At 38.4% G+C, this 144,179-nt stretch overlaps 1 long non-coding RNA gene across 1 annotated transcript; it reads right to left on the bottom strand.

Annotated features, from left to right (window-relative positions):
- Nucleotides 1-44,914: 44,914 nt before the first annotated feature.
- Nucleotides 44,915-110,244, bottom strand: LOC120498664. The gene is made up of 3 exons (XR_005626703.1): nucleotides 110,146-110,244; nucleotides 49,641-49,699; nucleotides 44,915-45,687 (listed from the first exon to the last, which is right to left on the bottom strand). It is a non-coding gene; the product is annotated as an uncharacterized LOC120498664 (long non-coding RNA).
- Between the last annotated feature and the right edge of the window lie 33,935 nt (nucleotides 110,245-144,179).

Consider the following 144,179-nt stretch of genomic DNA (forward strand, 5'->3'; position numbering starts at 1 on the left):
ATTTTCTAGAGAAAGGGGGAGAGTAAAATAAAGCAGTCCCAGCTGCCTCACCCTCTGCAATGGGGTCACGCAGCAAAACAAATTAAAAGACTAATGTTTCTGTTTTGCACTGCCATCCTCCTGCACAGCAAAGAAAACAAGAATTGTGTGTTATTAAACCTTACAGCAACTTCACCAGTGAAAAAGCTGGTAGGCATCCTAGGTATGAAGCTTAATGCAGACAATGTACAACTGCAGACCAAAACCCCCTTTATCAGGCCACTCATCTGCTTCCACAACAATGCAAAGAATCCAGGTCAGAAAAGAGATTGAACAGAATCCTTTTAGGAATATTTCAAGAAAATTGGGCTACCTAGCTGGGGTATGTAAATTTGAATTCCTCCTGATGACTTCAGGGTGTTACTTTAAGCCCAGTGAGAGAAACAAGTACAAAGTGACAAGTGAATCAACTCTATAGCATGCATTTATTTATTTATGCAGCCCATATATTTAGCTCTCCTAAGACAGTTAAATCAAGAATGCTAATGAACACAGGGAATATCCTGAGTCAGACTTCTGAATATATTTTCAAAGCTCTATTTACTTCTAATAAAAATTCTTGCTTATAACATAAATGCTAATAATTATGACAAAAACAAGGAAAAAATATTTTTTCACCTTTAAATGTGTAAACTATCCTAATAACATAACAAGTGGTCATAAGTAATGTCTATCTTCTGGTACAATCATGCTTATGACATGTACTAAAAATGATATAAACATAAATTTACTATTTAGACAATTTATTTTTTAATAGTGCAAGGCTGGAGTATTTTGACTTTTTTTGAAAAATGGACTCCAAATACTTTTCCTTTTTCATAACTACTAGCTGAAAAAGCTGGTGTTTCCAACGTGAACAATGAGGAGATGGGTCTGGCAAATAGGGATGGAAACAAAAATTTAAAGGCAAGTATTCAGGAACTGATATGGGAGGTTTAATCAAAAGGCTGCTATGTCAAACATAGTTAGAAAATAATAGAGTTGGCACATGGACAACTTCTGGAACTTCATTTGCAGCTTCCCTATGCCTGTAAACAGCACAGCACTGAGGTGAAACTCCGGGGGTGCTTCTTTCATGAGCTCATTTTCTATTCTTATAACAATGCACCTTAATTCCATTTTGATGAGTACTCCTGCCAGCAACACATTCTCATTTTCCTAAACCCCTGTCTGGGGACTTTGCAGAGCTGGCAGTGCTGTTTTAGGGCCAATTTCTTGCTACCTATTCCCATCCACAAAACCTTGCCAAGATACACAGTTCCTACTATGGTGCTGTCCTGACTGAGTCTAAATTAATTCTTTCTATTTGAGTTTTTCTGCTACAGCTTCAAATTTTAGTAACTATGTCCCCAAGGAACTTTATTATATCATCCATTCTATTAAAGGGACAAAATTAGCTTTACTTACTGGTAAATGCTGATTAAAGCTTCTAAGCCTGAAAAGTTAGAAAGGTTATGGATTTTTAGATCATGAACTTCTATACTTATGTGCTATATTAACTCCAAAAGTTACAGTGCTTTTAAGACTAAAAAAAGAAAAATTAAAATTTTATAAGTGTAGATGGAACACTGCTCAGAGGATGCTTTGTGGCAGCATTTTTAATATACTCTGAGTTCTTTGTCCTTCTGTAGCACATAATTTTGCTCTTCACACCTCTCTTCTCCACATTCTAACTTCCTGCTACTCTTCTCATGCTACACGTAATATTCTGATACTTTGTCCTCAGAGTTGTCTTCCCAATCACGGTTTAGTCTCTGGTTTTATTTCTATGCCTCTCTGTCAAGAATTACATTCCTGTTCTTCCTTGCAATGCCTCCTGCCTGCTTCCAATTTAACTAATATTCATTTCTGCAACAACACTATGCCAGCAATTGAGAGACTGTGATTATATATCCACTGACTATTATAACATTTCCCCAGCTTTTGCCTTCAGGGATAATCAAGGCTTGGTCAGACCCATATTTGCAACTTTCAAGTCTATGAAAGATCTAAGAAAAAAAGCAACATAATAAATCCTTAATAAAAAATCATAACAAAAGGTCCGTCCTCCAACTGCTCCCATTTTCAAGAACATACAGATATTGCTATTCTGAATTTCCCTAAACACAGCCAGAGACAGTGAGACATGTCAGCTGAAGAGATTCCTCTCATCACTTTTCTGAGGGGTCAAAAGCAAGAAGTCAGTCAGAATTTACTCCTAAGGTCAGTGTCCATGTGGCAAACAGAATGGTGCCAGCAGTGTAGGTGTAACCAGCACAAATCAGTGTATGTACTGAGGGCAATAAAAAATAAATGGTGTAAGGACATCCAGTGAGCCAGCACAGAGCTCAGGAGCTGCTCTATTGCTGTGTGTGCCTTCCATGGCAGACCCATCTGTACTGGGCGGGATACACACGGGAATGTGGTCACAGGGAAAAGCAGATCAGGTGCAATGCATTCAGCCAGAGACAACAGCAATGAAAAACCCTCTAGAAAGAAGCAGGAGCAAACAGAGATGTGATGCATTCTCATGCTTTCCCACATTTGATGTGACAGGGGCAGTTTCTCTCACAGGGGAGTTCCTCAGCACAGTGACTGTAGGAACACGGGGTAACACAGGCAACACCCCTGAAAGGAAACCCCAGCCATTGCATCAGCACCCAGCTGACTCTGTCCAGCCAAGTGCAGTACACAAGCAATTCAGACAAGACTCAGGGCACTAGGTTTACTTCCAACATTAATAAAAATGTATTTCCTAACACGCTGTTTTATCAACTACATCTCCATATCAGTGGCTGCTGAAGTTGCCCTGTAAGGTCTGAAGAGCTGTTGATGTGAGGGCAGTGAGTGCTCGTGATGGAGCATTCCCAACCATCTTCCCCTTCCCCTGTATTCTACTCTTCGTGTTTGCTACAGATCTCCAAGGGTTTTGCCTGTGCAGTATGACTTTCCAGAGTTCCCACTGAGAATATTACATGAGGCCTTTTTAAAAAAATTAAAAATTGGGCATATGAATATATAACAGCAAAAGAACGATATTTTATTTTCCTTGATAGGATCAGAACACTGATATTAAAGAATAAGTTTCATTTTCCAAAGTTTAGCTGCATAAAATACCATAAAACCATCTAGAATTTCCCCCTGCTAATCCTTTGACCTAAATTTTACTGGGGTTTTAAATCTTTATTAAACTCTGATATTCAATAAATTTCATATTCTGATGCTAATTTTTTTTCTAATTATTTTACAGGCAACATCTGTGTTCAGTAAATTGGAATTCTCTAAACACTGTTACTTTGTATTAATAAGCAAACATTTCTTGGTACTGATGTTTAATTCATTGTTTTTTATTAGTATATTTCCAGGAAAAGATTTAATTTGTACGTATTAAGCACACCAGCCACACAGCCTCACACTCAGGATGTGTTTCATTAAGCATAATCCCCAGTAATGAATCTTTTCAAATCTCTCATACAAAACACTCCTCCCCATTTTCATTCCACCCCAGATACTTCTAGAGAAAGTTAATCAAATTTATTAAGAAGGAAGCCAAAAAAATCCCATTGTGGTAAGTTATCAAGCCTTGCTGTAGATAGATTTCTACTTGTCTCATGTGTTGCCATTATTCCTCCAAAAAGATTTTGGGAATAAAGGGGACTAGAGGAATGTTCTCTTCCTCAGCTTCAATAGCTGTCAATTGCTGCAGCATTTGCTAACAGACCTGAGACTGTGGTGTGATGTTCCCTTTCTCAAGGGACCAACTCTATCTCCAGACTATTAATTATCTCTTTATATCTGCAGCTGCAAAGGATGTACAATCATAAGATAATAAGAAAATGATCTTTTAGGGGAACTCTAATTTCTTACTAAGGCACACATATTAGAATAAAGGAAATTAATCATCTATTTATTTACAGCACATGTTTAGCATTTCCATGAGTTTGTGTATCAAGTCTTGATTGCAGGATTATCAGAGTCTGTTTATAGTTAATCTGTTTTTAATGAACGTGTGCTTGCCAGCCTGGTGTCCCCATTTCCAACTATTTTACTTCATTTGCAATATTTTAACCTTACTCTGTGCCAAATTAAAAAAAAAAAAGGCTCATAAAGCCAAAGAAAAGTAGTAAAAGTATTTTGCAAGTCCTAATATAAAGCTTTAATTAAGGAAAGCATTTAAGCATGTGCCTGATTTTATGCCAAGGCTTAAGTACATGTGAAATTAGTCTTAAACATTATGTTGAATTGGACTCCATGTATCATTAACAGTTTGAATTGAATTGCAACAAAACAGTCATCTATGTTCCACAGCTTTTGTCTTCAGGAAGCCATCAGTTCCAAAGCCAGGGACACATTGCAGCTACAGCCAGTCTGAGGAGTCAAGACAAACCAGCAGGGTGATAAAAACACTGCTCATGCCCACTCATGATACCTGTTGCAGAGTTCTCTGCAAGGAAAGGCCGTTAGAGTAAGAATTTTTTAGGGAATTCCTGAATGCCACAGTAAGCTAAATTCTGAATAGACTCTGAAGGGCTTTTGGCACTACTTCGACAGCACAGTGAAGCTAAAAGAGATGATATTGAATAGTCTTCTGCTCATCTGTCATTCTAAAACCAAACCTGTGCCAGCCAAACTCCCCAAAAGTCACTGTCTCCCTGTAACTATTGAAACCAGGGTAATCAAATCAGTCATTGTCAAAAGTTTAGCAATATTTCAAGATACAAATTCATGTGATTGGATTAAAACATTGAACAGAATTTTGCTTTCATAGAAATTAGCAACTACACTTATTAATTCACAGAGGAAGCACTTACATTTAACTGGCATATGACTGTGCCAAAATATGGCAGATCTGATGACCTGACCTATGATTAAAATTATGAGATACATTAGTTTATACCCATTTTTTTAAATGATAAATCTTTTTATCACTTTGTTACAAGGACAAGAGGTTAGCTCATGCAATCAGAGGCAGAACAGTATTATCTCATCCAGAGAATGAAGCAAAGACACAAGGTAAAGAAACCTAAAAAAATGTAAGCATCAATTCAGACAAGTAAACTACTTCTAGTGAACTGTGTCTGGCAATTCATTCGTGTGCATATCTCCTACTGTAGAGCAATTAATCTTCACCAGCTTCCTTGTTTCCCCCCAGCAGAAAGTAAAGTAAAACTCTTATTAAAATGACTATACAATTCTGTCTATTAAACATGGCAGAACATGATCATATTTTCCCAGATGCAATTCTTCAGCATATTGCTTCAAGTAAGAGCTTGAGGATGAGTATCTTTGTGTAAATTATCTGTTTCACACACTGCTTTAGCTGCACTGCAAGAGCTGCTGTAAAACAATGTGCAAGCCAAGAAGGAGCTGACAAAGCCTGGTTTAAATGAGAATGTTGCTGCTGTACACAGCCCTTGTGCAGCACAGCCCAGAGGAGAGGACCCTTTCAAAATAGCATTTAATGGTATGAGTCACTCACCTCACTTCAGTGTTAATGACAGCTGCCTTTGGGGAAAAATAGAATCAGCTTTGGATGGTTTGGGTTTTTTTCCCATGAAACTAAAGTGAATGTAATGTATGAGAAACCTGCTGATTGGCTTGGTCTCTCTCAGACCACAGCCTTTGCAAACTCACCTCACATATCTCAGTAGGACAGAAAGGGCAGGGGGGACAACAGCCCCCAGGAGCTGAGTGGAAGGGATGCACAGGGAATGGAGTCAGGGACACTTGAGGACAGAGAAGCCTCCCTGAGCACAGCTCCCTGCTTTGTAAGGCAGAACATCAGTAACTGCAAATCACCCAAGCAGCAGAAGCCAAAGCCTCAGGTTTGGAAGCATGAGGGAAGTGCCAAGAAGACAAAATCAGGTGAGGGACAACCAGCCTATGAGAGGGCTAGAATAAAGCAGTGTAGGGAAGGAGGATAACCTATCAATAAATTAATTTTCATGTGGAAAAATTCCTCAGAATTTTTACTTTTGAGTGAAGTAAGACCAAATGAGAAAAATGCATTCAGAAGTAATTTCAACAATCTTTTCTTCTCAAGACAATTCTAGATACTTGAAATCAATTTATATTTAAAACATTTTAAAAAATAAATTAATTTTATAAAATAAGCATTCCCTTTGTTAATAAGAGACTGAAATGCAAAGGAATAGGAACCTGTAACGCGATGTGTGGGGTTTGTTCTGGCAGCCTGCACAGGAGTGAGGCATCAGTGAGGGAGCCAAAGCCCTGCAGAGCTAGCAGGGTGCTGGGGAGCTGTGCTCAGGTAACACGATCTGGGCCCTTGGGGAGGGAGATGCAGCACACTGCAGTGCCAGGAGCAGGACTGGCACTGCAAGCACCTGTGCCCTCCTTTGCCAGCACTTCTCAATTCTGGCCTGGAGTGGAGCACCCAGAATGGGAGATATTCCACTGCCTTATTCTTTTTCCCCTGCAGGAAAAGCCACCAATACATCGTATCTGTCCATTAATTTTAAATTTTGGTGGCCAATATTTGATTACTTCCACTGTCTTGACATCAGGCACATTTTTCAGACTGGTTCTCAGGACAACCAAAGAAAATGGGAATTTTTGATGGATAGCAAATGCAGCAATAAAAATGACCCCAGATAAAATCCAACTAAGGTAAGCAAATTAACCAGTCTTTAACTTTGAGTGGACACTATTCTCCTTAGTGATAAGAAAGGTTCTCACTTAATGAGCAACATACATCTCTTTCAGTAGGGAAAGAAGAATATTGCATGCACTTACATTAGTGAGTAACTAGAATGCTTTTTGCAATCCAATTGCCTTTTAATTGACCTTACAAATAGTATATTCTCAGATTAGAATGCCAAATTCTTTCATTTATTTACCCTTTAAGTCAAATGTATTAATATTTATCACAAACCTGAAACTTCACAAGAGAAATAAATTTTGTTAAGACCTTCATTTAACAAAACACTAATTATTGCACTTAATCACTCAGTTGTGAAGAAAAGCATCTAAGCTAAAGTTGATGATTTCAGTTTTGTAGTCAATGTTGGTGCTTAAGAAATTACCAAGTGATGGGTTTATCCCACTTTTTTAAAGTTACTTCCTAGAAAAGACCCAGCTGTGCCCTACAGATGGAAGAAGTAATTATTGCACTTAATCACTCACAGTTGTGAAGAAAAGCATCCAAGCTAAAGTTGATGATTTCAGTTTTGTAGTCACTGTTGGTGCTTAAGAAATTAGCAAGTGATGGGTTTATCCCATTTTTTTAAAGATACTTCCTAGAAAAGACCCAGCTGTGCCCTACAGATGGAAGAACCTTCAGGTGAATGTCATCCTTTTAGGACCATCAGTACAGAAATTTCTAGCACTTTCATTGCTAAAATACTTCAGGATACCACAATGAATATGGCTTCAAGACCAATATAATGACTTAAAAAGTATTTACAGATTACAGTTTTATTTCATATTAATTTCCATATAAATTCCATTTGTTTTAATGTTCCTAAATTTTTCATACATTTTGCAATCTACTACATCATTTTTACCAGTAAATTTGCATTCTGTTTGCCATGGCACACACTGGACCTGGATAATCATTAGTGATGTTTGAACCTGTAAATTATAATCAGGGGCCCTCAGCTTGGTAGGTGGAAAGAGGCTGCATGTCTAACAGCTGCCATCAGCTCACCTGGAGCTTGGGAGATCAAGAGGGCTGCATTAGTGGGAGAGCAGAAAGCAGAATGACCAACTGCTGGAGGCAGGAAGAAATTACAGTCAAAGCCAAGCTGGTGATGCTTTGTGCCAGCCCCTGTGCTCCCTGCAGACACACAGCACAGCTGGATGCCTGGCGTGCCCCAGTTCTGTTCCCAGCCCCTGCAGGCACACCAGCAGTGCCAGGGCAGTGCCACAGCAGTGCCAGGGCAGTCCTGCAGCCACAGCCTGGGCAGCAGCCTGGCTCTGCTGCTGCTGTGTCTGACAGCTGAGGCTTTACTGGTGTCAGTACTGAGAGTTACCACAAGCTCATGTGAGATGGGTTTTAACACTCAAGGAAGAATTAGTAGATAGATTTTCAGTCAAGTTAGTTTTGAAGGCAAGTATAACTGCCATAAAATCCAGTTCATTTATGGGATCATGACAAGATTCTCATTCCAATCTAACCAACCATCCAGTATATAAACCCTTCCAAGCCTAGCATTGGCATAGACAGACAGTTCATTAACAAGAGCTACTGGAGCAGATCTTCACCAATCACATTGGTAAGCCACCCCTCATTAGTTTCATAATTACACTGTATATGTCCCACACATCACATATCATGTTTTTGAGCTATTAAAATATAGCTTTCATTTTCTGAAAGGCTAACCACATTAAATCACAGAGCCAGGAGTAGCATTCTCTTAAACAAATCATAACTCAGGGCAGACATTTAAACTGACTTTTATTCTGAATGACACAATCTAGGAAAGTGCAGTACTGCTGATCTTCAGAAGCTGCTTGTTTTTCAGAGATCAGACTTTAATTATGAAGAAAATGCCAGTTATGATGAATAGGCTGGTAAATGAAATAACTCTTTTGGTTTGCATGTGGTATTCTTGGCTCCATTCTTCTCACTATCCCTTGAGAAAAGCTGGAATTGCATTTTAAATCAATGTCACAGACTTTGTAGGACCAATGGACACAATAAGAGTGATTCATAGACAAAAGGTATTTATGATGCAAGTCTGTCAGGACCCTGTATGTCCTTAATTCCTTTAATGAGAAGCCACAGAATTTTGCATTGAAGAACTGCTCATCTAGATATGTGCAGACTAACTTTTTCCAGCGAAAAACAAAGCAGACAAAACTTGGGCACCTTTTCTAATGGAATGTCCTCCACAAATCCAACAGACAGCTAGAATGAGACAGGCTCAGCTACAGCATTCAGAACTCAGTGTCTGGCATCCTCCACAAAATCCCACAGAAACTTATTTCTCCCAGCACCCATTCTGTCTGACAGGTTTTTCCCAGTAACTCAGAAAGATTTAAGTTTTGAAAGTACTTCATGCTTTCCATCATATTACCCACAGACACTGTAGGTATAATTTTTTATGCACTTATGCTTTGTAGTCATTACTAAAACCATACAAACACCCCCAGCAGCCATGCAAGAAGGCTGCCACCTTCTTCTTCAAGTGTTGGTAATCAGATATAGTGTCTGCAACCAGACACACACAGCAGGGAATGGCACTGAGACTGTCACTGCTTCCCCCCTGCACAATCCAGCACAGGAACCAAGCAATGGTTTGATGTAGTTGCTTCTGAGTGTATCTGAGGCTACTAAATGCATAGTGAATAATTACTGTAGATGGTGGGTGTTTACATGGCTTTTCTGACAGGTTTTTCTATCTGAAGAAAGAATCATCCCAAATATTTAGCTAAGCCATGAAACATATGCACTCAGTTTCTACTGTAGACTGCAATTAAAATTGAACAAATAGGAATGCCTGTATTTAGAAGGTTTGGGATTAAAAAAAACCACATTTGTTTTTTAATCATCAGATGCTTCCACATTTAAATTTGAACTCTTCTCAGCAGCACACAAATCTCATTGCCTGTGTGCCCTTCTCTGCTCCTACACATGCTGCTGCAGCCATTGCCAGCAGGACCCAGTGGATCTGGGGCTGTGGGGCCATTGTCCCTGCTCCCTCAGTCCTGCTCCCAAAGCAGAGCCATGCAGCACCCTGGAGCAGTGCTTATGGGAATGACACAGCAGAGTTATATGACAGTGACTCCAGAGCAGATGGTTCTGCATCCCAGGTTTACAGTTCCACGGGCCTGAATGACACGAAACCATTTTACACGAACACAGCCACTATTCTGGCTTTTAACAGCACTTCAACATTCTCTAGCAAAGCAGAGATGAGAATCTTAATTGCAAATGCCAGACACATTTCCTATTTCAAATTAAAAGCATCACCTTTATCACTTTTTCCATTTACCTTTCCCAAACTACAGGTATATGCAGTATTATTTGAAACTAAAAACTATTTGTATTAAAAATAGTTTATAAGTAAATATTTCAGGTAGTCTTTGTTTCCTCGACTTCCCGTCTTGGTTAATCCAAACTTACACTCCCTAGACTCCCTCATAATATTTTTTTTTAAATCAAGTCCTTCTCATTTACTTTAAAAATGCTACATTTATCGTGTTCCTCCTACCTGTTTTTCTTCCTCTAAAATTATACTCTGATAATACTTTGGGACTACCCTGCAATATGAAAGACTTCCTTTTCAGAAGAATAATGAAAAGGAATTATTGAATCCCTTACTACTCCACAACTGTAAAATGTCATCAGAAATTCCTATAAGATCACCAGCTGTTGAAAATTACTTGACTTTCTACACTGACCTTTAACATTTGCAGTTTGCAAGAGGAACTCTGTACTTTTACATCTGCTTGAAACATATCACAATGAAAATGAGAATAAGGCTAAAAATTACCTTGAAGAAACCTACACCCACAGGTGTGTGTGCACCTGTCGAGGTGCCAATAAGCTCCTGTCTGCTCATAATATTCATTCAAGCCTGCCAGTGAACACCTCACTATCTCTCCTTAAATTTTAATTGAATGCTAAACCCGGGAGAAGCTCTATTGCACTTAAACTGTATGTGAATGTGACATTTAGAGTAACCTTGTTTTCTGATAAAGAATGCCACTAGAACAGTGGAAGGGTTGGTGGTACCTGCTCATAAAGTTGGTATGAAGGACAAGAGGGTGAACAAAGGATGCAAATGGAGAGTGGCAGAGGAGAAACTGGCTGTTTGCAGCCAGCATTCTCCAGTTTCACAGAGCACCTTGTAAAGCACTCTGCTCCCTCTCTGTCACAAAGCAGTTGGGTTTCATGACTGCCATGGCTGTGCCTGGACCCAAAGGTCTGCTTCAGCTCAAAGCTGCAGACAATTAGTAACTTATCTTCACCCATTTGTTTGTTTGCTTGCTGAAAATAGGTGAAACTTGGACAACCTTTTAATGAATTTCCCATAAGAACAAAACAGATCTTGATGCCCAGAGAGGTCTCATAAAAGAAAACAGTAAAAAGAAAAAAAAAAGCACCCTTCTACAGGAGGTTTGAAAAAAAATTTTGTTCAAATCCTCTGTCTCTATGTAAAAAAAAATAAAAATAAAAATTACAACATAGTGCATATAAGCTACTATTTATCACAACGTGCATAAGCATAAGGAAAGAATATAATGCAAATATAATTTGAGCTCATTTTTGTTGCAGCCTCTTACTTTTAAATAGTCAAAGTATTTGCTGTATGTATTGCCTAGTCCTGAAACATGCTGAGCATAAAATGTCTTCTTGCTTTCAATGGCACAAGGAACTCCTCACAGAGTGAGTGATATCTTCCACCTCAGAAGAAAGGTGTCACAGAACAGAGGAGAACTTGCCAATCACTATCAATGTCTTGTGATGTCAGTTTGAGAATAGCAAACGTGGATCCACAGAGTGAGGATTATTTTGTAGTGGGATACTTTTTAACAAAAATATATTAGATCTGAGGAAGGCAATGCTGCAGCCCAGAGCTGCTAGAAGAAAATGCTGGTCTCAAAACAATACAACAAAAGGAATAAATAAATTCTTGTTAATCAGGCAGTATCAAACCTCACCCTTTGTAACAGAAAAGATCCTCCTTTTCTCCAGGTTTGTCTAGACAGCTTTAAGAATAAATGCAGATGAAACTTTGCAGCAGGAAACCTTTCTACACACAACCCATCCCTGAGCTGTGGCTGCCAGGTAAGGAGATTATACAACAGGCTTTTAAACAGTGAAATAAAGATGTCAGATTAAACTTTTTTGGTGTTCGTGATACTCACTTTTGACATCCAAAATAAGAAATTAAAAAAAAATACAACTACTACAAATAGCATTAACCCAACAATTAAACATCATTTAACAGCAATTAGATAAATCCTAACCTTCCTTTCTGAAAAAAGCATAAAAGTAGAATTTAGTTGACTATTGAAATTACAAATATATTCTGTTTCTTTACTTTATCACTTTAATTAAATAGATTATAAATATTTTATATGTCTATAATGTAGAGAACACATAATAGGTTTCTCACAATTAGAAGTAAAGCAATTTTTCCAGGTTTTTTCACATTTTTCTGCCTTTCTTATTCTTCATCCTTATTTTGAATTATGGCAAATTTTGCTCTACACAAATTTAGATCTATCCATTCTTGAATTAACCTGTGTTGTCAGCCTGTTGGGAGTTATTTTGTTTGAACATCTGGACCAACAACATGTTTCCTACTGAAAATAAATCATCATTTGTGAGTTATGAGTATTAACATACTCAACATCAGAGGACTGATGAAGATTGGACTGTGTATGTTTAATGCATTATGATAAAATATTATATAAAACTTGTGTTTGGAAAGTTTATGGGATGCACTGAATATGAGCAGCTTATCTGGGTCTGTTGAAAGGTAGTTTGTAGGTCCATAGCTCATCTGGGTCTGCACCTATTAAAAATTTAACTACTATAACAGTGCCATCTGTATTCAATCAATATACTTAATTATTATTTAATACCCCAATTTATCAAAATAAATAAATGGTAAAGAAAATGTATGCCCTTCTGACTAGAGGACTTTTTAAATTATTTTATTCTAGAAATTAAGAAGAGTGGAGGTTTTCTTTCAGTGGGTAACTGATCTCAAGTGAGCCTTCAGGCACTGTTGTGTTTTGTGCTCACATCCCTCCCTGAAGAATTTTCCTATACAAGACTGGAATGAGTGCTGTGGAAATCCACTGTTCTGATTCTGTGTCACCTGAACATTCAGGCTTATAGTCACTAACAGATAGGAGTCCCTCCTTTCTGTTAGGTCTTAGGTTCCTGTAGGAACCCTATCATTTTTACTCATAATATACGTATTTGGTAACAGAAAATAATTAATTGGGAGTTTGTCAGGTACACATTGATCAAATTTAATTATTTTTTTAGTTGACGAGTTTAACTAAAAGATATGGTCTAGATATGGTCAGACAAACTCTTCTCTGGGCACCTTCCTGAAGTCAAGGAGCATCATCTCTCTTTCACTCTCCTTAATGCCACCATGAACAGCCTGTAGCCAAAACTCCAGTTTAACCTAGCTCTAACTCAGCCTGCTTCTGGATTGCAGAGCAGGTATATACTGAAGGAGGACCTGGTTGTGTTGAAATTGTGAATCTGCATCAACCACAGCATTTTTAATTCTGACTCAAGCACTTTGTACTTACATGTAGCACTACCACTTTGACTGCTTAAACCCAGCTCTCTAATCTAAGCTTAAAAGCCAGGCCCCCTGTAGCTGCTTCCAGCCACTGCAGAGTCTAATCCCAAGTCCCTTCATACCATGTGTCTTAGACATTCAGAGTTTTAGAGATGCATGTCTCTCTCCACTGACTGAAGAGGAGAAACTACAGGGCCAGCTTGCAGAAAGGAACATAAATACCATACTTACATTATGTAAGGAAAGTAAATACCATTCTTCATGCCTAAACTGAATCATTGCATTCCAAAACATCAAAATACTGGAAACAAGAAATTCCAAGAAAACTCTAAATCAAATATACTGCATTAGAGAAAAATTTAGATGTAACCTATGAGTTTAGACTTTCCTGAATTTGATGCTTCAGGCAAGTCATATGCATTGTTTTTCCAGAAAATCCTTTGTCTTCACAAAAACAATTATCAGCATCGGTGACTGCAGCAGAGTTTGCCTTTTCCTAGATATTTGTATTAATGATGCTTTGAAGGTGCTCAATTAATCCATTCTGTGCAATATATATCAGTTAATTAAAAGGTATTTTTCTTCAAGAAGGAATATAATTCATGATGAAATAGGAGATTAATGCTTCCTAAGTCAGAAATCCTTTGGGTGAAAATAAAAAAGGTTTTGGAATAAACATGCTTTCCAATTGACCTTAGTGTTTAAATATTCCTGAAAGGCATCAGATCTGAACTGAAGGAGTGAAAAGCACAGTATGGAGCTTTTATTATTGTCCTTTGTCTAACTTTGAAGCAATAGAACAGGCAAACACATGGTACTGCACACCCAAAGAAAGAGCTGCAGCTCTCCAAACACCACACAATACCAGGCACAGGGCCTGCAATGCCACAAACAGGGCCACAGAGACAGATGACAGTCGTTTGTGTGTCATAGAAGCAGTAGATCAGGAAACAGACATTTACTATCTCAATGAAGAGTCTGGATCAGAAATATCAAGGGCTCCTTAACTCTTTGCCTATACATAAACTGCTCATTTGGGTATGCAAGTAAACAAATGTATATTTCTGTGTAAATGAAAGAGAAAAACCTCCAGACTTGGGCTGCATAGAAAAAAAAAAAAGTATTTTCAAGCTGTCCAGTGTAAAACTTATAGTGTCAGGAATTAATAGTTGTCAGTTCACTAACAAAGCACCTCATCACTTTGAAAAATGCCAGTGACAAAGAGTAGCATAACTCATGGAGGTGGGATGAAGGTGGTGAACATGAGCAATGTGCATTTCCTCAGAGGCTACAGCATTAGGCATTATTCCTACCACGAGTGGAGAAGACAAGAGAGAACAAAAAACCCCTCATTCTCTATTAGGCAAAAGGGCTTCTTGGCTGGTGCAGGGCTGACAAAAGAGTTCTGAGTAGCTCATTTCCCCACGCAAGGCACTAAAACTACTTGGATGCATACACTGCTCTGCACTGTGTTGAGAGACCACAGAGGAGGGTAACAAAAAAGGAAATTTGATCAGATTTGGTACAAACCACAGTTCTCTGTATGGTTCCATAAGATTTTGGGCCAAAAAATAACCTGGCATAAGCTGTCACTGTTCTAGTGCTTTCTAGCTAAGGAGAGAAAAGGGCTTTTAAGTAGATAAGAATTTTCCTCACTGTGCAAATGCATCTCTGCCAAGACATTATTAGGATTTGTGCTGGCCTAGCTCTGTCCATCAGGACACTCAGCAGACAAGCTCTGGGAATAACCATGAATCAGAAGTTTCTCCTGCAGGCACAGTTCCACAGCAAACTGGCATTTCCAACAGACTGGTCTGATTCACTTCTTGGGCAGCATTTTACTGTAATGACATGAGGCACAGCTCCCTGTACCACTACATTCATTCTGGGATCACCTACTGAGGGCTTATGAAAGTCAGTCCTGAGATCGTGGGAGCTGTTAAGGTACATTCAAGCTTCCTCAGCCCCTCTCTATCAATGTCCTAAGGAAAGAAAGTTGTCCAAAACATGACTCAAAGTGTTATGATGTGTAAATGCACTTCTGGTTGCCATGCCAGGATCCTCAATTACTCCCTGTTATCCTCAGCCTCAAGTCTCCTTCCTGACCACAGCTCCTCCAGCCCTGTGGTGCAATCCAGACCCCACAGCACCCCTGTGGCAAACCTGCAGACAGCATTAGCATCCCAATGTGGGTACTGGTGACTCTCCAAAAGCCAGATCCTCACCAGGTGTTTCTCCTTCAATGCTCCTGTACCCACAATAATGTGTTTCACTCTAGGGCTCTAATTGAGGATTTTTTGGCTGTACCCCAAAGTTATCTCCTGCCCAGACTTCTAGACTTGTGAGAAACAACTATCAGGCACACTAAAACTTTTTATGCTTTGACTATTCTCTTTTTTCCCCCCTATTTTGGGACAAGTAAAAATTCTGAGACTGTAGAATTTAGGCAATAACTTAATAGGAGACTGTAGCAGATATTTCATTTATTTTGAGTTAATCAGGTTTAACATTTCTCCCAGAAATGCAGAGCCGCATATTCCTCCCTACAAAACAACACCACATTTGCCATGTGAAAGGTCAAGTAAAAAAGTACTAAAGGAACTCTTTGGCTTCCCACAGGTCTGGAAACTCACACTATTTAATGCAAAAGCTTATTTTCTACATGGAGTAGCCACATCTTCTCAGTACCAAAATAATACAAATGAAAAAATGTCACAAAAATTCAGGCAAACAATGAGATCTGTTCATTTTTAGTTCCTCCAAAACTTTCAATAAGTCACTACTGGATAAAAGCCATGACCACATGCAGTGGACTGAGTCCCACTTTGATTAGAAGTAATACAATAAAATTTAATTTAAAACTACAGTAAAAGTCATCAGAAGTCCTTATTCTGTTGGCACTGAAAATCCTGTATACATGAAATAACTAGAAAGAATAGCTCTATGGTAAAAGACTGGTAACAGGTGAAATGGGAAATAAGGTTACAGGTCAGGAGCAAGTATTTGAAAACTATTTGAGAAAAGGCTTATTTATGTACTTACTGAAAAAAAGTTATGTTAAAATTTAATGTTGTGTCATTACAGAAGGTTTTATTACCCATCCTCCTCCAGTTTTCCTAGCTCTCTCATCCCATATGAGTGATTCATTTGGACTACTCTTTATATTAAGCACTGAGTTCCAAAAATGATCTATTACAAAGGATAAAACACAGTCAGAGCCAAAAAAATTATCATCCAATAAACTTCATAAAAATGAAACCTTTGCCAATATATTTTTCTGTTAGTCTCTGCCTCCAAGTATCAGTTAATGTCAAGACTGCAGAGAGAAGACTGGTTTTAACTCTCTGCCCAAAAATGTGCTTTGTTATTATCTGACCTGCCAGGCACTAGCAGGTCAAATAATCAGCAGTGTTGTAATTTACACAATACTAAATTATAACCAGGTCTTGCCTTGATTCAAAATGTTAGGCACAGACTATATTTGTAATATTATCATCCTGTTACAATGCTTTTACTGAACTGCATATGGACAAAACAACTCACTTGACCATAACAAAAAAAAAAAAATCACTTATGCCATGTGCAAAAGCTCATAACTCTATTTCTGCCAGTTGGATAAGCATGACTAAACTCCTAAAACTGTTCAGCCAGATCATTTAGGGCTGCCTGGGAATATATGTTATTAGACTAATTGGTGCACTAATCCTATGCATCAGAACACAACAGTAAAGAAATTAATTTTTAATGCTACAAATTGATTATTAAACATCATACAGAAACAGCAAGAGATATATCACAAAACACATTCTATAAACATATTACTTCACTCAAAAGTTAACTTTTAAGGTTTACAATTCACTATGATTTTTAATGCTTAAGGAAAATTGTAAATACATCTTTAAAGTATACTGCAGATGTTCTTGGGATTAAACTTCCCTAAAGATAGCATGACATAAGGACAAACACAGTAGTTCTAAGTGCTCAACGACAGCCAGGCACTGTAGTCAGAAGTAGCATTTGTTAACATATGTTAACAATGTAGAAGGTGACACTTACGTAGAAATCTCTTACCTGCCTTGGTTGAGTCTCTCCTGATAAGGTTTGTTCTGTGAAAGATGCAAGTCTTTATGTATAAATCAGAAGCAAAGGTGTGCTTGGCACATCCAGTTTTCAGCAGAGCTCAAGTGTGATATGTGTAAGTAATAAATTGGCTTCTCAAAGTAGCTCAGACCATATTAATTGGAAACAGAGTCACTGCTTGCAAGGTTGCTGATGCTGCTCCTTCTGCTTTGTGCCTTTGCAGAGAGCTAATGTATGAATAAGGCAGAGAACAAATCCCTTTCTCTCTTTACCTTTCCCTCCTTCTCTTAAATGGTGAGTTAGAGTTCAGTTTATTCTGCAGACGATGGCAGAGTACAGGCTGACAGTGTTGTTTCCTCCCCTGCCGAGACACACTGAATGTGTTGTGAATAAAGACAAAGCCCTCTACCAGTGCACCACACCACTGTAGGTGAGAGCTGCAAGGATGTGCTGTGCTGCTCCTCAGCAGGCAGACGAGCCTTGAACGCAGCCGGACAAGCTCACCCTGCTCTCCCCACTGAGGAGCTGCCCCAGTAACTCCAGCTGGGGACCACTCCTCCTCTGCAAGGGGACCTCCAGCTCTGCAGCTGGCACGAGTCCTGATTTGCCTCCTGGCAATGGCCATCTACGTGGTTTTATTTTTCTGCACCATAAAGGGTGGTTTAGTTCCAATTTCTCCTAATGGCTAACTGGATAAAGTGTCAACTTTTCTTATAGTCAATTAACCCCTGTAAAATCCCCGCTAACACTTCAGGTTTAGGGTTTGTCCTGAAATTAGGCCTAAAGGATACCTGCCAAATAGGTTTGCACATGAATAGTGGTGTTTTCCTCTGTACTCCCCCATCCCCCTTTTCTTTTCCACTGTAAGTAAAATATTCCTAGATCAGATAGTTAACAAGTGGAAACTAGCAATGTTGCCATTGAAAAAATAGGATGAAAGTGACAATAAACAGGAAGGAAAACTACCTAGGTCCCAAACAGTAAACTGACCAATTTCAAAAGCCCTACTGAATAAGTGGGAAAAGAGTGCTGGTTTGAGTTCACAAACAATGGACTTGAAGCTATTTTAAGAAGATGGTATTTATTTTCCACACCACTGACACTACTGTCTGTGAATGCTGAATACTAGCAGGTGGAGAAGTCCTAAAGCAAAGGGGTTTTCTTTTAAATTGCAATTTTTAATATTGCATTTTTCAGATATGCATATATATGGCTACATACAATCCTATGCTTTAGGATCCTATACCATATCAGCTTCCTTCCTTGATGGCAAAAGCAGAAAACCAGAAAAAAAAAAACAAACAAAAAAACCCAAACACAAACCTTTTTCTTCTAATACAGTTAAAGTAATAGTTATTGGAAAGAGCCTTGCCCCTACCCATCTACCCTGAACATGACAAGAATTTCTTCATCAAATATTCCCCCATTATTGGCTGTGACATCTGGAAATCTCCAAGTCCTTTGAGCACTCAGATTCTTTGACTGAGGGGAGAAAGGGCACATTAGGGAAGAGAAAACATGATAAGCAATTCCTGACAGCATCTCTACTGCCCTGCAGAAGCTATGTTGGGTGGTGAACAGTTATGGAGCCACAAAACATCATGTGGAAACCTTGAAACGGGACAAAACTTTTGACTTTGCAGCAAAATGACTCTGAGGTGTCAGAGTTTTGTAGTGGCATTGGCTGAACAATGAAGTCACTCCTCTCTTGTCCACCACTCCACAGTCTGGTACCAGAGCAGTAATGACCACCCATGGTGTTGAATAAAGACCTCTTTGCTCCTGGGTGCTTTCCATTACTAATGAAAGTGAATCCATTTGGAATGAAGTCACTCCTCTCTTGTCCACACAATAACCTCCACAGTCTGGTACCAGAGCAGTAATGACCACCCATGGTGTTGAATAAAGACCTCTTTGCTCCTGGGTGCTTTCCATTACTAATGAAAGTGAATCCATTTCTCATCAATTCCATTCCTGGTCACTTTGAGAGCTAGGTTTGACTAACACAGAAATTACTGTGACATTTCAGCACTCTTGTCAAATTTTGCTTTGTTTGAGAACATAATTAGCAGAAACATGATAGCAAATGCTATACACTGAAACATGCCATTTTTCCCAGACTGATATTTACACTGAATGTGATCCAGCTGTCGATCCCACTGCCACTGTTTTAGGTGAACTTTAGTAACAAGGAAACAAAAATGGCACGTGGCAGTCTATGCCAGTTTTGTGTTCCTGTCTACAACAAAGAATATCAGGGACAAGAAAGTTCTACAATAGTGATCTACTCATTTTCGCAAGGATGCTGCTAGCAAGTTTGTTGCCTCTGCTAATGGGAAACCTAATTCATGAGAAAATTGCTATTCCTGTGGGAAATATTAAGCACTTGGCACTCAGCTGTAAGTTTAAGAAGTTAAAATGTTCAAGGGCGCTTGAGCACTGGCACTTGTACTTAAGCCTTTCTGCTTCTTCCTTCCTATGAGCAAAATATCCTGAAGCCTGGATCAGTGATCTTTTGCTTTTCTACTGCTGTGTAGCACAGAGGTGTTATGGTGTAGCATGATCTATTTCTCTAGGAGGAGGAGATGCACATACAAAAGGTAAAGTTTCTTTTAACACCTCATTTCAAGGAGGAAGAGAGGCCCTCAGTTCCCATTGGCTTTCAATGAAGTACTTGGCACCTTAGAGCCTTGCTGAGCAACTGCAGAATCCCAGCCTGAGCAGAAACAGACTCAAGTCATAAAACACCATTAATCCTGTATTTACATAGTCAATATCCCAAGGGTTGCAGATAAAACTGCAGGAAAAATAAACAAAATATTATTAAAACCACTACTTTATAATTTATTCTATGCTTTCATTACTTTATATAAATGTTTCCTGCTTTTTATGAAAATAAAATGCATCAATTCCAGTGGCACAGAACATTCAAGCTCCTCCTGGAATTTCTTTTATTCTGTATGACAAGCTAAAAGGAATAAATCCATTATCTAATACAGAGCAAAATATCCAGTCCTGAGCAGCACAAATACCCTATTTGTGAATATTCAGAGACATAAAATTACCTGTACCAACCTTTTCAAGCAAAGAAGCCATGAGTAACACTAGAAGCATTTCACAATAAAAATATTTTTGGCAGCCACTGGAAGAAGCTCTTCTAATCATCCATCTCCTAATTCTTCACAAAATAAATAGCGACCAATTACTAAACAGAGAGGATTCTTTTTAAGAGACCTAGAGAAAGAACGGAAAAATTCTATGCTAGGACAGTTGCTGCAAACAATGTAATACTCACAAAATATGATACTAAAAAGCCCCTAATAAATCCAAAACCTAGAGATTGCTCATATGATTTCTATAGAAAGGTTACTCATATCATGAATTCTGTGAGTGTGGGAGAACCATTGTTTTCTCCTGTGAAAAGTCCAGCAGTTTTGCCAAAATATTGTGCAGTGCTGTCTGATCTGCCTAACTGCTTCCTGAGGTTGGAACTTGTATATCTCAAGCTTTTAACAAAAGAGCCATGAGATACAGCTTCAATCTGAAATACTGCAGTAGAGCTCAAATCACTATTAAGTTATTGTAGCATGAAGAAAAGATGATCTCAAGATATTTCTTGATGAGCTACATTGCAAAGGAGATACTGAAATTAGAACCTCTGGGGAATTAGTGAACAAGAATGACTGTAAATTAAACTTTTGGGGTTAATTTGTTTTAAATGGTAACCAAGAAGTTGGGTTTTGTTGGGTTTGGGGTTTTTTTGGTTTTAATTTAGTATTAACAGAGTGGGCCATGTCACATTAGTATTTAACTGTATTCAGCTGATGGGGAGGATGTGCAATGGGTCAAAAGTAATTGAGACAAGGTATCTTAAACTTGCTAACACAGTAACCGTAATGAATACACCTGCTAAAGCATCACCTCTATCACTGACCTACTTTTCACAGCACAAACACAATCATACCTTTCACCTTTTGAAGTTTGCCCATGATCAGCAGCAGTATGACAATAAACAGGACTGCTTCCAAATCCCCATGCTGGATAAATCATTTCTTTCTAATCAGATGCTCTCACATGAAAGAATGATGCTGCATATATTAATTGCATATTCCATTAGATCTTCACCTTCATCTACTGCAGCACGATGGCCCCTACCAGTTCTTTAATATTCCTGCATTTATAAATGTAAAATATTTCTTTACAGTTATTCTTTGACTTGTACATCGCCATCATATAGAAGGACTAGGAAGACAGAGTGTGTAAGAGCAGAGTAGAAGGTAAGGAACAGAGTCCTGTTTATTGCTAGTTAAGGTACCCCCAGCTGTTTTGCTCGACTCTGATCTGCTCTGCCTCCACATCAGCTCAGAAGTTAATTAACCAACTCCATGTGATTTCTGACAGGTATGAGCACTTCACTGATTCGTGTGTCAATGAAAAAAGGCCTGACAGTACTCCAACTTTCAGAGCTACTCAGAGTTAAAAATAAAATCAAGCTCAGGGCAGGCAGACAGGAGGTTTCCTTTTTCTCTTCAGCTTTTTTACTGTGATTACTGCCCCAGGAAATGTCTCTGGTTATCTGCTGCAGGCCAGCAATGCTGCCATCACAGATCCAGATTGGCAGATACCAAATACTCGGGGTTCCTGAGTCATCAAACTGGTTACCTGGAAGTGCTGGCAGATTGAAGGACCAGATTAAACCATATCCATTGTTTCCCAGAAGTGGTTAGTGCTGGACAGGCTCCCATTGAGGACTTGGGGTGCTCTACACCAGTCAGAGCTACATTTAGTCAGTGTCTGGATCAAATCAGAGAATCTTCAGGAGCAGTTTAATTTCCTCTTTCCACAATCCCTTTTCTGCCTGGTCATTCATAGATATTTTAGTTCTTTTTATAAGCATAGAGGTCATTCTTTGACCAGTGCACAATCTTTTGTCAGATTTTAGGTTTGTAAGGGATATTTGAGACGTAGTTGGATGGCAGACTTAAATTTTTAGTTTAGGAATGATTGCTTATCTACACAGAGATAAATTCTGGCCAAGCCCAGCATACTTTTTGTACGTGAAATATTCAGTGGCTTAAAAGGGTATTTGGATGGATGAGGAACAAAGAATAAGTCCTTTCTTTTGTATGTTTAGTGATCCATGCAACCTGCTGTATCTGGCCTTTCAAATCTCCTCTAAAATGAAATATTTTTCACTTATAGCACAGAAAGTTTTTTACAAGCCAAGGGGTATTAAAAGACCTACTTCATGTATTGCAATAGTCAAAAGCATAACAACTGTCTAAATTACACTTGGTATCCTTCAAATATTTAAGTACCTAATTTGAATGATAGCTTGAAAATCACTAAGGATGGAAAAAATCTGAAGTCTAGTGTAGAGAAAGTTGACAACAATTCTATTATACAGGATACTAGTTTTTCAGCAGAAGGGAAGACAAATACATTAGGTATAATAAAGCGTTTCTTAATGAAAAAAGACAGAAATTTGTCATTTGCTTTTGTGATGTTCTCTTTTAATAACGAACAATGCATTTGACAGAAAAAAAAGATAATCTGTCAGGAGAGAAACACTATGAAGGAAATTTTTACAATTACGCCGGTCATCAGATAACATTGTAATAGCTTGGTTACTCCTAGAGAGTAAAAGAAGAAAATCAAGATCAATTCTGCCTTTGAGCTACTGGGATCCTTCACAGGCATGAAATGCTAAACGCGCTCATTATACATCATTATTTCATTACTATCTAAATCATCTGTGTATTAGCTCAGATAACTCTGCACCCAAGGGAGTGCTGTAGCTTTTGGGGACTTCTGACATTTCCTACTGGAAATAAAAAAGTGAAGAAAAGCAGAAGACTTGTATTCGCATATCTGCAAAGAGAACGAGAAAACAATGCATGCAAAAGTGCTGCCTTTAGTCTGAAAATGCAAATAAACCAATTTTCCTTGTTTGTGAAGAAAGATGAAGACGGAGATTAATTTGCAGCTGCAAACTTCAGGTGACTTTGTCATATTTAAAATTAGGGATGATTCAGAATCAAAAGCCTGTACAAACAAATAGGAATAAAATTAGTCACAAAATCACAACTATTAGAAGAGTGTGTGTGAAATCCTACAGCAAAAGAAAACAAAAGCACAATATTCACTATCTGCATGAAACTAGATATTCTGTTGAAGAAGCTTGTATAATTCAAAAGAAAAATGAATGCTTAAAACTGTGTGCTTAAAACCTTAACCAAGGCATTTTAACACACCTCCTTTAGAGCATTTGGAAAGTGAAATTCAAAGGTGCCGAGGCATAACCTCAGAAGAGAATGGGTCTGACAGGCATCCTTCCTGGGGAATCCTGCAGTGGCCCAAGATAGCTTAGAGAGGTTTAATTTAAACCTCTGTGCATCAGCATTAGTTAATCTGGCCATTAAACTTTAGAGTTATCCACTTCTGAGTAGCTCTGCTCTTTAGGTGATGTAATAAATCAAACCATGCCACACTAATGGAAAGCTAATGATAGCAGGTTAACCCATTTTTTCCACCTGGATTTCTCTTCTGCTGGTGTCCAATCAGGCTGTCAGCTCTACCCTTACCCAGGAGATGAATCCAGTCATTTGGACAGTCCAGCCCTGCTCTCAGCCTTTCATTAGTTTTCAGCACCTTCTACAGAGCTTCCCAATTTTTATCACCAGTAGAAAATACTGAAATCCATCCCTCAATTTAGCAAGGAGTAGTATCAAAGCAACTAATCTTGGGTGTCTGGCAAACAATTTGTAATGTTCAGGCTAGCTGACAAACAATTTCTCAAAATTCCCTCTGTGTCTTAGGCTAAATTTAAGTTTTGAAACAGAAACAGCCAACTGTTTCTATGCACAGGGTGGTATAGGCAGAGAAAATTTTTAACATATGTGTTTGCCTTACTCCCTTACTGGTTTGTTTCCCTGGAAAGAATTTTGGCTCAAAGATGCTTGAGCAGCAAGTGTAGTGAGCAAGACACTGGGTGGATGTTTCATTGCTACCCAGGGCCAACCCACCACAGGGTTACAAAAAACTGAGTCCTCACCTTTCTCACCAGCTTTTTATCTTATCCAGTAGACACTATTGTCTGACACCTTTGTGCTGAATTTTGAACAGAACCAACAAGTATGATAAGAAAATTGATTTTTTTAAACAGTGTTTTAGACAGTCACCTTTAATCCACCCAGAAACATCGAAACAGCAATAATTAATGAGCTAACCAATCATTGCTTAAGAAACTATTGACACAGGTTATATCCAGTCACAAATTTACCTCCCAATTAGAGTGGGAACTTCAAACATTTTGAGTCTTTGACTGTCAGTTTCCAACCTGATATTCTCCTAAAATCAACAGGGACACTTTAAACCCTTTTCTTTTTTATTCCTTGCTATTCTCAGCTGGTAGGATCCACCTTAATTTCATCTCCTAACTGATGGGGTTCAACAGTAGGATAAATGTCTGGGTAGGTCACAGACTAGTCCTGATTGCTCTGTATCATATATATTTGTTTATTCAATGACAAGAAAACCAGGACATTTTTAACCAAAAGTATTTTAAAAAGAGAATAGTTATTTTAATTACTTTTTTCTCCCACACCTGTCCTGCCCTCCCACAAAAACCCCATGTGGATTCACTTTTCCTGGCTATAAATGATTTCATAAATGTATTTAATTTACACAAATTTGTGCCCAAGAAATGCATGTGAAGAAAAAAGGAACATTATTTTTCTCACCCTGAACATCCAGCAGAATCTGACTGAAGGAGCACCACCCTTTGAGCCTGCTTTCCATGCTCATGCATGCATGCTCCTCTTCCCTCATTGAGCAGAAGGCAACAGATAAAGTTCATTCAGTCTAAGACTGAAAAACAACTTGACTCCAGACAGCAATAACAGTATGAGAATGTGGTTTGGGTTTTTGTTTTTTTTTTATTCCATTGTAAATGACATGTTCTGGAGCAGATTATGGAGGGTAACACATTCACCCACTGCAAGAACACGGCAGCAGGAGAGCTGGGTGTCTCTGCTCCTGTCACCTTTCCTGAAATGCACTGTGCACAGCAAAAACCAATTCCATGATGGAAGAGGAAGCTCCCTAAGAGCTTGGGGTGTCACACAACCAATAACTGTACAAGCCTAAAGTGCACAAAGAATGGTGTGGGTGGGGAAAAGCCTGACAACACTTCCCTGTGCAGATGGTTCTGAAAAAACCTTGCATGGATTGAAAAAGCACAGCCAGCACAGCATGGGCAGCACAACATCTCTGTGGATGGTGTTTCACCTTTCTCCTTTCCTTGGTTTTCTCAATGTAAGATGGTTTGATGGCATCAGAGAGCATTCCTTACCCCTCTCCCTAGTTTTAGCTCTGCATAGCACAAGGAACATGATGCAGGAAAGAAAACTGAAGAAGAAGACTGGGAAGAAAACTGGAGACTCTATTGTCTCCCTCTTTTAGTTCTTTAGATTTCTTTGAGCCATGCTCTGAAGAGATATAGTTCTAGCTTTTATTTGGAGAAGGCAGAACCACAGATGGAGAAGATGACTTCTGAATATTTCCTCACCCAGGTGAGAGAAAGTGTCAAGAGGTAAGGCTCACTCAACCCCCCACACAGCTGCAAAAAACACACCAGAAATATTTCCAGTCTTCTGCATGCTCCATGAGCTGGGGAACAGCTGTATGTTACCAGCATTCTGGCCACAACATCTGTCACACATAAATACATAACAGCACCTACATTCATAATCATAAAAGTAAAAACTGTCATGCTTTTAATTGCCTTGTTTTCAGTTGTTTATATTTCCTAACTTGAGCTGTTTGCAATAACATTCATTTACGGGAGTCTGCCCCTCAGAGAATTTATCAGAAAAATTACCTTCCTTAGTAGGATTTTCAGACACTCACATTGGAATCTGAAAAAAAAAAAAAAAAAAAAGGGACAGTAGGGAATAAATACAAATCAAATGTGGACCTCTAATGGTTGGCTTTGGAAAGTGGGAAGAACAATGATGCAGAGAGTAGTGGAGAGCTATTACAGTAAGATATGAAATAGAACAGAAACTGAATGTTTTAACTTAAATGTCAGAACCAAGAAAAAGATGTATAAGGGAATAAAATTGAAGAGATATTAACTGATAGATGGACTCAGCTTTGGGAAAAGAAGTAGAAAAAGGATATCATAGAGACTCTGAGGACCAGAGTACAATGCAAAAGTCCTGGCTAAAGACCTGTTGTTCACTGTTAGAAACTACCTCTGAAACCCACTGCTGTAATTTTTCAGTATTTTCTTGAAAAGATGACAAAATTTGGCTTCTTGTGTTAATGCATAGCTACACATTACAGTCTTCATTTTTTTTTTTGCCTTATTGAATGCACAGGAAAACATGCTTTGTATTTCTGTCAGGAGGGTTTTAGAAAATAAGAACAGATTAGGCCAGAAGCATAATTTGTTATCTTGTCTCAGCATGGAAAACATTCTGTAAGTGCAGGAGAAGCATAGAACAAACAAATATAGATAATACTTCTGCAAGTATAATGTCCCAACCTCATGAGATAGAGTTTGCATCTGCATCATGGTGTTTAATAGCCCTTGATGAGTCCATGATTTTCTCTAATTGCTAAATGCTCCTTTTATACTTTTGATATATATAAATCCCAAGTTACACACTTGAATTATGCATGCCATGTAAAACAGAGCATTTTGGTTCAAATTTGCTTTATAGGAGTTTCAGTGGTTGCCCATTGGCTCTTCTGTTACAAGAGGTGATGAATAATCAGTCCTTATTTGCATTCATTTGGAGACCTTTATTGTGTGCTTGGTTCAGTTGTTTCCAAGTTCTAGTCCATTTAACTTTTCCACACAGGGAATTCATTCCAATCTTCTTATCATTTCATTATTCTTCTCCATCTCTTTTCCAGGTCTGAATATCCTTGCCAAATTAAAGAGGGAGACCACCTTCTAAAAATGTATCTTTCTCTTTTCAGTCCTTTTTTAATTAGGTGGGCACTTTTGCAGAATATTCCATAATTGCCCAAAATCTCTGAATAATGTAATGAAAACTACAGCATTTCTGAAGTCACATACAGGTATCATTTCAGAATTAGTAACTGAAATTTATGTGCCATTTTTTGCATAGCAACTCATAGCAACAAGGTCTAGTTTCACTGTTACTGAGTGTTATTTTGTATATTTGAACTTTGCCCCTTTGCTACTTGTTCTCTGAAAACATAGAATAAAGATGCCTTTAATGATTTAAACAAGAGTCCACCTAAAATCTTCCTCAAATGTCCATTGCATTTCCTTTCCTTTAATTGGACATTGTAGAAGCAATTATTCTTCTAACATTAGAAGAATAAAGCACATACCAAAAAAAATCATAAGCTTTGGAAATCTGCATATGGTACACCAGCCAAGTCTTTCTTAACCACATGTCCTTTGACTGTTTTGAAAATTCCTAATGTTTTTGCAATCATGTATTTATATTATTTCCTTCTACAATCCCATGTGAACTCTTTTCCATTGCTACTATTTTCCACTTACTACAGATTTGCTAGTAGAAAAGATCCTCAATGACTACAGGTGTGGTCCTTGTTAAATTCTATTTGTAGAAGCTGAAGAATGCAGAATAAAAGAGATTAAGATTTCGGGGAAGAGATTAGTACCATGAGGAACTGAGATATTTTATTTTTTCTGACAGTTTGTCCACAATGTTGGTGGGAGTGATTAGCTCAGTTCCATTTGTTCAAACTGTTCCAAAACTGCACGGTTCATCTGAAGGCTTTCTGCCCACCTGGAAATGGTTCAATACTCAAAATTCTATGAACATTTTCTGGTACTCACAGAAGTACACACCAAAGATGACGAGATGAGTTTTAAGTGTACAAATTGCTACAGAACACTAAATATTTCGGGTAGACAGGAGAAAGATGTTAAATATCTGTAACAGAACACCCATTGTGAGTTCTGACATTAATCTCTATGTACTTTCATTCCCAATTCAAAAGATAATGCTAATAACATTCATCTCAAAGAGGTTTTATGAAAGTTCATTGATGTTTTTGAAGCGCTTACATACCTTAGTGATAAATATGATAAACACCATTTAAAAGCCCATGAGAAAATTAGCAACTGGCTTGGAAACTGCATTTGAACAGTGGGCAATAAATATAACATGAGACAGAAAGTGAACTTCAAGGACAAAAAAAATAGAGTAAAAACTTTTCTCTTCTGTCTTGCTCACTAAATGAAACAGGCCTGTAAAAGCAGTAACAGAGTACTAAGGATTTAGAATTTCCAGAGAATGATGTACAACTCTAGTTCAGACACACAGGAATTTTTGAAGGCTGGACTAAAAGACAGCAGTGATGTCCCCAGAAAATCATTTTGTACAAACATAATGCACAAAGTGCACACTCCTCCTTCTAATTGTAATGTTTCCAACTGCAGATAGATGAATGTAGTCTCACACTAATTATTTCAGGACAAATACTGGAGTCTGACTCATTAATCAGATAAAACTTTCACTGAATCCAAGTTGTCTCTTTGCTTCTACAGCCTGCAGTACACAGCCCATCCTGTGTTAGTTTTCTTTTGTCTGACTTCCCAAGGACATGGAGATATGGTTTATACAGTAGAGAATTGAACATAATTTTTATCAATTCAAGCATTTTAAATAGATAATTCTTTGCTCTGCTCCCTAGGCATTATTCAGCTTTTAATTGGTACATTTGCAACTCTTTCAGCTGGACACAGTCACCTTTGGTTTAACTGCTACAGAACAAACAAGGCAGACTGACTGCCCACCTGATTTTTGCCCACTTGCTAAATCAAGGGCTGGTGTGTGCATTTTAGGAAGCTTTTCACAGGGGGCAGGAAGCATTCCATGAATCTGTCCATGCACAATGCCTCTGCTCCTGTTGTCTTTCAGCAGGTGCTTCACATATTTCCTTTCATACCTCACTAGATTTGCTAAAGACTATGTCTTTAACCTATCATTTTTGTGAAACCCTGTGGCTCTTGTAATAAAGGGAAAAATATGTGTTGAACAGAAATATCTAGCCAAGCAGAAGAAAACAGGTGGTTTCAAGCACTTGCAAGAAAAACAGGAAGGATAAAATTCATTAAAAACTACCCCAAAACCTTAAAAAGAGATGATGCAATCATCTCCCTATCATTCCACAGCTCAGTGGAGACCTGTATTTTATTTTTTGTTCTACAAGAGCAGTTTGAACCTGTATGCAAGACAGAATTAGCTCAGCCTTTTCTAACTTGTCTGTTAAGAGATTTCACTTTGCCATGCCTTGATATAATATGCTGGAACATAAATGAACTTTCCTTTTCTGGCTGTAGAACTCCAGCTACATGGGCAGATATCCAGCAAGAAAAATACAAATAATAACTGCTTAGGCAGTTGCTACATAAAGGCAGCACCACCGACATGTGGAACTGAGAAGAATTTCAGAGCAGCGCCAAGAGCCCCTCTGCAAAGAGGAGCTGAACACAACCTGGTGTGAACATCATCAGGTTCCCAACAATGTCATCAGTTACCCAAAAATTAATCCTTCAATGAGCTCAGCTCTTACCTCAACAGGATAGAGAATAATTGAATAAACTCCTTCTAAGATAAAGCTGAGCATTGCATCACCCAACCAATAACTTAGTGATAAATTCAAAATCTGCCAGAAGAGTTTATAGATGAAGTACTGATCCCACAGGCAACTCACAAACCTCTGAAATGCTCTTTTGGAATATCAAAGAGAAAAATTTCAGGGTCTTTGCTCACCACCAGTGGTGCCCTGAGACCTCAAAAATTCCCTCTGGTGCATTTAGTGATGTAATACATCAAGAGTAATACAGATACTGAACACTGGAGTCCCAGTGGAAGACTGATCTCTATTGTCTGACCCACCAAAAGGACAGAGATGAGATATACTAATGTTATTTCATAGCTGTGGATAGTCCCCCTGGCTGCAAATATTGCTACATATTTCATCCACACACCAAATTTTAATTTCTTTTTTTAAAAAGGGAAAGAAATACATTTTCTTTTATGCAGTCACCTAAGTTTAGGGCACAGATGCCTAAAAGAGAAATCAGCAGACACCATTTGTAGTTTAAATTGTCTCCTGTCCACTTTGTGGCAGTCAAATAAATCCTTATTGCCAGCTGTCACCCCAACACACTCCCTGTTCTTCAGCCTGAGGTTCCAAATCTTGTCATGGCTGCAGGTAAGTGCTATCAGCACAGATACAATCAGAGAATTTTAAGACTGAAGCACCTTTTCATGAAGGCTCCACAAAGAAGCTTTTCCTAAAATTGTCTTTGGAGCAGTCCTACCCTCCTTACTGAAGCACAGCCCTGCCAGTCAGCTGCAGATTAACCCAGGCTGCACCATGCAGGGACACACAGGGACAAGTGGGACACAGAGCCTGCCACCATGTGAGCCTGCCTGCCACTAGGAACATAACAGAGAGGGCAAAAAGCATAACACAAATATTTCACTGCTGTGTTTGACTCTCAACCATTTCCTTCATCTCACCAGGAGAGATTATACACACACATGCAAGAAAACAGGAACAAATTATTTCATTTAGCAGATTCTGTTCACATTCTCAGCTTACAACATATTTTTTCATCTAAGGTTTTTTGAAAAAAAATCCTTCAGCAGGTCAATCAAGATCTCTTTGCATTCTGCTCACTGTTATTGTTTTCAACTGTTTAAAAGGAAAAGAAAATATCCAGTGCCAGTCAATCTAATTTTCTGTTCAATCTGAACTGTAGTATTGAGCAGCACTGCTACTCTTGTCAATCACCTTCTCTAACCTGAAGAAAAGCAAAAGTTACTGACTGACACCAAGTAAAATTTCTTACATTCTATCCTCACAATCTAAAAGGCTTTGGGAGTTTAAAGTATCAAATCAGTGTCACTATGAGGTATTTCTAAGAAGTAGGCAAAGGAAAAAAAGCAACCAACCCAAACAGTCAAGATTACCTACCTTCATTTTAATGTGGCCCACAGCAAATTTCTAATCACAGACACTGTCTGACAGCTCCAAGGACACATTATGTTTAAGTCTATATTCTTTTTTAATTATATTAGTGAATAATCTTGCCTTAATCTTACAGTTTTAACTTCACATTTTCTGAAACAAATATTTTGTTTCTGACAAAAGAAAGAGTTGAGATTTCCTGAACTGTTTTTCTTTCCTCCATGGACACCTACCTACCTATCATTCACCTTTTCAGTAATTCATGTTGTAAATCTACAGAGAAAGTGATGAACCAATTCTTCTGAGTTTAATAAAACAAACAAAGCAAATAAAGGACAAACATGATATTTGTCATTTTATACAAAAATGTGCTATATATAAAGACATAAACTCTAAAATTGAGAAAATCATTTAATCCAGTCACCCTGAAATAGCATTTGTGCCACATATATTCTGCCCATGTTTGCAAGTTTACTATTTTAAAGCGGCAACTTGTTTTGTTCAATGCTGACTGACAGAATCAACTCTGAAATTTTTGCAGCATCTTCTCACTCATTGCTTAGACCCATTTCGTAAAATTTCAGCTCCTGAAAGCATTGTGGTGCACAGACTGCAGTCATCATCCAGCAGTGGATGGGAGGCCTGGCAGCAGTGAGAGCTCTGCACAGCCAGGCTCGGCTGCAGAGCTGCTGTGAGCACTCAGCCCCTGCAGGGCTGCACTGCCTGCTGCAGAAATTCTCTGCCGTCTACTGAGGGTCCTCTGGTACACAAAATTTCTCTAAAAAGGAATGTTTTTCATTCCGTCAGATGAGATAGAAATGTGCAGCACAGATACTCCATTAACAGTTATTCAAACCACTTAGCTCCGTACTTCATGCCTTTCACCTGACCTTGGCCCTCTGACTGCAGTACAGAAGGGCATTGGGTAGCTTTAGTCAACAATTGTCCCTACAATATCTACTTAGTTCAGCCATGGGACTGAAAATTCACATTTCTTTCTCTACATGAAATATAGCCCAGGTAGAGAATGAAGTTAGTGGCATTATCTGGTTTTTATTGCCACATGTGCTTCACACTAAACATTACTTCTTGGTGCCCATTTCAGTGATTGATTCAATTAGGAGGGTGTGCTGTGGAACACTATTTCTGATGAGCATATTCCTGTATGAGCTGAGGAACATCTACCGAGAAATTGCCTCAGTGAGAAGAAACAGAAAACCAATGAACACATACACAAAGCCAGGAATTTTAAAGGTTATTGAATCAGTTATGCTACCTTGAAATATATATTCATAAAAACATCTGCAGGTGCTGTCAAAATGGAAGTTTTGAATGTATTTCTTAAGTGATTATAAGGCAGATAGATTTGAAAATGTAGAGAAATGTAAAAAGATGATAAATACAGTGAAGAGAAAAGAAAATGGCAATTCGCCTTCTGGGTCAGAGTGAGTGAAGCTGCTGAAGTCCATTGCATCTTTCACAACCATTTTCCTGACCGTTACACAAAGGACACAGCTTTGGAATAGTCACTAAATTGTCTACCTAGACACACTGGTGCTTTTATTAAATGGCTGCATGTACAGGAGATACACCAGTCTTGCTTTAACTTTCCTAACTAGTCTAAAACAATTTAAATGAAGCATTTATTTTAGGAAGAACAACTAAATATATATATATAAATATTTTGTTATGCTCTTGAAACTATGGAAAAGAAAATTCCCAAAAGTAAGGACTAAAACAAAGGTGTCCACTCCTCCCTCCCCTTTGAAATCTGTCAGACAGCACAATATTCCCTTATGCAGCCTGAATTTCCACCTACAGGGGACTTCCTTCACAGCATCATAAATTACATCTATCAGTGTGATTCCTGACCTGCAAGGCAGATCAAAATTAAATGCTTTCAAGGCTCACATTAATTAGGCCTGGAGATGCCTCCATAGATTTTGATTTAGCAAATATTCAGCACCTGCAAATAAGGTATGTGTTTGGGGAATATTATGTTTATGCAAGATATTTTAGCTGTCTGACAACACAGGTTGATCTGCATTAACTGCTCTCTTAGAAACTGGGTGCAAGTCATGTGCTGATGTTCTGCTCTGGAAACAAAGAGAACCTGCTCCTTTTCTAAAATAAGGCTGGGCTCTAGAAGGCTGCTTGTGGCCATGAGCAAGTGTGGGCAGCAATAAATAATATGGATGTATTTAGGGAGCTTGTACACCTCTGGCATTTTCCAGAAGTTTTGCAATAATTACAACCTGGAAAAGCAGGGTACCAGGCCCAATTGTCAGGCAGAGGCAGCTGTAACAAAACTATGAACAAGCCATGCAGGTAAGGTGACAAGGATTTGTTTTGGCAAACTAAAATAAGTCACCAATAAAAACAAATTCCCGGACCAGGTGAAAATTACTACAGTAGGAAAAAAAAAAAAAAAAAAAAAAAAAAAAAAAAAAAAAAAAAAAAAAAAAAAAAAAAAAAAAAAAAAAAGAAGAGAGAAAGGTACAACAAAAGCACAAAAGCTCACATTTCACTCTGTTCTCTCCTAAGCACCACCACAAGTGAAAGTCCTGGGCACTTCTTCACTCACTGAAAGCATTTGTTAACACCTGGTATTTCCATTGCTAATGACTGATATTGCATTGACATTGCTTTACATCTTCTAAACTCCTTCCTGGAAGACAATGTGCAGCATGGAGGACTGTGATCCACTCAGTGCTGCTGGCCTGCAGTGCTGTGAGCAGTGTGAGCAGATATCCCTGAAGATCAGGGCACTGCAGAACCAGGGTGAGCTCAAACTGCAGTCAGCAATTCAACCTTCTGAAATATCAGTGTTCTTCCCTCCTAATTCTAATTACCACCATTCAGTGGCTTAAATGAAGTGATCCAGTAGGTTCAGATCTGTTTTCTAGACACCAGCCTTTCAGTGAAAATCTTTAATCTTTATAGCCCAGTTTGTTTTCCCTCTCCCTGCAAAGCTTGTAGTTTACAGAACTAATTTCTCTGTCAGGATCCCAACTCAGGACAGGGTAAAACAGCAAGGCAAGCAGAGATTTAGCTTGCCCTGGATAGTAATGTTGCATATTTGGGTAATTAACACAGACTCAGGAGATCAGAGACATTTGAACTCATATTTGAAATCTAAGCAATGACTCAAACTGTTTTTTCATCCAGGATACCACAGTATATGATACATTACTGAAATAATGCTACATTTGTAATATAAATTAGGAGGGAAAGTATGCTGAAAATCAGGGCTGATTCTAATTTCTGAATATCCCTTAGGCTGAAAAGACAAGCAGCATGAAAATTTAAATCATTAAATTCACTTTCACTGATTTTGCAGTATGCCTCTGTCAACTCAATGTGTCTCCTATCTATACTGTGGAAAGAAAAATAATTTCTAGTTGCCTTTATGATTCTGAGCTTTTCTACCTTTGCACTGAGCCTTTTTTACCTTGGTAATTCTTGCTCAGAACGGACTCTTGGTAACCAAACATCTGCCCTAACTTGATCTATACACACAAGTATTTACCAGTAGAAAATAACCAGGTTAGTAAAGGACTATAGCATGTAGAATATAGTTATTTATTAAACAGGAAAGGCTTTCTTGTGTTACCAGAAATCACATCTTATGAGTGGATATTACATAAAATATGAAATGATATAAAATACTAAATAACAAGTTTTCTTTATTCTACTCAGTGCATTCCCTACATGACTGACAAGTTGTCTGCATGAACATTAATTTGTTTATGAGAGATTCCATGTATTCATGTCTGTGGACCATCCAGGATGAAATCAATTGAACTTTGACAATAATCCTTCACTTCCCCCTGGCAGTTTTTAATTGAAAGGGTTGATGTTTTGGAGCAGGTATTTTGTTACCTTATAAAACCTGAAGCCTTAGGACTTGTAACAAACTAAGTGGGAAAAATTAATCCCTATTCCTAAAATAAAGGGAACTGATGTTTCAGTACAAAAAGAAAACATGAAAATGGCAAAATAATTAATGACAATAATGCTGAATTATAACAGTTGAAAATCACAACCATGACACCAAGAAAAACTTAGATTCAGGGTCTTAATAAAGAGAAATTTACTCTTCTAGCAAGGGACAAACACTCTAAACAAAAAATGAGGAGAAATGTTGTTTACTTGTAGATTTTTGTTGTAGATAAAGTCAGCTGATAGAAGCTGCACTGACTTGCATCCCTCCCAGACTAACAGCCAGAACATATCCAGCATTTCATTGTAACAATAACAGGCACTGAGCTCATCTGAGCTGCTTCCCCTCCTCCTTGCACTGATGGAATTCCAGTAGATTCATTGTAATTATTCTTACTTTATAGGAGAACAGGTATAAGCAGGAAAGATTTTTATTGTTTTCTCCATATGTTGTGTATGCTATAACAGGTACTTATTTATTCCATCAAAACACTTTGCATATTTTGGATAATGACTTGCCAGAAGTCTGAAATCTGCCAGTGCAGCTCATCAAAAAAAGTGGAAGATACAGAAAAAATAGTTATGAAATGTAAAATGTTGAGCTAGGTGCATGGCCAGAACTAGATCCAGCTTTGTGCATAACAAAAGGGAATCATTAGATGATTTTGAAAGCAACTAAATGGTGCATTTCTTGCATTCCTTAAAAAAAAAAAAGTTTAAAAATCAAAATGCATCAAACTAATCTGATTCAATTCCACTAAGATACAGGACACATGGATTTGTGCCTTTGCTGAAGCTTTCTGCTAAATATTCTTTTTCTCATTCTCAATCCTCCACCTCCTGATCAGAAATCACTTCTCTGTGAGGACTTTAGGGAATAAGAAAATCAGTCCACAAGGCCAGTGTCTCACATGTAGAATTGATCTACATCCTCTTTGCATGTTGACTCCATTAATTGATACAGTACTGGATAATAACTATGCACTAATAGCTCTGAATGTGCTTTTAATGGAAATGGAAATGTGGAAAGCATTACACTAATAAAAAGAAATGGAACAAGATTTATGCAGTAACAATAAATATTAAAAGGAAAGCAGAATTGAAGAGCCAGTTATGATTCTGACTGTTCAATACCAATCTCTTCAATTTTTTTTATGAGGTCAGTTTTAAAACACCATTTGAGATACATGCATGTTCCTGGGAAATGCCTACAGGGAGCTTGCAGCTAGAAATGCCTAAAACAAATCCACACACAATACATCTTTTCCATGTTTTTTTCCCTATTATTGGAATCAATTCTGACTGCCAAGTTCTAGAATACCTAGGATTTGGTTTTTTATTTTGTTTTGGTAGGTTTTTTTTTTAAATTTATTTCATTTGAATTTGGTTAGAATGATCATCAACCCTTTAACCTGTTGTTAAGAAACTAATGGCTGCATTTCTTCCTGCTTCTTTTTCAAATGACTAAGCATTTAAAAATTTAGCTAGCCTGTATTGTCCATTCAGCTACCTAGAAATTATGGAACCCAATTCTAACCAGCTGGAGAACAGTAGGGTGTGGGCATAAATTCACTTTCTTGGTGAGACAGAGCCATTCAACTTCACTGAGTTTCTCTGAGAAGAGAAACCAAATATTTCAAGCCAGATACTTGATTTCAGATTCTGATTTTTTTTTTAAAAAAATACAAATGGAGTGAAACTCACACATATCTAAAAAGGTGTCAGGATATATGTTCTACAGAAATTTAAATTAGCACTATTAAAATACAATAATAGTTGCCTAGGACCTAGGGCTACCATACCACCCATCTGACTTTATTTTGAGCAATATTTTGTTTCCTCAGAGGTCTGATTAAATCACTGGGACTACCATGACAGTTAAGCTCTGCCCACTTGATCCTCCATTACAAGACCACCTCATATTCACTTAACTAAATTGTTTTGAATGTAATATTCTTCTTCATTTCATCACTACATTTAACCTTCTAAGATATTTAAATCTGTAAGGGTAAGAAATGAAATAACAGCTTGACTCTAGAGATATCTTTTTAATGCATGCATGTTGTTTTATACATAAAACCTTTTAGTTTATTCATAGTTTATTATAGTTAGTTTATGTGTGCTAATAAATTAGGCTTCAGTTCTTGGAAGTACTAATAACTGCTTCTTATTTCCTTCTTTCCTCCAAATTCTACTGAAGCACCTCAACCATTTTGTTATTTACATAGAAACACATCAGAAAAGCAAAATTCTGGAATAATGGATAAATGAGGCAGAAGTGCTGTGATAAAGATCATAAAACAAGGCACTGGGAAGTCAGAAAACCAAGCCACAATTGCATGTCTAGTTTTTCAGCTGGCATGTAAAAGTGTAGTTCTACAGAAGCATAACCCACCTGAGATGTTGCCTCCCCTGAATTAACTATTTAACCCTACTCTCTGCTGAATAATTGTGTAAGACATGTAAATGAAATTTGTGCCATGCTATCAAGTATTACACAATCTAGTAGGCATAATTTGAAGTGTCTTTTTTTTTTTAACGTAGAGCAGTCTTCTATCAGTACCGAAAATGTGAAAAATGAGCCATTGGAGAAAAGAGGTTAATACTGTCATAAGAAAAAATGAATTAACCTGAAGGCCAACACAAAGCCAGAGCCTAATGTGAAAATTACAGCACTAGTCATTCTAAGAAAAAATACTTCAAGTAACTATTTATACTTTGAAACACTGGTGTGGTCACTGGGTGGAATCTAAACAAGGATCCATGTACTACTGTGTTTGGTCTCTTATTGAAATATTTGCAGTGAAGACATAAGAACAATACATAGAAATTACAGAAAGAAACAATTACAGAAAGCTCCAAGAACGTGGGGAATTTCAATGTAATGATTACTTTTATTAGCTGGCAAGCTTTAATCTACAGATGTAACGCTAAAATGCTACATCACATTTATCCTTCCTCAAATTTTATATACTTTATATACATGATGTCAAAGAACTCCATCAATGGAGTTATACAAAAAAACCCCAATATAAAGTCAAAATTAACTTAAGTACAGCAATTGCAAGCATCACTGTGAAAATATGAGCTACCTCCTAAAAGCAAACAAAATTCAGAATATTGTTTTAGTTTCTAAAAAAATCAATGCCTGAAATATAGGGTGAATGTGCTATACTTGATGCTCTTAGTCAAAGCAGAAGACAGAGTGTGCAGATCTACTCAGATATTGAATAAATTGTAAGATTTTTCCAATATGTTATTGCAGAAAGGATAATTCAAGTACACTATTTACAGGGAAATCAATAAAAATCCATTCATTTGAGAAAAATGTTTTCCATCAAAATGAGAAATGTATGACTTGAAATAAATTTAAGAAGTTTCTTATTTCTCTCATTATCCTCCTTCTCTCTTTTTCAGTCTGAGGAAGGCCAATTCTAGATGACAGAAAATGAAATTTCTGTATTGATAAGGAGAAAACAACCCTGCTATCCTTCTATGTATTTGCCTAATTACATTGTATTTTTCCCAGAAAGTCAGTGTATTACTCAAAGGTAATTGCTTGTGTGTCTGTGTGTTTTATATTTATTAGAATCTATGATAAAAAACATTAGGTGAAGTAATATAGTACAAAAAAGGAAAAAAACAAAAAACCACCATGATCCAAAACCTTCAATTATGAACTCAGAGTTGAAGGAAGTGCCTGCTCCCCTTTTCTGAGCACTCAGAAGGACACACCTGAGAACTTTGTTCCATTTTGTGTCCCCAGACCCAACTGAGAAACTGAGTCCCAGAAGAGGGTAAATGAGATACTTATGCAAGGGAGCCAATTTCATTTAGCTCACAAAAAAGAAGCACCTGCAGCTGTACAACAAAAGTCACAATGAGGAAAGAAAAAATCCAGTTGAATATTGAAGGAAAAAAACCCTTGAGGATGGCTAAGTACTTGGACAGACTTTCCAGATCCTGAGCCACCTTAAAGGGTAGTCCACAGTTAAATAGATTACCAAGTTAAAGAAATAGGAAAATATAAAAGATGTCAAGTTAATGAGAGAGAAATCTTCCATAGGAAAAAAAAAAAAACAAACCCCAAAAAAAACCCCAAACAACCACTGCCAGATTGTGGAAATAAGTTCACAAAACCTGCTATTAAAACTCTGCATGGAGCCCTTTTTTCCAAACTGGATATGCAGAACAGACTGCTCTGATGTCCTGTGCTATACTGATCTGTATGTAAATAATATCTTACAACATTAAAGAGCAAAAACTTTTCTAATATTTGTTGCATATATTCAGTTGATTCTGGGTATTCTGCCCCAAGGACTGGCTGTAAAATCTGGATGAAACAGGCTTCACAATACCTTTGTGAGATACATATGAAATACTGTCCAAAATTAGCAGATGGTCAAACTAAAGAATAGAGATTAAATACTGTTAAGCTGATCATAATATGAAGTAGAGCTGGGCAAGATATTTTACCAGAAGAGATGCAAACACAGATGGCAATTTTTTAAACAGATTTATGTTTGAACACATCAAATTAGGTGGCAGAACTCCCTTTCAATTTAAAAGAAACCCCAAAATATTTAAGATTAAAAAGAAACTGTATAAACATCAATCTGACATGATCTCTGCTTTAAATAGTGTACCTTATTTTTGAAGAAAATGAAGGAATTATAACATTCAGGACTAAGGAGGGAAAAATCATGGTAAGAAGAAAGGAAGATTCTTGGTAAGAAAGAGTCTTTTGGGGGCTAAACTTTAGCTTAATTTGGCAACATATTAGCTCTGCCCAAAGAGTTTTACTTATTCTCAGAATTCTTCTGTGAAAGCAATAAGCACCATCTCTTGGTACATTAAGCCAAAATTCAAAATACTGTGGGGCTTACCTAACAAAAATTCTACAGATTTGAAAAGGTATAGTGAAGACAGAATAAGCTACAAGTTGAACTAGAAAAACAAGATAACATTTTCTGATTCAGAGACAGATCATAGAGAGACTTTCAATGATAAAGGCCATAAGCACAGATTTTCAATGAAAATAATGAAGATGCAACCAAAGTGGTTTTTGTCTTTTGAAGCAAAAGTGTGATCACAGTCTTCCCAGCCTGCTTTCCTGGCTTTCTGATTTACAAGCATCCCTGGATTTGTGCAATTTGATTAATAGTTTACACATAGATGCATTATCTTGCTAGAAACTGCCTCTACCTACACTGTTTAGGTATTATTATTCCTCCTGACTGAAACTGAGCTGAAGATTTATTCACTTCAAGCAAGACCTTGATGAACTCATCAGCTTCTGCACTGGCCACCTTTCACTCCCAGTTCCATCCCACACACCCTGGTTTAACCCTGAAGTAACCAAGAGTTTGTTGTTGTCTTTCAGCAGTTTCATCACCACTGTTAGAGAAGACCTTCCCTAACATGTAGCAGACTTAGGGACAGAAAAACCTGTCTAGGCAGGTTCCAATAAAATGAAACACTGAACTACTGCCTATTTTATGCAGGTGTTTGAAAATTAGAGGCAATACAATTTATATGTCTTGCACACAAAAAGTTCTGCGCATCAGAAAAAAGCATTTCCTAGCTTATATTTCTCTTAAATAATAATAATAAAAAATCTGGCTTTAATTCCCAGTTTTCTGCTTATCTGATGCAGGTGACACTCCCTTGAAAGAAATTCTGTAACCTCCCCTGTCAAACTTGAATTTTGAGATATATCTGCAATCACTTCTGACTATACCGGACATAAACATGATAAAATGTCACTGGATGGAATTATAATACCATCTCAAAAGATCATTACATTATGTTAGGGTTGAAATCAAAAATACATTTTAATTCAAATCAGTTTATGCAGAAATCCATCAACTTCTGTATTCCTTGCTTTGGTCAGACTGTCTGCTTCATGCTTCACACACGAATCTAGGTTCCCATAGAAGTATAACAGGGTTTCAGGGCTACTCTTGCTAAAACCACTACAGACATTACAATCTTACTCTGATACTGATGATGCTCTTATTGATCATCTTCTTCCTTTTGTAATACTGCAAGCAACATGCGATATCCTAAGGGTTTAATTAAGCAATGATGGCTCAGGCAGGAGGTTTCCTGGGAATTAATGACCTCTTGGGAGGAGCTGATGTCATTAATTCCATTTGTTTATTAATCTTTAACTCCATTTGTTTATTAATCTCTATTAGGAAATGCTTCATGAAATTGCTACCTTTACTACAAGATGGAAGAATTAAGTTTACTAAATATTTTAAGTTTTTTCATGTTTCAGCTAGAAAATTTCAGACATGTCTAGAGAATTTAATAATCCACACAATTTTTTAAATTATGCTTCAAGATTTTCTTTTACATGTTTGGATTTTAAAACAGGAAGTATATAAACATGCATTGTTGAAACTTCAAGGTGAGAAAATGAAGCTATTCAAAATCTGAATAAAGATGTTGTGGTTGAACACGAAAGAACCACAGGAGCATTACAGAAGTGTATTTGGGCAAAGAGGATTACTGACAGAGACACAACTTGCTTCTGGTACTACACAAAGAGTACAAAACCAGATAAGGAAACCTGACAGAGTGTTTCCATGACCCTCAAAGCTCACCTTCCTGTACCAGGGCTAAGCAGGCTTAATTTCTTATTTATAACAATCCCACAAAGTGACACTTTGATCACTGAATTAATCTATTACACTGAATTTTGAGTTTTAGTCTGATTTGAATGCTATGAACATTTACAGAATGTATCTCCTGGTAGGAATGAAACTGCTGAGGACATGGAGAGGTTTTAACCCCATAAGAACATGGGGGTTTATCACCCCAGATTGTAAAAGAAGTCATTCTTTCAATTTTTCAAAATATCAGAATTCCCATTCAAAAGAAAGTTGTAAATACCAAAAGATTTCACTGCTTGGACATGAAGAATTCTTGCGAAAGAGAAATGCCAAAGTGTAATTTTAAGCAACTCAGATGGTGTCCCAGGTAAACTTTATCTTAAATAAGCATTGGTAAGTCTTGCAATTTAGAAAGCCAAGTCTTTTTTCAGAGCTCTTAGCTACCCAATTCTGAGTTACAAAGCCCAATTTCTCAGCCTAAACCCAAGAAACAATCACCAGATTTCAGTGTGAAGACTGAAATCCTGAAACTGTATATTGTTGACACTGATAGGAACGAGGGGTTACTCAGGGATTGGGGATTCTGGACTGTAAATTGCTTTTCAGTATGGAGTTCAGGGAGGAAGAAGAGTTGGTTAAATCTCGTATGCAAGTAGATTTATGCTAGAGGAACATTTCTGAATAACTTGTTCATATTACCAGTACTAAAACTGAAAAAAATTTGAGCAGCAGTATAAATAACAGCATTAATATCAGTCCTTCATAAAAAAAAAGGCTTGTTTTGACACTTAAGTAAACCAACATCAATGATATAAAGGTATTCCCCCAGGCATCATTGAGCAGCAGTATAAATAACAGCGTTAATATCAGTCCTTCATAAAAAAAAGCTTGTTTTGACACTTAAGTAAACCAACATCAATGATATAAAGGTATTCCCCCAGGCATCTACACTTTCATCTGAAAAATAAAGACTTCATCCAAAGCCAGTGAAATTAAATAGATTATTTCTCTGAAATGTTTTTTTTGATTATGGCATTAAATGGGAATATCAATGAAGAAGCATGTGTTTTACCTCAGAAAACTAAATTAATACAGCTAAAAAGAGGAATTTTTTTCTTATTGGTGGTTTCCAGTATATAACTGCTAAACTGCTTTTACTCAACTCATAGGAAAAAGAATAGCATTATTTTAGACAGGAGAGAACATAAAGGGAAGATAAGCTCTAAGTAATCAATATGGTCACAACACTCCTAGCAGCTTCTTTTCTTTCCATTGTTCTTGTGTCAGACACCTTCTGACATGCTAACAATGGTTCTTGGTTACAATGTAGGGGAAAAATCCCTTATTCAGAGCTGCATATATTACTGTGTAATGTAATATCTTGGTAGAGGAGGAGAAATTAGGACTTGGATTTTCACTGAAGATTTAGGTAGCTAGGTGACAAAATTCCATTATGAAAAGGAAGGGGATTATCCCTCTACATGTCTGTGCACATGCCACCAACACAGCCTCCCACTGGTGTCTTGCATGAAGTGTGTGCTCCTGGTTTTTAGCTTCAGCACTTCCAACTGGAGCCATGAGCAGAGACTTCTGAAGGTCACTGCCAGCCCTGGATGACAGAGGAAGTGCTGTTCTGTGATGCTCAGAAGGGTTCCAACTATTATGTGCTGTGTAGTTTGCTGCAGACCTGGAAATATTTCAGTTTTTCCAGCACAGCAGTTGACTTTTTCAAAGATGTCTGGCTGCTTACTTGAATTAAAGTGAACTTTACAGAATATCACTGAAAGCACCATAAACCAGCAGATTTATTTGGATCTTAGCCTATTGAATGCTAGCTGATCTCTCTAAATCTCAGCACTTTTACAGTTGCCTAATAGCATAGCATAGGCATAGCACCAACAAAGAAGATTGTACACTTGAACTATTCTATTTAACTAATAAAACAAAGGAAATTAGCAAAGCCTAATTAGCTCTGATCTTACTTGAGGTAAGAGAAGGCAATGAGAAGCTCTTATTTCGAATGTGGAATATTGACCGGGTGGTTTTACAGCACAGCTGATGACATCATTACTCTCTCCAGATAAACCTCTCAGTATTGCCACATTAATGAGCCACAGGATGAAGATGCTCCTTTGAGCTCCATGGAAAGATCAATATAGAGAAGAGATGCTATGCAGGCTCTTTGGTTCATTTGTGGAGAACCAGTCAATTGACTTAAGAATGAGACTCCAACTTTGACAAAGGAGCCTCATACAACCTTCAGAAGCATCATAAACACTGCAAGAATTGCACATTTATCACGCAAACTATTCTGGATATGTAACGTCAGAAATTATGAAAAGAGAGACAACTGCTTGCAAATCTTTCTTTTTAAGCTGTGTCGCCTAGAACAACCTAATGTGAAGTCTTCACTGCTAAAAATTTGCTGTGTTTCACTATAATGATAAAAGTGAATATATTAATGCTTCAGAGCTGTTAAAGAGTCTCTTAGCATTTCACAATTATAGTGGTAAAATCTTGGGAAGAAATGGCCTAGAGGAATTACTGTGGATGTAGTTTTCTCTGTTGCAAGGAGTCTTCCAAGAAAAGTATTTTAGATATTTTATTCTCACTCTCCTCATACAACCATGTGTGCATCTTAAATCAATGTTTATTTTCTGTAGTAAAGAAAGCTGTGATTCTATCCTAATAAATGACACAACAGATGTAAGAAGAAGCAAATAAATAAAATGACTCAACAGACAACTCTGTTGACCTGAAATGGATGCAGGACTAGTGATGGTAAGAGATGAGGGATTCTACTGGCAAGAACTGGCCTCATTTTGTAGTCACCCCACCACTGTGGAACACTCAAAAAAAACTAGGATACACTGCATGCTGGTTCTTATCATCAATAATGGGCAACAAATGAAAATGTTCTATTTTATTTATTTTGTAGCCTTTCAAAACTACAAAAACAGACATTAAAAAAAAACCAAAAACAAAAACACAAAAACAACAAAAACCCCAAAAAGCCTCAGAAGGGATTTACAGGATTTATACACATAGTTCCTCAATAATCCCTGCCCTGAAATGATTAAAATGTAACACAACAAAATCAATGGGATTATTCAGCCAGCTCGCCCTCCCCCAAATCAAACAGTTCCAGTTTACAGCCATGAAGAAACTGCCCCAGGTGAGTCTGCCAAATGACTCTGAGCCCCTGCCTCCCTTCAGTGTGCATTCCCAATGCCTTCCTCTCTCCCATGGCCCCATGAGCTCCCCGGGCAAAGCTGAATTCAGCCTGCTGCCCACCATCTTCAGTGTGCTGGACAGAAGAGCTGTGTTTGCTGGGACACAGCACCAGCAGTAACACCATTCAGATCCATCATTTCTACAATTCTCTGATAATAAAAGATAATAAAAAACTAAAGAGCAGTTTAAAACCAGGCTGAAACAAAGTCAGTTTAACCAACTGTAACCACATTCAGAAAATGAGGATATTTCACTGGAATCTTTTGGAGTAAACAGAGTTGATCCTGCTTATCACAGATTTTGTTTTGTATCCTTTCTGAGGCTATAGAAAAGGTTTATTGTTAAATTGTTATGGTTTTTATTCTCATTAATCTACCCTCATTTGCTTTTTCCAAGTGCAGTAATGCTTTTGATTTGAAGAGTCACATTGAAATGCCACGATCCCAAGGACTGAATGGAGAAAATTTAAGCACAGGCCAACGTCTCGCTGGGATTTGCAGAACCTTCTGTAAAGTAAATAAGGCCCTTGTGGCTTATCAGTCATTGGTGTGCTCAGCTCCCTAAAGTAAGAGAATTGAGGGGATTAGTTAGAGGAGAAATGAAATGTACCTAATTAATCCCCCAGATCCCTGCAGATTATATGGCATGTTTGGAACAGCAGGAAATTGTGACTGAAATTAAAAATACATACCTACAGCAGTGATACTGAGAAATGCAGCCTTTTCTCCTACTACCACAATATCAGTGATATATTAATAAAGTCTATTACATTACACAGGTTTTTAATAATTTTCTAACATTTTCCTGTCACACTTTTTTTTAAGCACATGGTAAAAAAAAAATTACGGCAGTTTCAATTTGTCAAAGTCTGAAATTAATTTTATATTTCAGTTCCTCATTCTAACCCACTTTGGAAGAAGTGCTTCAGTTGCCTCTACATAATCTTTCTTCATAGTGGGGAAGAAAAAAATTCTGTTTATAGAGTATATGATAAAACTTCAAAACTTATCTTCAGGAGAAGATTACAGAAATATTTCTCTGAATTCATGCCAATGTCTTCAGAATTCTGCTATTGTTTATCTTTTTAAACTGCATAGATTGAAACTAATAATAATGTTTCTGCAGGTCCAGTCACTTTTATAGGAAGTGATTCTTCCTGTGGCAATTACAGATTCCCTATGTTTTCCTCCCATGGAGTATAAATAAATATCTTTCCGTGTTTGTCCATTCTTTTCTCTGGTCCTCTCACATGCTCTCATCCATGGAATTGAATACCCACTAGCGCTGAAATTAACTTTTCTGTGGGAGCTGTGGAATGGCACTGTCAGTAGGCAGAAATATTTCTAAGTAGAATTTCGAAGGGGTCTTAACAAAAGAGGGGCTGAAGAAGAACATTTGCATTCCCCTCACTGCCAAACTACAGGACAAGGAGAAAGGACTGAGAATGTAAAAACAGCTCTGGGAAACATTCGGAGAAATAGCCATAGATAGACAGGAAATCAAGTACTTTTTCATGGAAAAGTGATCTGAACTGACCACAGGGAAGGACAGACAGGAATTCAACAAAACCACCACTGTGTGAAAACACTCAGCTACATCAGTTCCCATAAGACAAAATGACTCAATTTGCAACCCATCAATCATTTGCCATAATAAGGGGAGTAAATACATCATCATAGATGGCTGTCATGTGTGTTCTACTTCCAAAATAAATATCCAGGGATTCCTCCATTATTCTTTTCCATAAAACAGATAATTGTAAAATAAAAAATTGGTTGTATTACAGCATTTCAGTGTGAGCAGGAACCCATTGTTTTCTGACTTTATTTCAACAGCATTAAGTCTAATTTAAAAAAAACAAAAAACAAAAAACAAAAAAACCTAGTTGAGTAATTGTGGATGTCTCTGCCACATTTCATTAACCCAACTCTACCTATCAATGACTTCATAAGAGCCACTGACTGACAAATAATTTCACAAAGAGACTGCAAATTAGCACTATCAATTATCTTCACCTGCAGATTTCTGGACTCTATATTTTAGAACAATATCACATTATGACCTAAACATTTAAAAATATCTAAAAATGTACAATAAGCTTCTAATATTTTGCATCTCAACTAAAGCTTGCTGTGATGTAGAAAGGTATCTAAGACATTTTTAATAAGATTATGAAGTATTTGATTACAAACATCAAAAAATACAGAAAACACACAGAATTAAAAATCCTTTCCTAGTTTCCTTTCTCTAGCATCATGACAATTCATTAGTTTCAATTCCTTGAAGCTCATGCACACATTATCTCCATTTTTGAGAAATACAGAATTACTTAATTTTTTCCCAGTTTGATTCCTGAATTAACTTTAAAATAATCTGTGTCACATTAATTTAAAACTGTCAGATGCTAGCAGATTTCATGTGCTACTCATAATTTTAACTCCTGGAATATCTAAAATTAATTTGTAATCCAAAATGAAAGCCAAAGCATCTCAAAAATCTCAAGAAATTTAGGTATCATACTTAAGCCTGAAAAACAGAAAGGGAAAGGTTGTGGGATCCTGCCTACAACCACTTGCCAGACAGAAATCTTAAAAGATTTATCCATTGTGAGAAATGGAGTTACCAGTGGAGTGCCTCAGAAATGGGATTCTCAGGTTTGGTTCTTTAGTTTGGGTTGAAGCTTGAACTGTATGCTGTAATTCAGCTCCTTCTGGGTCCTGCCTTTCGTTCACCTTCATTTCAGTCTCTTGAAGCCAGTGCTGTTCACAAAACAGGCCAGCCCACAATTTCATACACCTCTAGATCCCCTCAATCAAGTGTTGGCAGAAACTTGCTTAAGCATCTGCTTAGCTCTCATAAAGCACCTGAAGACACACCAGGCTGAGCCAACCATCTCCTGCAAATCTGCATAATAATTTCACAGTGCAAATGTTTCCAAAGGGAAATATATGTAGTATGACCAAAGTATTATGCAAATGTTGTTTTTACAGTGATTTAGCCCTGCCATAATATCTTATGCTGTTATACAAGCAGTGCATTAAGCCATGTCATTGCTGACAAAAGCAGGCAGGAGCTGGACCAGATATCCTGCAGCCTCAGCCTGAATGTATGGATGCCTTGGGGGCACACTACCTATTAATTTAAAATTCTGAAACTAATTATGTATGTCAGGGTGACCTCTTTCTAATCTACATTCATCACAGAACACAAGCCTTCTGTCTCTGTTGTTCCCATAATAAAATAGCTGCTGATAGACTTATATAATTGACTGTATCTGAAGTGGACTCCTACCATGGTGCTACATTCAAATTGTATGTAATCCCAGCTGAATAAAGATAAGCAAAAAATAATCCATCTATCTCAAGTAATTAACTTCTAAGGTTACATAGTAACATTGGAAAAAAATTATTACCCGTGATCTTAAAAACAACATAACAGAGCACATAGAAGTCACATTCATTGCTGAGCAACCAAGAAATTATTTGCAACATTTAAAATGCATGTAGCATAGTACACAGTCATTTCTATTTATTTATTCCACAAATATCTTGATATGTTCAAGACTCACTGATGAAATACACACCTATAGACCCCTCAGTCTGACACTGGGGTTTTTAGAGATGCCTAAAAGAATTAAGTAGCCAATTATCACTGATTTCTAAAGGAAACAATATCTAAATCTCATTGAATTTTAAAGAAAACAAAGGATCAAACATAGCAGAGCTTTCATCCTCTGCTGGACATCTATCCAGACTACAATAGAAATGAAAAAAGAGGTGCTGTTGCCTTCTCCTCCAGCCTACCTTGGAGAATTCCTCAGTCACATTGCTTTAAGAGAAATCAGACTACAGCCCAGTTTAGAATACTAACAAAATCAAATCCCAACAACCTTAATTTCTCTTTTCTTTGGCACTGTGGCTTCAGTGAGGCTGGTGACTGAGGAAATTCCAAATGACTTGGAAATCTTTTAGACAGTGGTTCTGAGACCATTGAGATCTGTAGACCTGCTCACTTTTGGGAGCAGTCCCACAATCTCAAGCCAAGTTACTCAAACACATAACAGTCTTTATAGGATCATGTTTCTTCTGAAGATCTTTAAATCCAAAATGGTTGCACTGTATTGCATGTGTGAACGGCGAAATGAAATTGAAAGGTCATCATTAAAGGGAAACAGATCTCTGAAATATTCTGGCTCAACAAGCACACAACCTCTCTCTCCTCTAAGCTGCACTAGAGGCAGAGGGACAGAATGTAAAAGCAATCTAAAAAGCTAACATTGTAATAATGTGAGGGGACATAACAGATACATCTTTTTTGAAGCATGTTCAATTTCTAGTGGTGAGGAACAGAGAGCTTAGTGAGGCAAAAATTCATCTGTTTTTCCTCTTAGAAAGCAATTATGAGTACAGCTACACTACAGAAAACTGGAATAACACATTAAAAGATGTGAACGAGATCCAGCTTAAAAGTCAAAAGTACATTTATATTTGGAAATTAATATTAACTTCCTTACCAGGATTGCATCAGATGTCCTAAAATCACAAAAGCAGCAGTCTGTTCTGTATAAATGAGCTGAAATGAGGAAAATAGATAGTAAATGCATTAATTGATCTGCGTGACAGTGTACCATAAATATTTGATTTAATCAGTAACAAACATTAATTTAACACTTAATCATCAGTTTAAAAAATTAGCATTTTTAATAAACAGGTCAGTGTGAGCTCCAATGCACATATCTGAGCTGAGAATGAAAAAGAGTTACACACCTGAACCAATCCAAAGCTTTCACACAGGTGTGTATCTTATTTATCAAATCAGCTCTGCTTGGCAATAACATTACTCAGTTTCTCTTGCAGCCCAATTTCCCCAATATTTATTTATGCTAATAATGAAATATTAAGAGGTTTTTATTCACTGGAATGCATTCATTTGCACTGTGGAGTGCTCCATTAGAATCCATCTCCTCTGGAAATGATGGACACTCTACTTTCAAATGCTCCATGCTTTTCTAAAAGAGGCACTTGAGACCAATAGGTTATTTGGCTCCAGTGAAATGTAGCTGAAGCTGTATGGATCTTTCACAGAGCACACTGCAACATGCACCAGCCAGCTGTGGGGAATCCAGGTCACAGCTGTGAAAGAACTCCCAGAGGCCTAAGGACCTATGTACAGCACTTCAGGTAAAGATTTTGACCTCATCTTCTCCACTAGATGCACACATGTCCTTTCCACATAAAGCTTTCCCCTGGATAAATTTTGTACGTGGGACAATGTACAAGCACATGTCACCTTATGCACTGCTGGCAGGATCCAAACACCACAGTGACAGATGCAGTGAAAGGGTTGGGACAGAACAAAACCCACAGCCAGAACATTTTCCTATAGTCCTTAAAACCTGACAAAACACTGCTTTACAACTGAAGTTACTTTTCATGCAGTTTAGCTGCCTATTTCACCCATTTGAAATGTCACTCACTAACATCCTAAGAAAACATGAACCCATTATATTCACTGAAAAACTCACGTGAACTTTACTGAATGCAAAGCTGAGCTCCTGTAACAATGCTACTACATGGGACTAGTGAATCTGGGCTTACAAAATTCCCTACTAAGCTTCAGAAGAAAACATAAAAGACAAATTACTCTGCCAAAGACTGGTATTATGCCCTCCCTGAAAAGAGGTTCTCTGTAGAAGCCACTTTTGATATTTCATATTTAGTGGTCTCTCCAAAGTCAAAAAACGTACCATTTCAGGAAACATTCACAAAAAATCAAGTACTACAATAACTGAGAAAATACTTCTTCAAAAGACCAGCCAGCTTATCTAATACTTTCTGTTTATATTCTTTGTGTTCTTACTACAGCTTCTGCAAAAGATGGCATTTCTTTGTGAGATTGAAGTACTTTATTTTTTAGACTTCCTACGTGCAAACAGCCTTTTCTCTAGGAACAGTTTTACCTTCTTTGTGTGTCTGTTTGCTAGCAGCAGGATGTATGTATGTGTGTAAACAACATAAAAATTTCCAATTAGAACAACACATTTTCACTTCTTTGGTTATTGACAAAAAACATTTCTAAGGAAAAATGCAAACAAGTGTTGCATTTTTCTGTGAGGGGTTTTTCATGTAATGGCTAAAGAGCAGAACCACTCAAATCTTACAGACCTTTAAGATGTGCATCTCCAGAACTGAAATTGTGTTCTCACATTAGGGAACTTGGCTAGCAATCAAGAAGCTGAAATTCCAGACTGCAACATATTCACAAATCACAAGAGACTACCCTACAGTCTACTGTCTGTCATTTGGACATCAGTGTCCTTACTGAAGCTCTCAGGCATTTTCTGATACACCAGACAGATTCTAGTGTATAAACAACCTTATTACAACAATAATAGGTTGGCTCCCTTCTCGAGAACAACAGTTGTGAAATATAAAATTCATTATTTACCCAACAGGAATGTTGTTAGCACACAATATTTTTACTTTTATTATCAACCTGCTTGCTTCTATGTTAACAATTCTGGTGTAATGTAAGTGATGTCCCTATTAGAGTGGTAAATCATCTTTTCACCAATACAGCAAGAAAGCCATCAATATGAAAATTGCTTATTCAGAGTCACCTTAGGTAATGTACTTATCATTATATCTAGGGCTTAATCTTAACCTGTGTGTTGAGCAACCTGTGAAGCAGCAGCTTCCAGAGGTATCATCATCCTAATGTTCCCTTAGTGGCTTTTATTATACTTTTGTGAAGAGTTTTAAATTATTTTTAATACTGCACAAAGTCCACTTTCTTTTCCAGTTCATGTCTCTATTTTACAGACACGATGTTGCATTTAGGAAACCCCAAAGTGCACCTTTCTCTCATTGCAAGTAAGATTTGGGAATGAAAGTCACCTTGAAACTTGCTAGAATTTGAAGTCCCAAGTAATCTAAATCATTTTTACATCCCTTTTTTTAAAACTGAACACATTTAGCATCTGTGCTCAGCACAGCATTCAATGAAGGACACCTGTTGGCAACCTGAGAGTCTCTCTTAACAGTAATTAACTTCCAATTCTCAACATTACATTTCAGCAATGTTCTCTCTAGGTGTTCCATGACATCTGATAGCTCTGTAATTCCCTTCCAAAACCAATGCCTCATTCCTTCCACAGAAACAGTCTTACAGTTTTGGGGCTCTGAAATGTGAATACATGGAATTAATAGAATGAACTCTTCACTGAATGTCTCTTGATCTCAGAATACTTACATATTTTTCCAGCATATATTAGTACAGAGTAGGCAATGGGTCTAAATCAGCAAACTTCCTTTAGTATAAAGAAGGATTCTTTTGTTGACCTACTTTATAACATGAGATCATATCTATTCTGATAAGAATTTTCTCCCAGTTATCACTACTCTTGGGGAAAGAGATGGTAAGTCACAACTTTATCACCCACTGCATGACAAGAAGGCACTCCTGAATCTTTCAGAAGCTTGCTCTGGTTCAGAAGGCAAGATTTTAATGTGGGCTATGGCAGTGACAGCACCCCTGCACTGCAGACAGGACTAACTAGACTTTACTGTATGTCCACCAGACTACCCAGCGCTTCTTTGTTCTCAAAGCTTTCAGTTTTCTTCTTATTATTCTCTGTTCTCACTAACATAATGCCCAATAACATCTTAAATGAGATTTGCACTGACTTCCAAAGCAGTGAGAAGTAAAAAATAAACATACTGAAATAATAAAGTGCCAAGCACTGTCACCATCAAGTATTTGCATTATATTGGACTTTTTAGAAAAGAGAGTCACCCACAGAAAATGAAGCTTCTGAACAAACCTCTGTATACCACTGACCTGTTGTGATTAGAATTCACTGCTGAGTCTGTGCACTTATTTCTTAGGACTTTGTCCTGAAGTTCAAAGTTCCATTTCTTGGCACAAACCTTAAGAGCATTCAGAAGTGGTTACAAAGCTGTGTCAGTCCCTTTATCCATCCCATTGATGATAAATCAGAAAGCTACAAGTCACTTTCAAACTGTCACAAGAAGTCCAACTGCTGTTAAAGAATTTTCTATAGCACCTCTCTACAGCACTGGCACTTCTTTTGTGCAAACTTCTTAACTAACTGAAGCTAGGAAGTGCATAACTACCTTTTTCTCCATTAGGAAGTGACTGATGATTCCTGAAAAAAATCATTGTTACAGCCCTTGACAGAAAATAACAAAATGGGGATTTTGTCTTTCTGTTAGAATAGACAGTTCTTTACAAGTTCTCAAGTAACTTCATTTAAACACTTTCAAGTGGGAATCTTTTCATCTCCTACAGGCAAAGACCATTCCTACCTTTTTTTTTCAGTGTCAGAGGAAGGGCTTTCCACATGGCTACTTTCTGGCAGTCAGGGATAACTCTGGGTTTGTCAGTGATGACTGCACAGCCTTGCAGAACAGAACAGCTAATCCTGAGTTATGACTGATCCAGCTCCATCCACAACTCACACCTCCTCCCGTAATACAGAACCAATGCCATGCTCAATGCATGCTTATGGTTTTCTCACTGAAGACTGTGGACTGATACTTAAAGTTGTGCTAAATTTGAACTGTTTGGCAGAAACCAGCCTCACCCAAAGTCTGTCCTCACTTCTGCTTAGTCATTAACTTATTCACTATCAGTCAAAACAGCAGCTCATGGAGATCACACTTTTCCAGGAAGAAGTGATGGGAAAAGACATGTCACTACTGATGCTGTAATAAATCTGCTGTTTATGGGCTCAGAACCTTCAGAAGTACCTGTGTGTTTCACAGTGATTACACAGGGAGCTGTAGATCCCCATGGGTGTGTACAGGGAGCTGCTTTGCTATTGGGATTTTGTCATTTCAGCTTGACTGTGCACCCCAGCCTTTCAGTCCAGCTGTACCTTTACACTGTAGGAGATGGCACCAATAACATCTGCTTCTACACATTCACAAATAAAAGAAATACCAATACTCAGAAAAAATTTAAAATCCTAGTATCACTAACAAGTTATACAGAGGATTTCTCACATGTTGTAGGCAACCTGTACACTAATAAATTATACTACATATGATACTTTCTAAAGTTGAATATTCTGCTGTAGGGGCTTTGTGTGAGAGCTAGTTACAATTTTTCCTTTCTTCCAAGACAGAGTGAGCCATTAAAAAAATAATTTCTTGAGCTAATTTAAAATTATTTGAGTAGACTTACAAGTTCACTGGCAGTAATTTTTCTTTCTTTAAATAATTTTATTAGTAAGATTCTGCCAGACAATGTATTTTTTCTTATGATCCATTATTTGTAATTCTGGGTGGACCACATTATAAATGTAGCAATAATCACACATTCAGTATAGCCTGCTCTCACAATATAATGCAGGTAGGAGCACAGGAAAATAGGTCACAAGAGCTTACTGATGTGCAGCTGTCAAACCTTTTATTCATCTCAAGGTTTGGTGGTTTCTGGACAAATGCACTATGATTGAAATCCCACTGCAGAAGTAAAGCTTTCAAGGTGAAATAGTATTTCATTTTCATTATCATGAAAGAGAAGAAGAAATGTCTGCAGTAGCAGAATACCACAGCAATATGTTAAGACTGGCAATTGCAACACTGTTAAGTGTAAATAGAATGGTGTTCACAGCTGTCTTTTCCTTTCCCCTGATCCCTATTTCTTTCCTTTTCTTTCTCTGCACTCTTCCAGTAAACAGAAGTTATAAACAAGAAATGCTGCACCAAAAAGAAGTGCTTTTGAGACATTATTCACAATATCACTGCCTACTCTGGAAAGAAAAAGCGACCACTTTTCTCAGGCACTTTACAAAGAAAGGTAGAAAATGGCAAAATAACCTTATTGCTACATATTAAGCAAAACAATATTTTTACATATTAAAGAACAAAATTGAACATTTTGTCTGGTGATAGAAATCAACTCTCTCCTGGAAGAAGGCTGCCCTCTGTCCTTAAACCTATGAATTTGTCACAACACCTTTCCCAGTACTGTTTTCCAAACACAAAAAGCAGCACTGAGTCTCTAGTGCAGCAGGACTCTCATGCCAACCCTCTGTCCTTTCCCTGTGGGTTAGCAGGAGCCTCTGGAGCTGTCAGGAGCAGCACTGCCAGGCAATACTTATTCCACTGCCACATCTACCCATCAGGGCTCTGTACTGCAGCAGCCAAACAATGAGTGGGGTGAAAATAACCAGCCAGTGCCAGCACTGCCCAGAGCAAAGTGGGGATGGTCATGGAGTGAACCACACAACTGATGTAGGCTCTGAAGGAAGGATTTTAATTACTTGTAAAAAAGATAAGATATGGCCATGTAGGAGGGATCAACAACCATTTTCATCCAATTTTTTGGACTAGGAACAGAAGAGGCAATGCAAAGGGCAGCACGTTTAGGTGAAAATCCTTCTCAGGGATGATGCCCCCCATCCAGCTCTAATGGGAGCAGGTCAAGCACTACACAGGGCAGGCACAGCAAGCCTGTGCCAGCTGATGTCAGGGTCACATAGACGTCCCCACTTCATTAAGCAGGAAAGAGTTTATTTAGTAGTACAGAGTGTGGCCTCGAGGATCTCTGACCAGAAGCCACCCTGGCCATCTGCAGTCAGACACAAGTGGCTTTCTGGCATAGGCTTCCCTGCTATGCCTGCCCAGCAGCAAAAAAAGGGCTGTTGGCACTGCCAAAACAGCTTGAAAGAAGCCTGTAACCAAGGTGGAGCAAAGACCTGATTGCAGCCAGCTTACTTAGGTTTTGTTAATTCACTTTCACTCAGCAGTGTAATTTTTTCCTCTGTCTTTACCACATCCAAATTTATTTTTGCACATTCTACTCATTGGGTGAGTTTGGCATCTCACTAGAGACAGGAAGAGAACAGCAAGGAGGGCAGTGCTGCACCAACCTCAACACAGGGCTCCAGCATGAGAAACTGTTCAAAACAGTGCACAAAAGCCTGGGAGCATGTGAACTTGAAATATTCACTTAGGCAGCACTGAGTACCCCAGACATTACATTTCCTGGCTGTAAACAACACGTTATGGCCTACAGATGTTTATTGCTATAGAGAAAAAAGGGAAAAAACTCTAATTTTTCTCCTTTCCATCAAACACTGAGAGCTTTACAATATCACTGCACAATTTTATTAATGGTAGAGATGAATTGCTGGATGTTGCAGCTAAACATCAGTGTTTCATTGATCTTGAAACATAAAATGCCTAAAAAGCCTAAAAACTGTAACTCCATGACACAACAAACAGCCCAAGGAAAGTTTGTCTCTGACCTCTTAGATACATGGTAAAGGGTAAACCTAAAACATCTGCTGCAAGATAGGCTTCTGAGAAATCTAATTAACACCATGTCCAGGAATGATGAGAGCAAATGTATCCTGGATAAAGTCACTGACAGGAGATCACTTTGTTATGCCAGCATAATTTCAGCTTGGAAAGAAAAAGATTTGGAAAAAGTCTTCACTTAAAAAGGTCATATAATATTAAAATGACAAATTATAGAAAAAAAAGGAGAGAAACACATCTCATGTAAGAAAAATCAAAATTGCACAAGAGAAAAAGAATCTGAGGGGAGAGATCCATCCTCACTTACACTGGACCTTGCAACAGTGAAGGTCAACATATTAAAAAATGGCTGCAGACATTCTAGTGAACAGAACAGAGCCCTGAGCTGTTACTAACATTTTAGAACCTGTTGAAGGTGTTGACTGTAATTAAAGCCAAAATAATGGCCTCAAAATACTGAGAGCTGATATCGCTGTCTTTTCTGCTTCCATTCAGCAGCAAACCAGCAGCTTGGAATCTGAATGACTTCATTGCTAATGTGGTCTAGGATAAACTCCCTGCAATCTATAATCAACTCCTCTATCACCTAAACAAGAAACACAGCTCTTTCTTTTCTGGATATTGCCATCTCACAGCTTTGTAGCTCCCTTAAGTAAAAACAAACTCAGACCTGGTTTTGAGTACAAGTGAATAACTCTCATTGTTATATGGATGGCCTATGTTTTACAGTGATTTTCACTTTATTGATTAGAGTTGTCCAAATCTATTTCATTGCCTCCCCAAAGAACTGAACTCACAGAGGGAGATCAACAAAATATATCAAGTTCATCAAGTTTAGAACTGTTTCTCAGCATTTGTGCTGCCTCTCTTTGCAATGACCTTTCACTGATAGCTTTTCAGAATCATTTTCAGAATGACTGAAGAGGAGGAATATCAGTCAGGTTTGCTCTAAGTTTTGTGATAGGTGTCTGAGAGATGAATGTTTTGATTAACGGAACCTTGATTGAATTTTCTGACAGAAAATTGTTCATAAGCACAAGTGTCCCTTATTTTTGGATCCTAGGGTGGTTTTCTTGCTTACAGAGACACTTTACATAGAGGGAAAGAAGAGAACAGACCCTAAAGCCAGGCAGTGCTCAGGCTGGGTGAATGGTAGGTGGCAGCACAAAACAGACTGTCAGGCTCCGGGTTCCCTTTAGTGCCTATTTGAACAACAGTTTTCCTCTTGGATCAGAGTTCACAGGCTCCCATAAATAACTGGTGACTTCATTGGGCTGTCCACTAAATATTTCACTAGTGACAGGTCACGTTTCAGGAATGAAAACAGATCTGACACAGATCGCGAGTCACACACTCATTCATCTTGACTTACAATTAAAAAATTGTCACCCCAGTGTTATTAAATGGTTCCAAGAAGATTGATTTTTTTTTACCAGTGTTCTTTTTGGATTTTGTTGTTGTGGGGTTTTTTTTGTTGTTGTTGTATTTTTTTTTTAATAGAGGCATGCATTAGAGCAATCTTTCCATCACATATTTATGGAGTAAGTAGTGTCTAGTGGGTAGAGAGGAACCTGGCAATGAGGCTTCCCCAATTTTACTTTTAAGATAAACCATTGACCTCTATGTTGCTTTTGGCAAGTCACTTTTTTTTTAGACTTGATCTAAGCATAATATACTGTAAATAATGCAGGTATGCTGAAGTAAATTTAATCTCTGTAAATCATTTTGCAAGATTAAACAAAGCAGAGACCCAAACACCCCTGTGGTGGGAGTGGTATAAAATCCCAGCTGGAACAGAAAACCCTGTACTGTCTTTATTAAGGTTTCAAGTGTCAGTATCAAAACAAGCAATTTTCAACTTTCATTTACATGCTATGTGCATCTTCTTGATTATTTTTTATTAAAATATTACCTTCAGCCACTGACAAAATGACACATTCTCTTAAGTGCTAATAGTACGGGCAGCTGGACTTTTTTTTTTTTTTTTTTTTTTTTAGTTCCATGCCAAATTTTCCCATCAACGTAATACCTGAATAGTTCCCTTATGTTAAGGTTTTGCTTTCACTTTCAACAGAGAAAAATAAGACTATGCAGTTCAATATAGTGAAGAAGCAAGCTTTTGATAGAGAAATTTGAATAGTTCTACAACTGTTATTTAGCCTTCATTTTAGTATATGAGATGGGACCAAAGCAGACATTCCATCTCCAGCATCCCATAAGTGCTACAAAAATGAAGACAGAAGGCTATTTTCAGAGGGTAATTTCTGTGCTTATATGTAATAGCAGTAGAAAAAGGAAAGATTAAGTTATCCATCAGGCATGGAAGGATTCTCCATGCTTATAAGACAGTAAGAAAGAAGCCTTTGAGACGTTAAATCAAATACAGACATTGCCAAAGAAAAAGGAAGGAAGTCAAGTATTGGTCAAACACACACAGACAAAGGAAGCAAGTATGCTGGAGAACTCTGAAATGAGTGAAAAAACCCTTGGATTTGCTGTTGAAGAAATACAGGCTAAGAAGGTATTAAAGGGATGCAGGGTGAAAAAAAATGCAGAGAAAAAGGAAAACCTGGGGTCAGTGTGTCTTGACTGAAGGAAAAGAACAGGCAGCAGATACAATTTTAAGCAAGAAGCAAATATTCAAAAAGAGGGCTGACAATATTGTGTAAAGGTAGAGAGGGGAAAAAAAGAGAAAGAAGAATACACAAAACATTGTTCTCTCTCAAATTCTGTCTTTCAGTTTACTGATATTTAGTCTTCACACCTCTCATCTGCCATACCCTCCACCTTTCTACATAATTTAGCAAGAGTCTCTCAGCATTCTGCCCTTCTTCTATCCCCTCTGTCCCCCAATGTTTGCTCCACAAACACCACCCAGGCTTTAGCTATCATGTCATCCTTCTCCCTACTCCAGATCTATTCCTCCTTAAACTAAAAGACTGAATCTGTGACCTCTCCTCTTACCTACACCATTAGGAGAGAGACCTTAAACCCTCACCCATCCCTAACATCTTCCCTTCTCTCTCCCACAAAACAAAGTATCTACAATCTTCCCAACATTCCTTCTCTATCCTCTTCTTGGGGCTCAGGCTGCTCCTCAGAGATCCAACCTCTCTCTAGTACCTCACATTCAGAGCACACCAAACCATCACAGAATTTTCCTACAAAATATGTATTTAATTAAGCAAACTTTCATACTAGTCTCTGAAAGCACAATTTTCCAAACATAAGGGTCTGTAGGAAAAACAGTTTCTCTAGACACTTTCTCCTTTCCCTGTTAACTCCATGGTCAAAGTCCTTCTAATCCTCTGTCTACCTCACTTGACTCTCCAAGAATATCAGGTCAACTCCCATCTAAGGTTAGGCCATGACTCCAGCATCTTATATCTGCTTGTTACATTTTTAAAGAGCACTTTCTCCCCAGCTGCTCTAACACTGGGAAGAAATCCCATAATAAGGCACAACATCATACATTTTATAATTTTATTATACATCTTCAAACAGGTCTTTAAACCGTACTATGATGCCCACAAAGTTTTAACAATGCTTAAGTCACTTCTTTTATAAGTGCACAGCCAGCTAATACTGTTTGTTATGTCCCTGTACATCCTACTCTGTTGTACCCTGTCAAGTACTTAAAGAAGTCTTTTTGATTTGTGTTCATACCGTGTCTGGTGTAGATCTGAATTTCCAGATGTTTGCACACAGAGTCACAGCTCCTGTGTGCTGTACGGTTAAATATATGTACAGGTACTTCAGTAAATCATGCAAGCATGAAGCCCTATAACACATAGAATGAGGTCCTTGTCAATTAAGCCAAAAGTGAAATCACTGGCCCCAAAACCTGGACTTTTACAACAGTTCAACTACTGTCAGTGCAAGTCCTGAAAAAGAAGTTCTGACTGAATTTATTGGGAAGAACTAATGAATTGCAGCACAAAACAGAGACATAAACAAAGTTTGTTGTGTTATTTCTATTATGATTAAACTAACATCAACAGTTATAAGAAATTAGTATTTTCTGCCTATAGGAAGTTTATTATTTTTTCTCTTACTAAAACAGGAAACATGAAGCCACCTGAATTTTAATTCAGAGCAGAAAGTGTTTTGGAAAGATGTGCTCTGTTTTTAAAATATCTAAAGTATGCAGGATTCTTTAATTGAATCAAGATTTAATACAAATGAATGAACAAAATGTTAAAGATTTTAGGGCTTTAGAAGCCCTCAGCTGGCAGAGATTCACTTATTTACCACACTTTGACATACGCTTGATTCCTCAAAGCCATATTTTAAAATAAGTGATAAGTCTGAAAAACCTCAGTATTCTAAATGAAATCATTATTCTGCAGACTGAACCTAATGCTGAGGTAATGTAGAGTCTGACCTTTCCAAATAAATCTCTCTTAATAAATGTTCCTCTCTACTCTCAGGAACAACAGAAGTCTCTAAGGCAGAACCAACTAGAAACAAGGGCAAGATGCAATAGTGAAGCAAGAGGCAACGTGATTTAAAGGTGAAAGGATTTGGACATGACCCTACTGGGCAAAAAGAGGCAGAGAGTCTACATTTATCATGACTGCCTAGGGCACCTTGTTTGCAGAGTCTGGACCTCTGGTGAACAGCTTACTGCAATTCCTGTCTTCTAGTTTTCAATTTTATCAACTTGATTTCTATGTCAAAGAGACGAGAGGTACACTGGTTTCTGTACATCAATTTACAGCTGGGAATTACCACTATGTATGCCAAATATTCATAACACCACTAAAATTGCTATTATTTCTACCAGAATCATTACGTTTTAATTCCCAGGTATGAAGATGACTTTTTAAAAAAAGTTAGTGCAAATTTAAAATCAAATAACTCCAGAGAGACCCTTCTTTTAGTAGGATGATGCTTCGTTTTTCCAAGCAAACCAGAGATAAAGGATCCGGGCAGAGGTGAGACAAATGATGTTAATTACTTAACTGAAGATTAGACAAAGGGGCACAGCAGGGGAACCATCCAAAGTCTACAGGGCAGCACTAAGAACCCACTTAGGACACTTTGTCGGAGTTCTTGAACAAATTGCACCACTTACTGAGACCAGGGAAAGATCCTTGCTCTTGTAATAGGCTGTAATGGCTCGTCCTTTGTTAGCCTGAGTATTCCAGACAAAGCAGTCCAGTTAGACACTGGTTCTGCTTGGACACCCGCAGAGGTAATAGCACTCAATGGCACATCTTCTGAGTGACAGGCCCAACACAAAAGGATTTCTCAATTGCATCTGGGATGAGGTTAAGATACACACACAAAATCACACCCAGCAGAGATGCTGAGAGAGAAGCACAGCAAAAAAGCATCTTGCTCACACAATCTAAAGCCCCAACTATGTCGTTCAAATTGAGATTTCAAAGTAATGCCCTCTGCTCCAAGTCATGCCAATTCTTCTAGCAGATATCTGTTCCCCAGAGGAGTAGCTGTTATACCAGTCAGGCCCCACACTGGCTGTTTACTCAGTTTTTACTTCAGAGCTTATTTGGTGAGTTCACTTAGAGAAAATTCTGGGTGGATTTTCTTTTCCTCCTTCAAACTCTAAACAGATTCTTTAACAGTTTGTACACTGGTCCACTGCAATCCCCTTTAAAAGTCCTCCTACAGAAAATATATAAATAAAAATTCTTGTGTGTTTAGTAACTTTACCCCTATAGAGGACAGAGAGACCTACATTGAGGTAATACTCCAGTTATGCATTCCTAGGTAATGAGCTTTATCTCTCAGGATCAATTTTCCATTAATAGCATCCAGTACTCCATCCAACTTTCAAATTAATTTGACCTGTGAACCTGGGGTGTTCCGATGTTGTTTTTGAAACTACTGATATGTGATGTCAACACAGAACAAAATTATAGCAGCAAGACTTTAATGGCCAAAATGATGCTTGCCATGGGATTTTAATGCAGCTTAATGGCAAGTAGGCAGCCCAAATTCAGATGACAATTAAAATAAATAAATAAGTAAAAAATAAAAACATAGTTTCCTGCTCTTTCTACCTTAGCCATTAAGTCAGTAAGAGAAGCAATTTAAAACTGCTTTGTCCAGGACTGTCTGAGGCAAGAAAAGAAAGAGTGCAATGCTATTGATCTGCAAGAAGTTTATTTCTTCCACTCTGCAATGTTAAAGGAATCAATCTCTTAACTAAAAGAAAAATAACAGTGTTGATAATGAAGATGAGGGCTGACCTTTGGCAGGACAATGAGTGTGTTGCATTGGTGGTGTAACAGCCTAACTGCCCGCTCTGAGTGCGGGTCTGACATGCCAGCTGGGAGGTTCTGAGCACTGCAATCAATTCCTGACAGTGAAAGGGACACCTCCAAAGTGTTCAGTGGGATGAGCAAATTATTAGGACACTGTCTGCATTAATCTCAGTGTTCTGCATAGCACAGGTGCATTTTATTACTCACAGTCCAGAAGTCTGAGGACATATTCAAGTGAATGCAAATGAACTAACTAAAGTCAGTGTTGGTTTTGAGTGCATTGACATACATATGTATACATGTGGCTGTATACATGAGCTTGCATCTCTATTGTTCTATTTAATTTTTATAACTATTATTATTATTTTTTTAGTGGGCATTGTATTGATTTAAAACCAAAAAAACCTGCTATACCAAAAAAAGAGTTTGTTGGAAAGGGATGCTTAAGCTTTTAGAATCATCCCTTTTGTCAGAATCCAATACCTTGTTACAGGAAACAAAGATTAAACTGTTTCCACTTATCTGGAAGTGTACAGCAAAAAGATAAGAAATGCCAATTTCTTTCTTGCATTTTTAATAAGCAAGCAACACCAAACATCAATAAACCTTTGGCATTGAGGTTTTCACTGTGATATGCAAGTCACAACTATTTTAAGAGTCATAATTAAAGATGTACACCATTTAAATCTTGAAGGTACATAAAACACCTGTGTTCCAAGAAAAATGTTATTAAAGAAATAGTCCGTTTTATCCTTGAAAGGATATCAGTTGATCAGTGAAATGAGAAAGTACAGGCACAAAGAGTAAGTCCTGCAGATCTCTGGGAATTGGGGGCTATATGGAAAGGACAAAGGACAAAGGACAAAGATTTCAGGGTTACTACAGAAGAAGTTCACAGACTTTCAGAGTAACAACTGAGAAAGCCTGTCTTCTATGCAATTCATCAATGAACAGAGGCACAGATAACAGCCACTGAGGTTACAGGCATCCATCAATCCCTGACTTTTTCACTCCACTCTGACCCAGAGATAACCACCTTCCTCCACCTGTATCTGCATAAGAATTACAGCCTTTTTCATGGGAGTTTTTGGTGGTTATTCTGGTTTTTGATTTTTTTTTTCTTTCCTCATTTTTCTCCCTTTGGCCTCTTAGAAGATGATACAACATACTATTTTAAGTTCAGGGATGATCTGTCTTTTCACCTACAGCAAAGGAGAAGAAACAGAAGGTACCACAAAGACTTAAGCCTAACAGAACAGCAACCTATGATTTCCAGAGCTGGCACCAGCAAACAATGGAAAGGTTCGGTTCACACCTCTAGGAAAGCTCATGGAATACTTGCTTTCTCTAACATGCCCACAAAAATAAATAACCCCATCACCCATCAGGCTAGAAGATTCCCACTTGGAGAAAGTTGTGCACTGTCTCTCTCTTCCATTATAGCACTGTGCTGTACCAGGGAAAAATCTGCAAAGGCTTAGGAAAGTAACAGCTACCACAGGATGCTGCAGTACATCTCTTCTGCAAGAAGGGCTCCTGCCTGTTCTTCTCAACTGCTCTCTTGCATTTCCCAAACATTCTTGGTCTTCCTTCCTCAGGGAAAGGCAGATAAGGCCAAACACCTGGCAAGTGTCAGTCACATCACATGGCAGGATGTTCAACACTCACCTGTCTCTCACTCCAGTGCAGAGCATGTCACAGCACATGTCATAGTTGAGACAGCCACCATACACAGAATGTGACCACACAATTTCAGAAAGCTTCAACCCACACAGAGTACCACCTCACCACTTCAGAAGGCTGCAAGCATCTGCCTTTCTTGTCCGTCAGCCCAACCTTTTACCCCCTCCTGCTCATGCCCTGCCCCTGTGTGCCTCTGCTCCCTTTGGTGGTTGCTCAGTGCCCCTGGGCACTCCATGGCTCATTGCTGTCAGTGCTGCTCACCTGCTGCTCACAGCTGAGCCACTGGGGATGGGGCTGGGCCAGCCCCACTCCCAATTACACAAATTGTGTGTGCCTGTAAGCATGGTAAGTCATTCTTTACCGAAGAGACAATAAATGTCACAGATAATAATAAAATTCCATTTCTAAACTCTGCTTCTAAGAGTCTTTTAGGTTTGTAGCATTAAAGTACACCCTCGTATACTTGTTCCAGAATTTCAGATGGTCCATTTTATCACAGGCAGAACAATCAAAGAGAGCACTAGTTCTGTTTAGGAAATTAGGCTAATTCTTACAGCAGAGTAGGTAGGTTTCAGATGACTTTCAATTAGTCATTAGGAAGATTGTTAAAAATATAACAGGAAAATTTGACATAGTAAAGCTTTAAATATAAAGTTCAGAAAATATTAAAAGAAGGAGAGATCCATGCAAAATAGAGTTTTGGTGTGTCTCGTTATGATAGCAGTTCCTATTAATAAATGCAGAAGGTATTAAAAGCACTACAGTACTTTAGCAGTTGTTGGTTTTATGTCTCCCCAGCACAGGAGGCCTCTACTGAAATGGGAGAGGATGTAGCTAGTCACTTTTAACTTTTTCTGCATGGTTAATCTTAGAAAGCTTTGGACTGAATTAATTGTGGAAAGACTCTCAGTTTGTATGAACATTTGGATATTAAGTCCTCTCTGTACCTATTGAGAACAAGAAATGCATAATGGTTTTTTAAGGTTTTTACATAAAATTTATAATACTCACCAAGTCAAGCTCTTCAATAACAATTTTTCATAGCTGGTAATCTTAGTGGGTTTCAATGCTGGAAAGCAGAACACCATAAAGGTGTTTTGCTCCAACATGCAATACCAAGTTAGTCTAAATATTCTATGACTTGGAAATAATTTCTTTCAAGCTAAACTTTTCCTTAGAGTCAATTAAAAGTAGCAACACAAAACTAAAAACACCAGAAAATGCTTTAGTGAAACCCTGTCTTATATGAGGTTCATTTGTTACAGTTCCTGAAGATAATCTATATTCAGGAATACTGAGCCATAGCAACTGATTAATTTGGATCATTACTTACAAAGACCTAAAAATTCTACCACCGTAGACAAAACCTATGCATCTACTTAAATACACATAATTACTCTGTCAAGTACATAAAATGCTATTCCACCCCACTAACTTTGTTTTGTTTTGGTTTTTTAAAATAAGCACTATGATGCATTCGTATTCTTTGAGGTGTCTGTTCTTTACTGAGTTACATTCAGTGTGCTTAAGAAAGATGGCTTATTTTGGCATTAAAACCAAATTAGGATGTTTTAATGGGCTTTGCTTTCAGCATCTCTCACTATGACAGTGGTTGAAAACTCAAAATGTTTATAAAACCCTGTATGCCCTTGGGCAGCATTTTTGTTATAAAAAGTCTTTCCTAATTTCTTAACAAACACACCTCAAAATTTACTAAACTGACTGATTTTGACTACACAAAAGTACATTACTCTCAGATGTTGTATCAAGTAGACCAAATTTCCAATAATAACATTCAAATCTAAACTTATTATCACACAAAATCAGCTTTGCAGAGCTCTGCTCTAGAGACTCTCCCTTCATCACGTAGTCTTGTTTCCTGAGGCTTTAGTGAATTTAATGAGGATTGTATTTACTTACTAGCCCCCTTTCCTGAGCCAAACAGCAAAATGGGATCACGAAGACAAAGTCAGCAAAGAGCCCATTAATGTTACAAGTCCTAGAATGGCAAGAATCCTTAAAATAAACACGCCACCATCAATCACATGTCAGCCAATGCCATGCCCCAGAACATTAACTGCACCTGAGGAGGAGGAAGGAGTCCTGACTCACTCTTCTTTCAAGTCTTACCTTTGCCTCTAATTCTCAGGAAAAGCAGCTAAAAACTACAGCTACTATCTGCACTTTTACACTGCCTAGTGCAATGGGGCTGGGGCCTCCGAGAGGCTTGCAGTGTAAATAACACAGAGTAAATAATAATGACATACTTTTAACTGCAGAAACTCATCAACCATGCTAAAACGTACATCATACACTGCCACTGTCTCTCACTGTTCATTAAAAGAGAATGAATCCTGAGGGAGGCATCACTGAATATAGATATGTCTCCAACACACCAAATCATACCCTGAGCCTCCAGTAAAGCTAATAAAACCATATTAAATACATCCCAAAAGTTCCCTTGGCTTAGTCCAAGCCACTTGGGCAATTTATAATTTAAAGGCGAATATGAGATTAGAGAGTGATGAAAACAGTGTGATCTAGAATTTGAAACAACAGTTTAACTGTTTTGTCATACTGAGAGGATGTACTGATTTACTGAAATTTGCTTGTAGAGCACTCCGAAGCTCTCTGTATATTCACTTTCAAAGACTGTACATACAGGACTCCCAAATAAATGATACAATATACTACTTGTAAAATCAGTATAGTCAAACCCACTTTATTTTTAAGATAACAGGGTGCTACAGTGCTCAGATATGTATATTCTGCCTACCCTAACAGTCACCAGCATCCTACACTCTGGGCTGATAAGGCTTTTAAGTGAGAGTGCCTGAGATGCACTCTCTGCCCTTGTCACAGTCATTCATTCCTAGCAGTTCAGTTCCAGAGTGCACCTAATTTCAGTGGAAGTTACAGATCATAAATGCCCAAGAGCAGCACAAAGAATATTCACTGGCCTCAACTCTTCTTCTCCCTTCATTCTTGCTATTCCAGACATTTAGCTCAATTCAATATCTTAAAGAACCCAGGGATTCCTAAGAGAGAACTATACTAAAACTGACCGTAACAAATAGTTGATTAGTTTAAATGATGTGGAGAACAATTACTGAGATAATGAAGTGATAAAGTAAAATGAGTGAAAATGTGAAATAATGAAAACAAACTTCTTAGCTAATTCTCTCACAGTTCTTATGAGATTCAGTTGTGTGTAAGGCCTTCTCAAAGAGAATGAGAGTAAGATGCAAGAGAAATCTAATATGAAATTCAGTGATGTGAGTTTATTTTCTTATACAGTACCTATTTAGCATCTGAAATCTCTTTCTTAATATTACTGTCTCAAAATACAACATTTTGCTAGTATATCACAGCTCCCCGACTGGAGCTAGCCCGGAAGAGGTTGAGGGATTTGTTTTGATTCAACAATCTTTGGGAGTGTAGAAATTCACCCAGACCAACACCCTTTGCCAAGGAAAACATCTCCAACACTTCTGCAGTAACAGAAGGCTTCAGCCCTGCCTGCTTAGATAATATTATTGACCCAATGGAGAGACCAAAACCCTCATCTGCAGCACTTCCTTAGCAATAGATTTAAAGAAACTCATCCCTGTGAAGGGGTTCCTAAATTTTGCCTCACTATTGGTTCATTGTGAGCTCTGCAGGGAACTGCCAATTTAGTTTACATAAAATGTTAATCTCCTAAAATGCAGTGACAAGAACTTTTCCTTTTAAACTCACATTCAAACCTATGTCAATATTCCCACGTGAATGTGTGCTTACAGCACAGCAATGAATACAAACCCATTCACAACTATGCTGCTCCACCTTATAGGGTTCTTTCCTGAAGAAATCCCCCCAGGACATCAGCTTAGCATGACACATAGACTCCTTAAGACCTCCATCCATCCCTCTCCAGATCATGGAAAAGACATCCAAGATGATCTAGCCCAACCTTTGACCAGTCACCACCTTGTCAGCAGCATCGAATGCCAAACTCAGTCATTTCTTGAACACCATCGGCATGGCAACCCCACTACCTCCCTGGGCAGCCCCTTCCAATGCCTGATCACCTGTTTCAGTGAACAAATACTTCCTGATACCCAGCCCAGCCCTCCCCGGCACATCTTAGGACAGTCCTGTCACTTGTCACATATCTCTTGTCCTGTCATTGGCTGGCAGACAGAAGTGGATGATCCCCACCTTGCTCCACCCTCCTCTCAGAGAGTACAGAGTGATAAGACCTCCCTGAGCATCCCTTTCCCAGAATGAACACCCCCAGCTCCTTCAGCTGCTGGTCACATGGCTTTACCCTCTACCCGCTTCAGATTTATTGGCCTTCTCTGCACACACTCCAGCCCCTCAATGTCTTTGTTGAAATAAATTGCCCAGAACTGGACAGCAGTCAAGACATGGTCTCACCGGTGCTCACTATAGACACAGTGTAAGATTTCACAGAAATCTCTATTTTAACCTCAAAATAAATGGCCCAGAACTGGACAGCAGTCAAAACATGGCCTCACCGGTGCTCACTATAGACACAATGTAAGATTTCACAGAAATCTCTATTTTAAACTCAAAAAAAAAAAAATCATTCTTTTGCGTAGCTTTGCTTATTAAAATCAACACACAACTATTACGGTTCTTTGCACTTGTATGACACCAATAAATCTGAAATTAAAACAAATTTGAGGGAGGTATTCCATATCACTGCTGTGCTCAGTCAGTTTTGATGTTGTGTATCAAGGTGAAATATTTGATGCTTTCAAGCCACAAAATGCCTAAAATGGTGCACAGTTTTACACAGACACTAGTACATTACATTTTGTTTGTCAGTGGCATTTAGAGCAGGTGGCTTTTTGAAATAAAGCATGTAGTGGAGTATCATTAAGGGCAATTGAATTGCCCTTCATCTGTTTCTGGGGCTCTATGGACTAAAAAAGCAGCATCTGGAAGCTTTATGGGTATTATCTGGCTTTCTGTTTTATTCTGTTTAAGCAGACTTGTCTGTTTTCTCACACATTAGACTCAAAGGCTAAAGGATTTCCAGCAATGACCTCCTTCTGATGAAACTCATCTTTATCCTCTGCTTCTTGTTTCTTAGCAGGTGATGAAAAAATCCTTTATGGGCATCAGATTACCTAAATCAACAGTGACTTGCCCATGCACAGCAGTGCTCAGTTGCCTGTTCTTCAAAATATCTGTTTACTGGCTGCACTGTCAGAGGGAACACTCACCTGTCCAAGCACTGAGCTCAACACTGTGGTAAACAGGGACACTAAATATTCCAAATATTCATGTTTGCAAGCTTATTGGTATCAGGGGCAAAGTTTCTCTATTTGTGATGGCAGCAGTGCCACACTTGAGGACAGCTGGCAGTTCCTAATAACTGGGCAGCTTGCTGTCCCTATTGCAGTAAGTGCCACCTTATCATCCTTCCAAAAAAAGGGGCTGCTACTTGCTTCCCAGGAAACTTCCCTGAGCTTGCAGGCTGGGCTCAGTCCAGGTATGTGTCTGCTCAGCTGTCACTGGCCTCCCTGTCCAGACAGCTTGCATAGTGATTTCTACATAAATATGAATTACACACCTTGAACAGTCAGTTCTCTTTGGCAGCCCCACGATCCCTTCTCTGTGCCTGCTGGCTCCTTTGACCTCTGCTCTCTGGACACCACTTTATATCCCACTTATTGGATGTTTAACTTCTCATTTTCCTCGCACACTGCTGCAGACAGCCAGTCCAGCTCCTGCTGACTCCATCCTGCCAGCTAATCCCTGCTGGGCCAAGCTAAAGATACCTGACATACGGGGAGCTGGCAACAGAGACACGGGCAGATTTCGGTGAACGTCTGGAGGGATAGCCCAAGCATAATGATTTTGGCTGGAACAAGAGAAGTGCTCATCTACTATACCACTTGAAAAAGAGCTTGTTCAACTGGGTGTTTTCAGGGCCAGCTTAGCATGCCCAGAGCACTGCAGAGAGTCCTCACTGCCGGGGAGACACCAGCTGGAGTTTTACCAGTGCCCAGCTTTACACCCCTTCTCTAGAGGGGCAGCACCTGCCAGTTACCAAATATCAAAACCCTCCCTTACCACAGACTTCAAGGAAAAAAATGTCAGGCACATCTCCTACAGAGGCACAAATCACTCTTCATGTTGGTCCATGGAATAAGCAACAAGTTCTATGGGATATCTTTGGAATACTTGCAGACATCATTTTCCCCTCCTGTGATCCCAGAAAATGATTGCAGATGTTGAAGGAGGCAAGAAAAAGCTTCATCCCAAGAACTGCATCCTGGGAGATTTTCTGCTAAAAAAAGAAGGGATATGAACTGAACAATGTGTTGTTAATATAAATAGAGAACATGGACACCAGCAGAAAGCATATCTTTTGGAGAAGTGCTGGAGGAAGGGAGGGGAAAAGTGCCTTGTTTCCATTTTCTATCCATGAAGGGTGACATTCTGGGGAAATAAAAGATGTGTTTGACTGGCCTGTCCTTGTCTGAGGCCTGTCAGGGCATCAGCCTGGTCTCTAGCTATTAATCAAACAAGCTTTACTTCATTAGCTTCTTAGCCTTCTCCTGGATCCTTTCCCACCCTTGACAGGGGATGCTGTGTCACACAGCAGGAATTTTGCTCAGGTGGGGCTCCTGACATCTGCAACTGCCTGCAGTCACACTGATGCATCACACCCTCAGCAGTGTCCATTTGGAGAGAGAAATTAATGGGAGGCAAATGAGGGAACTAAAGGAGGAGAGAGGGAAGGAGACACTCCAGGGAGCAGATTTCAGGAAAAGCAACCTTAGAGTTAAAGGCTAACTTTCCATATAAACATTGAGTACAGAGGAGAGCCACAGAAACCAACCTGTTTGTTTAGATATCTGCTCCAGGAGTACACATATAAAATACAACTTGGGAAGGGAAAAGAGGATGCTTAATAGTTTTCCTGGTATGGAAAAGGAGGATAAATTTTAGCCTTGCAATTACCATTTTTATAGCAGTACAAGTCAGTTAATTTTCTTATATTATTGTTCCATAATTTAGAAAGCATTTATTTTCTCTAAACACTCAGCAAGTCTGAGTACATTACTCATAGTTTTTCTCTGTTTTCATACAGTCTTGTTAATAGAACATATTGAAGAAGGCCACTGTCATTACCAGAATGTTCTCTTACTATACCAAAGAGAGCAAGCAATCTACACAAGTGAATAAAACAGCACTCTCTGTTCCCTAAATGACAAGGGCAAAACACTATATTCTGATTATTTTAAGCAAGACCAAAAAAAAAAAAAATCAAATCTTTTTAACATAGTCCATAAAATTAATCAGGCAAAAACCCTTTCAATTAGGCTTAGCAGTCCTGTCACCCTCAGAATTTCAAATAATAAACCCAAGAATCACTTAAAAATTCCATAGTGTCAGCATAACACACCTCATATAACTCTACAACATATGAAAAAGTCCCAGGCATTAGCAGCTGACTATAATAAAAACAGCTTTAAGCATGAAAAGGCTGTGACAGTACCTCAGCAGATACCTGTGGTATCCTGAGCAGCTATCACTAATGAGCATTGTCTCTCCAGTTCTGCAAATTTGCAATATTTAATTTCTATAATATTTCAGTAATACATAAAACATCTATAATAAATATACTATGGGTCTATTTTCAGAAGTTCTCTTTGAGAAGGACAGGGGAGGTTTCACACCACCCAAATAGCAAACCTATCACATCAGAGTAATCACCTTACACCATCAGTGTGAAGATTAAAAAAAATAACTCGCATGCAAACTGGAAATAGTCTGATTCAGAAAAGCCAGAAGCCAGCACTGTCCCAGACTCCTGGTAGTCCTGTGTCCTATGGCCAGAGACTATCAGCAACAGCCGTGTCACAATCAAAAGGCTTTCTGACAGTAAGGATTTCTGACAGTAAGGATCTCTGAGCATTCAGAATGAATATATTTTGCCAGCCCATCAGAATTTTGTTAATCAACTTTCTAGAAGATCTCTGTTCAAGATGGGAAATTAAAATAGAAACTTTGGAAACACAGAAGTTTTGAGACTTGAGTCAGACATACAATTTTGGAGTTTCTGGAATCCCCAGTACAAAAGATCTGTTTAACAGAAATCAGAGATTTAATGGCAAGAGAAAAATAAAAACAGAAAATAGTGATTGAAATGTAGAGGAACAACACAAAGAGGAATCTTCAAGCTGCAAAACTGCTCAAATCAAGTAAGGTTTGATGGGGAAAGCCAGATATAACCACCCCAGGCTACATTACCAAGTCAATAATCTGAGCAGCTCAGAAATGCATGAAGTCCAAAGTTTCTAGGAGAAGCACCAAAAACATAAGCAGAGTGAATGTACAGGCAGAACCCAGGTATTCACAAGGTATAAAGTCAAACACTATCCTATTTCTTGTAAAGAGTTACTAAATTTGTGTACAAAAAGATTCTGTAAAGTTGTAGACAAACTTCAACCCCAAATGAAAATAACAGGCAGATATTTTCAATAGCCTTGAGTCTGCAGAAGCTTTCTGAAAACTTACAGAAATTTTGCCAAGTGTTTTTCCATAGGATTTCTTTTCCCTGATCTTGTTATGTAAAGCTATGGTTTTCATGCTGCAAACATCACAGATGGTGTAGCAAGAACTCTACCATTTGAAATGCTAGACTGCTTGAACATTGCAGTCAAAGGATTTTTTTCTAACTATTAACACCTGAAAGCCCTGCCACACTTGGAGAAATGCCCTAATTCACAGAAGTTCTCAGTTTGGTTAATGGAAAAGCACACCCTTTTGCCCCCAATCCATTTTGGTGTGTGAACACATAGACATTTCATTCCAATAGAGCATCAGAGCACAACACTAAATTTTGGACAGTCTTAGCATGATTACTTTGCAATTATGCCATATGTATTATGGCAAGTACCAAGTCAATTATGAACTCTGTATATTACAAAGGCACTGTGAAACACTGATTGATTTGGACAGTTTGTAGTTAATTAAGTTCATTTCCAATTCCATCTCTTCACACAATTTCAAAGCATTCTGCATTGAAAGCCCATTTTCAATTAGTAAGGAGGATGAAACAAAAAAGTATTAATTATAAAAGTGGCAATCCCCATTTAAATCTTCACACTACAGCAATTATTTATGTTAAGTGTTGAGAAATTGGAGAGTTGTACTTGTCGAATACAATTTTTTCCTTGATGTATATCTCATATATATTAAATCTGTACTAAGTAGTGGCATAGCATTTTTTAAAGTAAGGACTAAATTATTGCTCACAAACTTGTACAAAGCTCCAAAAGGTAGAAAAATGTCAATGCTTGGCTAGAGTAAAATTAAGTGCCTTGGCCTGATTCTTCTCACTGCTACTGCACTACTACCTCCACGTAATTCCATTACTTGAACTGAAGCAAACATCCCCATTGAAACAGTGAAGGAATACTGGTATTAGTAGAACTTTATGCTGCCAAAGGAGTACCCAAAAGAAGATATTCACTTTTATTCTAGTATTTGATGCTGTTCAAAAAGAACAGGTCCAGGCACTTACCAAACTGCTTTTATAAAGAGGTACAAACTCTTGGGAATATGATGAAAACAAGGAAAAAAAATCTTTAAATTGCTAAAGTTATTCTTCTACAAAACAGGTGTTCTTTAATACATTAAAACCTTTCTTCATATGAGCCAAATACCACCAATGGCCATTAAAAAGATAAAGAACAAAGACCCATTAAAAAGCTAAAGAACAAAGATGGCACATCTTAATCTGCTGATTGTATTGTGTTCACCTCTATCAAAGACTGACAGCCACAAACACGACACCACAATGAATGATTGGAGACTAGCAGATGCACAGTGCTTTAAACCAACTTTTCTAGCTCCATTTGCTGGATTTTGAACTGCAAGCTACCAGCCAGTTGCCACTGGCATGGAGCCCCTGCTCCAAAGCCAAGATGACTTCTTTAACCACTGGCACAGCCTCGTGGCCTGGCTCCTGGCTGCCTCCTTCCCCCTGCTCTCCTCTTTGCCAGTCTGGTAGCAGGTTCTGTAGCCACACTGCAACAGCAGAGCAGGGGGGAAATGACGAGCACTAGGACACAGAAAATGATTCACGGTAGGTAGAAGATCTGGCAAGAAGGAAAAATAACAACTAGAAGGAATTAAAATAGAAAGTAGGGCTTGATGAAATGGGAAATTTAAGTTAATGGGAAACAAAGACAACGTCGAATAAATACAGAGTCTTGCAGCATCAAAAGTGAATGCAGATTAAAATGAAGGAGAACAATACACATCTTTCATGTTTGTGAGCTGTCTGCAATATTCTGTGACTTCCTCAGCTCTCACCAAGCACTCTAAGAGGGAAGAGCCTGTTCCCACTCTACAGATATTTTTAAGTGCTGCTTTCAACATAGCAGTAGATAATTTATCTTAGACAAACCTGGGGTTCACATAGGGCTGGATCTCATAGTGAGAGAAGAGCTGTGCCCAATGGCACTATGATAAAGGTCAAGAGGGAGAGGTTTTGTGAAATATATTGCAAGGTTTTCATGCTTTCTACTCTTCTGCGTATTTCCTTCATTTGAAGTTGCATCCAGTTGAGAAAAACACTTAAACTGGTATGAAATTAGATCCATAGAAGATGATTTCTATCAGCAGCTTATTAGAACTGATTTCAAAATCTGCACATTACTCAAAGAGAATTACATTTAATGTCATCTGAGTAGAAAATCTCATCAGTGGCAAAACATTTTTTTTCTAAATCTAACTGTACCATCAATAAAACTACATATTTTATATTGGTTTGGCCTTTTATTCTAATGAGGGACAGGCTATAAGACGTGTGCATGAATTTCTTTTAAACACCCCCATAAGAGTTACAAACATGAATACATATATAAATAATTTGTTTGGTACATTTAGAAAAAAAATCCCTGTAATTTTGATACCTCATTCTTTCACCCTGTGGCATCTGACAGCACAGCAGTCACAGTCCATCAGTACAACCAGTGCTCCCAGCTGCACCCTGAGCTGCTCTGCACTGGTAACCTGGCAGGGTATTTGTGTATTCCTCCAACACAGGGGGCCAGAGGCTTCTCTTTGGGACACATTTAGCCATCAATTCACAGAGACAGAGGGATGACCTTCAGGATACATAAGTGTGGGATACGGGGTTCTATTTGTTAAGGTTGTTAAGGCTTATGTTCATCAGAAGGCTGTGTGGGAAAGGAACAGAGAGGGAAGATATTTATCCCTAAATAAATTCAGGTGCAACTGAAATTATAATTAGAAGATACTGGTGAAGGAAGCCTTGGAATAAAGCTCACACTTACATACTTTTGAGGGGTTTCTCTGTGTGTGCATGTGCTGCCTGCAGGGAGAAGGAATTATTTTTTATTTTTATTTTTTTTAATCTGCTTCACATTACTGACAGTCAGGCAGCCAATAGGTAGAGAAAGTAGTTCTAGACTGGTTCTCCTTAAGGAAAACTAGAAAAAAGAACAGCTGGCATGAAAATCTCAAAGAATCTGATATTTTTTCACATGGAATTACCTTCCTTAGCACTTGATATGCACTTGGAAACTGAATTCAAAACCGAATGTGGCAAAAAATTCGTAAAAGAAAATCCTTTGGCCATTTAATCAGTGTTACAGGATATATACAGGAGTGAAACCAAGCAGCTGGGGGGGATGGGGGGGGTGTGTTCTTTGTTTGTTGTTTTGGGGGTTTCTTCCTTTTTGTTTCCTCTTTTTCAATGCAGAGCCCTGGGTGGGTTGGATCTGCTCTCACAGCATGTAATACTGCTGCAATTAGAATCACAGCCACTCAAACACCACCACCCTTGAGAGGAGAATAAGAAATCACTGACTTTAAGGTCTCAGCCACCTTGCTCCTTGATTTGAATTAGCTCAAATCTGATGTGGAAAATGAAGACATTAAAAAAAAAAAAAAAAAAAAAAAAAAAAAAAAAAAAAAAAAAAAAGAGAAAAAAAAAAAAAACTTTTTGTTTCCTCTTTTTCAATGCAGAGCCCTGGGTGGGTTGGATCTGCTCTCACAGCATGTAATACTGCTGCAATTAGAATCACAGCCACTCAAACACCACCACCCTTGAGAGGAGAATAAGAAATCACTGACTTTAAGGTCTCAGCCACCTTGCTCCTTGATTTGAATTAGCTCAAATCTGATGTGGAAAATGAAGACATTAAAAAAAAAAAAAAAAAAAAAAAAAAAAAAAAAAAAAAAAAAAAAAGAGAGAGAAAAGAAGAAAAAAAAGAAGAAATTAAAAAATAACATAGAAAATAGAATAAATGGTTTTATGAAGAATCTGTTCTGTTACCATATAAAAAAAGCTAAAGAGAGAGAGAGTGCTGAATACTGATAGCCTTACCCTCAAAGGCCCAGATAGTCAGAAAACTGAAATTAACTGAAGACTATTAACTGCCCATCAATTTATCATTTTGCATAGTTATTATTTGCATATAGAAGTTCAGATCTTATTTCAATAGTGAAATCTCAAATGTACACCTATCAAACACCTTTGAGAAAGAAAACAAAAGGAAAACACCCCACTGACATTCCAAATGCTGCAGCTGGAGCTCAGGCCCAGGTTCCTGAGCCTGCTGGGAGGGTTTCAGATCTGCTGCCCTGCAGGGATCCTGTCCCTGCTCTGACCATGACCAGGAACTGGAGGGGCAGGTGAGCAAAGGGGGCTGGGCTGAAGGTCCAATGGAAATGGACTTGGCCATGGACTACACTGTCAGTGGATCAGTGAAATACTGACTGAGCTAAGGCAGTCAGAAGTACAAAGACCAATATCATTCATGATACAGACTAAAATATTTTAGCCAAGGGAATCCTGGAAGCTGGCCAAGAGAAAAACAAAAAGTCATGGTTACCAACACTACTGATTGTCCTGATGCTTGAGTAGTTAAGATTTTTCTGCACAACAAAGTAGCTAAGAAACTAATTATGCTAAGCAATTTAAAAAAAAAATCATCTTTCAGTGCTTTTTAACATATAGATATTGAATCTTTAATCAACAAGGGCAACAGACAGACCTCCAAGGATATTAAATCCAGTTCTTTAGAATTTAAATTAATATTAAAATAGGTACATTAAATTACAAAGCTTGACATTCCTGATTATTTAAATTATCCACACTGGGGAAAAGGATCTTTGTGCAAACAGGAGCCAATTCCTAAAGCTCTATATAAATGTACTGCTATTAATGTCAATATACTTCTTATTCACAAAGGGAAATTTCATTCAGGACACCTAAAGCTTTAAAGTGAATTAGGTTATTTTCCTTTATTAGAAGATGGTACATGTATTTCATAAGTATCTAAGTTCCCCTGCTAAACATGGTGTGCCAGATCTGGGCACATTATCAAGTGATAACCATGTTATCCTGTTGAAGAGTTAAGGCCATTCCACCTCCTACTATAACAGAGGTGAAAGTTTGTTTCTCTGCATGGCATTGGTCATTCAGGTCTTCCAGCAAATTCAGCAATCCTACTTCTTTTTGTTCTCTATTTCTTCTACATGAAGATTTTTCTCAATAGCTCCAAAGCTATAAAGAAAGGAAAAGAAAATCCCACCTGAGTGAGGTCTGTAAAACTAAAGCAGCACAAAGCAGCTGTATAATTCCAGAGAACTGGAACCACTGGTGCCACTTAAACCAACAGCTGAGCCCCCATTAATGCCAGCACAATTACACCCAGGCCTCCCCCTTCTCCACAGCCTCTTCAAAACACCAGCAGCAACGAGCATGGGACTGGGTTGACAATCATTTACATGCAAGTGTGACCTTTTTTACTCAGTGGTGACATTTGTATCCTATTAGCAAAATACTGTATTGTATTTAAGCAATAATTGCATTTTCTATGGAGACAAACGACATGTAAATCAATAAATGACGAGGCTGCAGGCCAAGCACAGTATTGATTTTCAGTCATGTTCATCTCTGAGCTTAATGCTCAGAAAACACAGTATATGCTATGATTTTTTACAAGTTACATCTTTTGGGCTAGATAGTTTTCTGAGAATTAAGAAATAAGAAAGGTGCTCTCCACTTGAGAGAAAAGAGATTAAAGGGGAGTGAGAATTTCACAGCTGTAATCAAAGTTAGCACAGGATCTTAAAACCAAATGCTGAACAGATCAATACTGGTTTGTACAACACACTTGTCATCTCCTTGGCTGCTATGGTTGATGAAATTACACATGAATATCATCTGAGTTAACCACTGGTTAAATGTACCATCACTGGATCAAGCAGGTTTACAGAAGTTTCAGTGAGAACCATTCTTATTGCTTTGGCCCTTCATCAGAAAACCAAATTATTCAACCCCCTCCCCCCAGTAAGAACCTGGAAAGTGGCAGATATCAAGGAGGGGCATTAGTGAAACATAAATAGTGTGTTTCCAAATTTGCTGTCATTTCCAAATGACAAAACAAATTAGAAATTTTAACACAAAACTAAGAAGAAAAGGGAATAATCTGCTTGTTTTCATTTTATAAAGAGATCTAGACAGTTATTATGGATACAATATTCCAATACTTAAATAAAAACCGTGGTTTTAGACAATTAGTTTTTAGAAAACAAAAACTTGACCAGCTCTTGATTGCTCTTTTCTGTAACTGCAGAGAGAAAGCACGAAAAATCTGAAATTAAATTTCCTAATGAATCAAAAGAGGTGATCACTACCTGATCTCTGTGATGCGCACAAGTGGTCTGCTTGTGGAAAAAATAAAGAAAAACTTCAACACACAGGCAGCCTCAACCATGTAGGAAGATATAAGGCACCTTTGCTAGCAAAGGTACCAAGTCACCTCTGTGCCGATGAGACAAGATGTCTGTCACAGGAAAGAAGAAATTCATTTCACTCTACCTGGTGCATTATTGCAGTAGTAGCACTGACTCTTCTAAATCTCTTCCTAAAGCATTAGTAAGGTCATTGACTGAAAATACTTTAGGAGATCTAGCCAGACTGATTTGGGATATTATTGTCCATAAATGTCTCTGTGACAGCCATAAGAACCTTGTGTTTTTAACTTAAAAACTTAAATTTCCTTTCTTCTCACTGTAACCTTAACACAGTGGGGTGAGAGACGAGTGAGGAGTAATCCCACAATATTATTTTATGCTGATCAGATCTTTCTATATAATATAAAAGATGCAGACACAGATGTTCACTTCCTCCACAAAGGCTAATTTTCCTTCCACTAGATGTTATTTTCAATATGGATTATACAATCTAAATGCATTTGTACAATATGTAAGACTCCACAATATCCTCCACAATAACCAACAGGTTAAGACAGTTTTCATCTGACTGCACTAAATTATTGATCCACTGGTCCTTTTTTCAGGTTTTAAATCACCTGAACAGAAGGAAAAATAAATGCATTAAGACTTTCCAGTCTCAGTAAGAAAATTTATGTAGGTAGTTTGAGTCCTTACAGTAAAAATAATCACATGGCATATCTTGCAGTAATCCATCTGATTTTGAATTAAATACTCAAAAAGCAGTTTATTTCAAAAAATATATTTTTAGTTTGCTCAAGAGTTTAGTTTGCTTGAGAGTATATAAGCCCCATCTATCAATTCCTGCAGTTTGAGTATTACAGTATGAATAATATATGCCTTTGTCATGTGAATAAGATAACAGCCTTCACTCCCCAGTGCTCTACATTTCTTGTTCCAAATGTGACATAAAATACAATTTTCCTCAAGTAGCTGAAAAGGAATTTAGAATAAATGAATTAGGAATACTTGAATGGAGATAGACACTAATTTTGCAAAAAAAAAAAAGCAAAATTATCAAGAATTATTTATTAAATTCAGTGAGACACTGAGAAGGGCCTAAAGATATAGCTGAAGAGTGATGTTTTCTTTAAAAATGTGCCTGTATACCTGCACATCTTTCTAAGTTACCACTTCAAAAGCTTCTTAAGTCCTCTTGAGCCTTTTTCAATAGCTGACAAGAAATGCACCCCTTGACCATCTAGAGCTGTGAATTCAGAGGGATTCAATTCTGGTCACTTTGTCTTATTTTCATTTTTTTTCATTCTGTTTTATTTATTATGGAGGCTCAGATAACCTGCAAAGTATCAGGAAAGTGCATCTGTTTAAAAGAGGTTCCAGGAGCAGGCGGAACAAGGATATCACCAACCCCAGCTCCTGAGCACTTGGTCAGCAGAGCCACAATTTATCTTTCTGAAACAATTCAAACAATTCCAGGAGCAGGCAGAACAGGGATATCCCCAACCCCAGCTCCTGAGCCCTGAGCCACAATTTATCTTTCTGAAACAATTCAAACAACACATTTCAATATCTGGTGCACTGTCCATAATGCAGCACCATGGACCTGCCTGGATGCTGACTGCACTCCATAGAGCTCTGGCAGCATAAATAACCATGAAAAATTATCAGCTGACAAGAACCACTAATAAAGGATTATTTGGAATGCGACATGCAACTGAAATATTCTCTGTGTATATTTCGGGCCAGTGGCCTCCCTCACCCCATTTTCTTTATGCTCTTAAAAAAAATTGAACAAAGTATTGGCTTTCCCATTTTTCACCACCCCAGACATATTACTTTCATTTCAGGCCAAAAGGAATTGGAACTTTATTGTCGTTGAAGAAGGAAGAAGCCCAGTACTTATTTGTTTTGGACCAGGAACTGATTATTTTCCTGTGTTGTTTTTCCCAGGTTTTTAACATGTGGGCACACACAGTTATTTGGACTGTCACAACAACTTTTTAGGATATCTCTGTGTTTGATGTACAGTGAAAGAGTCATAAAAAAAGACAGGAGTGGAAGAGCCAAAAAATTTGCAGTCAAAATAACCAGGGGTCATGTTGGGAGGGAGATGGGAGGGATGAAAACAAGACTCCATAGAGCAACAAATCCAAGCACTGAAAACCTCAGAGTTGTTAAAATTCTGAAAAGAAAGCATTTGGATTTTTGTTTTAAAATGCATATGTATCTTAATTTTTAAAGACTTAATGAGTTGAATGACAATTTTCAGATGGAAATGTATTTTCTGCTAACCCAAAATGATTTTCAAAATTATTTTTCTTTTCCTGTGCCTGGAAAAAACACCATTCAGGATAACTCAGCAAAACTTTCTTGCTGCCTTCTCCTCTGGCAAACCAGCAATCTAACAACATAATTTATTCACACAGATGTAATCAGTATCTCTACAGACCTGCAACAGCAAAGCACTTTCTAAAAGACTTGGGCTGGTGGTCACAATGAGAAAGCAACCCAAGAGTTTAATAGCAATGGACTTGGGCTTTTATTCTCTTAGGGGAGAAGAAATGTACTTATGTCACACAGAGAATTCCCTCTCCAAGACTTGGCTTGACCTTTAAAAATCACAAAAATCTGAATTCCAGGGATGGATAATGGTTAACGATGCTCACCAAAGCAGTGACATCATCCTGAACGAAACAAAGCCATCCTCTGCACTCTCCTGTTATCCTCCTTACAAATGGAAAGTCACAAGCGCTAAAGCAGATGATAACATTTGTTTTAAAGGAAATGTTAATTGAAATTGGCATGCTGCTGCTCACAGGTAGGAACAGGACCCCAAGGGATCAGCAGAAAGAAAAGGAAAAAAAAAAGGTGAGTTTTGCCAGATGAGCTTGGACTCCCAGCCAACGGTGGGGAGGGCTCCATGTCTGATAATCCATTTTTAACTACAGCAAGATTAACTCTGACCTGAATAAAAAGCCATTTCTAAAGTGCAGAAAGCCTATTATCTGCTCTTTTAAGCATGTGAGTGGGAGGTGAAGAAAATAATCACACAAGATCTACATTTTCTTAATTATTTTTTAAGAGATACTGGGACCTGAATGTCTCAAAATAAGAAGAAATAAAAATATTCATTTTAATGCATGCCATGTAATGCTTATCACTTAATCACTGCAAAGTGCTGTCAGGTTTAATTACAGTCTTCAGTGGCCCAGCAAGATGAATAAGTCATGAATCTTAACACCCAAATCCAAATCATGAAAGTTTGCTTTCTCCTCCCCTCCTAGCACATACTGGATCCCTCAGAAGAAAACAACATATATTAACAATCACTTCTAAACAGGACAACAAACTAACCCAAATTAATTATTTTGATAAAACCTGTTTTTATAGCAGGGACCAAAGTTTACTTATTGGGAAGAAATAACCTAAGTCAGCCTCACTCTGCATTAGTAATTTCTGAGTAAAGTAGGAGTTTTCCAGGACCAGGGGGACCCTGTAAATGCTGAATAGCAGTTGGGAAGAAAAGATTCAGGTATCAGTGACTGAGCTGAGAGAGAGCAGCCTCAGAGAGCTCATTGCAGCAGCCTGCCAAGCTCAGCACTCGCATGCTCACCATCAGGAGCTGTGGCATCCTTCCCAGGCACAAAACTCCAGCGGGAAGACCTCTTCAAAGTTTTTTTTCCCATGCTATGCTCCATCTCACAGGCACCCTGCTGGCATGAGCAACCACTAAGCCTTCAGCTACTCATTTCCCCAGGAGCTTCTCTATTCATGAGCACCTCAGTGTTTATCTCAGGGCTCAATACAGTCTAAAATGCACTAACACCTGAATGGTTTGAGGAATAACACTTAAGAACCTGATCAATGAAACATTTTTCACTGACTTCAAAGTAAGTACAACTACATATAAAAAGAAACACCATTCAAGGCATCCAGCAACTATTCTGATATTTTAAGGGCACGGTAATAATACTTCTTCATTACAGTTTGGAGAATAATTTCTGGCCTGTGGGAAATGACCTGGTGGGCAGGCCTTAGAGAAGACAGGTCTCCATGCCCAGTTTTCTAAACAGACTTATTCACATCTTCAGTTGCGAGAAAAATCAATGCAAGAGCAAACTGAAGATTTGAGTCAGAGCCCCATGGCAGCCACTCTTCATAGGGTTTGATCCCTTGCCAATAGAGACGGCCTTGGCAGCTGCACAATTCACTCCTTTGTTCCAGTGTCACCCCTTGCCCAAACACTGCAATGTTTTACTGCTTCCAGGGGCCAGTACTGCAGGAATGAACCTGATCCAAAACTCACAATGTTCAGCAGGTTGCCTCACTTATTTTGAACTGCCAGAGGGATTTCCCTGACTTTTGTTTTATCCTTTGCCCTTCTGCACTGTCTGAATGGAAATGCAAAACTGCTCTCTGTGCCCTCTTTTGGCTCTCATTGGTATATTCCTCTCTGTAGACTACACCTTGTTCCAATGGTTGTGCGTATGTTTGAAAGCCCCCTTCCCTCACTGCAATTTGAAAAAATCTCCTTACAACAACTGGCATCACCTGAGCCATTCTGATTGACTTCCAGCCACTGCCAGTGAATATGAAAACATGGTCATTATATAAATAAACACACAACACCCCCCAAAAATACATAAAAATACTTAAACCTGAGACAGTTAAAGTCCTGCATGTACAGAAAAATAAGCTAATTTATTGAAAACATCAAAAATATCTAATTTCTCCAAATATCAAGATATGATTTTTAAAATTTGATTCATCACATTCAACTTGATTGGTAGTTGCAATACTGATTGTTTAGAGAAGAGATAGGACAGACTTTGCTGCAGCTCTTTTCTGACCTGAATGGGTTCTTGCGTTTCAAATGCGAATACTCATTTTTTCTCTTTTTAGAGTTTTCAATTCAGCAGCCAAATGATGCTTTTAAGGAAAAGGAAAGACTAAAGTCCACACTGAAAAAAAAAAGATGCATTAGAGCAATGGAAATAATTTATTCATACCCTAGTGAGCAAGAGCCATTCTCAGCCAGATATATGCACGCGACAAAACTCTTTAGGAAATCAGCTTCTATTATAGAACATATTTGGAAAGGTAAAGCTGATAACCTTATCTGAAGTGCATTCAATGGGCTTCTTCTTTTAAGCTTAATTACAGCATTAAATTCTCAGATTTTTAATGCATTAGACACACTGAGGACGTGGGACACTCAACATTACATAGAAAGAAAAAAATGAAGTCTTCATACAAGAACTCAAATAGAATTACATTCTACATACCTGCACTGAGCTCCTTTGTGAGAAATAGGAAAAAGAGGGTGAAACATTTGTAATGGAAAAGAGACTAACCTTTTGCAACATTAGGTCTGTTGACTGACACTTTTAAATACTACTTTTGATTATGCTTTATTTTGATGAATATGAAACGTGGCTTTGTAGAAAAATTAAAGTAGTTGATAGAAAAAATCCGTCATTTTCAAAGCTGCATTCCTGAATGCAGGAATCTAAGCTTTGACACAGGCACATAAATGGAAATTCATCCCAGAGCATGAATTAAGAGGCTCCTGATACAGAATAATTAGAGCCTTGGGGAGGGGACAGGTTGAGAATTCAAAAATGTGTGCGAGTTTACATAGTTTCCAAACAGATGTAAAAGTAAGGGTTCTTCTATCAGTATGGCTTCTTAGGTAGTGGAAACTCAGTATTTCTTGCCTCTAATTGCCTGCAATGCATTTTATCACTGCCTTACCACCAACATTCATTTTCCTTTTTTATACAGCTCTGAGGGGAAACAGCAGTTTCTCTGGAGTACAGAAACAATTCATCCACAGAATACAGTGTATGACTCTGAGTACCTTGTTGAGAGACTGAAATTATCACAGCTCTCTCCAGTACAGGGGACCAAAATAAAAAACCCAGAAAAACCAAACCCTTCCAGAGGTCAGAACAAATGACACATGTGCATTTCAAAAACTCCATTTCAAAGCTCTGTTCCGAAAAAAATTGTTACCAGAGCAATATTTTTGTTCTGTTTCAGGCAGTTTCATTATACCATTAATTATCATAGTGCCATTTTCTAATAGGAATTTCATCATGTATTCTAGCTGTTGAGCAGAGTCATTCAGCAGTCACAACAGGCTTTATTTCAAGAACTACAATGGTGTCAAGTGGTCAGTCCCTTGTTTTTAATTTCTGGTTATATGACATGCAAATGCACGCCAGCCACGGCAAATAGTTCCAATTACATTCTAACACATCCTTAACTATGGGCAAACAACATTATCAAGCTGGGGATGGGGCAGTTTGAATCACAAAGAAAATACTTTTTTATTATGGAAATTTTTAATTTATTTTCCTCTTCATTTACCAGAGTCATGGTGAGCAGAGTCATTCAGCAGTCACAACACACTGAGCTCAACAGGCTTTATTTCAAGAACTACAATGGTGTCAAGTGGTCAGTCCCTTGTTTTTAATTTCTGGTTATATGACATGCAAATGCACGCCAGCCACGGCAAATAGTTCCAATTACATTCTAACACATCCTTAACTATGGGCAAACAACATGATGCAAATGCATGATCTCTCATTCTAACAGCCAGTCACGACAAATAGTTCCAATTACATTCTAACACATCCTTAACTATGGGCAAACAACATTATCAAGCTGGGGATGGGGCAGTTTGAATCACAAAGAAAATACTTTTTTATTATGGAAATTTTTAATTTATTTTCCTCTTCATTTACCAGAGTCATGTCATCCTAATCAGAAAAGTAAATAACAGAGTTTGTACTTGCGAGAACTCAATAATTACAATAATTACAATAATTACCTTTCCCCCCATCTTATCTACACCTGCAAACTTGAAAAGACCAAGTCATCTGTTACACAACCAGCTGTGTGTACCTAGGTCTTAAATGTTGTTTAGTAGTGAAACACAATGTCCTCCTACACAAAGTATGCAGTGACAGAGCACACAGATATCTGAGCTCCCTGTGGTCCCTGCACACACTGAACACCCCTCACCACAGCCAGTGGAATTGGAACACTCTCAGGAGTTCTGTGGATCTGGGATTGCTGGAACCTCACCAGTGGCTGGCCCAGTGAAACCAGTGAACATACTGGCACTTCCTTGGGGCTTTGAGGATACAACTGGGTCACTGGCAATTCTCACCAAGCAATGTAAAAAATTAATTTATCATTCAGTCCTTTAGCCAACATCCTCTGTTCCAAGGCACCTTTTCAGTGATGCCAAGCATCTTCTTTTATTTTAAGCTCCTTTAACTATCAACTAGTTTATTTTTATTTGTTGATACCAAACTTCTGACACATCATATCTTTGAAGTCCAATCTACTGTTTATACAGAAAAAATTAAGCTGACACGCCTTCCTCTACTTAATTGGAAAACACCCCAAACATTATAAATTAAGCTCCTGCTTCAAATGCTGATAGGAAGCAATACTGAAATTTTCTGTAAAGGAATTCAAAACATGCAAGCTTAACATTTGCTTTTTGGGCTGTCCACATCAGTAAAATCTTTGATCATATTTTATGTGCTAAGAAAACTAAGGTACAAAATAAGAGATTCAATGTGAGAACAACAACAAAAAAATCATTTAAATACATGAATAGTCATGAATCTTGTCTGGAAATGTATTATTACATCTGTGTTGCACATCCATATTTTGAGGCAGAAGTGCATCCTGCCCTACAGCAAGCCCTGCCTAAAGTCCTGATGAGCTGTAAACACTTGTTCTATTACCAGCATGCCAAGCTATAGACCCAAAGCACCTTAGGGTTGTTGAGATATGGACAGAATGAGGAACATGCTCACTTGAGATGCTAGATCCATTTTGTTGTTTGCATAAAGGAAATTCTTCTGTGACATGTATTGGAATTATTGTAACATCTGCCAGCATGCCAAGCTATAGACCCATAACAGCTTAGGGTTGTTGAGATAGGACAGAATAGCTTGAGGAACATGATCACTTGAAATTATAGATCCATTTTGTTGTTTGCATAAAGGAAATTCTTCTGTGACATGTATTGGAATTATTGTAACATCTATGGATGTTTGTAAAAAAAAGATGTTTGTAAAATCTAATGGAATTAGATTTTACGAAGGAAAAAGATCCCTTGGTTTTGCATTGGGATACTGTAGAAGGCAAGATTGGTTAATCCTCACCAACCCCATCAGTGTCACATATCTGCAGTCTTATTTACACTAAATGTCGTAGCAGAGTTTACTTAAATTAGAAGGTTACACATGACTGGATAAAATTAAAGAAGTCACTTCATGAGTTTTTAATTTCCTCTGTAATGATTTAATTCTGGAGTAATTTGAAAGAATCCTCTCAGAAAGCAATATCAAATTACAACAGAATCCTTATCTCTACCAAAGTTATCTTTCATTGACCAGTCTTCAGACTCCAGGCTCTTTTTTCAGTGTTCTAGTGAACTCTGAAATGCTTCCTGAACAACATCTAAATCTTTTTGTTCATTCCAGAGCACACCATACAACTCTACAGCAGAGATGTGTTTAGCGTTGGTCTCCTCCACATGTTGCCCTAAAGATAAACATTGTTTGGGAGTCAGCCACCCCACATTTGTTCACCCACAATGGTTCTTCAACAAATGCCTAAATGAAGAAACAGACATTGTTTTGTGATTTGCATCACCCCAGCCTGGATAAGGGGCTCCCATCTCGCCTCCAAGCCACTGCCAGGGCCCTGAAGAAGTGGCATGCAACACTGCTAACTCATGCAACACCAACACTACACTCAATCCCAACTTTCTGCTGGATAAATTACAAGCGATGGAAAGAATTTCAATGAGTTGCCCAGGGGAAGCAGAATATTTATTTCAGCAGTGCTCCAGTTTCCAAATCACCCTAACTAAGCTGGTTGTCAACACAGCAAGATTACACTGCTGGTTCATTGCTGTTCCAGCAGATGGTGAGGACCTGTAAAAGCTGAACATGCTGCCACTTTGCTGTTCTAACAAATTAAAACTGAAGTCTTGAAAAGTTAATTTGTTCAACAGCAATAACAAATGTGAAGTTTAGGCCCTTGATAACTATATACACATGCAAATATATAATTTTATGAGCACTTATTCCATCTTCTGAGAAACTCAGAGCTGTGAAATAGTTCTTCTGTGAAGATTTTGGATTTTGTTTTTAGACAAAATCTGGATAACCAGTCATAGTTCACTTATCATTTTAATATAAAATCACTATAACTGCAAATGTCTCAAGTTTTGGCCTGGCACTCTAAAGCTCCAGAAAAGGCTTCCAACAAAAACATAAAATAGATTGTGAACAGCTAATTAAGTGTGATAGCCAGCCCTGTGAAAGAGAGGGAGCTATCTTTGGATGCCTTACATCATTACAGCTCTCTCTGGAATAATTTTCTTAGGAATAAGAAGATTTCACTCCCTGTCCCAAATCCCCAAAACACCAAAAGAAAACAATGCTAAGTGACATAATTCAGACTTCATCTTTTACTCTCTAAAATCATAACCAGATTACCTATGGCCATTATTCCAGAAATTGTACCTCCATGGCTGGAAGCATTGCAGTATTCTCAGTGACTAAGGATGACGTCTGAACAATTCATAAACTATTTTTCTTTCAATTACTGTGTCACTTACAACATCATACATCATCAAAAATGGTTTGTTGTCATTATGGACGCTCCTGGTGAAACAAAAAATTGTTAGCCACATTTCACAGATGAAGCAGAAGGATGAGTCTGCTGTGGGGTTTGAGGCATTTTTGGTTTGTTTTTTTAATGTGGTTGGTTGGTTTGTTGTTTGGTTGGGGGGGTTGGTGAATTTTTCTTTGTTTGTATTAAAAGGCATATGAATGCCTTCCGGCTCCACGAAACAATAGCAAACACTTCGTTAAACACTCCTGTTTTCACAAGCAAGCTTAAAACACTCTGAATCAAGGCAGATGTTCTTTAACTAAGATACTTTTGGAAATAAACTTTATGCCTCAGAGCACTAAGCAGACTCCTACTTTCAGGTATGGGAGTACCACAAGGTCACCCAGAAGTCATTAGCAGCACAGGGAAATGAACCATAGATTCAGCAGTCTGCACCACTGAGACAGACAGGCAACCTCACTGTCTAATCCCCACCCACTGAATTCTCAGGGCCTTCTATATCTGCTCTCCTCTCTTACCCAGTCCTGCTCCAAAATTGTCCACTTCACCTTCATATATTCCCTCATTAAACCTTTTAACAAATTACATATGAACAAATCCTCATTTAACTTCTTATCACATATTTTCCTCATTGTCTTTTTGTAGCCCAAAAGTGCCATGGAACTTGCTCAGCATTCCTTTTTGATTACGGAGAATCTAGAAAACATCTCACTGAAACACTCTGGGGTTTCTTTGGTTACTATGGATATGGAACTAACAGCAAAAGAATTTAGGATGAACAAGTCTAATAAGAAAAACACACACCTATAAAAATTACATCATAGTGTCTAGACCCTTCGAACTCAATGCAATAGACTGGTTGATGTTTCTTCATTGGCTTATTTAACAAGGAAGGAAATGAAAATTTCCTCCCTGATGCAGCTGATAACACTCTATTGAATGTCCAAGCTGAAACTCTACTGAGGTAGAAAACAAGGACAGGAAAGCAGATTCAAAATTTTTTGAGTAGTGAGGGAGGTTCATCAAGGTTTACAAATATCTAATTAGTACATTATAAACTGCTAACCTAGATGAATGCTACTATTTGGGCCTGGTTTAAAAACCTGCATGGAATTATCAGCTTTCTGGCTTGTAAAGATCCATCCCTGTTAGATCCATCACCCACTGGGCACAAGAACTTCTTCAGCTGCTCTTCCTGCTCTGTTCTGCATTTCCTCCCTCTACTGCAGCTCAAAAACTTCTCTCCCACACTGTCTGGCAGAGGTAATCCCAGGTATTTAACTTTACAGAGCAATACTGCACAAGGTAAGGGGAAAATATACAAAAGATCCTCACTAGAAATAGAAACAAAATTCAAAAACCTTCAAAAGTTTTTGAAAATAGTTTGAAAAGTTTTCAAAAAGAGCAAGACTGCTATAGTAGCCATACATGCATTCAGTGACAATATCATGTATCTAGTTTGTGCAAACAGAAAACAGACATGCAGATCATTGTCTCTACAAAACCAAGATGCTTACCTTCATGACTGCTATCAGCAGTTTATATAAGTAAAAGTTTTCCACACAGATGACAAAATTGCCTAAAATGAGGGACTGTACTAGAAAATCAGTGTTCAAAAAGCAAACCCAGCATGCCTGTGCCTGAACCAGAAGTGTGTGAAGCCACGATTCTCTGTGTGTGGAAGCACCTACTGACAGCTGCACTTGCTGGTGGGTATGGTTTGATTTCACCATCTATTTCACAAACACCCACAAAAGGTTTTTTGCATATAAATATTCATAAGGTGCAAATTAGTGGTTTCACAGCTATTTTCCCCCTCTTTTCCTCCCACAGTCTGCTACAATAAAACCTCATTTCACAGAACCACAGTTAAATGTAAGGAAGGTGTCTCCCTTGATCTATACTCAAGTGTATCACCCCTCGAGATTATTTAAACTACTGATTATTTAATTGTTTCTGATGCCTCTGAAGGAGGACATACACGTGTTACTACTGACTTTCAGCTGGAGAAAATAATTAGAACTCTCATATTTTGAAAAAGGTAGAGAGATGATCCCAATGGCCAGTTCAAAATCTTTGAAGTTCACAAAGGTGTCACACACAACAGGTCTTTCTTGAAATCACCTATCTCAATAGTGGAACTTCAGACAGCATCCTGGTAGCAAATCACATTTGCTTTATAAAAAGAGAGGAGTAGCATGAAAATCACTGGTACATTGTGTGGGAGGAAAACAGAGATTCTAGGGAAAAAAACAAACAAACAAACAACAAAATAAAAACCCCTCTCCCTTTTAAGCAAGTTACTTAAAACAAACATCTATGAAGGTAATATAAAATATACAGGTCTCCCGAGTCCTGACTGACACAAAGCCTCTGTATTTGAAAACACTGATTCCTAGTCCCACAATTTAGCTTTCTTAAAAGTTTATTTGACCTAAAGAGCAGAGCTCATTAACTTAACACTGAAGTGAGAAAACTCACACAGGACGGATCACATGGTGGGGAAATCCATCCTGATCTCAAGACTGAAGAAAGATCAGCTACCACAGCTGCTGACACAGGTCACTCTAAGGATGGACACATCATGAAGACCATACACACAACATCCTCATCCTGAAGTTGTTCATATGTTTTCTTATAAATACTGCTAAGTTTTAGGGGGAAAATGTTCATTTTTAAAATGAAAAAGGAGGGTTTCAATCCCAGACACATAGATTTAATAGTATTTAAGTATTTAATCAGAACACTCAAGAGATTAATTCATGTCATCTACTGATACACAGTAAACACATGCATGGCAGCTGATTTGCTTACAGCACTGCTGTATTTCTTACAATAAAAAGATGAAAAGAATTCTTAAGGAAAATTCCACCTTGCAGTCCCACTTCATCCAACAGGCAACACCTTGGAAGGTCAGAACTACAGGGGGTGGAGGCACTGAAAGAAACTTTCCACAGTCTGTCTGAACCTCGAGATATTCTGGAGGACTGGGGTTTTTTGGTTTACATGCACTAGAAGAAATGCAGCAAAACATTTGCCTATTTTCCACACTGTCTGAACCTCAAGATATTCTGGAAGACTGGGGTTTTTTTTTGGTTTACATGCACTAGAAGAAATGCAGCAAAACATTTGCCTATTTTCCACTGTTTTCCTTTCTTCTCTTCCTCAACATTTGTTTTCTTCACCATCTGATGTCCTTACATATATAAGAAAAGTTAAATATTTACAGCAGCTCAGGCAGACACAGCAAATCCCTTTAACAGTTCCCCTGAGGAACCCACCTCTCTGATTCAGGTTTCAAGGAAGCACAACACAAGTTTTTCTTCCTGTAAAGATGATGCTACAGTTCCACATTGAAACTATTTTCCCCCAGTTTCAAACCCAATGCCTGCATATACAAATTCAATTTGTTGTCCCGTTTTATTCCAATAAACTGAGCTTTACCAATGGTTCTAAGCAGAAATGTCATCACTGTTTGAGTGATTGTTGGATTTTATTTGATATGAAATGAGCTCTGAATGAATTGGCAAATTAATTTGCAAATAACATTACTACCTTGAATGGATTTAAGCTACTCCGTGTTAAACTATGGCTTATTGTTATACAACTTTCATCACTGGCTAAATGTACAAAGCATCAAAAATGATCTTTATAAAAATAAGATTAGCAAGTAATAAGAACAAGGTGGTTGCTGGAGATATTGTTGACATTTCATATTAAAGCCAGAAATTGTTATGAAATTGAGTTGAAACATGCTATAACAGAGAGAAAAAGGTGATCATCAATAAAATTCATTTATTGGAGCACTCTGTTATTGACATTTTATAAAATCAGGCATCATGAGACTGCTGCTTTCCACAAGTTTGACTCAGAATAAGACCATTTAATAGCATACTAAGAAAAGATAACTAGCTGGAAGTTACAGTAAGTGAAGCATTTTCTCATTGAAGATTTAACATATTCTGTGCAAATTCTTCCCCTCTTCTCTCAGAGATTTAGGAATGTGCTTTGGGGACATGCATAACCATGTTCTTTCAGCCCCAATTGTTAGAGCAGTGCACAGGGAAACAGGGCACAGAAGAGAGGATGCTCTGAATGGGGAAGGTGTGGGACTGAGGAGGGGAAAAGAGGCTTGGGAGGAACCATCTAGCACCCAGCTCTCGCTGCTACTCTCTCTTCCAAACACCCTGAGTGCAGGAGCTGCCCATGACAGCTCAGAATTAAACTGCAGCCCTCTGTGAGATGCAAAGCAAAGCAATAGTCCAGTCCATAGTCAAATTTCTCTGCTGCCACTCAGACACAAAGCACAGCTCACTGCATTTTTCACCTGTGAGCTAAAGCACCAGTTAGAGCTCCTAGCTGCTCATTTATTAAATACATCTTATGCCTCTTTCTAACACGAAGATATCTAAGAAAACATTGCTATCTACACAAAAAAATTCACTATTCAAACACATATTCTGAATTGCTTCCTAGCCTCTAATTTCCTTCCTTGCAGCATTCTGTAGTTGAGATATTTCCAGTGTCCAAATGTTACATTTCATCTTTGTTAATCTATTCCAAATAGAACTTGTAATACGTAACTTGTAATACGTAAAACCTGGGCAAAATTCTGAGGCAAACACATGATTTCTCATTTAGCTTTAAAAAGATTAGCTTTTACCTCTTAAAATTAGCTTGTACCTCTTAACATTCCAACTCCTGTCAAACACTCTTGTGAGTCAACACACACTGACTGTTCCTGCTGGAGTTTTATGTGAAAAAGGCTGGTGACAAGGCATTCCTTTATTTGGGAGCATTATTCATGCAGTTCTGAGGTAACTGGCTCCTGCCCACCCATCAGCCTCACCACCAGCTGCTTTCCCATAGAGGATTCCCAGCCACAAATAGGGGTGTTCCATTTGAATCACACAGTTGCTCCACTGGACAAGAGTAAATCAATATCTTCACCAGTAAAATTGACTCAGCAGCATTTACAGCCTCATTACATATTTTTTTTTTACATACATACCCTGATAGGTCACTAAATTTGCACCTCCCCTCACCCCAGAAATATTTGAATAAATGTTTCCCTCAATAAACATTATTTTTGGAGCTTTTTATTTCTCCATTTCACATGATAAATAGGTTCATAGATATCAACTCTTCCATTCTTCTTGTACAGAACACACAATCATATTTATTCCCATAAGCTTTCCATAGATGAGTATATGACTACAACAAACTTCTGCATATTCTTTAGCACATGCATACAGGACAAGAGTATGAATTATAACTTCTTATATTATTCACTAATGATCACATACTGAAGTGTAGCCCTACTTAAATAATTTATCAAAGAAAAGGATAACTTATAAAAATTAATATTGACCTAAAAAGGCTAATTCACCACATTGCACACAGGGAAAATAAATCTTCAGCTTAATGCACATTAGAAAATCTTTTTTTCTGTGCTTGAGAGATTTTTTTTTTTTAAGCTACATTTATTTTACATTTTTGCATTCTACCTTACACAGGGAAGTAAATGAAGGGTGCAGGCAGAACTGTAGTGACTGAGCTGCTCACCCACTACCCTGCCAGGGCAGCAAACACAACAGAGCCCTTCTCCACCAGCACAGCCACAGATTTTCCCTTCTGGTTTTGCATCAGGACTGTGCTATACTTTGGGACGTGAAATTTTGCTTTACACATCTTCAGAAAGCTCCTGTGTAATTCTAATTATTTGATAGATAGCATCAGAACTTGGCCCTTCTTTTATGACAAACTAATCACAAAAAGAGTTTTCATGTCTAAATTGTAAAACAGTCTGCAGCAAGTTAGCTGTAAAAGAGACAGGAGGCTTTTGTGGCACAGCTGAAAGCTTGTGAAAAATAAATTATAGGAGAAACATTTTTAATAGACATGCTTAATGTTTTTATTGGTTTTTATTTGAGAATGCTGAAGTGGCTGCCAATTCAACTTTGCATCTAAATTGTCAAACATAATTGCTTGTATATGTGACATAATGAAAATCTCCATTGTAAAAGTCTTAAGAACACTAAGTAATGTAACACTAGCTTTTACAGCATAAAAAGGAATAATAGACTTGTGTCCAGTTATTGTATTTAGAGAAATGCAGAAAACCCATTAGATTTCAAAGACAGACAAATTGTTAAATGGCTTTTGTCACTTTGATCTGCACAAAAGACAGAAATAATTCCTTGGGAACATTTTCAATTTAAACTTGTCTCCTTAAAATATGCTTTTCAAAGTGTGCATTAAAATAAAAGCTATATTCAAATGCAAACACTCAACTAATAATTTGTCCATGTTGATAATTGTATTAATCGGGTAGCAATCTGTGCATCTGTGATATTGCTGTGACCTCTTCAGCTGAAAGCAACTTCTAACAGGCACTCTGAAAATTCAAGAGTCATTGACTTGAGTGCAAGAATTTTCTATTTACAAAGAAACGTGTTCAGCTGGTAAACAGGAAAAAAGAACTCAAGATAATCTGGCAGATAAAGCAAACCAACTAGAATCAATTGAGGCATAATAAGAAAATGGAGCAGTATAAACAATTTAAATGGTTCCCCTGCTGCCACAACCAGTTCAAGATGAAACCTTCACTTCTTTCCTTAAGCAGGGCAAAGTCCTTCCCAACATTTGCAGTGTAACCAGAGCACACCTGGAAACTTAGCAAGGGCTGAATCTTTTTCCAAGGGGAGTCAGGCAAAACAAAAACTGCCACAAAGTATACATGCCACAAGTATACAGGAAAAAACACTGGAAGGTAATGTCAGTGTTTACAGAAAATAGCTAAAGGAAAAACAGATTAGAAAGTGTGAAGGTTATGGTGGAGATTGAAGTTTATTAAATATAATCTTTACCAAAAGTAAGACCCCCTTGGACAACCCCAAGAAAAAGGAGAAGGAATAAGACAGATGATGTCCTCACTTGTGTTTCAAAACTAGAAATAAGCATAAGAAACAATAGGTAAAAAGAAAAGAAAGTTTTCTTTTTTTTTAACTCAAAGAGCAGCTGAAGAAGCAGACAGCAAGAAAAGGATAGCCTCATACTTCATCCAACTTTGAAAATACAGCCTGATTTAAGCATTTCATTTATATCAGCCCTTTAGAAAATAAATCCCACATGTCAGCCTTTATGTCTACAGAGAATAATCCATTCCTCATAAAAACAAATCATCCTCTCATAGCATGCAGAGCTATGACATCATTTTGTAAAGGGTTTTTTTTAAACTCAAAGAGCAGCTGAAGAAGCAGACAGCAAGAAAAGGATAGCCTCATACTTCATCCAACTTTGAAAATACAGCCTGATTTAAGCATTTCATTTATATCAGCCCTTTAGAAAATAAATCCCACATGTCAGCCTTTATGTCTACAGAGAATAATCCATTCCTCATAAAAACAAATCATCCTCTCATAGCACGCAGAGCTATGACATCATTTTGTAAAGCAGTATTATATCTGCAAGTAACTGCCACACAACACTCCACACATCCTCAGCAGTTATTCTTTGAAAAAAAAAGAGCACAAGACTCATAAAACCTAGTATTTGAGAATGCAACTTGGTTTACTGGGGAAGCAAATCCAAGGAAGTTACATCAGACTGCTAGTATCAGTGCAAGAGCTCACCTCAATCCAGACTGCCCACAATTCCTTTTGTTCTCCAATAGTAAAGACATGAAGAAATCCAGTATCTGTTACAAAATCAAGTGCTTATAAAGACAGAAACCACTCCTAATAAAGATGAAACTAGAGAAAAAGGAGCTATTATTCACTAAACCATGCCCACCGTCAAGAGTTTTTGCTTTTAAATCCCGATCTGGTACCAACTTCCACCTAGAAGCAAACTTGGAGACCTAAATTAAGACAATTCAAGAACAGCTGCAACAAGCAGTATTCAAGAGCAATTTTTTTATTATAAATAGAAATTAAACATATATGGGAACTGCCTTATGGACACTACTGGACTGAACCATCAGTTTATTACTTGCTTATATATATTGCCATTATTCTTAGAAAGAGCTTGTCTTCCCTCCCCTCTGTGCCAGCTATTATCATCAAATTCTAACAGCTCATCTCCTCTCCCCTCTCTGCATTTGATTTCCTACTTCCTTGAAGTGCTATCATCTTCCCACCAAAGGAGAAGGGAAAAAAGAGAAAGAAATAATCAATACAAGATTCAGGCTTCAAGCAGGGCTTCACAGCATCTCAGGGGCCAAACTGGACAGGGATGCAGTCTGAAGGATTCACAGAGACAGCGGATCAGCTGTACCTCTGTCACAGAAAAAAGCCAAAGCACCTCATCACGGGGCAGGTGGGCTGAATTTGAAACCTCTGTGGCTGCGTTCATCTTTAAGTCGCACCTTGAAATTTATCACACTTAAAAAAAAAAAAAAAAACAAAAAAAACCCCAAAACAACCTAGGGCAGGTAGGCTGAATTTGAAACCTCTGTGGCTGTGTTCATCTTTAAGTCGCACCTTGAAATATATCACACTTAAAAAAAACCCAAAAAAACCCCCCAAAACAACCTGACGACAAAAGCTGAAAGAAGCTATGAAACTCTTCTCTATCCCATATGTCTAAAATTCAAACACAAAGCTTGGGCAGTGCCACCCTGCCTGCCCCACAGCCCCTCCTTGCTGGTGCACTTGGCCCATCACTGTTCCCTCAACAGGGGAAACATTTCCTTCCCTTAGGCAGCCTCGGCCAGGCACATCTCAAAAGCCTGAGAGTTTCTCCATGCCAGTCCTTAGCCAAATGTTGCCTTTTCCAGCCTCCTTTACATCCAGTAGAGGAAGTCCTGGCCTTACATTTTACAGATTAAATATTTGAACAAAGGTATTGTATTCTCTTAACATGCATAACTTCTATTCTCAATCTGTATCTATCAGACCTTGCTCATTAATAGGCCCTGGTGATTTGCATGTTCTAGTTCTGAATGAAAGCTAAAAAATTTTATGAGGAAAAGAATTTTAAATCTGTAGAGCACAGTTAAGCCATAAAACCTATAAATACATTATTTCTACAAATGGCAACTTTCTCAAAGCTTGCCTTATTAACAATTTCATCCTTTTCAAAATACTTGTTTGCCCAAAACCTGACCAAGCCAAGTCTTTTTCCTGGTAGTTATTTAAATCCCAGCACCTTTCAATATCGCTCTACAGGACAAAAAAACCCCAAAAAAACCACCCCAAAACCAAAAAAACCCACAAAAATAACAACAACAAAAAACCCCAACCAAACAAAAAACCCACAAACAAACAAAAAACCCCCCAAACCTAAACTAAATAAAACAAATCAAGAGCTAGACTCCAGATGATTTCAGCACAATGCTGCAGAATAGAGAAGCAGGAAAACTGATCCTACACATACTGGGATAAAGTGTGAGAACTACACATTTCAGTAAACATCATGTTATTTCCTAGAACTGTTCATTGCCCTGGGTTGATTTCTCAGCAGGACAAGGTTCCCAGCCTCCCTAATACAACAGGTTTCTCACAGGAGCTGTTTTTATGGAAAGTCTTTTAGATTTCCAGAACTAAGCAAAGAACTTCAATTCCATCTTTTCTTTGCTCAGCAGAGACAGTGCCTTCTAATGAAAATCAGAGATACTGCAAAATATCTACTTATAAATGGCAATAAATCTATGCTTCCATGACATTCAAAATAAACAAGGGAGTACTGTATTAAAAGGAGGATTTCCCACACTACTAGTAAGAAAAAACAATATTATGAACTTCAAATTTTGTATGAGGACAACATGACATCATTAGCATGAGTTACATATGGATCTAATGTGTTCTAAATGAAAAAAAAAAACAACATGAAAAGCTGAAAGAAAAATGATGAGGTTTACCCTAAGAGCTATGTGTGCAGAGGAGAGCTGGGACACATCCTGCTAAGTGGTGTTAGCTTATTAGGAGACTGTAGAGGAAGAGCAGCCTGTTCTCCAGCAGCAGACATGGCAAGCGTCCTCCTCTTGTGTTAAATAATGCTCTAGAGAACTGCAGAAGACAAAGAAAATCAAGATTTTAACTGGAACAGACAAAGAAATAATGAAAATGAACTCAGACACATACAAAGGAGAATTTAACAGACAGGGAAATGAAACAGAAAGAGGAAATTCAAAATTATCATGCACGGCACCTTTGGATAACTAAGCATTTAAGTGCTATCCTGATGAGCAGAAGCTTCATTAATCTTTCCTGACAAGTGACTTGCAAGAAACAAAGTTGTGGCAATATTTCTGCTGCTAAAGGAAACTTCCACGAACAGCAGTGGCTGCAACTAAACTGATATGGTAAAACCCACCAAGAAGACAATAAAATTGCTTTAAGGAATTGCAAACATAAATCTCTCTTGCAATATCATTTTCCCAGTGCTAAGCTTTGTGGGCCATGTCATCAAAAAGAGCACTGCACTGCTGCAGTGCCACTGAGCCCAGCAGAGTTGCTGTGAAACTGCATCGTGTCTGCCCCTCCACTGGGGTCTGTTGGTCCTTTTAATAAAGTGTTCCCCTCCCTCAGAATTCAGGTCTGAAATCACAAAAGATTTTTCGTTTATTTTTAACCAGAAAAGACACCTGCTTGTGCTCTGGAAATATTTTCTACCTTGACACCCCTAGGAAGGGGCTGTGAGAGCAGCAGGGAAAGGCCTGAGGAAACCTTGGTGGAAAGGTGGAAATTTTGCCACTCAGCACTTGGAGCGAGACTGCCTCTTAATCTTCCTCCCCCATAAAACAGATCAGGTGGTTTTAAAGCAAAACCTTCAACCTGCTCTGAATGCCTGGGCTTCTCCTTGAACTTGTCACCAGTGGGAAGGAGGAACAGAGGACATGGAGAAAAAGATCATGTGGCTCAGACAACAAGGCCAACAACAGCTTCATGCCCTTTTTTCCTGCAACAAATCTGACTGTAAAATTCTGAAAAAATGGGTTATCTCCATAGCTGAGTCATTAAAAGGTGTCTCACATTTAATTCCAAGTCAAAGTTCTTTTGGACAAAGCACTCTGCTTATGCCATAAACAAAACCAGGAACTGGCCTCTTCCCTGTGTAACAAAGGGACAAAAAGGAAAAGGTTACTTTCATGGGAATGCCCACAATTTGATCACGGTGACACTGATTTGTGCAAAAGCTTATCTGCTTTCTTGTTTCTTCCATTTCAAGAAAGTTTGTTTTCTTGCCTTTGAGCCAGCTCCTTGCTATCAGAGGTACAGGGATCTGAAGGAGAGAGAAGAGTCCTGCCCAGAGGCAAGAGGAGCCAAGATTTTATCAGAAATGGGCTCTTTTTCAGAATTTTGAGACATCTGGGACTTGTACAGATGTCACTTCTCATTTTTATTATTGCAGTGAGAGTATTCCCTTATGAGAAGCCTTCTGAGCTTCAAGCCACCTCCTGGTTTCATTAAATGGACCTTCCCTCCTCAGTGTGCACCTCGGAGAAGGTAAATTTGATGTCCACAATCCTTAATGAGGCAACAGGATTTTCTGTTCTGGAAAGGAGTTGCTCTATCAATCCTATTTTGTGTCACTCCTTTGGTAACTATGGCACCCTGAATATATTCTTGTACATTTCCTCCTCATGATCCCTAAAAGCAGAAACAAGGGACAGATTTCCTGCATGAGCCAGTGCCCTCACTCCTTAAAAATAGAGTTTTGTTTCTCCAGATCAAGCTTCTTTTTCAGAAGACAAATCCTACATCTCAAAGAACCACACCTAAAACAGTATGGCAACAGGCCAGTGTTCCCATGCTTGTCCCTCATAAATCATGAAAGTGTGTTTTGTATTAGAGTTTCAAATGCAATAGCAACTCCAACTCTATATTCCATAGGTCTTATGCATCAGGTCAAAACAGAAACAACCTGGAGAGCAGGAGTGTCACAGCCCATACCGCAGTGGAGACAGCCAGGATACACAGAATATCACCACACAATTTCAGAAAGCTTCAGCCCATACGGAGTAACACCATACCTCTTCTGAAGGTTGCAAGCATCTGCCCTTCTTGTCCTTCAGGCCAGCCTTTTACCCCTCCTGCTCATGCCCTGCCCCTGTGTGCCTCTGCTCCCTTTGGTGGTTGCTCAGTGCCCCTGGGCACTCCATGGCTCATTGCTGTCAGTGCTGCTCACCTGCTGCTCACAGCTGAGCCACTGGGGATGGGGCTGGGCCAGCCCCCTCCCAATCACACAAACTGTGTGCCTACACAGAAGGATCTGAGTTTTCTCTCAGATTTGACATAAACCCCAATACTGAGTGGTTTTGCAGACAACTAAGATAGGGGGAAGCTACAGAAGAATCAGTTTTGATTTTTTTTTTTAAATAAAATCAAAAGACAACAAACCTTCAAATTGAGACACAGGGTAACAACACTGCCCACAGAGAGAAGAACCAAGAGCTCCAGGCACCCATCCATTGCTGCTTTCTTATGCCATGAGCATTTTATCCTCACCAGAACTGCAGTCTAAGTGTGATCACAAGCAGCAGGACACAGTACCCATCTCAAGTGAGGAAAAAATCAACCTCTTAATACACCCAAAAAAACTGCTTGAACAAAATATAGGTTTTTCTCCTTATAAGTATAGATTTTTACTTTGTAAAAAGCAAGGTCAGAATTGTGGGTGTTGGTTTAGAAGGAAAAGAATCTAATTGGAACATGTTTTTCATTGAATTAAGTACAAGGCAGAGAAGTTCATTTAATTCAATAAATGCAACAATAAAGAGAGCTCCAAGTATCAGATCTTTGTAGCAACAGTGTTTAGGTTCACCCTTCACATTAGCAGCTGGAAGACAAATCAATCACAGACTGAGAAACACTTGAGCAGGGCTGACTCCAGGAAACCCAGGGCAGCAGCACAAACACACGTTACACATTCTGCAAGGTTAAATTAATGTGAAGTAAATTCCTCAAGTTATGTAAATAAATTATAGTAATGCTGTCTGACAGCTCGTATTAAGTGAGATTAATTCAGCAAGCATAAAATATGCAGGGGACTTAAAGCCCTCACATATCCCTGCTCATCTTATGGCAACCAGGCAAAGCTTCAGAGCCAGGGGAGCTGCTGCAGCCTGGAAGCCCCAGCAGGGCAGGGCTCTGGGAGAGGTCATGGCTGAGGCTCAGCCCTGCTGATCACCCTGCCTGCAGAGGCAGGGACACCCTGAGCTCTGCAGGACAGATGGGAAGGGGAGAACCCTGAGAAGTGAAGCAGAGACCTCGCTGCCTCTTAGAGAGCTGACAACTGACCACCAGGGAGGTTTGTAAGCTGTCCAAACTGTGTTCAGACAAACCAGAGAGCTTCTGGATAATTCAGAGGAAAAGGAACTGGGTTTCAAAAATTCGAGATCTCCCTCTCTCTCAAGCCTTTTTTTTTTTTTAAACCATCTTTTCTCACAATCAAGACCTCAAACACAGACAGCAAAAAATCCACCAGGAATACCAGCAGAGGATCACTCCTCCATAATTAACACTGATATCTTCATTCTTCTCTAACATTGTGAAAATCTTCCTGACCCAAGTGAAACTCTTTCCTCTTTAGGGGGAAAATGATACAATTCCATCAAAGCCACCAAAAAAGGATTCATCTTTTGTCCTATTCTCCCCCTTCAGATAGGCTTGGTATCCAGTTTCTGGAAGGTCCATTCTCTGAATCTGCTTTTACACATAAAAGAATGTATTTCTGTAGTGAAAACAAAGCACCACATAGAATATATATCCAGACTGCTGCAGAAAAAGGAGAGCAACTCACTGAACTCAGGGCTTTTGAATCTCAGCCCTAATCATTTCACCATTAAAAAAAAAAAGTACTGAAGAATGGATTTTATTCTAGTGATTTTGTATAGCAGTATTCAGTTTATAGACCAATATGAAGAGGAAAATATTTTCATTAAAGGAAGAGTGAGTGAAAAAAAGATTTGTTTGGAAACCTCAAAGTAACTTTATCTGTGGATCACAAGAAAACTAAAGAGGTGGAGACACTGAAAACAGTACTCTGTCCAAAACCATAAGCCGTTCATTCCACAATACATTGCCATTAGATTAAGACTGACCTTTTCCATCAATTCTGTGATCTTTTTGCAGGTGTGACTCGACTCTAGCAAGCAAAATAGTTCTGCTCTTGTTAGGTTTAATCTTACTTCTTAATCTTCCTTTCAAATTTCATCTTAAATTTCCTGCTTTCAAGTATCAAGCCAAATTGATTTGATGCTTGATGCTTGACAAATAAATAATGAGCCTTTGAATTAGCCCACGTGTGATAAGGCAATGATCCCATTATTTCTCACATTCGTATAATCAGGCAATGATTAAATTATTTCTAATGTCCTCAACATGAATGCAAAAATACACTAAAGAGATCTTTAACAAAGCTCCCCACCATGTTTTTTTATTAAATGCTCTTAATTTGAGTATTTTATCACATGATTACACTAGCTGGGCCATAAGAGCTTATTTTAATGAGAATGGGAAGAGCTCAAACCGTGGGTGTTCTGCATATCTCTGTGACATCTTTACAACCATTTGCCATTTTGAGTGTGATTAGCTGAATAGCAACTATTAGCAAGGTTGATTAATACTTTTTAAATATGTCAAATCTTGGATAGCACTCAGCTTGTTTTTTGGGGGGAACAGACTGAAACAAAGACTTCCACTATCTCCACCCAAGGACACAGCACATTTTAATGTGGGTAACAAAGAAAAGACCTCACACCCAGCTCACTGCCAGCAGCACTGACATTTCTACTTAGAGTACTGGACTCATATATGATATCCAAGGATTTGACATGATTAATATCATGCCCACATCAGAAGCATGAGTACAATTCCAGTTAAAGAAATGGTGTAGGCAGTGTGGTTTCAATGGGTGCCTCCAGGACATTGCTATTGATAGCAGACACCTATTAAAGTGCTAAGAATCAACATGAAATGCCATTTAACATCCTATTTAAAAAAAAAAAGGTTTTTTAAAAATCCCCACATATTGAGCTTGCAGAACAAAGAAGTGCATTAAAAACACTGGTAAGGGTATTAAAAGGCAATATTTGATGTATGCTTATCTAGTACATTAATATTGAATCTGGCTGTGATATCAGTTGCACTAGTTAAAATTACATATTTCTCTTTCTCCTTGAATCAGAGGAGGCAGTTAAAGGAAAAATCAATATCTAAAGCTTACAAAGCCAAAAATCTTCTTTCAGCACTAAGATATCATAGAGATAAAGGCCATGAAATAAAGGTCAAAATATATAAGATAGTCATTAGATGCAGAGAGACATTTGTAATACACACTGAAATTAGTAATGCCTTGCTCTTACAGAGGTTTACCCGAAGAGCTGCTCCTGCCAACACAACACACCCTCTTCTCTCCACAAGCCCACAGGGATGCAGAACATGCCAAAAGTGAGTAGACTTTCCTGGACTGAGTGCCATGATTGTGGGAAAGAGCTGGGGAGAACTGCCCTGCTGGCACTGAAAACAACTTAACGCAATGTTCTGTCATTCATGCTACTATTCATCCCTAGGGCTAACAATCACCCAAGTCAAAATACTCCTCTAGAGGAACTTTAAGATGTTCTAAGTCTCTGTAAGTGGCAAAAAAAAAAGAAAAAAATAAAAAAAAAAAGGCAGAAAGCTTGATAGTTCACCAGGAGTTTCTGAGTTAGTGCAGCCCTTTGTGAACAGGTGAGAGACAAAATACTTTGAAGATGTGGGAATGGATGAAGTGGCACGAAGCCAGAAAATAATTCCTTAATGTGTTTTCCATTAGCTATAGCTCATGCCCAGCATGGAAAAAGAAGATGGAAAAATCAGAGAATTGGCACTGCTGATATTTCTGTGAGGAAGGCATCAGCCTGAATTCCCTGCAAGCTCCTCTATGCCTGCAGTTTGCCCTGGTGTGCCTTCACATTTAAGGAGAAAAAGGTAGAAAGTAAGACTGTAAGGAAGTCTGGAAGAAAAGGTGAAAAGGAAATGGAATAAGAAACAAATCACTGCAAAAAGGAAGAGTGTTAAAACAGTAAAAGAAATCAGCATGTGTAAGCCAAGTGGGTAAACAGGAATAAAAGGAAATGGGAAGATATAGCAAAACCTATTAATAACTATCACAAATGTCTTGTATTGCCTGTCTGAAGACTACAGAGCAGGAGGGAAAGGAAGCATTCCCAAGGAACTTGCCTATTATTTCTCAGGTAGGGGTGGGTGAACTGCCTTTTAAAATTTATAACACACTTCTCCGTTCCTGCTCTCACTACCCTTAAAAGAAGTTGTATTTATCATGACTATATGACAATTCTGAAGGAACAAAATCTACATTTTGTCCCCCAAGCACTGAAGGTGGCAGAACACACTGATGCAGGGAAAAGGCCTCATTTTTAAACACAAAATAAATGGAGAGTGTAGGAAAATAGAGACAAGGCTACATTTACTTTTGAAAAATTAAGGAGACAGCTCCTTTTCCAAGATGACCTTGCAACTCCAACCCTTGAGGGCCCAGCACTTGCAGATGGGAGCATCAGGCATTGCTTTCCTTGGCCTGTGCTGGTACAGGGATGATTTGAGAAAATGTCAGATCAGCCGTGGAAGCATGAAATCTTCCCACAAGTAAGTGATTCCCTATTACCATCCCAAAAACTTTCTCCAGCAAGCTGCCCCTGTAACAGCCCTTCATTCAGATGTTTTCCTACAGCAAAGCAGGTGCTAAACAAAGAACCCTCCCTTGATTTTTTTGCCCATAAGAAAACCATATTTTTGCCATTGCTCTCTGTTTTTCATGAGCAGAATAAAACAGCCAAAGCATTGAGTCTCCATGAAGGAGCAGTGAGCATGCTGGTCATTTTGCAGCAGGATGCTGAGCTGCAGTGGAATGACTGCCAGGGCTCCAAGGCTGCATTGCCCCATCCCTGTCTGCATGTTCAAAGCCATGGAGCACAGAAAACACCTCCCTAGCAATTCACAGCTAAGTACACACACAGTCATTTACTTTCCAGCAGTGAGACAAGGCCCTTTCCTCAAAGCTGATGCAGTGAGTGGTGAAATTGAGGGCACAATTTAAAAACGTTCCCCAAAAAAATGTAACGATATTGAAATATGAATACAGTTCTAAATTTGTGGGAAGTTACAAGTAAGTACATCCTTACTGTATCACCTGGCGTCCAGCACTGGAGATAAGAGAGCAGAACACACTTCAGAAGTAGGTTGGAGCTATGGGAAGCAACAGATTGCTGCCATTAAAATGACATTTATCCGAACACTGTCAAAGAGTCTTTAATTTCAACAGTGAATAGCTGGTCCTTAGTAAGATTTAGTCAGAAAATATACAGAAGTGGCCAACAGCCACATTCATGCCCACAGTACTCAGCTAGTTATTATGACAAGCAGCAAAGTAGTTATAAAACCGTCTTGTCTCATTTCCTCCAAAATATAATCCTACTACCATTAGCATTTGCTGTGTCCTGAGAGTACTTCATGTGAACCACTCTGCAAAGAAATGGAGAGGACAAGAAGCATTTACCCACAGGACAAGATAAATCCGGTATCGCAATCGTTTAATGAAGGCTACAAATCCTGCTAAGTGTTTTTTTCATTTATAAGCTCTAGATAAAGGGCAGGACAAACTGTGGTTTCCCTCCAGAATGCTCCAGACAAAGGCAATGCCAATTTTGGCCTCATGACAATATGTTAATACAAGAGTATCTGCAATAAAGCCTTTACAAAGAACACCACAGAGTATATGTTTTAGTGACGTGCCACGGAACTGGTGTGTTTTAGCAGCATAATTCCCCATCATTATAGTCATGCTCCAGTGAGGTGCAGTCATTTTCCAAAGATAACACTCTTAACAGTATTATTCCATTTCTTTCATGCTATGTAATAAACAGGAGTTTCAGTTACTTCATTTGGCAGAGGCTGGAGCAGAACCAAGCCTGTTGTTCCTTGCCACTGAAGCTGTTATACTGCTTTACAAAACATTTTCATGTGCTGTTTTCTCCTTACCAGATCAGCCAATGGGACATTTCCAAGTCAATCTTTACATTATCTGATCACAATAAAATACATTAAAGATAGAGGAAACAGATTAGAACAAACTATAAATTAACTCTTCTTGCCTAATCTCTTGGATTTGTGATTTTACAAAAACAAATCAACCAGAGTTGTTATTACAGGACACACAAGAAGCACTTTGCTCAGATCCAAAGACCTTCTCCAGGTTCTCTCACTAAGAAAACAACCTGCAGAATCATCTTCACACGGTAACTATCACAACATCCTCAAATATCAACACACACCTGGAGAAACTGATACTTCTACTGAGATAAATCAAAGACAGAAACAGAAACATAGCCCAGGCTGCACCCAGCCCGTACAAGCTTAGCTTCACATTCTGCAAAAACAAATGAAGAATAAAATGATGGCTCATTTTCCCTCCAGGTTACCTTTGCTTCAGTCTCCTTCATTTCCCACCCAGACTGCTCCCTACCATGCAGCCTTCAGCAGGAGCACAGAGAACAGCCTCATCCACAAGAGTCCTTCCCCATTCAAGGTTTAGTGTCCAGCATTTAGTGTTCAGCTCCACCAAGCTTCTGTAAGTCACAGAGCCTTTCCAACAACACATACACACAAGTGTTAACTTTTACACATAATTTCAATATTATTTTCTAGTCTCCAGGATAGCACTGGATGAAGAACAAGGAGAGTTCTGTTGACATACCAGCTGTCTTGAGCAAAACAATCACATTTATCATTCCCCTTCCAAAAGGCAAAAATCCCCTCTACTCTCTCCGAGTTGCTCATAGCTTTGCTTTCCTTTTTATGAGCTACAAAAGACTAGCAGCCAAACACATCTACCCCACTTAAGTTGCAGAGCTCCTGCTTCCCCTTGCGGGCTGACAGAGTGGGACTGAGGAGTGAAGGATTCCCTTCTTCTGTACTTCCTTTGAGTTCAATCTCACCAGCAGCCACACCAGCCCTGGCCAAATAATTTACATTGCAGGAGCAAGGACCCAAAATTGGAGGCTACAGCTGTCAATTTAAGCCTTAGGCAAAATGGTCTATTTTATTTGCCAGTGAATGCAATAATAAGAATATTTCCTTCCAATTTCCACACTGCTATAATCTACCAAGAGGAACCAACTTGTATGAATATTGTCTTTATTTAGATTGACTTGATAATTCTTCTTCTATAACCCACGTCTACCTGTGTACCTCCAGTTCCCTGTACAGTGCTCCAATGCAGAGAGAAATAACGTGCTAGGAGCTTTCACCACGCATTAGTTTGCATTATCAGCACAGACATGCTGAACTAGTGAACCATGGACACTTACCCTCTCAACCCCCTTCAAACACGGCAGGAGCTGATAACACACTTGCCATTCAAGCTGAGACAGCAGAAGTTTATCCTCCCTCTCCCCAATGCAATAGGGAAGATTCTGTTGCACTTTGCAGGGCAGTGCAGTGTCAGTGCTCTGATACAGTGCAGTGTCACATCACAGCTGAAGCAATCAGGGACAGCATAATGGCACTGGAGATGGGCAGCTGGATTTGCTGGTAATCCACATGCCAGTGAGCCCTCCAAGTGGATGTCAATTTAACATCTATACTCTCTCCATCAATTAGTATCACATTGACAAAGCCATACATATGTATATGTGTATTTTCTTTTTACATATGCATGTCTGTCTGAACTATCTGCTCAGCAATCAATCCTCCTTTAATCAGTTCCCCATTAAATACAAACTCCTACATCTTCACACCCTGCTTTACCTCATCACGACTATGAAAATCCCTTTATAATGAGTAAATTGGCCTTTTAGCAGAACAGTTCATCTGATGGAGGAGGGAAGGGGACACAAGGAAGACACCAGCTGTGCAAGTCAGAGTTAGGAAACAGGAAAAGTCTTTATACCCTTTAAAAACATTGTTAATTAAAGTAGTAAAGTCATCCTCAGCACTTGAGAATTCTGAGAAAAAGCTTATTGCACGAAAAGTGCTTGACAGACCTGCTATCTCAGGTTTTCCACTGAAAGATTTCAGAAATTCCCAATCTCAGAGAAAAACGGAAGCATTTCACCCTGTTTTTCCCCTCCTGAGACATGGAGTGACAATATGGCTTATGGGGTTATGCAAAGATACCCCGATTTCTTAAGATCATTTCTGTAGATTTATCAATGCAAAACGTTCCAGTTGAAGGAGAACACAGGGGAAAATATTATTTCCACAGGAATGAGAAACACATCACTGAATCTGCTCAAACTGGCACAAAGAAAATTAAAAAGGACAAAATTTGGGGTGAAGCTTTCTTTCCCCTGAATACACAATCCCTGTAGTTCCTGAAATGCCATAGACTTGTTGCAACAGGATTAAAAATTATGTCCAAATTTTTGTCCAGCTTGAAATATAAAACCCTGATTGACAGCAAAAATAGGTCTTTCCTAGCAATCAACATGCTTTGTTTTTCAGCCTCTCTGAATTTTGTGGACAACAGCCCAGATTTTGGCAGATTATTTCATTAGGGGAAGCTTGCAGTTTAACTAAATGTGGCTTTCTCAACAGAAAATTGGTATCAATCATTTCACATATTTTAAGCTGACTTGATGATTCATCTTCAGGAAATCTGTATGAAAATCTAGAGTTATGGCTCATCACACAAAATTAAAGGTGCCCATCAGTTCACCTTTACTACTTACACTATTGTATCTTTACACACATAGAAAAAAAACATGCAACAACCCAAAAAATCCCAAGCCAAGTCTATTTCTTTTCTTGTTTTCCTCCACCTTCCTTCATGACATTGAACTCCAGAGACATCCACTGCAATCCACTTATCTGAGAAAAGGTAGGAAAAATCCCAGCTACAGTCAACCGTGAGTCAGCTGCTGCTTTATGAAATGTGATGTTCTCCATTCACAGTAAACTTTGCATAAACCTTTTTGTGGCCATGTTTCAGCTGAATTTTGCTCCCAGCATCCTGCTCAGATACAGAGGGTCTGTGCAAAACAGCCTATTACAGCTTGTCTCTGGTGGGGGATAAAGAAGAGGGGGGGAAAAGAGCCTTATTAAAGAAATTATGACTCGTTCAATACTCAGTCATTAAGCCAGGCTTGCCAAAGAAACCATATTTGTTCAATGTTTGGCTATTGGCAGCATTTCAGGTCTCAATAAACCCTCATATGAACAATTTAAATTCTCTAAACTCCCGTGAACTCAAAGGGGCAAAGGACATATTTGTCCCCAAAATAGTTTTAAAGAGACCTTGGTCTCTTTTCCAACTTCAGTAAATATGTGATACATACCTAATCATAATACCTTATTTACCATTAACTGGATTTATATTTTTGACAATTTTGTATAACACATATCCTAGGTAAATAGTAAAATAGCTTTACCTGAGTTCTGCTGTTCTAGATGCCCACCCAGAACTTGGAGAGGGTCCTGCATCTCCTCAGGCATGGGGCACAACAGGAGCAAACATTTCCTAACCCAACCTGGGCTTTAAGAAATAGGTGATGTAAATCTAATCAATTTAAGTGCCATTTCATGCCCCACACCTGACCACAATCCTTTCATTTGCCCACAAAGAGGGACAACACAGTGACTCCATTTAAAAGATTATTTCATTGGCTCTCTAAGAATGTTTGTTCTTCCTTAAAAGAAACAATGGGTTCTACCCACCCTACCATCTGCAATTTTCTTTGCAGTCACTGTTTTACTTAGCCAAGGCATTGCTGGGTCAGACAGTCACTTTAAAAGTAGAAGAAACCAGGTGCTTTTTATATAAACATAATTAAGCAATTTAATGAAAATCTGTTGAGTCCATGTCTCTCTGAGACTATGCAGAGCTCAGCTTGGTTTATTTCTGCTTGTTTTTCAATACATGCTGCACTTAAATGTAACTTTGCTGTCACCAACAGGTTGTCATGAGAATTAAATATTTTCCCTTTTTTAATTTTATACTTTATTTATATATATTTATATATATATATAAATACAAATGTGACTCGCCCAGACTTATTCTTAGTGAGTATTGTTTTAATTTGTAAGTATTCCTGTTAACTTTGATGTAATTAATGATGATTTAGTAATCTCTGACTATGGGAAGGCAGATTAAAGTTGCTGCTGTTCAAAACAGCACAGACAAAGAGAGAACATAATTAAATTATCTATCTGATTTTTCAAATTGTAACAGAGAGATGCATCACACAGCATGTCACTTCTGGTTTCTCAGAGAGCTTATTCTTCTTTTATTATGAACAGAATCATCTGTATCCACTGCATGAGACAATTGATTGGTTTCAGTATAACTGGATGTTTTGCCAGCCTTCACTGTGCTCCCACTCAATATGTCATGTAAAATAATGTGCTGAAAACTGGCTGACCTACCTGTCTGCTTGGTGTTTATAAGGAGTTTGTCTCCATGGTATTTCAGTTCTTTATCAGAAAACAAAACAGGAGATACAGGAAGCCAAGGAAACCTTGAAAGGAAAGCCATAACAGTGATAAATAAGATTTGATGGCCCAGACACAATCCTGAGAGGCTAATGACATGTCAGCACTCTCACCCTGCTTCCTGAGCAGCCTGGGAACACCACAATTCTCTGCCTGCTTCCACCTTGCTCTGGGCATTTATCCTGCTCTCCCCTCATCAGAAGCACATCACATACAAGGGGGCTGAGCTGCCCAGCCTTGTGGGGAGCAGAGCCAGGGTGGGACCAGGCATTACCACCTCCACGCTGTCCAGCCTGCTTTCTCCAGGGTCAGAGCCTGGTTTCAGCTGGGATAGAATTAATTTTCTTTTAGTAGCAGGTATAATGCTGTGATTTGAATTTAATGTTAAAATATGTTGATAACACAGAGATGTTTTGTTCTTTGCTAAGTAGTGCTTTCACTCAGGGATTTTTCAGGTTTCCATGCCCTGTCAGCACAGGTGCACAAGTTGGGAGGGAGCAGAGCCAGGACAGCTGCCCTGAAGATAAAGCAAGAGGAATATTCCCCACCACTGAATGTCATGTCCTATATATAAACTGGGGGAGTTGGCTGGGAATTGATCACTGCTCAGGGATGGGCAGGACATCCTTCTGTGGGTGGTGAGCAATTGCATTGTGCATCACCTGCTTCTCTTAGGTTCTATTCCTCATACCTTCTCTCCTTCTCTTTCTCTCTCTTTTTTTTTTTTTCATTTCAAATAAACTGTGAGTATTTCAACCCATCTTTTGTTTTTGATTCCCCTCCCCAGTGGAGGGAAGGAGGGGACTGAGTGAATGGCTATGTGGTGTTTAGTTGCCAGCTGGGATTAAACCACAACAGACATGAATACTACAGACACAAAAAGCATCAGCTAAATCTTGAAATACTTGCAGGAAGCTGCCTGGTAGCAGCTGTGTACAAAAGATCAGACAGCTGAAAAGCTGAAGAAACAGGCTGTGTATGGAAGCAGACATTGAGAGCACGGGGCACTGAGATCCAGGGTTCCACATCCCACTGTTGGGGCCAAGCTGAATCATTTTTAGGAACTGTACCATGAGTTTGTAACTGAGACAACTCCATTTGTCATGAGTTCACTTGATGTTTTGTCCAAGAACCAAGTAACTTTTGTACAGAGTGCTCACTTTATCCTATATGTAAGGGCTGAAGAAACACAGAAGCAAAATGAAAAGACTGGAAAAGATTACTTAAATTCTCACTTTCTTTACTCTCCCATTTTGAATCTAATCCAAGTTCAAGTGGTAAACAATCACGACGTTCTCTGGTAAGAAACACAATCTTCTTCATACGGGTTTGTTTCAGCAATATCTAAGGATAGAGATAGCAGAGAAGAAAGAAACTTTACAAAATCTGGGCTCATATGTAACTTACCTAGGAATTTTTAACCACTTGCTTGGATTCTAGGAGTCTAGCACATTAAAATATAAGGAAGTTAGCGTGATGAGAGTTATGAGCTCCTGCAAGTCTCTTTAAAGGCTCAAAAGTTTTGGCAAAGTTAAACTGGGATCAGAGGCCCACAAATGCCCAGACTAGACAGCAGCTGCTTCTACTTCTGTTCCTTACTGGCCTCTATGAGTGGTGGTGCTGTGAGTGTCCCTGCAGAAACACACATGATGAAGAAGGGGGTAATGTCACAGATGTTGTCAGAGAGTGCCAGATGGCCATGAAGCAAATTTTTTGATAAAGAAGTGGAGGCATCCAAGGAATGTTCCTGATTAAGAGACTGCCGGGAGGCTGCAGCTCATCCCCACGGCGCCTTCCCATGCACGAGCACTGTCCAAAGCAATAGAGCAGCCTGTCTTCTGCACAGGTGAGACCCTGGAGCCTGCCAGCAGGGTATGCAGCAGGGAATCCAGTGGGTTTGTCTCCTCAGATGGCCTTTAAACCATGGCACTTGATACAGATTTTTTTATAGTTCTGCTAAACCAAAGAAATTACTGCTGCCTCTTGCTTTTTGTCACCCCGCTTAATCAACCTTGATTTGTGTTGGCTCCTTAGGCAGCTGTCTCCTCTGCTTGCACACTCATACTGTAACCAAGTTAGGGTGTAATTCCTAGAATGACATAGGTCACAGTGATAAACAGACCTCTAGAAAGCATAGGGCTTAGTCCTTTTGGCAAACAGGAACAAGTCACGGAACTGAATTTTGTGCACACCAGGTGAACTGCATCTGCTGGCAGGTCTGTGAGGACAGAAGTGATCAAGTGACACCAGTAGTGCTAAAGTGGCACAACATTTATGTTTAGACAGGGTAGTAGAACCCCTCCAGCACCTGCTGCTTAAAGGGGAATCAGGAGAAGAACAAGAAAACAGGAGTGGGTGAATTTCAGAGCTGTCACGTTAAAATGGCCTCGCTGCTGCAGCAGCTCTGCTGCGAGCTCACACAGCTCAATGTGCTCAGGAAACAGCTGAGCACAGACAGAACAAAAACAAACACAAAAAAGGAACTCACTCACCACCAGGAAGGTTTTCCCTGGTGTCCTCAGCTAAAATGTTAACCTGGATGTCTTTCAGGATAAATATCTCAAGAGTTATTTGTACACAATGCTGCAGTGTTTACCTTTTGATTACAGATCTTTACACTCTGTCCATTATTATTGAATGCCAGGATGAAAGGCAGCCTAAGGGCCTGAATGCAATGTTCTGTCACAAAGAAATATAGCAAAAGTAATGGCAGGCTCTGAAACTAGAAATATATTAGGTTGGAAAGAAATAAGAGCACAGTTATCGGGGTTTCTTTTGCAGAGTGTTTGGCTTTTGTTTTAAGAGAAAGATTCATGCAGTTTTACCTTGACAGTGACATGTAAAGCCTGGATTTGGATATAAATATAGGACATGGGTATAAAATCCTCGTGACTAATTTCTGTCTCTTGCATCTGTGTCTGTACAAATAAAAAGGGAATTACAGGGGTGTACCTCTACATGCCTTTCTGTCCAGAACCACAATGAACACTATACTGTGCTATAAGCTATCTAGAATCCTCATTTTTAAGCATCCTAATGAAGTTTAATTTGTGGTTATACAACTCCTGTTTCAAATTACTCATACAAATATCTATGATTTTTACTAATCTTCTCTTCCTCCACTGGCATATAGTTTACTCCTTAGTCTCATCCCTGAGTCATACAACTCATTTGCAATTTTGATGCTTATGTTCCAACAGTCCAGATTTGGATTTTTAAAAGCCAAAGCCTGGTACTGTTTCCAGACAGTATTTTGATGCATCACCTGATATAGACAATTCATATTTTCAACAAGGTCACTTATGAAGTCTAGACAGCAGCAGAGGTGTGCAAACTTCCTTTAAAAATTGCATTGTGATACTGCCCCACTTATCACAACACTTTCTTCCACTGGCCAAATTTTGGCATGATTTTTAAAGAAAAGCCTTTTCACAGCTACTTACTAGTGTAGCTACACTGACTGGTTAGTACAGATTATCTGTAACTCTTGAGCCTAAGGGCTTTTTTTTTGGTTCTCTTTTACAGCATCTAAGTATTGCTTGCTGCAATATTTCTAGGATTACCAAACCCTCTTACTGCACTTAAAAAGTTCTGCCTTTCAGATTCACTTGAAAAGCCTCCTGTAATAGGCCAGTTAGACCAAAATACCACAGCACCACCTGACTTCAAAAACAAGAGAAAACTGACTTCAGGTAGATACAACTGCTTTAGATTTAAGAGTAGGAAAGCAGGCAGTAACAATTTTTCATACAATCTTACATTAGATTTAATTCTTACTAATAAGAAATGAGTCATTAACACTATTAAAATCTAATTACATTAGCATTTTTCTATCAAGTCATATATGAGTAGTTAAGTATTGATATTTGTTTTTTCCTAATGGAATTCAAAAGTCTAATTAAAAGTCTCTCTTTTGTGGTTATAGTGGAATGAATCTTTATTAAAACAAGACACTTCTAATAGCCTGAAATGGCATATTCCCTTAAATATCATATTTCAAACTACCTTCCTCTTCAGCACTTTAACCAGAACAGAAAATAAAATAAATTTACTTGGGGCTGCAAGAGCACAACTGTGAGTCCCTTTCTCCTCTTCCCAGTCCTCCCTCCATGCCCAGTTGTTTTACAGTTTGTAAGACCTGATTAATAAGGACAGGTATAACAAAATATTTTGACTCTTTAAGATAACACTAAGAGCATGATTTTGCAACATTGATTAGTCATGTTTATAAAAGCTTTATTGTGGACAGAGTTGCAATGCAATAAATTGCTCCTCTCAAGGAATTGAAACAAGACCAAGAAAAAAACCCAGTTTTCCAGACAGCTGCCCCATGCAGTTTGTCAACACTCTATGTTTCAGCACAGCTATTGTAGCAATATTTGGCTAGATTAGGCTGGTCTCAATTCTACTTTCTAAGCACAACTTGTACTAGATTGTAAGCTAAAAACATTCATTGCCACTGGAAGCTTCCTTGCTCTAGAGAAACACACACTGCCTTCAACCAAGTTAACATTTCCAAGAGACACCTTACCCTTGTTTGTGCTGAGCATTGAACCACATCTGCGGAACAGAAACCACTGGCAAGCTGGAGAGAGATGGCAGAGATAAGAAAGCAAAAACAATGGATATTCAGGACATTCAGGACTTCCCAGAACATCAACATACATTATGTGAGTATAGCACACCAGTAAAATCAGCCATCCCTTAACATCTTAGGACTTATATTCCACCTGTGGACTGAGCCAGCAGTCAGACTATTCTGAAAGCAGCCTGTCCTTCAGTTGTGCCACTTGCTTTGCCACTGATGGTATATGGCACTGAGTGTTGTTGCTTTATTCTTCAAAAATCGGAGCACTTTACGACAAATTGCAGATCTAAAGTGCTCCTCAGCATGCTGGCTTTGCTTTTCCTTAACATGTACAGATCAATGACAGGTTAATGCTTAGTTAACATTTATTAAGAGAAACATGGTTTCAGAAAATTCAGACTAAAAGTGTCAATTAGATGACAGATCCTACATGAAAGATTAAAGAACCTCTGTGTTGGGCAGATACTCTTATGTTTTGCTGTCCAAGGTTTATCAGTTACAAGGTTCCAAGTGTTCAAGCTTATCAGGAATAATAAAACCAAATATGAACTAAAGGGTGCTGTCACAAAATCCCACTAACAATGAATGGTATCAAAATAGTCCAGAAGCTACAGATTCACGCAGCCTTACAGTGACTACCACAAAATAACATACCATAGAATGGTTTGTGTTGGAAGGGTCCTTACACATAATTTCATTCCATACCCCTGACATGGGCAGGGCCAACTTCCACTATTCCAGGTTGCTCCAAGCCCCATCCACCCTGGCCTTGGACACTTCCAGGCATCCAGGTGCAGCCACAGCTTCTCTGGACACCCTCTGCCAGGGCCTCCCCACCCTCACAGGGAAGAATTACTTCCCAATATCCCATATAACCTGTCCTCAAAGAGTTTGAAGCCATTCTATTTTGCCCTGCCACTCCAGGCCCTTGTCCCAAGTCTGTCTCCATCTCTTCTGGAGGCCCTTCAGGCACTGCAAGGAGCTCTCAGGTCTCCCAGGATCCTTCTCCAGGTGAACACGCCCAGCATTCCAGCCTGGCTCCAGAGCAGAGGGGCTCCAGCCCTTGGAGCATCTTCATGGCCTCCTCTGGACTTGCTCCAGCAGCCCCCATCCTTATGCTGCAGCCCCAGAGTGGGCATGGTGCTCCAGAGCTGGGCAAGGTGCTCCAGAGCTGGGCATGGTGCTCCAGAGCTGGGCATGGTGATCCAGAGCTGGGCAAGGTACTCCAGCTGGAGCCTCACCAGAGCAGAGTAGAGGGGCACAACCCCCTCCCCTGACCTGCCCACGCTGCTCCTGATGCCCAGGACATGGCTGGTTCTGGGCTCTGAGCTCTCACTGCCCAAGATGAGGTTCTCCTCAGCCCACAAACCCACAAGTTCTTCTCCCCAGACATGGCATCAGGGAGTGAACACTGTGAGGGAAGTCTGCTAAAAGCCTCTGGAAGGGCAGCCAGCCTGTACTCAAGGTCACTCTGCAAATCAGAAACATCAAGGCTGATTACAAATTAAATTCTCTACTGTCTTTTATGTTGGTGCAGACACAGACTGTGTGAAGTGTCTGACATCCTGTACATAATTACTACTAAATCTGAATGGGAGAGATTCATACCCACTTGAGCAGGGTACAAATGCTGGCTTCGTGACAGGACAGCAGAGAGTTGAGATGCTTGACTGGGCAGAATCTTACACCCAAGGGCTTTTCACAGCTTTTCAGTTTGTGAACTCTCAACAGTTTGCTAGCACAGGTGTAAACTCAGGTGCAGCTGCCTGAAAATGCTCTGGCTTTTCCTGTTTGTGCCCTGGAGATCAAACCCCACAGCACCAGATTCTGCTTTTGCACAGCTATGAAGGGTGCACAAGTCACAAAAAAATCAGCAGAAACCCAGAAATGCAAGTTAGATCTTAGTTCAGCCTTAGAGCACAAAATTCAAATAAAAGCAAGCTGTGAATGACAGTCAATATCCAGAGCACAAAACCACCAAGCACACAGGAATTTTAGAAGCTCTATGCTTCAACCTTGCAAGGATGAACGTTTTTGTAGAACTGACCCATGTCTTTGTCTGGACTGACAAGCAGGTCTGAACTTTCTCTTGCTTATAGTAAAACTCACTTATCAGTACCTCCAAAACCATCTCCTAAAGAAATATCACAAAATCTATGTTAGAAAAGACATAATGCAAAAACATTTTCCCCCATATTCTTTGTGTGTGTTCCAGACTCACCTTCTTTCACAGCAGAAGAAGTTACAATGATAATCATCCTAAACCTGCAGGAAGATTTCCATTCCACATATTTATTTTTCAGTATGTACAGGACTGAATCTGACCTTAGTTTATCAATAACAGGAATACAAGAATACCTTTTGGTGCAAGATATTTGTTCTTTTTTAATCATTATCCATCAGTAGAAAAAAAATATCCCCAAGCAATAGAAATAAATCAATAAATTGGACTGGAAAAAAATTAAAGGGGAGAAAACCAGATCTTTTGCAAAAACAGGGACAGTAAATTTTTTTACAAAAAGGTATTACCAGAAGCTCTTCTGCATCTCAATCAAAAGGCAACAAGCTACAGCCTTGAATTTCAATTGCAGACGGTAAGATGACATACAATTAATATGATTCTATTTATGTAGTCTAATCAAAGGATGAGAGAACAGGAAAAACAAATGCAACATACTGTGTGTCTTCAGTTTTAACCTACAATACACCCAACAAGACCATTAGCATTTTAGTATCAAATTCACATTAATTTCCATGCATCTGCAAGTGTTCCCTTCTTTCTCAATGCCATCATGCCATCCTGAGCCAGAGGCAGCTCTTATCTCTGAGGTGTTTACAGAAACTGCCAAGAACACATTTCTTCCCCTCTGGAACGCACCAGATGATATATCAGGTGTCAGATTTTTCTGCCAAAGTTTCCTCAAGTGTAGATCATAAAATCTTCTTTGTTATATGTCACTCATCTCATGTTTGACTACCCCCTTCCCCTGCTCCTCCATTATTCTTTGTGCAAAAAAAATACAAACCCCAAACCAAAAAACCTACTGGAAGAATAATGTTTGCTCCTGATCACACTCTGACGTCTTCACTTCGTGTCTCTGCATCTCCTACAGACACAAAAACCTTCAATTCCTCCCTGCTCACTGCATGCATCTGACTAAAATCTCAGCACACGGTGCTGTGGTCCTGCTCTTTGTTACAGTTTTGTTTCATTGCAGTGACAAAGGATTTCTGTCCATCTGGATTACTGAAAGCTACAGAGAACAAGGGGAATGTTCTGCAGGGAACAATGGTGCTTTGGTAAAAAAAAAAAGAGAGGCATTAAGATGACTAATAACTCTTTTCTATACCCTATAATGCACAAGCATAGTTACTTTTCCTAAATAGCTCCCTTTCTTAAGAAGCCTGTTCTTAGCATAATAGAGCTCTGCTATTAGCTACCCAGTTCTGATTTTCTGATATATCACATCAGGGCATAAAAAAACAACAGCCACATAACAGTGAACTGACAAGGAGACACATTTCTGAACATAAAAGGAACACATTTACTGATCCTGATCATGTATATATACAACTTATTTGTGTTTTAAATTGGCATTTGCCTCAAAAAATAGGAAAAAAAACCACCAAAAAGAGATCTTAAAATACAGTTCTAAAAATGTTGAGAGAATTACAATTTACTACTTTTTTCTCAGTACAGCACTATATTCATAGAAACTATTGGTTTATTGTTCCCAGTCTTGTCCATTTTTTCCCCTCCTAATCATTTTATTATATCAACTGAATTATTTCACTGTACTAGGCGAGATACCACATGTCCCTACAATCCTGTGCAAGGTGAGACACAGGTGGGCATGTTAAAACCTTGAAAGAGAAGCTGGTTTGCTGCACCAGCTGCTGAAAAAGACCACCAGTTGCTGGTTTGGCTAAAGAATTGTCCATAAACACAACATCCCCCAAATGGAGCCATTTCTTCAGCCCAGATTGAGCACAAAAGCCACTCAATGCTTCATGCAAATGCGTTTCATTCATCAGCTGCCTTGCAGACTGGCATTACAAGAATTCATCACCATTTACCAGAGCTGGATCTGTCTCTGTGAGGATCCAGGCACAACCAGCACTGTGCTCAGTATGGGGCTGCTAATACAGAACATTAGCAGAGCGTGGGTAATGGTCTGTACCACTGCACAGGCTGAATTCCATCCTTCTAACTGCATGACAGGTCATTTGGTACTGCTTCTGCTCCCCCTTTGCATGAGAGTAATTGTGTAAGCTCTCAGATCAAAACTCTGCCTGTTTGAACATGCACACCAACAAAACCTGCCTTCTCTGAACCTCCCAAACAATATACAGAAAGAATTGTTAGATAATGCAATAACATACTCCAGCACCAGCTTCTATAGAATTCTTAACATAATATTTTCCCGTATTTTAGGCTGATCTGTGTCTGACTTTGCAGCTCAGCTCAAAAGTTCATCCATTCTTAGTGGCTTAGTCTAAATTAATTTTCAGCCTACATATGAAATTAAGAGCATGAGGGCCACTGTGCTGTGAGACATGACACATTACTCCTACAGAGCACAACATATGTATGCAACAAGCATGTAGAATGTTAAATGAAACATGAATGAATAATTCTCCCTCTACACTTAATTAATCAATTTCCAAGCATATAAGTAAATGTTAATAGCAAAGGTTTACTGCCAGTGCATAATAAATAAACTTAAATATCACTGGCATATATTTTGAAACATCAAAGGAAGGAAAGGAAAAAAGGATTGTGAAAGTGAACAGTTTAAAAGAAAATGAAGTTTAGGTGACCTAATTAAAGGCTTTTCCTCAGTTACAAAAAGACATCAAAGTGCTGCTTCTGAAGTTCTTTTGCCAAACCAACAGCCTCAAATTAAAAGACTGCATTAATTTCAAGGAGTGAGTCAGAGAACTACTACTGTAAGAGCCTTCAGTCCCTCTGTGTTGCCACAGAAACAGAACATTATGGCTAGTTTATAATCCAAGTGCTCCATTTATATAAGAGAATTTATTTTTATTTTCACCTTTTCATTTACTCTTCCAGATATGTAAGAAAGCCCCTTGGAAATTAATGCTGCTTCTCCCATGTCTGACAGCTGGAGTTTGGATGCCAAACAATGCTGGGTTTACATTGCATTTTTCCTAATGGCTTTCTGCTGGAGCAACAGTGTCCTTGCACAGCAGAACATCCAGACTGGTGAGCCTCTGGCAAAGCTGGGCTCAAGTTCTCTTGAAGCAAAGCCAGGATCCAGAGACTGACCAGAGCCCCCAGCAGCAGTGTCCCTGGGGGTGTCCCAGTGGAGGAAACACTCCCACTGCAGCAAACATCTTTCTGGCAAGCCCAGATGTCACCAGGAATATTTAAGGGGTGCCTTGTGTGTCACCCACGTTTGAGGCACACTGGGTGCAGTTCAGAGCACACCTCTGCCCCACACATTGCTTCTGCCAGTGAAATTACTTTTGCCACCGGTGTTTGCTGACTTTACTGGCTCTATGTTGAACCTGGCATAATCCAGTTTCTAACATAAACAGAGGAATCTGAGGATAGATGAGCTGGTATAAACTCTATCTAAATAGCTCTTTTCAGGACAAAATTGACATAAGCATTCATTCACCCATCCTGTGTAAACTTTGCTAAAAAAGGACACAAACCATAAATTCTACACAAATTCTGTATATATATACTATGCTCAAATACAAGTTAATCAGGTTGAGTGCTACCTTTTTGGAAACAACTAGCAACATGTCTTGTTTCTATGGCTTTTAATGAATATTCTAAATTGAAGAAATGCATAAACATAAGGGTAATTTACATTGCTAAAGTTAATCAGTTTTCTTATACATTTTATGCATCCGCATGATTTTTCATCTGTATTGCATAAATGCACCTTCTCATTTTTAATATGCATATTACATCCAAACACTCTACTCGTGCCTATTTACTCTTACAAATTTCTAGAACCACGCCTGTCTTAAGATTTAAAAAGTCTGTGGTTTACAATAAAAAAATTTCAGCAAAAGGTTGTAAAATACTTACAGATTCAAGGAGGCATTTAACTTAGATGTGAACCTGCCCTTTTGTAACTCGTTTTTTCTCTCAGTAAGATGATAATAGAAGAATCTCCTTCAGAAGCTGGCATATCAGCAAATGTCCAATACAAAGGACAACTCCATTACAGAAATGGGTTTGTATATACAAATGTTAGGTAAGAAATTTGACAAGGATACAGCAAATCTTCACTGATTAGCATTTGGAAAGGTCCCTGAGATGCAGAGATGAAAGGTCTTCACAATGAAACAAAACAAATATTTGTTATTAACATCATTCTACATTTAAAAGCTTTGCCAGTCCACTCTAAGTAGATAGTAATGAACCTTCAAACATTCTCTAGTTCATTCCAGCACAAAATCAAGGTCTTGGCAGGGTCAAGAGAATTAGGTACCTAACAAAATAACTTATGGTTGTTTTCTTAAAAGGGTTGACCTTTACCTGATTTTGTTTAAACCACTATACATCCAAGTCAAGTCTCCACCACCTGACATGGATGGAACCAGAAGCAGTATAAAATTCACATTTTAACATGCAACATTTTGTTATTTACAAACCAACAAAAGAGGTTTAATAATATAATTTGGGAACTGAAGCACACCATCTAGTTGAAGGGACTTTAGATCAGTGAAGCTGCTATTAAAGTGCCATCAAAGCATTTTTGACTCCATAGAATTAATCATGAAATCTGTTCCTGCCAGCTCACTTATCATATCCGAAATATTAATTTTGAGCAAAATTAAATTGGACACCTACCGACAGCAACATTTTGCCCTTCAGAACTCCCCTTCACATTGATTTATTAACAGCTGCCAGAACAGTGTACCAGAGCAATTTATTACTACTTTCTCGATGTTTCCCTGTGCTTACAAATAGTTCTCCAGAGTGAAAGGTGCTACCTGACAGCATTCTGACAAAGGTGCATTTTTCAATTTGCATAATGTTCTTCAGATTTATTAGGGTGTAAGGAAAGGTATTTCTCTTCATTACCAATGGGAATGGGTGATTCACAGAGTGGAGATTCTGTGTTGAGTTGCTTTCCAACAAAGCAGACCCAGCATTTCCATTAGTACTTGGTGTGATTTCAGACAGAAGAGTCAGCAAATTCTTTTGTTTTATTCATCAGCATCACTTTCTTTGCTTGCAAGACAGCCAAAGGCATTTGTACTGAGCAGTAGGTAGAAATGAGTCTGAAGATGCAGCATTAACCCAAAGTGAGGTAAGGGCATAAACACACATGTGCCTTAGAGCTTTTTGAAAGATACCATGCTAAAAAGGTAGCTTCCATTGGATGAAAAGCAAAATAAACCCACCAAAGTTCCATTCTAACCAAATCAAGGTTTTTTCTCTCCGCAGATAGAAGCCTTGGGATAGATCTACATAAAACATGAAATTTTGGCATGGGATGTTTTAATTTGATATCATACAAATACAGCTTATAGAAGGGAAACTTCAGGCCTTGGTATATTTGTTCTGTGTTTGAGTCAAGTGGTCAGCCTGATCCAAATCCATAACTTTCAAGTGGATTCTTCAATCTTTGAAGTATTCAATGTCTGGCAGAAAATTCTAATGCAGTGGCTTTTAATTCCTTTCTGCAAAACTATCCCATCCTTCCATTTCTGTGGCTGCATAAAGCAGAAACAGTCCCACTCTTAGAGATACTGGTTTATGAACTTACTGCCTGAGAGAAAGACAATTCATAAATACCATGGCTGCTGCCTGTTAATATTCCTGGCTCCAATCCAACTCTTCAATCTATGTGCTTATTTTTAAGCGTGAATAGTCCCATTAACGTCAATCGGGTTGCCTGTATTCTCAAGTAAAACAGGTGTTTAAACACTTTGCTGCATCAGAGCCTATAAATGCACATCTGCCATTTTCTCTGGCTCAGTTAAAGGTTCCTTCTTAATCATTATACATTTACCCAGGAATTCCTCTAGTTTATACATGCATACACACATTCAGACTTTGCAACAGGCTACTTGACACATTTAAAAGCAGTTGTGTTTGTAATCAGAGACAAAACTGTCTAGCAACATAAATTTGAATATATATATGTTGAGGGAACACACGTAACTGAAGGTATAATGGAGAGAAGAACACACAGTTGGACATTAGTGGAAGTTTCCAGTAATTGACTGGAAGGAAAAACAAGTTAAACATGCGCAGAACCAATTAAGACACTCCAGATGGGGCTAGAAAAAATGTCACCAGCATGTAGCAGAAAGCAGTCTTTTAAAACAGGTACATTAAAAGTAAAAAACTGTTAATGATCTTGTCAACTCTAAAAACTAATGAAATAAAAAACTCCTGTCCTTTCTAGAGCCACCTATAGAAATCCTGCTGCTAGCACTTATTAGCATCATTGCATGTAGTTGAGGTCAACATTTACAATTCTGTGTGAAAATAGAACTCCTTTTTAACAACATATACAAATCCTCTTGTGTCCCCTGCCATCACACTCCTGGGTGTATCTGCAGCTATGATGTTTTATACTCTACACTGATTGTCATTAAGTGGTAAAGTTCCCTCTTGGGAGTATTTAACACAGGCTTTTGCCAGTCTTTGACAGCCTACCAAGAGCAAACTTCCTCATAGCCAAGCTGGCTCTCTCACAGTGAGCAGTTTGGTGTTTTGGCCCTAAAACTTGAGCTGCTTGACATTGTCCTTGACCTCTCAAAGAAAGATAAAGGAACAGAGGTACACCCCCAAAGACACATACTGAAGGTTGTGTGTTGATGTACACACAATTGACGTACCAAAGGTTACAATTCTGCCCAGGAAGTGCTGATGTGTAAAAGTGACTATGACAGGAAAAGGGCTGGCACAAACCAATCTCTGGGATTTCCCCATCTGCTCTTGAATGTGGTAGACAGAAATCATGCCTCTAATAGTGGAAAAGACTGAAATGAAGTATGTATTTCTTAAAACCAGCTCCAAAGCCCCATGGATTATCTTAGTTTTACAATGGAGCTCTCTTTTCCAGTCTTCTGATTTGTCTTTTGGGAAGTCTATTTCCTATTAAAGACTTTAAAGTTTAGCCTTCAGAGTACTTTCTGCTGTAATCACATTGTCAACAACAACCCTGATTTTGTAGTCTTCACCAAGATCAGTTACCTTCAGTCTTCCTATTCTTTCAGGAAGAACAACACATCACAATATATAAGTATAGCAAATATTATGATAGTGCAGAAGTGCAAAGGCCTTAGACCATCACACTGCAGTCAGTATTAGGAACAGGATGGGTCCTGTCTGGTTTAGCCCCCTACCAATTCTGGATTTCATGCCATGTTGGTTGCACTCCATACCGAATTTCAAAAATTATTAAACATACTTCCACACTCAAGTTATTTATACCATCTAGAATAATTTACTCATTACTTTGATAAATATCATTTGATTTCCTTTTCTTCTTGTTTCACAGCATCCATTATTCCTACTCATGGTTTAAGCAAGCTGTCATGTTTTCTAAACACAGTTATCCTTCAGCGTTGTCAGATATATATTATATACGTGTTTTATCATCACTTTGGCAAATTATTTATTAGTTGTACTGGTTTTTTCTATATCAGCAATTCCTGTTCTTTAATCAACAATTTTTGCTGAAATTTCTCCTGCACCTTCACTTTTGGTAACCAGTGTCAACTTCTGATGTGCATAAGTGATCAATATTGTCAAAGTAGTATTTACAAGTCTCAAATATACCAAGATAAGGTTAAAAACACAGTGCTTAAAAAAAATTACTTGAAATTCTGTGAGAGACTTAGAGATTACAAATGCCTTAAACATTGTTTAAGATCATCAGAGGACTTCGCCCATTGTAGCAAATTATGCCAAGAAGCAATTCCCTCTCTGTGACCATCGAACTGTCCCACCCCTGAACACAGGACATTCACATTCCCACCTAGGCCAAGGGCATTCACCCCTTCTGAAGGAGCAGAACTGGCTCAGCTATAATGTGAGAGGCAGCTGTCATGTTTTAGAAAAAAAAGCACCATATTTTGGTCATAAACCGCCAAAGACCCCCAAAACACCCCCAGCTCATTTTCCACCTAAGGACTGCATGTGAGCCCCAGTATTACAACAGATCCAGTGTGTTGTAAAATACAGTGTATAGATTCTCCCAGTGGGGTTGCTGGGCATTCCAGGTACACCTGAACATATTGAACCCATTGAATTCTATGTTCTGTAGGACCCCCACCACTCAGAAGCCCAGAAGAAGAGGACCAACAGGATACAATCTGAAGCCATGGGAAGTGACATATTTCTATTAAATCAATCTCCCTGTAACTGTTTCTCCCCCACTACCTGTAATTTTTCAATTAGTTTCTATCTCTACCTCATGTTTATTGTTAAATAAAATCTATACTACTGAGTTTGGCCTCATTTGCACCTTCATTCAGGCAGAGGATTCTCTCTAATAATCAACAGTTTCTTTTTACTTTATCTTATGAGGTAATTCATTTTCTTATTTAAATGCCAGAAGCTAAAAACTCATTGAAAATAATAAATGAGACTCTTATAATAGCATCAGAAACATAGGAGCTTTCAAAAAAGGAGATACTAATGATTTTGAATTTCATTTGCCAAATCCACAGCAAGTTGAAGCAAAAGTACGAATTCAGTCTTCACCATTATTCTACGCCTAGTTTATTACATAATAGTCCTCTAACTATTCCTTGACAATCCCTTCTCCATTATTTCACACATATTTCACATTCTGAAACCATGCTGTTTCCACTATCTCATCTCCTCTGTGTTGAAGTATTGCTCTCTTATTATATTAAACACTAGTTTCTCCATTTGCATACTTTCTAGTTGACATTATTTATTATTTTCTGTTCTATTTCTAACTGCATGATCTTTAAGTTATCATCCAATCTCACAGCTCTTCCAAAATGTAATACAACCTGTGAATTTATTTGCCATGCTGCTTACAGTACCTTCTGGATTATTAAGGTGTTAAATAAAACCAGGTGCACCAATAAACTCAGAAATATCTCCCTATATAACTCAGTGCATCTATTTACCAACTTTTGTGACAGATAGTGCTCATTTCTAAGATAATTTAAACTATTTTTTCACAGGTAAGCTATGGCAACCTACGAGATTAGGTTCTTCTCCTGGATGTTACTATGCAAATACAAAACATAAAACCAGTGGAGTCTATGGGGGATCAGTTTTGACACAGATTTCTCAACCAGCCATTGCTGTTCATCTTCCCTGCATTAGTAGACCTATGCTTGTTTTATAAATAGACCTATAATGACACTAGGAAATCTGTTCTTTCCTTAATAGATCCAAAATATACATTGCTCACAAACACATTTATACACTAATTTGATCAAATTTATCAGAAAAACATTACAACATGCACATGTTAACAAGACACAAATTAAGAGTTTATGATCCAAAACACACCACTGTCAGAAATAGTGAAAGAATACAGTAATCATGGGGGGACTAAAATAAGACAAATGATCTATTTTCAATGTCCTAAAGAATGAATGAAGGATGAGGACAGACTCCAATTTTGCACAAAAAATGCCCTTATCCGGAGGTAGGAAAAAAAGAATTACTCTATACTGCCTAGTCCCTCTTCCCTTCCTTGAGTAAAGCTTTTTGTGCTTTGGTCTCTCATACATCCATCAAAATTAAAAATAATCAAGCCAGGATTTGTCACTGAGAAAGAGTTCTTCTCCTTTCTTCATTACAATCAAGCAATTGCTCGCCTCCGTGCCTTAATGGAGTCTGCTGCCTTCGACACTGGTGGAAAAAGCCCTGCCTATCTTGTTTCAATCTTCTGTAAGTTCCTGGCTTCAATTTACTCACGGGGATGAATCTGACTTGGAATCCCCCTCCCCCAGTTCTTATCTATTTATCTTCCTTAAGAGAGAGAATTTTTTCTAAAGAACGGGTCCTTCAGCCCGGGTTGAGCAGTGCAACAGTGACATCCGATGGCTGCCTACATCAGGCTCCAAAAAGCTTTCCTGGCTTGCCAGTGGCCTCCCCTTCCTTGGTAAAAAAAACTGATGATGACTGAATATGACCTGCCCTCAGTGCATTTTATCCATTTACCTCCACATTAAAACTACCTCAGCATTTTTCCCCATTTTTCCAAAGCACCAGAAATCATCTTCAGATGCAGCCTTAGGCTCAGAGTTACTGAACTCTCTTTGCACTGAATGTTAGCAAGCAGACTCAGGAACAGACAGGTGTGTAGGTGCTCTTATTTCCTCATTCATGCAAGGGAGGCACAGGTGAGGCATTTTTTGTGATGCACTGGAGCCTAGTAGAAACACGGGGGCAGGGTGTGGTGCACAAATACAGCACATTCGTGTTCTGTATGCAAAGGGAGTGGAAAGATAATGGGAAGTGTTAAATACAGAATTGCTATTTAGTTCAAAGGGTTCCAAAATCTACATACATCAGAGACCACTGAACTCCAAGGCTAAGTGAGCAAACTAAACCTGAGCTTTCCATTGCCTCATGTCTGAACTCTAAATCTGTCTTAATACCTGAAGTGAGGAACATCTTCAATAGTTTGATGGCAATGGATTTAATTATGCAAATTTTATTATGTTTATCTAATGCTGCAATACAATGTGATGAGAACTAAACAAGTTTTATCTTTTCCCTTGCACTAAGAGGGCCCTATCCTGATGCTCCCCAGGGTGGCTGGGGGCCTCCACTGGCCTTACCACGTACAAATGCTCTCACACTTTCTCTCTATAGACATATATTTTTTCAGTCTTAACTGAACAGTTTGGCAACTTAAGTACTAAAACCTTCCTCAACAAAAGATAAACCTGACAGAACAGCCAAAGAAAAGCAGCCCAAATAAACTCCACTACACACAATCAGAAGGAATGCACAACACAAAGCTGTGAGGCAGAAGAACTGGTGACTATCCTGAGCCAGTGTTCTGTATTTGCAGACATTTTTAATTCAAAATATTTACTTCGGGTGCTCATATAAAGCACATCAGAAACAAAACAAGTCTGAGACCAAAAGGCCACAAGTCACAAGTGAGACAGGTGGAGTCAAGGTGCAGCTCCATTTTTTGTTTTTCAATCTCTGGTTGCACACGAAGTACTAAAACATATGGCACCTCTTACTCCATCCACTTCTATAATGAAATATGTTAGTTGGATAAAGCTTTGTTATTAACTAATGCAGTAAGCAGCTGATATTTTTTAAAGCCTGAAACATCAACAGTTGAGCTGTGTTCTCTTTATAATTTGTGCCCATTGTGTTTGTAGGGAAAAGTCATCATAAGGAACTGCCAGTCTTCCCACAGACTATTAAGAGGGCTGCAAGCCACATGTAACTATCCAATTTTAGTCTAAAGGTTTTCCCTTGTGTGCAAAATGCTTCCCAATTTATACAAAAACACTCCTTTCAAACTAAAAAAAAAAACCAAAACCCAACCTGAAGCAAAGGAATTTTGCCATTTTCCTTGTTTCTTTCTATTTCCCCCCCTTTGTGTTATTTGTCTATTTAATTCTGTTTTTTCCACTAATGAATCTTACTTTGCCCAAGTCTTATTGTCATTTTGTTGAAACTATTCAAAGTGCCTCAAGCTTCTAAGCAGCTGGCAAAATACACAAACATTTAAGACTTTAGTCTGAATATTAAATCATGGTTTCTATGAGAGAACAATGTAGTCTTTTCTGATTTAATACCTTCTTTTGAACTGTATGTCATTTTTGCTTTCAAATTAATCTGAGCATGGAAAACAGGTTGAATATATTTTTATTAGAAGACACTCCAAATATTTAGACAGTCATTTTAATCATGTTGTGGCAAAATTATTATGCTTGTCAGTCTGAAAACATACAATTTCCATATTTCCCTTACATTAACTCTCTTTAACAAAGGATTATTAAAATCTTAAATGCTATTTACTCTTCTTTTCCCCTCCCTCTCTGGCATGCATACTTAAAAGAAGCCCTAATAAAATATTTGGGCTGCATTAAGAAACATCTGAATTGCAGTTACAATTCTAGTGTAGTCACAAACTTGTCATTAAAATGCATAGCACAGTGCTAGTGCAGCTGTATACAGCTTTTATTATTCAGACTGCTAAATAGATGAAACATATTTTAATTCAGTGTAAACTGTGCAACCAGAAACATGAGAGTTTGAGGCTTTTTTATTTCCTCAGGAGAAGCCCAGATCCTTGAGCTCAATAACTGCTCTTGGCCAAGGGCCAATCTAGATTTATTGCAGGAGTCCCTGTACTGCCTCTCCAGACACACATTTTGTAATACATGAAGAAGCTGGTGGGAAAGGCAAGCTTTCAGCCTCCACCACCTCTTTTTATTAACATGTACCTGCTAATACTTTCTCACTCCATATTCCCCAGGCAGGATACAGGCAGCCACCCTCTGACTGGGAGTCAGCCCTGGTACCACAGGAGTCAGCTTACAAGGGGGTGCACCAGAGCCCCAGGCCTCACTGCTGAGTTAGAGAACCAAAGTGTCCCCAGCTCTGCAGCTTTAGACACATGCCACACCTTTTATTAGTGCCCTGAGGAGTCCATTCCAGCTCAAACACCCTCCTGCAAAGACTGAGTCAATCTCTATCCTGGCCAAATTCTAGCGGACCAGCGCATAAACAAGCTTTGATACAAACCTCATGTCTCAAGCATCAATCTGTATTACTAGCTGCTAAGAATCAATTATTTATAACCACAGCCTGTGTAATCATCCCTAATTTTTATTTTGAATTTAATATATCAGGAGAACAATAAAGCAGAAGAAAAGCCCCAAAGCTCACACACAAATCTTCGGGAGTAAGTTGCTGAAATAACAAGGGAGAGTCCTAGAGGTACAGTAGAACAGACAACAGCAGACAAAGAGTTTGGCAGATACATCCCTCTTTAAGTCAGTTGTGCAGCAGAAATGCAGCAGAAGAAAATCGTGCAGGCTCTAAAAGACAGTGAGTAGAGCCCATGAGCCAGATGAGCCATCAGTGTGAGAATTAAAGGATATAACCCTAAAAGGAAACAAGTCCTTTGCCAGATTTCAGCCCTCTGTAAGCTGAGCAACAAGGAATTTTCTGGCCCATTGTGTGCCCTTCTATTGAGGTGGCAGCAGAGTCTCATTATCTCCATGGGCTGTAAAAGTGCCTCTAATTAGCCAGTCACCAATGCTCTACCAGAGGGTATTTTGGAGTAGATATATTCTAATTGTCTCTGTTGGGTGTCTACAGCGATTCCATAGAAAACAACCTTCACACAGGGTACGCTCAGCTTGGAGGCATTCCTGTCTGCTCTTTCACTCATTCACAGCATTTTAAGCCTGGATGCCACATAAAGCTGAGATGGACGTGCTACGATTAAAGACAGAATAAAAATGAAATGAACCAATAGACCGAGGTTAAAAATTGGAAGTAGCAACAGTTAATTAGTTCCGTAGTTGAAAAGAGAGAAGCCACAGTGCTTCTGCTCAAGAGGCTGGTGCTGCTATTAGACTATGCTATTAGAATGTTCCAGGAATGGGTTTCTACATTTCTATTATTTAAAAAAATAACGTGTATTTTATTATTGATTTCCAATAGATAAAGCTTCCATATTTCTCAGTCTTCCTATAGCAATCTGTTGCTGCTCTGACATATACAAGGACAGTCAATACCTACTTCTCCCATACCACAAAAGAGGGCTCTGTAATGCAAAGTAAAAGAGAACATTCATTAGCTATGACAGAAAATTACTTGACTCACAGTCTTCATCCTCTTTTCCTCTGATCTCTAAAGCAGCCATAAACATTCAATTCACTTTTATCCCTTTCTTGTCATATTGGTGATACAGATGCCCACTTAAACACAACAGGCTTTCACTCTTTCACCTAGATGCAAAGGGCTAAGTTTTCCTATATCTCACACCTACAGGGCTAAGGGAATGCGTAAATGTCATACTATACATATATATTTATGGAGAAAGACAAAAATATTGGTTACTTAGAAAAGCCCTTATGCCACCCTATTTTCAGAATTTGCAATTTCCAAGGATCTTAGTGATAGGTTTTTGGGTAACATCTTTTAAAGTGCAAATTATGTCATGATTCACACATTTGAAATAAAAAAAAAAGTTAAGCTAAACAAAAAGTCTTATATATATATATATATATATATATATATATATATATATATAACAAACCATATGTGTCAAAAACACAACATGTGACTCAGATTCCAGACATTTCATTTAAAATATATTATCATCTGCCTGTTAACAGGATTACTTGTGCATCTGAGAAAGTTATCAGTCTTTGTCTTTTTTGTTGTTGTTTTCAAAGCAGACAGTGCTTCTCCAAGCACTGCCACTGGACCTCACTGGCCACCAGGCAAACTCCAATCTAGACCAGTTTGGGTGCAGCAGTTTTGGCCCTGTGACAGGTTAATTTCCAACACCATCACTCTGAGCTAACTGGACCCAGGCAGATATCAGCCACTTGTAGCACTAGAAAGTTTTCACTCTGGTGTAAGAAATTTTATTTCTCTAAGTCTGCTTCATCATTCCTCTGTTCTATAATAATCACTCAAATTTTTACATAGGAGCAAAAGGTTACTGAATAATGCTGTCATGGTAGCAGCTCAACATGCACCAGCAACTTCAGTATGTTTGTATTAATCTTGGCTATGTATATGTATCACATCCAAGAGTATTCCTATTTACAGCAGTATGGATATTCCCAAAAGCTTTCTCATTTTCCATGCAATTCACCTTTTTTTGTTGGCTGTTTATGAGAATATTTAATCCACTTTCTTTAAGTTTGAAGGTTACTGGAGTTGCCATTCACTCACATTTCACAGGCTCATGCATGACTTACACTTTGATCACAAATGCAAATCAGCAGCATATTTTCATGAATTTATTGCTTTTAATCAAAAATTAGGCTTTCATGTCTGGAGATTTATCTAGATACTTCATCACTTCAGTAAGGACACATCTTAATGAAAAATCACAGGATGTCGACAACACTGCTTGAAAAGTTACTGTTTTGTCTGAACACAGTGTTCTTCCATCCCTTCTCTAAATCAGATGTCTATACATCTAACAATAAGAATATTTTTCAAAAATAGCACCCAAAACAATGTCTAACTTCCCTTCAGCTCTAAGAAACATGTTTTGGTTGACTGAACAAATTACTTAATATAAAGCATACCATAACTGAGTTTTCTCTGCCTTTCACTCCTTTTAATCTTGCTGATATGTTATTTACGTTCTGTTCAATAAATAAAATCAAGATTAAAAAGTTGAGCTGCCTGAGGGCACTCTTTGCTAACAGAGATTTTCAAATGTACAGCTTATTTTCAACTTTTAATAACATCCAGAGAGACATTTTGTTCTATAAGTTACCTATGTGATGTGTGCATGTAATCAGTGAAACGCCCAAAAATTAATAACATTTTCTCTTCTATGTACCTGCCATCTACTTCTTGATTGTTCTCTGTGATCAGAATGAACGCTCCACTCCAACAGCACCTCACCATCTTGCTGGGTGAGGAGAGCAGGAATTCATGGTATGAACACAGAGAAACCCTCAAGGAGAGTAAGGGTGATGAAGCAGTGTTTGAGAATTACAGAGCTGATGCATCTCACCAGTGGAGACAGGGAGCAGCCTCTGGGAGGTAAGCTGGGCTGGTTTGGGGGCCTGTGTTGTGTATAGCCCCAAGCTGAGTGCGATTTGTTGCCAGACCAACAATCATCACTGTTTATTAGAGCCATTTTTCCTCAACCAGTGAAGTGAAAATGACAAGAAAATAAACAGTTGTCTGAGAACATAAGGGACCAGTGAGCAGTCCTTTGCAACAGCATGGAAACAAAAAAAAAAAAAAAAAGAAAAAAAAAAACCCCCCTGAAAATAAAAAAGGAAAAAAAAAAAAAACCACCCTGAAAATAAAGAAGGAAAAAAAAAGAGCAGCCATTAAGCTTCCTTAACACAGCTGGAACTGGAACTGGCTCTGCTTCTGAAGTGCTGCAGAAAGCAATGGAAAAGCCCAATTGAGAAAGAAGTAGCTGTACTAGCCAAATTACAAATGGCTTGGAAAGAGGCCTTTTAAGCTGACATATTCTTCAGCATCCTCGGCAGATTGATATAACAAATGGTGCACTTCCTTCCCAAATTGGGGGTTAAGTGCGCAAGAAGGACCTTGTGCAGAAAGTTGTCCATCAAGGTTTCTGTCCAGTTTCCCTCTCTTGCCTGGACTCTGCTGCTTTTCTCAGCATGCTGCAGTGCCCAACGCAGAGATCTGTGTCTCGTACCATCCAAAACTTGTGCTGGTCCTGTCTGTAGCATACGTATGCCACAGGTCACCATCCTCTTCCACTCCTCGTGCCTGAGAGGGACCAATCTGATTTTTATTTATGCCTCAACATATGCTATACCTGAGGTGAAGAATTACTCTAGGGGCTGTGCACATGCTGGCAGCCCTGTCCCCACGGAGGCTTTGCCTGGCAGTGGATCAGGGGACAGAAAGTTTCCATGACCAGGCTGCAAGCCAGGACCCAGCTGCTGGTGGGGCAGACACCTGGAATCCCAGGAAATGGGGCTGTGGGAGCAGCTTTAGCACATAAAAGCAGCTAACTGCAACACAATTCAAGTGTTAGCTTAGCCCTACTCTCCCCCTTGTCTTTTTTTCTGTGTGGTCCTTCCCTGGCTGTGCTCCCCTCCCACACCTGTCCTGCCCGAGGTGCCTTGTCACTGTGACAGCCCAGTGCTCCACTGTTCCTCTGGAGGGGTGGATCTGTCCCTATCTTCTCTTTCTCTCTCTGGCTCTCTTTTTCCCCTCTCTGCCTTCTTTTCTATCCCCTTTCGGTAGGATCACTTACCCTTCTTTATCAGTAATCAGTTCTCAGATACAATATTGCCACATTAGCACTTTATTTCCATCCGGGAAATCTATCAAAAAGCATCCTCCCCAACTCCCCTTTTTGCAGCGGGACAAGACAGTGCCACAGGTGTATGTGAAGCTCAGGAAGCACATCTGAGAGAGGGGCACAGATACAGAAAATATTTTAGATTTGTCCTTGTTGGCTCCTCCCTGACATACCACAAGACTGGCATTGTTTGCTTTCTGAACAGCTCCTGACAATTAAATACACAAAATGTCCTCTGTCCTGAGGTGAACAGGATGTTAGAGCAGCACCAGGACACCAAGAACAAGATCATGCAAACCATCTGCTCCTCTTCCTTTCTGGGAAAAGGGTTCCTTCCTATCATTTGTCTGTCTCATTCTTCCTTTTTCTTCTTTCCCTTCCCCATTAATGCAGTTACAAGAAAAAAGTTGTAACCATGATAATGCTGCACCTCGGGAAAATGGGAAATGGCACAGGATTACTTTTATTATACCTTGAAGTGTCCAAGGCTTAGGGACTGCAATGCTGATAAATAGCACTCCTAGCAATTCTACTAGAGCTCATATGACATATTCTACTTAGCTCATTAGGACATAATTGCACTCTTCCAGGTGCACTACTTAGCCTGCAACCATTCCAGAGAATTGATAAAAATTAAAATAGAGAAATAATTTAAAAGTTCTCCAGCTCATATAAAGGTTCTTACTCTAAAAAAATAGCACTAAACTCTACCTTCATTTGGTTATTCTCAGAAAAAAGAATTATCAACTAGCTGAGATCCCATAAATGTACAGAAAGAAACAAATTGAAATTACTACCAAATAGTTTCTGAAAAAATACATTTTACAGAGACATCCAACCTACTGTTAATTCAGAAGGATTTACTAAGAAGCTCTGACAAGTATCTGAAATTCTACATTCTTGATCATATTTCTCAAAATACCCAGCTCACAATCAAAACCTTGAAATCAAAATCCAATTAATTCTGAGGTGTTCCTTTTTATACATCATCATATTTTTCCTGATAAGGAGAATTTATTTAAAGAGTTTAAAACCTGAATATTGCATTTAATCCTATAATGTCTAATAACTGACTTACTTAAATGTTTCTTAACAATGAAGAGCAAGGAAGCTTCTTGAGAAGAAAGAATGAAAGAAACAAGTGGCAAATAAAAGTGATCAGCCACATGACTGTCTGGAAATGTATTAATTCATCTTTCTGTTTTTGAAATCAGATGACAATCACCTGCTGTTAGGCCAGCTAGCAACTGTGAGATTTGAAAAAGCATAACTCATTAGTTCTTAGTAATTACCTTCACAGAACTCTTCCAATTTTTCTCTGTGGCCCACAATCCAACAGTTCCCCCGTTTCTGAGGCACAGTCTGAACAGTCTAGTTCAGTTTTTGTCTGTAGATTTTAGTAGAAATTAATTGAGCTTGATAAGGGTCAGAAGGGCTGACCATTCCCAGCTGCTTGTAGGACCAGCCCCCACATTTATCTGGGTTTGGTGTTGCGTTGTGCTTTTACTTCTTGAGATCCTTTCTCCTTGGGCTCCGGCCAGCAGATCCCACCAGCACCCAGAGATGAGGCTTTCCCCACCACCTGAACCAGGCTCACAATAAGCTCCCAGGCTACTTTAAATACCAGCAGACACATTTTTTTTCCTGGCTTCAGGAATGTTTTTTTTTCCTATGAAATATAAGTGAGAGGTCTATTTCTACTAAATCTATAACTGGTTTTCCCTTCTGGCTCCACACTCCAGGGCTGGCCTTTGCCAGTTCTCCCTTGAAGGGTGGGATCTCCCTCCATAGGCTCCTTTTGAGCTTTCCCAGGCCACAGAGCACTTGTCTCCCTGTCCCACAGTTACTTCCTTGCCACCCATTTCTTTTATCCTGTGCACATGAAGAGAGGTGTCATTTAAATAGACCGCATTAGCCATCAACATGATTTCTTATTTTTCATCCAGCAGGATGAAAGTGTCATACCCCACACTGCTATCTAAATATTTCCTTCAGATAATGACTGAATAGTCCTTGAAATTGTACCCATTATGCTTCCGACCCCCATTTGCCACCTGCAGTCATCATCTTTGTCCATCTGCACTCATCTTGGCCGTTCATCTTTGTCAAATTTACAGCAAAGAGTCTTGGAAGGAACAATGCACCCAGCACAGTTGTAAAGATGAGAAACCAAATGGGGGGCGGAGTTGGGGGTGTCTCTAACAAAAGCCAGGTGTAGAAGTTATTAATTAACTGCAGAGATAAAGCAGAAATTACTCAAAGTACAATTTAAGTAATTGGCACAACTCATTTTCTTGATGCAGCTGAGAATTACGTGCTCCTACCTTTTCACTAAAGCACTACAGAACATAAAATTATTTAGGAAAGCATGTTCATTAAATTCTACCACATCGTGAGAAGCAAGCCTTAACCAAAGTATTTAGAATAAAATATTCATATTTCAGATGATACAGGCAGTAAATTTTGACAGCATCAGATCTTAGGGACTGCAGTATCTATACTCAAGGCCCCAGAGTAGTTGTGTTAATTGTTTCTTTTCAAAGCAGTGCTTAAAAAGAAAAGCTTTAATTTGATCAGATGAAACTTAATGAAGGTGATTTAGCCTATAAAGTTAATCATCACTTTGGTGTCACTTTCACAGGATTTGGAGAGTTTCCATTCTGAGGCAGGAATGCAAACTTCACAGAAAAGGGCACATCTGTGCTTCTCCACTATCGGCTCTGCAGATAAAGAAGAAGATGCAGTGTCTGATTCACAGGCACACTGCTTTTCCCAATTGCTTTATGATAAATATAATCTTCCTCTTCTTGGACTTATTTGTAGATAAGCCTCTATTGCACACACCTATCTGTGTGCTCTCCAGGCTCCCCAGTGTGTATTTCTGCACTTTCTAGAGCATCTTAAAGGAAGGAAGGTCTATTAAACCCTCATCTGCTGGGCCAGGCTTCCCCCTGCACTCTCAGAGCCTGATCCAATGTCCACATTAAATCAGCCTGGGTGTTTCCAGTAGTGCAGGGTGCATTCAGTCACATCTGATTGCTCACATCTGTCCCCCATTATTCACCCTGCAGAGGATACAAGTATTATGAAGGCCTCACACACAACTGCAATAAGGACAAATTATTTTCCCTATTTTAAATTATCTTCCAAAAGTAAATGCAGCCTGGGGCTGTAGGAGCCAAAAGGACTGTCCAGAGATTTCCATTATTTGACTTTTTTCCTAGCAACCAAAATCACCAGAGAGATCATGAGTGCAGAGACTATGATTAGAGTAGCTACATATTTTAAAACTGTTTTCTGCATCATGTCCAAAAGTAATTTCTTTTCATTACATTCATATTGGTAATAATAAAGAGAAGATAAGGTCTGGTGCCAAGGTAGATTATCTTGTTTCTGTAGCAGAGAAATTTGGCTTTGTGAATCCAGCTATTTGGTATCATACACACATGTGTTCATAATATTCTCCTCCTCCAGGCAAACAGGTCAGCATGAGGGGGCAGCAAACCCAGTATCGTGATTAATTAATTAGCAATGAACAGTAACTCCAAGGATTACACTGTAGTCACTGCATTCAGAACATACAAGGCAATTCCTGCAAAGTGTTAGAACCCACAATCCCACATTTAGATAGGAAACTCAGTGCTATGTTTGAGCTTTCTCATGTTTCGTCTTCTTCTTGTGACATGTTTCCCACTGCTTTACTACCCAGTAAAATTAACCTGAATAGAAACATAAAGGCACTTTCATCTACCAGATCAGTTCAAAGCTGCCAGATCTCAACTTTGAATTCTTTGCTTTTGCTCATTCACATTCTATTAATTGCCAGCAACTAAAAGTGGGGTTTTGTGTATCAAGTGGCTTTTACTTGTGAAATACATAACATTTTGATAAATACTATAATTTTAAGTGTTTTAAAGCCTGCTTTATACTGTTAATGAGGTCATACAATAAAGAAATGGCAATTACAATGAAATTCTTTAAAGCTACTTTACTTAGAAAATAAGATGCCTGCACAAATTTGCCAGCTAAAAATCAAAATTGTTCTATACTACATGTAAGCCTTTAGTACAAATAGAATTTCTGACAGATTTATGTTCAGGATAAAAATGTTACCTGTCAAAAACAACCATAAAAAATTAAATACCTGCTTAATGTGCAGCTTCAAGTATTATGAATGTAGCATTCATTTTCATAAACACAGTAGCATGATCTAATTATGTATTCTGTACTAAGTTTGTCAGATAACACAACTTGAAAATGGCACAACTAAATCAAATATGTTCTACTTACCTATTGAGTGTTAGTGAAATTGCACATAAAAAAGCTTCTTTGCCGTCAATTTTAAAACACTGTAACTTTGTGACAGATTTTATTTTATTTTAGGATTTTATCATCATTTTACCAACTAATTTTACAGCTTTTTTCAACATGAGATTATCTTCACAGCCAAACACAAAAGATGAGTTGTTGTAAGAACCATCAATTTTATTAACGCTTATATTCTCTCACACTGACCAAGTGGGCCTATCTTTTTCCCTTCCACTTCTGTCCCATTAAACTGTCTTTACCTCAAGCCACAGCATTTTACAATCTTTTTACTCAGTTCTCTCCCCTATCCCATTGCTGTGGGTGGGGTGCAAGCAAACAACTCTGTGGTGTTGAGCTTCCTGTGAGTTTAAACCACCACAGGTTCCAACATCAGCATGACTGACTTCAGAGGCAAAAGAAAGTGGTTTGTACCACACCTCTCAGACTACATAAAAATTAGCCTGTCCTCTTAAACTAAAATCAGAGGTGAGAAACTGTAAGTATAATTGTTTTCTCATGAACTATAGAGGCAGAACCAGGCCAAAATAAAGTAACTAATCGTTCAACATTACATTACAGGAGTTTTACTTCAATCAGTCTAGTCCCTAATAATGGATCCTTGAGATGTCAAACAGGTCTGACTTTTGCTTTCCTCTCAAAACTCCTATGCCCCCGAGTCTTTCTCTCAGTAGCAGTGGAAAAGCAAAACTTCTGCTGCCTCACCCTTCAGCTGGAGTCATTTTCTCTGGAATGATCCCTCCCCTGCCCCTCAGGTACAGATTTGCCCTCACAGCCTTGTGACACAATCCTTGTTCACCAGGTGCATTTTTAGCTGTTCTTCAGAAATGAGCAGCTACACCTGCTGTCTGGGGTGGTCTGAATTTTCTACTCCTTCCATTGCTCCCTCCCTGCAAAGTCAGGTTTTGATCATTCCTTTGTTCTCTGGCTCCCAGCTTCTTTGCTGTCAGTCTGAACATATTCTCACAGTGCCTCTTTATACTTGTTATGACGTCTGACTGGAGCATCTCAATAGGGCTGGAAAAACTGTGTTAACACAAGGAAATACCCTAATTATGATCACCATCATTTCCATTCCTGCTACTTGCAAAACTGATCCTGGGGTGACAGTCCCGTTCCATTTGAATATATACACACAAAACATTCAGCCAAAAGACCATCTCTGTAAAAGAGGCTGTAAAAATGGGTTCTGAAAATCACTGTAGGTTCTTCTTGATTTAAAGGAAGATATCTCATTTATTGAGACATCTGTATTCAGGCTTTTTCCTGAATTTTTTAAACTTATAAAAGTAAATTTATATCCATTTCATGAAAAACAGGGCAAAGAGTGATCATCCTATGTGCATAAAAAAAGGTAACAAGGCTGTAAAGTTTTATAAAAGAAAATGGAGGAAACAGAGCATACACACACACTTAAAAGTTATTCACATAAAAGCTAATATTTAATTTCAAATCCCAATTTTATTATGACCATAATAACACAAACCTAGGTATAGATATCTATGAGATGCAGGCTACAAGCATCTGTGAAAACCTACTGCACACAAAGCACAGTAATACAACTCTTCTACTCAAAGGAAATACTGGGCTTAAACATCTTCAGATAACAAGCAACCAAATTTCATCTCAGTAATACAAAGCAAGGGACTAAATTATTTTTACCTCAACATTCACCCTGCCATTATATAGTTCAAAAAGACTGAAGAATTAAAAAAAAACCCAAAAACTTCAAAATATTGAAAAATCAGAAACTCTCTTCGTAATGTTGTAGCTAAATTATGAATTAAAATCATTCCATTATTATGCCATACAATTGGGGACTACTGGGGAAATATTGGCACACTACAAATTAGAGTTGTAATAATACAATTCCTGATTTCTAATACTTAAAATTTTCCCCATGGTGATTATGGTAAGAATAATAATAATAATAATGTGCAATAACTGTAATTAATCTAATTAGTTCATTAAAGTGATGATGGCTATTAACACTAGAGGTCATAAATTAAAACAAGACCTTCTCTGAACATTAATAGAGATGAAATATGTTTTCCTCTGCACAATGGACAAGGCACCAGCTGCTTCTTTGGTGGAAAAAAATAGCAGGATGATTATCTAAAGATGCAAATGGAGTTTCTTTCACTACCCACTGTGAAGGTTGAATATCAATGACACAAAAACAATTTTTCTTCAGATGGAAAGGAAACGATCATAGCCCACTGCAGAGGAGGGAGAGCTTTTCATTTCCCAGTTCAAGGCCTATGACCTGGCAGCACTTCCCCAGCCCTATTGTTCTTCTTCTGTCCCCTTCCTCCTAAAAAACATCCATGTGAAATGCTATATTGATTCCTAAACTTTTACTAGTATATTTGCTTGTTCTCTATATATATTTATGGTGTTTTATTCATGAGCTTTTGGGTATTCATTTGTATGCATTAACTCTACCTATGTGAAACATCATATATGATAATAAATATGTATCTTGGTAGGTGGAGGTGAAAACCTTGTGCAATGTTGCAGAAACATATAATAAATCAATTATTTATATCCCTTTTATTGCCTCACTGGCCAGATAATTCTGTGTTCCCTGGGGCTTTAACATTCCTATCCCATGAACAGATTACAACATCCATCATTTGCTTGAAATACGCATGCCAAATAAATATTTCTTCCATCTGCCTCCAGTGTTAAATGTCACCTCTTTTCTACAAGCACTGGTATGATTCAGTTTTCAAAGAGCTCCAGGTTTCCCTGCTAGAAAAGCTTTAGAATCTAACCCAGGCCAAGGAAAATGGTGCCATCAAGACAGGACATTCCACTGCCCTGTTCACATCTACTCCAAGCCTTTTGAAGAACCCAAATCACCTTCCTTGAAAACAGGGAATTCACATGCAGAATATTTTGTCAGAAATACATATGGTGCTACAATCCATCCTTTCCTGGGTTTCCCAGGAAAATGTACTAGTGGAAAATGCCATTATGTGAAGCTCTCCATGGAGGTCAGCCTTGTGTACCCTAAATATTTCCTCCCTCTCCACACCCCAGAGCCAGATGGAAAATGACACCCTACAGGGACCAGCAAGACAGAGAGAAGAGGAAAATAGAACCTGTAAAGAGATTTTGCCAAATGACAGAATTTGTAGAGATCACAGACAGAAGAAAGGTCACAAAAGATAAAAATCCTCTGTGGCTTCTGGGTTAGCAGACCTGTGGTTGACCTCAAGCCAAGTGACCTTACACAAGTTATTTAACACTGTCACAGAGGGTTTGACTCTTTCATATGCAAATATTCTATTCAGAAAATATGTTTACTATATCCTGAATTGTATCCTTCACATATTTCTAAGGGTAAGCTTCAAAAATTAGGGTTCAGTTCATAGACAGACAAAGGCCATTTGCCCACCTCCCTCCCAAAGCAGCCCTTCTGTAACACAGCTGCTCCTTCACCAGCCTCACAGACAGGTGCTTTGGGATAATAAGTTTTAAATTCACTTATTTGGTAATTTCCTATCACTTGATACAGACGTGAGTGACACAGAAATATGACAAAACTCTAATATCTCCCTGTCCAAAAAAATAACATGATAAGAAAAATAATGTAAAAACTTGTAAGAAATTGCAACAAATTGCACTTCAGCTGGGAAATGGCATCTGATTTTGCTTTCACATATAAACTCAGAGAAGTCACAAAACAGGTAACTCTTGAAGGATGTAATTAGTAAGAATTCATGGAAGCTGTCTAGGCATAGATTTATTTTTGTTTAATGTGCAACTTCAGTGGCAGTCAAATTAGGGAAAAATGTTATTTTCTGTGCATTTTTAAACGAAATAATGAATAATTCAATTTTAAGGAAGGAAGCACAGGAACAATTGACTCAGTCTTACCTTTTCACTGTATTATTTAAGCTAGTCTTTATTTCTATAACAGATAAAACTCTCTTTAAAGAACTAATACTTCTAGAACAATTGTTTTTAATTACAAAATCTCAAAACACTTTCCTAGGACTGAATCTTATTTTGTGAAATAAGCTTGATAAAAAAAAATAGGAAAAGACAAAAAACCTAACCTTTGAATAACATTCAATAGCAATTTTGGCCAAAGAGTTACAGACTTAGCATTTTTCTTCATATGAGCTGTTCTATTTACAGGAAGAAAAATGCTGGTCTGTGGAAAACAGGGGGGAAAAGTCCCAACCTTCGAAAAAACACAAAACTTTTAAGCATTCTTCTTTATGCAATCATTTTTCTTGGCCTTACACTTCTCAGTGCCTGGGTGCTGTTAGAAAGGTAAACTGAGACAGAGGCAAATGTTTTCTTCTACAATTCACTACTGCTTTTCACTCTGCTTTCTGCTGTTCTTAATAAGTCAACTACAGTTCATGCTCCATATATAGTGTATTATAGTTCTTCCCTGTAAAGAAACACAATAACTAGGAGGGATAAAAAAATCTCACCTTCCCTCCAAATTATAAGCAAATTGTTATAGGCCTAAAGACCTTGTTTCCAAAATAATAGCTTTGGTATTCATTCTTTTATTTTCCTTCTTTTTCTTTAGTTTTCTTTGTTGGTATTGCGGTTCATGTTTTCAACTTCTCTGGAACAATGAGAAGCAAAACCAAATATAGCATTTTAAAAAATGAAAAGCTGGCTCTGGCAAAATACTACCAACCTGGCAGCTGGAGCGTTACAAATAATATCAAATATTGCAAGGAAATGAAAACTGAGAAAATAATTGTTAGAGAACATTAAAGACAAAATGACTTAGAGGAGAAAAATTTTGTCAACAAAAAGTTGAAGTGGACCAACCAGCTTTTTCCTCGTCTCCTGCACTTGTAACTTAATAGCTATTCCTGGGATTTTTATGATGGTCAGCACTAATTACAAAACCTTGTTAAAGATGCTATTTTTTTCCTGGTATTTTCTGTCTGCATTAAAAAAAATACTAATATCCTGGCTAGACATTGATGAGGTCTAAAAATTTTACCAAAAATACCTGTGTTCACTTGGAGAATAATTACTTCCCTGACACTGGATACACAGGTATCTCATACCAGAAAAAAACAAGCTCACTGAAAGCTCTTGCATAAACAGACTT

The sequence above is a fragment of the Passer montanus genome, unplaced genomic scaffold (assembly GCF_014805655.1).
Source record: "Passer montanus isolate IOZ18808 unplaced genomic scaffold, ASM1480565v1 scaffold15, whole genome shotgun sequence".
In the NCBI taxonomy this organism is placed as follows: Eukaryota; Metazoa; Chordata; class Aves; order Passeriformes; family Passeridae; genus Passer; species Passer montanus.